This window comes from Lagenorhynchus albirostris, chromosome 6 (assembly GCF_949774975.1).
Source record: "Lagenorhynchus albirostris chromosome 6, mLagAlb1.1, whole genome shotgun sequence".
Taxonomy (NCBI): domain Eukaryota; kingdom Metazoa; phylum Chordata; class Mammalia; order Artiodactyla; family Delphinidae; genus Lagenorhynchus; species Lagenorhynchus albirostris.
Window position 1 is genome coordinate 108,887,166 of NC_083100.1, and position 144,179 is coordinate 109,031,344.

General features: G+C 39.6%; 2 protein-coding genes across 9 annotated transcripts; one reads left to right on the top strand and one right to left on the bottom strand.

Annotated features, from left to right (window-relative positions):
* Positions 1–4,565: 4,565 nt before the first annotated feature.
* C6H2orf76 (chromosome 6 C2orf76 homolog) lies at positions 4,566–98,875 on the bottom strand. 8 transcript variants are annotated; one of them, XM_060153021.1, is made up of 7 exons: positions 90,570–90,624; positions 88,254–88,295; positions 60,158–60,226; positions 31,462–31,512; positions 19,287–19,324; positions 12,237–12,318; positions 4,566–4,741 (listed from the first exon to the last, which is right to left on the bottom strand). In XM_060153021.1, exons 1-7 carry the CDS (start codon positions 90,607–90,609, stop codon positions 4,665–4,667), a joined length of 399 nt encoding a protein of 132 aa, XP_060009004.1. In that variant the 5' UTR covers positions 90,610–90,624; the 3' UTR covers positions 4,566–4,664. The 8 variants fall into 8 exon arrangements, with proteins under 8 accessions (XP_060009004.1, XP_060009009.1, XP_060009008.1 ...); XM_060153026.1 differs by lacking the exon at positions 88,254–88,295 and adding an exon at positions 57,126–57,270 and having other exon boundaries at positions 90,570–90,608; XM_060153025.1 differs by lacking the exon at positions 88,254–88,295 and adding an exon at positions 57,126–57,270 and having other exon boundaries at positions 90,518–90,586.
* DBI (diazepam binding inhibitor, acyl-CoA binding protein) lies at positions 90,695–95,741 on the top strand. Its single transcript, XM_060153030.1, has 4 exons — positions 90,695–90,843; positions 91,872–91,989; positions 94,058–94,120; positions 95,452–95,741. Exons 1-4 carry the CDS (start codon positions 90,835–90,837, stop codon positions 95,523–95,525), a joined length of 264 nt encoding a protein of 87 aa, XP_060009013.1. The 5' UTR covers positions 90,695–90,834; the 3' UTR covers positions 95,526–95,741.
* Positions 98,876–144,179: the final 45,304 nt, after the last annotated feature.

A 144,179-nucleotide genomic window follows, 5' to 3' on the forward strand; every position in this document is an offset into this window, starting at 1 on the left:
CCTCTCCCGCTGTGGAGCACAGGCTCCGGACGCGCAGGCCCAGCGGCCATGGCTCACGGGCCCAGCCGCTCCGTGGCATGCGGGATCCTCCCGGACCGGGGCACGAACCCGTGTCCCCTGCATCGGCAGGTAGACTCTCAACCACTGCGCCACCAGGGAAGCCCCATGCCTGATTGGTTTTTTTCCTTTTTCTTTTAATTTCTACACATGCATTAGTTTTTACTAATTCTTAACACAAATACATTCTCCTTAAATATACAGATACAGGCTGTTACCACCTTCACCTCCCAATTCTAGGCCCCTCCCCAGAGGTAATCGATGTTATCAATTTGGTGTATATTCTTTTGTGTATATGTATATATGTGTATACAATGTGTATATTCATACACACACACGTATTATATATACACATTACATATATATTATCATTTTGTGCCTCTTTTTAAACAAACGACATCAGTTTATGAGTCTCTCTGCAATTTTATCCATCAAGATGTCTCAAAGATTGTCCCATGTCAGTAAGTAATATGAATGTCCCCCATTGTTTTAGATTAAGTAGTAACCCAGAGTATAGATATACCAAACGTCATTTAGATACTTACAGCATTTAGGTTGTTTACAGTGTTTTTCTACTATAAATAACACTGCAGTGAATTCCCTTATAAATACCTCCTCCTGCAGGCATGAGAGGGTTTCTTTGGAACAAATTTTAAGAAGCGGAACTGCGGGGTCAATAGAAGATGTACATTTGTTATTTCAATAGATAGCACATCAAATTGCTTGACCAAGTGACTGCACATGACTTTATACTCCCACTGGCAGCGTAGGCACACATCACTGCCAATACTTGTTATCAAACCCTTTACTTTTTGCCATCTTGATGAATGGAAATGATAGTCTGTTGTTGTTTTAATTTCCTTGAATAACAGGATGTGCATCTTTTCACATTTTTATAGGCCATATATGTTGTTTCCTTTTTTTTTTTTTTTTTACAAATGTCTTCTTTACAAAATGTGTCCATTTTTCTGTTGCAGGTTCGTCCTTTTCTCATTGACTTGTAAGAGTTCTTCATATATTCTGGAAACTAATCCTCTGTCTACCTTGTAAGTGCAAGTAGTTTTTCCCAGTCTTTGCTGGCCTTTCAACCCGTTTATAATTTTTCTGGGGGGAGGGGGAATCTAGTTTCTCATATAGATACATCAAACTCAGAAAATTACGGCACTTGCACATTTTGTGTTTTAAGAAGGCCATCTCTACCCCCAAGGTCATAAAAATAATCCATTTTTTTTTCTAATAAATTCATCATCTTGTTTTTCATGCTTATTTAATCCATCTGAAATTTTAGTGAATGGTAGGAGGTAGGGTCCTTAATCAATTTTTTAATGCCTAGGCAAGGGATAAATATCCACCTTTCTTTACTGATTACAAATACTACCTTTATTATATACTAAGTTTCCATATACAGCAGTCAGTTTCTATTCATTGATTTTTTGGTCTACTTCTGTATCACAACCAAGATGTTTTAATTACTACAGCTTTAAAATATATTTTGACATTTGCTGGCAATCCCCCCTCCTTTTTGTTTTTCCAAATTGATCTTGGCTATTCTTATACATTTGCTTTTCCAAATGAACCTTAAAATCAGTTTGTCAAATCCCAATATAAATCCTGGGATTTTGATTGAGGTTGCACTGAAGTACAGATTAGGTATAAATCAACATCTTTACTACATCAAAGCTTCCATCTATAAACATGTTATAGATGGAATATATACTCTAGTTAACATTTTTATGTTTTATATACTCTAGTTTTATATACTCTATATATTCTAGTTAACATTTTATAGCTTTTATGTACAATTTAAGTTCATTATCAGGCACTCATAAAGTCTCTTATTAGTTCTTATAACTTGTCAATTGATTCTCTTGCAATCACATTGTCTGCAAATGAATGTGTAGTCTCCTTTCCAATGTCTGTGGGTCTCACTACTTTTCTTTTCTTATTGCACTGGCTACAATAAAAGGCAGAACAATTATGAATAGTACTGGTAATAGTGTCCTCCCTGTCCTATTCATCTAATAGGTTCGCTTAAGCACTTCACCATTAGTAGGTTTTCTGTGGGTAACCTTCATCAGGTTAAGGGGATTCTGTTCTATTCTATTTCTATTCACGCATGGGGTTGCCCATCATCAGATGCTTTTTGGGGGCAACACTGAGATAGCACAATTTCTTTCTTCTTTATATATATATATATATATATATATTTTTTTTTTTTTTTTTTTGCGGTACGCAGGCCTCTCACTGTTGTGGCCTCTCCTGTTGTGGAGCACAGACTCCGGACACGCAGGCTCAGTGGTCATGGCTCACGGGCCCAGCTGCTCCATGGCATGTGGGATCTTCCCGGACCGGGGCACAAACCCGTGTCCCCTGCATCGGCAGGCGGACTCTCAACCACTGCGCCACCAGGGAAGCCCTGCTTTATATATTTTGAGAATTATGTACATTGATAAGTTTTCTATGTTTTGAACCAATCTTTCACTCTTGGTTAAAAGCCCTTTTTAGTCATAATGTATTTTAGTTTCTGATTTTTACATCTGTGTTTACAAGTGAAAAAAGCCTATATGTAACTTTCTAATAAGGAAAATAAATACATGCCAAAACAAAGGATTAGACATATGTACATATTTTTGCATTATTTGTTAAAAAGAAAACATACAGGTAAAGGTATGCTTAATTTTTCTTAAAAAAGAAACAGGGCTTCCCTGGTGGCTCAGTGGTTGGGAGTCTGCCTGCCGATGCAGGGGATGCGGGTTCATGCCCCGGTCTGGGAAGATCCCACATGCCGCAGAGCTGCTGGTCCTGTGCTCCACAGTGGGAGAGACCACAGCAGTGAAAGGCCCACATACTGCAAAAAAAAAAAAAAAAGAAACAAAGTGTGTGTAAATTGACTGTTTGCAAAATAATCAAATGGAGTATGCTTTAACCTGTTCTTCTACTTACTAAATTCCCCATTTGGGTTGATGGTGTCACCATCAATCCAGTCACTCGCTCCAGGAAGAATCATTGAAGTCTCCACTCCTCCTCCTACACCTTCCACACCAGCCATTCACCTAGTCCCAAAGATCCTACCTCATACCTCTCCTGGGAGGCCACAGGATGAAATGGGCAAGGTCGGGAATTTAAGAAAGACCTCGATCCACTCCCAGTGCAAATTACTGCATTGCCTTGGGTAAGTTACCATACCTCTCTGGGCCCCAATTTCCTCAGCCATAGATAGATAAGATACTATCAAGACTAGAGAGTTGTGGTAAAAATTAAATAACACATGTATGTACCTAACACAATGCCTGCCATCTAATGCATGACCAAATGTTAGCACTATGTCAACAAGGTCTCCTCTTCTACATTCCCCCCTTCTGTCAAGTCCTAGGAGAGTCCTTCCAATCTTCCTCTGGTCTACGACAACTGTCCTCTAGTCTTTCTGCCATCTGGACATTGCTGCCAAAGCTTACGTTCTAAAATACAAATCTAATCATGTAATTTATCTGTTTAAATCTTTTCACTGGCTCCCAACTACCTACTAGATAAAATTTCCAACTCCTCAGCATAGCTTATAAGGCCTAGCTCAACAGACCTTCTGCCCTTATCTTCCTCTACTCCAAGTGCTTTGTCTTTAAACAAAGCAACGCATCTTCTGGTTATGTTAACCAGACTTTCAAGTTTGATTTTTTAAGCAGAATAGGTTTTCTTAAATTAGCCTATACCACAATGAAACCAATTTGCCCTTCTAGCAGTTTTAAGCTTCATGGAATAATTCTAGAGCCAACTAACCTCTCTCAGAGTTCCGATTAGATGCATGCTGGCTGAAAGGCCCCCTTGAATTCACTACTCTTCAGGTGCTGGTAGTCCGTCATTAAAGTATTATGTTATTTTGAAAGAATGTATCATCCATGACTTAGACTTGTTCTCAATGAACAATTTTCTTCCAGAAGTGCAATCATCCTGCTATCTTCTCTCTCCAAATAAATGAGTTTGATTCTATTATAGTTTGCTCCTGAAGTCAGGAAACACAGCTCAGAAAAAAACATTTCAGCAATGTTATTTGTGTGGGCTTAATACAAAAAGAAAGAAAAGCCCTCTAACATCAGAAAACCTCCCTAAAATATACCCAATTCAATTTCATGTGTGGTGGTGTGTAACATGGTAAGTGAAAAGATGGCATTCATGGTCATAAGAGACTCTTACAATCCCTGCTAGCCAAAGATAGTAACAGGGGTCTAATTAGAAACTATGGAGAAAACACAAAATAAACAGAATGACCTTTAAGTCTTATACTCTTTTTAAAGAATCCAACATGCAAGTCACCAAAATGACCTCTAATTTCAGAAAAACAAATTATAACTAAAGAACCAACACTCCATGGTGATTTTTGAATCACTACTTCTTTCACTTAAAAAAAATCATGTTTTCCCCATAAATAAATATATTATTTTACAACAAGAAAGAAAAAAATGAGACCTGCAGAAGAGAGAACACACAGCAGATTTTACCTCAAATGGCAGAGCTTGGGATTCATTTTTTTAAGTTTATTTGTCAATTTAAAAAACTCACTAGTGGAATAAAGAGCTTAATACAAGTATGCAAAAGGAAGTCCTGTGAAGTTTTCACCAGGATGAAAGGGGATTAGCTTTGTAGTTCTTATAGTCGTCTTCACAGAAGAATGCAATTTCAGTTTCATTGGCTGAAAAAAAAGAAAAATAGAAAATGGAAAAAAAATTGAATGTAAAACTAGATTTTAAACAAGTATGGAAATCCATTTCTTTGATTCAGTGCTTTAGTTGCCTAAAGTTAGAAAGATGAGTTACTTGTTTGATTTCACATTTCACAAAATCAACAAGAAGTATAAGTTGTAGCTATAAGGCTCTAGAATTCAACTGATTAAAAAGAAAAATAACCAAAAACATTAAAAACAAGAATTAACACATGAATCTGGTTTTCAGGAAATCATAAAATTGCTCATTTATAGTCCTCTTAACAGTCCGAGAAATAATAAGCCTTTATTTTTTCTTACTGAAGAAGGAGGAAAACACTTTTTTTTTCCCCTCTCTGAAATTGGCCTGTAGGTATAATAATTTAATACTTAGAGGATCAGTAGAATATTTTACAGATCACTTTACATTCTCCCTCATGACCCATCAAAATATGTGTCTGACGAAGTTAATTTTTTGCCTGCTTATGACTAATTCATGAGGCTTCAACAATATGCAAAGTGAAAGACACAAATTGGCTTCTACCGCAATACCTTCAAATACCTCTAATTATTCACAGGGGATATAGCACAGCTAAAGGACCCACAAAGGTTCAGAGCAGTCACAATTCTTTCAACTTAACAGGTCAAGGACTCTGTCTTCTGAAACAATAAGTCAGCAACATTATTAATTCAGAATGGAGACAAACCTGATGGAAAGCCTTCCAATTATTAAACATGCGATTCTTTAAGGCGTCACGCCAACAAGTTCCACATTTGTTTTTTAAATTAAACCAGAAGTTAATACAGTCTGCTTAGCTTTTACAGAAAGAGCAAAAGGGCCTTCAGAATCTTGACAAGAAAACAGACAAGATTATTTGTAAGGAATACTGATCACACAATTAACATATCCTCCTAAAACTGACAAGTGAAACTCTTCAAGCCAAATAAATAGGATAATAAGGAAGGATGCCAAGGATTACCACTGGTCTCCTAGTTTACAGCTCTCATCTCATTAGAATTTATCACAGAAGAACGAAATTAAAGAACTTAGCATGACATTTCTTTAAAAATGCTTTTTGCTGCTTTTAAGAATACCAAATTTAATGTTTCTCAAAACTAAATTACCGTGCTCTTTACAGAAAATATAGAAATACTGAAAGAGGAAAATAAAATCACCCATAGTCTCAGATCCTCATTCCAGTCCTACCGTATCTTCAAGATTAGATGAAGATTAATCTTGATAAAAATCAGATTACAAGCTCTTGTCACAATAAGCCTGGATGTGCGTGGAGGGTGTAGGGGATGGGGAGACACAGAAGAAAGAAGCTGGGAATCAATGAGAGGGGCTGTAAACAAATGCACCCTGGGCAAACAGTAAGTTAAGGTACAGTGAAATTTTACAAGAAAATAGCATTTAAAAGAACGGCTAAGAGCTCTACACTTGGAATCAAGGGGCTTCAAAAAATTCAACATTCAAAGAGAAGATATTTTGAGATCTATCCTTCATATAAAAAGCTCCTGGGGTTTCCTTTTTTGAAGAGAAGCAAGCCCAAAGGTACACTACATAATTTGCAAGTGATTCTAATATCCTCCTCCTAATGGAGAATGAGCAAAAGCCCCCTGTTCTTAATAATCACAATGCAAGGTTTCATCCATGAAGTGCTATTTACATACAGAACTTTACATCGTGCTTTGCCCACACAGCACTTTGCTCAATACACACTAACTGTAATTACAATTTTACTTACTGCAGTTGACATTTATCTCTGTACCCCTTCTGAGAAACTAATATATCGTATGGCTCTTCAGGACACCAATAACAGGTTTAGAATTAAGCGGATAAAAAGAAAGAACTGACAAAGCATTTTTGTTTTGACACATAGGTTCTCTTCGTTCTAATTAACTTACAGATCAATCCATTATCTACATAATACATAAAATACAGACTCAAAATGAGATCATCTAGGTAAAGATTTTATTTTCAGATGAATGAATTTTTTTCAGGAAAACTAGATTGACAAATGGGTTAAAAACTCAAATGGTCCAGGCTGATGAAAATTTTTCACCCTTAAATTGGAGAATAACACACAAATTAAGAGATAGTTGCTCTGAACATTCAAAAGAAAGACATAAAATGGATTTTAAACTTTAGTAATGTGGTCCTCAAACAGAAATAGAATATAATGTTTTTTTTAAATCTATAGAACTCTGTTGAAAATGTTTGAATGATTTCACGTATTTAGACTGCAAACTGACTTGCCAATTAAAATGAAAACAAATAACGAACGATTTTCAAGACCTCTACATACCACCCTTTCCACCATTATCCCTTAAATTCCTGCTTCCCAAATTCTATTTAAAATGGCTCCAGAAGAACCCTCGGGAAGTCTACCACATGCCAGTCCCCTAGGGCACCTGATTTTAAATTAAATGTGCTGCAGGCGGCAGTGCACTCAGGTGCACAGTGCTTTGGCATGTGAATCTGAAATGAATGTGCATTCTCAAATCCAATAAATACACTCCAGCTCATCCCTTTGTCTTACTATCAAATGAAATCAAGTAAGAACTCTCCAAATACATTTGTGGTTCATTTTAATACTGACTTTCAAGTTTAATAAAATGAATGCAAGCTAGGACATCACATGTTGGATATGAAATTAAGAATTTTATAAAGTTTCCATTATAAAATACACATATATACACCTTGAACAGTAAAATAATGACTTCAATTTTTTTAAATATAAGAAAAACAATTTTAAATGTAAAATCTCAAGAAAAATTAAGTGCAATGTACTTAAACTCCTCAACTAACTTATTTCAATAAACTCGCCTACCAACAAGGATTTAGTATATAGTTTCTAAATCCCTAGGCTTGTACTAGTCAGTACCAAAGCTGTGCGCAGCACAGCAACTGTCATCTGAGGAAAGAGACTGAGACGTGCATCCTGACTGCAGTACAGATAATTAATGATCGGGGCAGACTATCATCGGGTGGGCTGTAATGTGAAAATAACTGCAGATTATTGGCAAAAACAAAACCAGAAACAAAAAAACCACGAAGGGCCAGGTGTGATTTCTGCAGCAATTTGAGACCAAAAGGACAAAGTTTCACCCTCTCCCCTGGTCCAGGACTATACCCCGTCCTTGTAAGTTTCACAAAATCCTAATCTACAAATCATTCAAAACCATGCTCTCTGCTGAGTTATATTTTTAGCTTTTCACCAAAGGAGGTCAACAATCCAACAGATAGTTCCAAACTACTGTGTCTTTTATTTCATAGCTGCTTGAGCATCTGTTTTCAAGCTGGCAGAGAAGATTTCAAACTAGTTTGAAGAAAACAAATAGTAAAATGAATCTGACCTTTGATAGACTGGACACTGTGATTTCCACAACAACGAGGGGAGGGCAAAAAGGGAAGAAACATGTCTGGGAGGTTCCTTCTGACCCTCTTGCTCTGGGATCTCAAATTCCCTGGTCCCACCACCTACTTAATCGAGTACAAGACCACCACTGTTATGACGTTAACGTGAACAGCCAGTTTAACGTGCTGTCAAAGGAGAAAAGCACGTATGCCCCAAGATATTACTACCGAAAAGAGAATGGGAAAGGGACCCAAACCTTCAGGAAACACAAATCAAATATGATCCTGATAAAGAAGTGGGAGCCAAGGAATCCTATAATATGAGCTGCTTATCCAAGATCACCCAGAGGTGCTAGGCACAAAGACTGGGTTCTGGTTGTGGGCAGACAACAGGAGTGACACATAAGATAAAAACAAACCACAAGGGAGTTTGGGAATTATTACAAGATCTGGCTTGATGCGAACTCTTCCCACAGATGAGCACTTATGGTTTGGCCGCCTGTATCTTGTTTTAAAATATTTCCAATGAAACATAACTGACTTTAGAAGAGTTACCCTACCCAAGTTTCTTTCCTAAACCAGAGAAGATTCAAAAGATAGCAGCAGTAGAATGTAGCGAAATGAAAGAGATAAAATATAACCCCAAAAATATTTAACACGCAAATTTATTACTTAGGGGAATTAGTCCATAAAACCACAATTGTTAATAACAAGATGAAAATCTTTAAATTATAAATAACAATTCTAGGTAAGGCCTTCTTCTTCCTTCCACAAAGCAAATCTTTTTATTTATGCATTTTAGAACTAAATCCACAAGCAAAAACCTCCCCTGACGTCAAGCGTAGGCAGAATATACAATTGGGATCTGCAATGTAGATAAAAGGCCAGAGAATTTCTCGGTGAGAAAAGAAATCTTCAAACCAGTTTGTTCCCCTAATTTCCCCCCTCACAGTCTTTCTTTTCCTTTCATGGTTTTTACAGAAAAGTCCTAATGATACATTTGTTACATTGGCATTATTCCCATGACAATTGGCTATGATAGCAGAGTGACAGCTCTACAGAAAGATCAAGTGGTAAAAAGGGAGAGAGTGATGACTTAGAATTTTTCTCTTAAACCCCTAACCAGGCATGGCACCGGGGGAGGGAAAATTCCCTAGAAAAATCACACACTTCAAGTCTCACTTTTACCATCTACTTGCACTTAGAATTTTTTGCACTGCTCTAGGCAACAAAGGGGAACATGCAGGAGAGGGGATCACTCCCCACAGGGACCAAAGTCACCCTCAGGCAGGGCTGCAGGCTTGCCATGGCAGGAGAGCAGTTTGAAGTACCACCCTGAAACCAGTGGAGAACCCACAGAAAGGATCTGATGCTGATCTAAGATCTATGGCCTTAAAACAAGAATGACAAAAAGAGGGATTTGATTTACACCGTTATAGGTGGTTCATTACTTAAGTCTGAAATTAGTAACAATTAAACCAACAACTTGATGTTTTAACAAATTCAAAACATTTGCCGATTGCTTTCTCCAAGATGGCTTCCAAATAAACTAAGTATTTTTGAGGGCCTTTACATGCATTGCTCTAGATGCTTTCATATACATTCTTTTACTCAACCCATGAAAACCCTCGGAAATAGGTTTAATTATTTCCGTTTTGTTTTACAGAAATCGAAGTAGAAGTTCAGAGAGGCTAAATGGCTTCCAGGTCACAAAGCAAGCAAAATGTGGAGCCTTCATTCAAACCAATTTTCTCCAAATTTAGGAGTTTATTCCTTAAAATTGGGTCCTCACTTTACAAGTAATACATGTAAATAGTAGAAAAAAGTTTAAATTATCAATGCAAGAACAATTAAATAATGTGGAGAATAAAGGGAAAAAGATTAATTACTGGCAATGCCACCACCCAGAGAAACCATTTCTATAATTTTAGCATATGATCTTTTCTCCATATACAGACATGTAAACACATACATTTTAAAATAATAATGGTATCACACAATATAGTATATTTCCATTCAATAAACAAAGCTCTACATCAATGAATCCCAAACAGAGAAGGTGAGAGATAACACCTCAGAAGGCACATCACAACCTGGGGGGAGTCACAGAGTTGAAGAAGCACTTCTGTTGGCTTGGTAATAGATATGACAGAAAATTAAGTTTGAGAAAGTCTTATTCGTCAAACTGACCTACAGAAAGTTAGAGGTAATACAGCTTCCGAACAATAGTACGAGAGAACATTCATTTCCTAACACTCCCTCAGATACTACCACTGTTCTTCATGTCTGCTAGTCTTATAATCACTGCTTGTTGAAGGTCACCCAGACATTAAGTGGCAGAGTCAAGCTGTGAACCCAAGCACTCTGACTCCAGCCTCTAATTCTTAACCACTAGAATAGAAAATTACAAAAATAGTATCTATTTTCATGTGCATTTCTCTCATTTCTAATAAGGCTGTACTATTTTTTATGTTAGCTATTTCTTCTATCAGTAGAATTTATTTCTCCTTTTTATATTAATTATAAGACCTCTTTATAAAGTCAGGCTAATAACTTTTTCTTTGTCATATATGCTGCAAATATTTTTTCACAGTTTATTGCTTCTCGTTTAACTCTATGTGGTCAAATCTATCATTTCTCCCGGCTTTATGGCTTCTGGCTTCAAAGCCATGCCCTTTCTAAGGGCATGCCCTTCTCCCCAAGATTATGAAACTACTGACTTACATTTAAGAAAATTTTTTTACATTATCACATTTAACTTATAGAGAATTTATTTTGGAATGAAGACTAAGAATTTAAATTTGATTTTCCCAAATGTTTTGGCAATGGGCCCAACGTTTTCTGGCTAATTCATTCTTTCCCCCACTTATCTGAGATGTCAAAATTTTGTTATACTGTGAAATTTCTTTTAGTTGGTTTTTGGATTTTCCAGTCTTTTCCATGGAGTTATCTGTCAATTCCTATATCAATACCAGTCTATTATACTAATTATAGTTTTATGCTTAACAACAAGCAGTTGTTAAGTGCCACCTGCTATAATAATATAATAGCAATTGAAGAAATAAATGCCAAATTGAAAATTGTTTTTCCAAATAACAGCAATCAATCTCATGTATTCACAATAAGGAAAGACACTGAATCTAGCCAATAGTGTAGACTTAAACACAGTAAACAAGTCTGACGTTATACAACATGGTATTTAAAATCATATTTAAATTGGAAGATATGTCAGGAACCCACTTTAGCCACATGTGTCATTTAAAAATGAATTCCTGACAGATGTGACTAAAATAACTCAATAAAACACCTGTCAAAAAAATGTAAGGCTTCCTAACATGGACTTCATGAACTTTAGAGTGCTCCTTAACCCGTGCATATAAAAAAATTAGAAAGTAAGTATGATTTGTGCTGTTTCATTAGAGTCACTGACCACAAAGGCATGTCAGAGGCATAATGCCTTCAACTGCTCACATCTCTCTCACAAACTTCATCCAACTGCCACATCATTTGTAAGTGTACACATAAGTAGAATTATAGTGACATCTAATGGTCATAAAACATGTCACACAGCACTTCTTTAAAACTACATGCATATTCCAAGTTGAAAGGCTAAATCAGGCAATTTTTCAACTGTACACACTAGGCTCCTATTTGAAATTCCATGACTTGGTCGGCCCAGAGTGATCCGGATGACTAACAGAAACTACGCTGCATGTTACACAAACAACATCTCACTTCATTATTCCACATGAGTTCTACCAGGCCCTATTCTCTTAAACTATCTGCTCAAATGATGCTGATATGAGTAAGTAGGTTATTAAGTGAGTAATAACCTGTCAATCACTTAAAATAACCCTCCGCAGAATTCTGAGCATACCTTCTGGAAAGAACTATTTGCATTCTGAATGTTTGGAGAGCAGATATCTACTTCCCTGGGTCAAAGGATCTGAATCTACATCATTCTTGTCCTTTTCCTCTGAATAATTACACGGTAGTGTAAAGAGCACCAAGGGTACCATTTACATTGCATTAAGTTATCCAAATATAATCAGCCAGGTATCACCATACAGGCCAGGAAAGCCAGGGCCCCCTCCAACTCTACATGGCACGCACACTCCTTCTCACCGATTCCAGCTGCTTTCAGGGTACTGTCTTCTTTTAACAGGAGTCTGTCGTCATCTTCCAAACTCAACACAAGTTCATTTGTCTAGAAAGAAAGAAAATCTGCATTTTACCAGTACTTATATGTGTTTCATACTTGGTAAGATTCCTCAAAGACAACTGAATTGGTACTTTGGGTCACAGCAATAATTTACATTCTGCTCCCATCATTGTAGGGAGAGAAGTGAACAGATACACAGCGAGTACCTGCTAAATGCACACACTCCATAAAACACTGGGGAGACAGTGCTAGAACACAGAGCTTTGGAGCTGGAGATGGGTTAAAACTCAGGTTCCACCAATATCCAGCTGCGTGGTCTCAACAACCACCTCTTAGAGGTCTCAACAAACAAACCTCTCTTAGAGGTGCTCTTATTGTGCTCATCTGTTAAAAAACAAAAAAAGTAGGGGGAGGGATGCATCTTCTTACTACCCTGTGGAGAGGATGAAAAGAGATGAAGCATATAAAACCCTCAGGACAGTGTCAGCCACACAGGGAGTACTGTTAGCTGTCACTGTTTTGTTATCATCATCATCATCACATCCCCACAATAATCCAGGAGGAATCAGAGAGGTTAAGATATAGGCCCAGAGTATATGGCTAGTCAGCCAGGGGGCTGAGGTTCCAGCTTTGGCCAGTCTTTTTTTTGTTTGTTTTTGAATTTTATTTAGTTTTTTATACAGCAGGCTCTTATTAGTCATCCATTTTATACACATCAGTATATACATGTCAATCCCAATTCATCACACCACCACCGTCCCCCATGGCTTTCCCCGCTTGGTGTCCATACGTTTGTTCTCTACATCTGTGCCTCAACTTCTGCCCTGCAAACTGGTTCATCTGTACCATTTTTCTAGGTTCCACATGTGTGCATTAATACGCGATATTTGTTTTTCTCTTTCTGACTTATTTCACTCTGTATGACAGTCTCTAGATTCATCCACGTCTCTACAAATGACTCAATTTCATTCCTTTTTATGGCTGAGTAATATTCCATTGTATATATGTACCACAACTTCTTTATCCATTCGTCTGTTGATGGGCATTTAGGTTGTTTCCATGACCTGGCTATTGTAAATAGTGCTGCAATGAATATTGGGGTGCATGTGTCTTTTTGAACTATGATTTTCTCGGGGTATATGTCCAGTAGTGGGATTGCTGGGTCATATGGTAATTCTATTTTTCGTTTTTTAAGGAACGTCCATACTGTTCTCCATAGTGGCTGTATCAATTTACATTCCTACCAACAGTGCAAAAGGGTTCCCTTTTCTCCACACCCTCTCCAGCATTTGTTGTTTGTAGATTTTTTGATGATGGCCATTCTGACTGGTGTGAGGTGATACCTCATTGTAGTTTTGACTTGCATTTCTCTAATAATTAGTGATGCTGAGCAGCTTTTCATATGCCTCTTGCCCATCTGTATGTCTTCTTCAGAGAAATGTGTACTTAGGTCTTCTGCTCATTATTTGATTGGGTTGTTTGTTTTGTTAATATTGAGCTGCATGAGCTGTTTATATATTTTGGAGATTAATCCTTTGTCTGTTGATTCGTTTGCAAATATTTTCTCCCATTCTGAGGGTTGTCTTTTCATCTTGTTTATGGTTTCCTTTGCTGTGCAAAAGCTCTGAAGTTTCATTTGGTCCCATTTGTTTATTTTTGTTTTTATTTCCATTACTCTAGGAGGTGGATGAAAAAAGATCTTGCTGTGATTTCTGTCAAAGAGTGTTCTTCCCATCTTTTCCTCTAAGAGTTTTATAGTGTCCAGTCTTACATTTAGGTCTCGAATCCATTTTGAGTTTATTTTTGTGTATGGTGTTGGGGAGTGTTCTAATTTCATTCTTTTACATGTAATTGTCCAGTTTCCCCAGCACCACTTATTGAAGAGGCGGCTGTCTTTTCTCCATTGTATATCCTTGCCTCCTTTGTCATAGATTAGTTGACCACAGGTGCGTGGATTTATCTCTGGGCTTTCTATCCTGTTCCATTGATCTATATTTCTGTTTTTGCAAAAACAAAAACAGTCTGCCTTCTGAGAGAAGCAAATTTGCCTCTGCTGAAAGTCCACATATCTAAACACCTTGCTGACAAACACTTGGTCCCACGTCATGTTAACTAACACTTCTCGTGTGATTTGGGGTGGGGGTAGATGAGATTGCTCTCCGATGCTATTCACAAATTCAGTTAAACATCATAAATACAGGAGGATTGCTATCTGCCCGTAAACAGCACCTAGTAGTGAGCACTAGTTGGGCACACAGTACCACCTGTCAACCAGAACGCAGCTGTTTAGTGACGGATTCTCTTTCTAGAATGTGGCTGAGAGGGAGGCTCAACAATAAGCCCTCTCAGCAGCCAAAAGAGCTGACCCAGAAGCCATGCTCCAAAGCTTCACTCACCAGAGAGCACAGGGGCTTCAACTCCAAAACACACAGATTCAAAGGGGGGAAAAGAACTTCACTAAAGACATCATTAATTAATTGACTTAATATTTATTTATTAAATAAATAAATATTTATTTAATAAATATTTATTTATTAAATGAATAAATAAATAATATTTATTTAATAAATATGCACCAGGTCTTAGTTGCAGCACACAGGACGCTCCATGCTGCACGCGGGATCTTCGTTGCAGGCTGCGGGGTCTTTAGTTTTGCAGCATGTGGGATCTAGTTCCCTGACCAGGGATTGAACCCAGGCCTCCTGCATTGGGAGCGTGGAGTCTAAAAAAATCATTTTAGAATAGGTAATACGTACTCACAATACAAAATTCTCCAAGTACATAGGGACAGAGTGAGAAGTAGTCTCCTCCCAACCCCATCCAACTAGTTCTTCTCCAGAGAATTTGTACTAATTCTTATGTATCCTTCCAGAGACTGTCCCTGTATGTGTACATGCAGGTGGAGGTGGAGATGTGCATGTAAACTTTTTCACACAAATAATGGCATATTATATGCTGTGTTCTAACACCTTACTTTTTTCTCTTAAAATATCTTAAAGTCATTCAAAATCAGTGTAAGAGCTGCCTCATAACTTATCAAGGTTGCAGCATATTCCAATGAAAGTATTAACTCTCCCTCTCTGTCCCTATTGATGGACATTCAGGTTGTTTCCTATGTCTTCCTACCATACACAATCCTGCAACAAATATCCTTGCACATATATTATTTTGCATAAGTTTTATCTGTGAGATAAATTCCTAGAAGTAGAACTGTTGAGTCAGAGAGTAAGGGCAATTTTTATTCTGACAGATACCGCCAAATTACTCTCCAAAGCAGCAGTACCCATTTATACCAATGCTACCCATCACTGAGAGTCCCTGTTTCCCACAGCCTCACCAACACAGTGTATTATCAAAATCTTTTGATCTCTGCCAATCCAGCAGCTATAAATTAAGTATAGTCTTAATTTGTATTTATTTTAAGTAAAGATTTGAATATTTTCTATTTTTTAAGAAACTTGTAGGATAATTTTTTAAATGGAATTGTAAAATTAGGCCTTTTCTGTAATATAAGTTAGAAAATTTTCTCTTAGTTTTTCAGTTGTTCCTTCATTTTTCTTATAGTGTCTTTTTTTTAAAAAGAAGGTGCTGAATGTCTGTTGAATAAATTAATGAATAAAGTAAAATGTATCAATCTTTTATTTTCCTATCATATTTGGACCTTCAGTCTAAGATTACTTTTAAAATTCCATGTTTACTTCAAATATTTTAATTAATTTCATCTTTTAAACTTTTAATCATAGAGAATTTCAAACATACAATGTATACAGAATAGTACAATTAACCCTCCTGTACCCATCACGTGGCCTGAACAAATTATTCACTCATGTTAATCTATTTCATTTCTACCCTCACCTGTGGGTTTCATCTTTGATTTATGTCATTAACCCAATGAGTACTTATTTTGGCATAAAGAAAAGGATATGGATTCAATTGAACTGTTTTCTAGATGTCTACCTAGTTCTTCCAATAACATTTACTGAATCCTCCATATTTTCTCCATAAATTTGAAATGCAATATTTAATATATATTAAATTCCTATATATAATAAGGTCATTTTGGGGCTTCTAATTCTGTGCTATTGAACTAACAGTTCATGTGACAGTACCACACCGTTTTAACTAGTATAGTTTTATAAAATGTCTTAATATGTGCCAGGGTTAGTCACTTTCATTTCTCTTTTTTCTGACTATTCTTCATTATTTATTTTTTGCATGTTAGTTTTATAATCAGTTTCTTTAGCTCATATATATACACACACACACACATCCACACACACACATATATATATATACAAATACATATATACACACAACTGTAGAATTTTATTTTGATGGCATTAAGTTTGTAAATTAACTATGAGAGAACTGACATCTTCTTGCTGTTGCATCTTCCCATCCAAATATCCTAATATTTCCACTTAAGTCTCATCTTGTACCCCTCTTTACATGCTTTACTTTTTTGTTAAATTGAGGTAGAATTTCAGATAAAGAAAATGCATATATCTTAAGAGAAGTTCAGCTCAATGAGTCTGGACAACTGAATACCCTCACTGGCATTTTAAAGTCTTCTTCTTAAAGATCTTGCATATTTCTTACTGAGTTTATTCCAGAGTGTGACTTCTTCCTTTCATATACTTTTAACAAGGATAGCTATCTGGTTTCCAAACTCACAAAATATAAGATAGAAATTATGGTTTTTCTTTCAAATCTTTTTGATAGGAATTATGACTTTACAAGTAGCCTACTGATTATAATCAAAATACAGACACACAAATACATTTTCTTGATAAAAAATAAATCATATTATGGTAATTATTTGTAACTATTGATTCATTCAATAAACACTGAGCTCATCATCCAAACAGGAGGCTCTGGTGGGAAGGTATCCAGTCACCTTTTTATTGTGATGGCAAGAAATTTCTGTGTATACCTGGTAATTGTAATTAAGAAAGTCTTTGGACCTAGAAAATTTGGGAAATGGGGAAAATGCCTTTCGTGAACAAGTTCATTAAGATACAGGAGTTATTTGGAAGTCTCTCCCTTTGGCTAAGGAAGGAGATTAAAATTACAGGTGGGCTGGAAAACTGACAGTCTGAGCCAGTGATGCTTATAGGCCCTGCAAATGAGGAGTAGCATGCACATGGAAAAATGAGAAAAATGTCTGGTAGTTGGAAAAGGCACAAATGAGGACGTGTGGGTAAAATTTTTAAGTCTTAAAACCATATCTGTGAAAATATATTGACTTCTTCCTTACCAAAGTTAAAGTGGAAATTTGAAGAACCATCTCTGGGGTATATAGTCTGTACTTAACTAGAATGATTATGGTTTAGATGAAAGTTTATAAAGCCAGATTCCAGAAACATTCTAAGTGACTTAATTTGTTCTAGGACTCTTTCTTTAAGTAAATACATTGTTCAACTAAAAAATAGGCCCGAATTTTTCAACTCTAACATGCCAAGATGGAACATATGTTTTAAATATAAGAAACAATTCTAAGATATTTCCAACTATAGCAGGAAAATTTCCTGATTTTTTTAAAATGTAATAATACTGATTATTTGAATATTATGAACTAGGTCTTCATTAAGGATAAAGGAATAATTTACTTATTATTCCTTTTAGGATACATGAGCTCCATGATGTAAAAATGCAACACTAAATGGAGAATGACAACCTTTTCAAAGAGCATACTGTTTCATTTTGACTTCATTTTATATATTTCCCTTCTACAATCAGACCAAGCTTCCTACTCTCCACGTTTTAGGGACAAGGTTGTAAAGGGTCCTGGCTTGGAGAAGAGAAAGTGGATGGAGTCTGTGGACAGATACAATTCTAGCATCGATACAAAGTACAGATCCCACACCACAGTCCCAGACACACACAAGCACTAAATTTTAAATAGTTTGACAATGGATACTGTCAAATTTGTATATATAATCCTCGGTATAAAAAAATAAAGTGACTGGAAAGACCCAGCTTGATTTTAGCCCAGGGAAACTGATTTCAGATTTCTGACCTCCAGAACTATAAGAGAATAAATGTGTGTTGTTTTAAGCCATCAGAAAAAAAAATGTTTTTGAGTTACTAATTCATAGTCAACAGACAAACCCTCAGGCCAACTTCTTTATGATCTTTTGTTGTATGTTTATTTCAAAGCTGATTGAGTTTATGGAGGGCATCTATGACTAGAGAAGAGAATGAAATTAAATGAATTCATAAAATACTTCCTTCAAAAATTGTTATGGAAACACTCCTACGAATGAGGCATTGTGCTAGGTATTGGAGATATGAAGAATAAGATACAGTCCCTTGTCCTTGAGTAGTCTGTATAATAGAGAAGGTTATTACTTTACTGAGAAGTCTACACAAGGTCACTGAGATTCAAGAAAAAAGATCACTCTGGTCTATCTGTATGAGAAGCAAACATAAAAACATCGCTCTAAAAAGGTAAGAAAACAGAAACGGAAATATACGATAAACACATAACTAATCAGTCCTCTTTTGGGGAAGGCCATGTCCTCTGTGGAACTAATAGGTCTGTTCCCAAGAGCCACAGTCCGGGGCCTTCTCTCATACACCGGAAGAGTCAAATCAGAAAAAAACACGTTATTTTCATCTGCATTTGGCTCTCTTCTTCTGGTACAGAATTAAGAAAATCAAAGAAATTGGACTGACAGATAATACCTGACTTCCTTTATATGTAACCTGAATTAATTTTACCACGTTTTATGCTTATTTTATATTACACATTTGCTTGATATATAACGTTGCTTTTTTTTTAAATTAACACTTTCTTTTAAAGGATCTACTAACAGGAATATGACTTAGAGGTCTTTTTTTTTTTCCTTTAATGGAAAAGTAAGGCTATAGAAAGGGTAGCTACAAAATTAAAAATGCTATTATAATGGAAAATATTTTAGAAGTACATGTGTTCATTCATTGATTCACTAAGTCAACCAAAATTGATTACTTGCTATGTGTGTGCCAGATACTGTACATACAAAACATACCTTTGATTTATGTGGTTGATGCACAATCTTTAGTTTATCTGAAAGAAAAAAAAAAAACAAGTTGTCTTTTTACTAAAACTATTCTAAAACTTCATTTCAAACTATTAAAGTGAGATGGGGGCAAGGTGGCAGCTATGAAATTGAGAAATCTGAGTCTTTGCCTTATGATCAGGTTCACTTAAACCTCTCGTACACAGTAAAGTAAAAATTACATTTGCATATCGTTAAAATTAAAGATCACTGTATAAAGATATTTTAAAGCACTGGCCTTTGACACACACAACTGTGTTTGTACCATAACCTGAAGTCAACTCAGCACAGTTTCCCTTAGAAGACAGGTGAATGACATTATTCTACCCTGTTTGTTAGAGTCGCTAAATGCTAAGATTAGCAAATAAGGTTTAAAAAAAACAGTCTGTCTTAAATTAAGACAGACTTTGTTAATGTCTAGTACTACTACTATTACTAATCTATTAATCTCTCAGAATAGATTCAGTGACAGGAGGTCAAATCATACCAACAAGTTGTCACCACTCTCAGAATTCAAACACCATCAAGGATCACTGGTAATCTGAGCAAGGCTGCTAATACCCAAAGACTACTACTGTTTCCTGGTTTGGAAATACTACACAGGCTCACACCATCTAATCTGCTTTACTCAATTCAGAAAGTATCCAATTCTCCACTCAGTTTTATCTAATCATTTAATTAATGTATTATGATTACATGTGTTAAAATGTCTGAATAAACTCTTAACCTTAAACTAAAATTCATTTCTATCAATCACGCTGTTTGATTCAACAAGGAATTCACTGAAATGAAATGAAACAAGATTAAAAAGGAACAAGATAAAACCCCAGAAAAGGGAGGAACCAAGATGGCAACCTAGAAGGACGTGCTCTCACTCCCTCTTGCGAGAACACCAGAATCACAACTAGCTGCTAGACAATCATCAACAGAAAGACACTGGAACTCACCAAAAGAGATACCCCACATCCAAAGACAAAGGAGAAGCCACAATGAGACGGTAGGAGGGGCGCAATCACAGTAAAGTCAAATCCCATAACTGGTGGGTGGGTGACTCACAGACTGGAGAAAAATTATAACACAGAAGTACACCCACTGGAGTGAAGGTTCTGAGCCCAACGTCAGGCTTCCCAACCTGGGGGTCTGGCAACAGGAGGAGGAATTCCTAGAGAATCAGACTTTGAAGCCTAGTGGGAATTGATTGCAGGACTTCAACAGGACTGGAGGAAACAGAGACTCCACTCTTGGAGGGCACGCACAAAGTAGTGTGTGCATCGGGACCCAGGAGAAAGAGCAGTGACCCCATAGGAGACTGAACTAGACCTACCTGCTAGTGTTGGAGGGTCCCCTGCAGAGGCGGAAGGGGGTGGGGGGGCTCTGCTCACTGTGGGGACAAGGACACAGACAGCAGAAGTTCTGGGAAGTACTCCTTGGCATGAGCCCTCCCAGAGTCTGTCATTAGCCCCACCAAAGAGCCCAGGTAGGCTCCAGTGTTGGCTTGCCTCGGGCCAAACAACGAACAGGGAGGGAACCCAGCCCCACCCATCAGCAGACAAGTGGATTACAGTTTTACTGAGCTCTGCCCACCAGAGCAACAGCCAGCTCTACCCACCGGCAGTCCATCCCATCAGGAGACATGCAAAAGCCTCTTAGATAGCCTCATCCACCAGAGGGCAGACAGCAGAAAGAAGAACTACAATCCTGCAGCCTGTGGAACAAAAACCACATTCACAGAAAGATAGACAAGATGAAAAGGCAGACGGCTATGTACCAGATGAAGGATCAAGATAAAACCCCAGAAAAACAACTAAATGAAGTGTATATAGGCATCCTTCCAGAAAAAGAATTCAGAATAATGATAGTGAAGATGATCCAGGACCTTGGAAAAAGAATGGAGGCAAAGATTGAGAAGATGCAAGAAATGTTTAACAAACATCTACAAGAATTAAAGAACAAACAAACAGAGATGAACAAGACAATAACTGAAATGAAAACTACACTAGAAGGAATCAATCGCAGAATAACTGAGGCAGAAGAATGGATAAGTGACCTGGAAGACAGAATGGTGGAATTCACTGCTGTGGAACAGAGTAAAGAAAAATGAAAGAAAAGAAATGAAGACAGCCTAAGAGACCTCAGGGACAACATTAAACGCAACAACATTCGCATTATAGGGGTCCCAGAAGGAGAAGAGAGACACAAAGGACAAGAGAAAATATTTCAAGAGATTATAGTCAAAAACTTCCCTAACATGGGAAAGGAAATAGCTACCCAAGTCCAGGAAGCACAGAGAGTCCCATACAGGATAAACCCAAGGAGAAACACACCGAGACACATAGTAATCAAACTGGCAAAAATTAAAGACAAAGAAAAATTATTGAAAGCAGCAAGGGAAAAACGACAAATAACATACAAGGGAACTCCCATAAGGTTAATAGCACACTTCTCAGCAGAAACTCTACAAGCCAGAAGGGACTGGCATGATATACTTAAAGTGATGAAAGGGAAGAACTTAAACCAACATTGCTCTACCCGGCAAGGATCTCATTCAGATTTGATGGAGAAATCAAAAGCTTTACAGACAAGCAAAAGCTAAGAGAATTCAGCATCACCAAACCAGCTCTACAACAAATGCTAAAGGAACTTCTCTAAGTGGGAAACACAAGGGAAGAAAAGGACCTACAAAAACAAACCCAAAACAATTAAGAAAATGGTCATAGGAACATACCTATCGATAATTACCTTAAATGTGAATGGATTAAATGCTCCAACCAACAGACACAGGCTTGCTGAATGGATACAAAAACAAGACCCATATATATGCGGTCTACAAGAGACCCACTTCAGACCTATGGACACATATAGACTGAAAGTGAGGGGATGGAAAATGATATTCCATGCAAATGGAAATCAAAAGAAAGCTGGAGTAGCAATACTCATATCAGATAAAATAGACTTTAAAACAAAGAATGTTACAAGAGACAACGAAGGACACTACATAATGATCAATGGATCAATCCAAGAAGAAGATATAACAATTATAAATATATATGCACCCAACATAGGAGCACCTCAATACATAAGGCAACTGCTAACAGCTATAAAAGAGAAAATCGACAGTAACACAATAATAGTGGGTGACTTTAACATCTCACTTACACCAATGGACAGATCATCCAAAATGAAAATAAATAAGGAAACAGAATCTTTAAATGACACAACAGACCAGATAGATTTAATTGATATTTATAGGACATTCCATCCAAAAACAGCAGATGACACCTTCTTCTCAAGTGCACACAAAACATGCTCCAGGATAGATCCCATCTTGGGTCACAAATCAAGCCTCAGTAAAGTTAAGAAAACTGAAATCATATCAAGCATCTTTTCTGACCACAATGCTATGACATTAGAAATCAATTACACGGGAAAAAAACGTAAAAAACACAAACACATGGAGGCTAAACAATCCGTTACTAAATAACCAAGGGATCACTGAAGAATTCAAAGAGGAAATCGAAAAACAGCTAGAGACAAATGACAATGAAAACACGACGATCCAAAACCTATGGGATGCAGCAAAAGCAGTCTTAAGAGGGAAGTTTATAGCTATACAAGCCTACCTCAAGAAACAAGAAAAATCTCAAATAAAAAATCTAACCTTACACCTAAAGGAACTAGAGAGAGAAGAAAAAACAAAACCCAAAGTTAGCAGAAGGAAAGAAATCATAAAGATCAGAGCAGAAATAGATGCAATAGAAACAAAGAAAACGATAGCAAAGATCAATAAAACTGAAGGCTGGTTCTTTGAGAAGATAAACAAAATTAACAAACCATTAGCCAGACTCATGAAGAAAAAGAGAGGCCTCAAATCAATAAAATTAGAAATGAAAATGGAGAAGTTACAACAGACACCACAGAAATACAAAGCATCCTAAGAGACTACTACAAGCAACTCTATGCCAATAAAATGGACAACCTGGAAGAAATGCACAAATTCTTAGAAAGGTATAACCTTCCAAGACTGAACCACGACGAAACAGAAAATATGAACAGACCAATCACAAGTAATGAAATTAAAACTGTGATTAAAAATCTTTCAACAAACAAAAGTCCAGGACCAGATGGCTTCACAGGTGAATTCTATCAAACATTTAGAGAAGAGCTAACACCCATCCTTCTCAAACTCTTCCAAAAAATTGCAGAGGAAGGAACACTCCCAAACTCATTCTATGAGGCCACCATCACCCTGATACCAAAACCAGACAAAGACACTACAAAAAAAGAAAATTACAGACAAATATCACTGATGAATATAGATGCAAAAATCCTCAACAAAATACGAGCAAACAATCCAACAGCACATTAAAAGGATCATACACCATGATCAAGTGGGATTTATCCCAGGGATGCAAGGATTCTTCAGTATACGCAAATCAATCAATGTGATACACCATATTAACAAATTGAGGAAAGAAAAACCATATGATCATCTCAATAGATGCAGAAAAAGCTTTTGACAAAATTCAACACCCATTTATGATAAAAACTCTCCAGAAAGTGGGCATAGAGGGAACCTACCTCAACATAATAAAGGCCATATATGACAAACCTACAGCAAACATCATTCTCAATGGTGAAAAACTGAAAGCATTTCCTCTAAGATTGGGAACGAGACAAGGATGTCCATTCTCACAACTATTATTCAACATAGTTTTGGAAGTCCTAGCCACGGCAATCAGAGAAGAAAAAGAAATAAAAGGAATACAAATTGGAAAAGAAGAAGTAAAACTGTCACTGTTTGCAGGTGACATGATACTATACACATAGAATCGTAAAGATGCCACCAGAAAACTACTAGAGCTAATCAATGAATTTGGTAAAGTTGCAGGATACAAAATAAATGCACAGAAATCTCTTCCATTCCTATACACTAATGATGAAAAATCTGAAAGAGAAATTAAGGAAACACTCCCATTGACCACTGCTACAAAAAGAATAAAATACCTAGGAATAAACCTACCTAGGGAGACAAAAGAACTGTATACAGAAAACTATAAGACACTGATGAAAGAAATTAAAGATGATACCAAGAGATGGAGATATATACCATGTTCTTGGATTGGAAGAATCAATATTGTGAAAATGACTATACTACCCAAAGCAATTTACAGATTCAATGCAATCCCTATCAAATTACCAATGGCATTTTTTACAGAACTAGAACAAAATATCTTAAAATTTCTATGGAGACACCAAAGACCCCGAATAGCCAAAGCAGTCTTGAGGGGAAAAAACGGAGCGGGAGGAATCAGACTCCCTGACTTCAGACTATACTACAAAGCTACAGTAATCAAGACAATATGGTACTGGCACAAAAACAGAAACATAGTTCAATGGAACAAGATAGAAAGCCCAGAGATAAACCCACGCACCTATAGTCAAGTAATCTATGACAAAGGAGGCAAGGATATACAATGGAGAAAAGACAGTCTCTTCAATAAGTGATGCTGGGATAACTGGACAGCTACAGGTAAAAGAATGAAATTAGAACACTCCATAACACCATACACAAAAATATACTCAAAATGGATTTGAGACCTACATGTTAGACCAGACTCTATAAAACTCTTAGAGGAAAACATAGGAAGAACACTCTTTGACAGAAATCACAGCAAGATCTTTTTTCATCCACCTCCTAGAGTAATGGAAATAAAGACAAAAATAAACAAATGGCACCATATGAAACTTCAAAGCTTTTGCACAGCAAAGGAAAACATAAATAAGACGAAAAAACAACCCTCAGAAAGGGACAAAATATTTGTAAATGATTCAACAGACAAAGGATTAATTTCCAAAATACATAAACAGCTCATGCAGCTCAATATTAAAGAAACAAACAACCCAATCTGAAAATGGGCAGAAGACCTAAGTAGACATTTCTCCAAAGAAGACAGACAGATGGCCAAGAAGCACATGAAAAGCTGCTCAACATCACTAATTATTAGAGAAATGAAAATCAAAACTACAATGAGGTATCACCTCACACCAGTCAGAATGGCCATCATCAGAAAATCTACAAACAACAAATGCTGAAGAGGGTGTGGAGAAAAGGGAAACTTCTTGCACTGTTGGTGGGAATGTAAATTGATACAGCTGCTATGGAGAACAGTATGGAGGTTCCTTCAAAACTAAAAATAGAATTACCGTATGATCCAGCAATCCCACTACTGGGCATATACCCACAGAAAACCATAATTCAAAAAGATGCATGCACCCCAATATTCATTGCAGCACTATTTACAATAGCCAGGTCATGGAAGCAATCTAAATGCCCATCGACAGATGAATGGATACAGAAGTTGTGGTACATATATACAATGGAATATTACTCAGCCATAAAAAGGAATGAAATTGGGTCATTTGTTGAGACATGGATGGACCTAGAGACTGTCATACAGAGTGAAGTAAGTCAGAAAGAGTAAAACAAATATCATATATTAACGCATGTATGTGGAACCTAGAAAACCGGTACAGATGAACCGGTTTGCAGGGTAGAAGTTGAGATACAGATGTAGAGAACAAACGTATGGACACCAAGGGGGGAAAGCAGCAGCGGGGGTGGGGATGGTGGTATGCTGAATTGGGCGATTGTGATTGACATGTATACACTGATGTGTATAAAGCTGATGACTAATAAGAACCTGCTGTATACAAATAAAATAAAATTCAAAAATTAACAAAAAGCAATTAATACTAAACTTTCTTTGGGTTATTTGTATGGAAATATGTTAATATAAATGTTTCAGACATTACATGAAATTCCTAAAAATCTTATATGTTCTTGTATAATGTTATAAGTCATAATTCTAGTTATTATTTTAAAATGTATATCTCAGAAATAACTAAATTTCTTTGTCAAATCCATTATTATGAACTTTCATCAAATCTTTAACCGTGGTCATTTTTAAGTCTTTTGTCATTTACAGACAGTTCTGGGTGTACTCTGATGCTTTTGCAAAAATGTTCCTATAAAAGGGTTTCATCTTCAAGGAATTCATGGAAAAGACTCTGACAAGCACAGGTTTCTGGTAACTGACTATACTGCTGAACTGAATGAATAAGCATTTTCAGAACTCTAATGGAAAACTGATGAATTCATAAAAGTGCTAACAAAAGATCAAGATGAAAAAAAATTAATTACATGGGACTGAGTGAACTGATGAGGATGATTATAATTTTTGTGACTTTCTGTTTGAATAAAAAATATATATCTGTTTAAAAACAACAAACCTTGATTTAACTATGTTCTAATAATACAGAAGAACAGGGCACCTATTCAGTTAAGAACGAGCACCCTGAATTACCCATTATTTTAAATAGTCAACTTTCAATTACCTATTGCAATTTTTAATATAAGGTCAACCTAATCCCTGGACTATATGTATTATTAAGAAATAAAAATAAATCTAACCTAAGTGAAATACACACACTTAGGATGTAAATATGCCACAACTGCTAAAAATAAGCTTACAATGTACACAAGAAAATAAACAAATGTGACTTGTGAATTATCTATTATACTGAGTTACCTATTACACTCTTTTTCTCACTGCAAATATATATCAGTTTGTTACTGGAGACTAAAGAAGCCAACAGTAGTTTTTTTTTTTAAACAAAAGGACCTTGCAATCAACTTGCAAAACTGTAGTTTGACTTTGCCAAATGTTAATCATGTTCTATATATTTTGTTAACAAGTCTTTAAATTAGAAATATCTTTGTTCTGATAGGTTCTAGAACCCCACAAGAAGGAGGCCACATTTTTAAGAAATGTGGTGAAGAAAATTTAAGAAATTTTCACCGGATTTTTCTCTCCAACAGAAATTGGTAAGACTTGGGAAGAAGGTAAGAAAGGAGAAATGACAAGCTAGCAAAAGATGTATTAATGTCTCTTTCTTTGTTAAATCATCTCTTTCACTTGTTTTTCCCTCTTAAAAAAATAATCTTCATTATTAACAGAAACAACTTCTGTGGATATTGTTTCCTTAATGCAAATTCCTTGAGGAAAGCAACCTCATAAAAATAAAAACAAGATCTTATGTTTGTGGAGTATGTAATGTGTTCACACGTGCATTGTTTAATCTAATCTCGCACAGCCTTAGAAACAAACAGGATTAGCAGTCCCACACTGCACAACAATCAACATTTACTGCACACATGCACCATGCCTAAACGATAAGGATTTAGAAATAAAACAACATCCCCTGTGCTTTATGAACACACTGTCTCGCCAGGGTAAATCAGTAATAGATGTAGATGCCAATTAAATGGGAGGAAGGGCTCTGAGAAATCTCAGACTCTTGGTGGCCTGGCAGAGAGAACTGGACCTTTGTCCAAGGGCACAGAAATGGCAACTAACAAAAATGAAATCTGAGTCTGTGCCCTTTCCACTCCCCAACACCCAGTGTGTTCAATCCCATAGAGTGTAGCAATACTGCAGGACAAGGACAGGTGAGAAAGTAACACTTCAGCCTTTCTTGTCAAACACAAAGTGGCAGATTGTTAAAGAGCCAAATAAAGACAGTCAGTTGAAATCTATCAAAGCCATGGCGGTTCTCTAATTTCTTCACAGATAAATGTATCATTTTTCCTGTCAATTCATCTGAGTAGTATAGAAATAACAGGACAAGAGAATGTTAATAAGGTAGAATAATATGAGAGGTACATTATCCACTACCATGGAAAAACAAAAAGAAAAAGGAACAAGGAAGAAAAACAAAATCAACTGGAAAACAATGTTTAAAATGGCAATAAATACCCATCTATCGATAATTACCTTAAATGTCAATGGACTAAATGCTCCAATCAAACGACATAGAGTGAAAGGCTGGATAATAAAACAAGAGCCTACAGTATGCTGCCTACAAGGGACCCACTTTAGGGTGAAGGACACACATAGATTGAAAGTGAGGGGATGGAAAAAGATATTTCATGCATGGAACCATAAAAGACCCAGAACTGCCAAAGCAATCCTGAGGAAAAGGAACAAAGCAGGAGGCATAACCCTTCTAGACTTCAGACAATACTACAAAGCTACAGTAATCAAAACGGTGTGATACTGGTACAAAAACAGACATATGGATCAACGGAACAAAATAGAGAGCCAAGAAATAAACCCACACACCTACAGTCAATTAATCATTGACAAAGTAGGCAAGAATACAAAATGGGAAAAAGTCTCTTCAGCAAGTGGCGCTGGGAAAGTTGGATAGCTGCATGTAAATCAATGAAGTTAGAACACACCCTCACGCCATGTACAAAAATAAACTCAAAATGGGTTAAAGACTTAAACATAAGACAATACACCATAAAACTCCTAAAAGAAAACATTCTCTGACATAAATCATACCAATGTTTTCTTAGGTCAGTCTCCCAAGGCAATAGGCAATAGAAAAATAAACAAATGGGACCTAATCAAACTTACAAGCTTTTGCACAGCAATGGAAACCAGAAACAAAATGAAAAGACAATCTACAGAATGGGAGAAAATATTTGCAAATGATGCAACCAACAAGGGCTTAATTTCCAAAATATACAAACAGCTCATACAACTCATCAATAAAAAACCAAACAACCCAATCAAAAAATGGGCAGAAGACCTAAATAGACATTTCTCCAAAGAAGACATACAGATGGCCAATAGGCACATGAAAAGATGCTCAACATCACTAATTATTAGAGAAATGTAAATCAAAACTACAACTAGTACCACCTCACACCGGTCAGAGTGGTCATCATTAAAGTCTATAAATAACAAATGCTGGAGAGGGTGTGAAGAAAGGGGAACCCTCCTACACTGTTGGTGGGAATGTAAGTTGGTGCAGCCACTATGGAAAACAGTATGGAGGTTCCTCAAAAAACTAAAAAATAGAACTACCGTATGATCCAACAATCCCACTCCTGGGCATATATCCGGACAAAACTATAATTCAAAAAGATACATTCACCCCTATGTTCATAGCAGCACTATTCACAATAGCCAAGACATGGAAACAACCTAAATGTCTACTGACAGAGGAATGGATAAAGAAGACATGGTACATGTATACAATGGGATACTACTCAGCCATAAAAAAGAACGAAACAATGCCATTTGCAGCAACATGGATGCAACTAGAGATTATCACACTAAGTCATCAGAAAGAGAAAGACAAATACCATATGATATCACTTATATGTGGAATCTAAAATATGACCCAAATGAACCCTATCTACAAAGCAGAAATAGACTCACAGACATAGAGAACAGACTTGTGGTTGCCAAGGGGGAGCAGTGTGGGGGAGGGATGGACTGAGAGTTTTGGAGTTAGTAGATGCAAACTATTACGTATAGAATGGATGGGCAACAAGGTCCTACTATATAACACAGGGAACTATATTCAATGTACTGGGATAAACCATAATAGAAAAGAATATAAAAAAGAATGTATATATATATGTATAACTGAGTCACTCTGCTGCACAGCAGAAATTAACATAACATTGTCAATCAACTATACTTCAATTAAAAAATAAACAAATAAAACAAAACCAAAAATTTTTTAAAGCTACTTCAGGCAAATGAAAAGGACAAGAAAGCAGAGGTGGAAATACTTATATCAGACAAAATAGACTTTATAACAAAGGCCATAAAGAAAGAAAGGACACTATATAATGATAAAAGGCTCAATACAAGAAGAGGATTACACTCACTAACATATATGCACCCGGGACTTCCCTGGTGGTCCACTGGTTAAGAATCCGCCTTCCAATGCAAGGGACGTGTGTTCGATCCCTGGTCAGGGAACTAAGATACCACATACTGCGGGTCAACTAAGCCCATGTGCTCTACAGCCTGCGCCCCACCTACTGAGCCCGCACGCCACGAGAGAGAAGCCCGTGCACTGCAACAAAGAGCCGATGCAGCCAAATTAATTAATTAATTAATTAATTTTAAAAAACATATAGCACACAATATAGGATCACATAAAAACACAAAACAAATACTAACATACATAAAGGGAAGAAATTGACAGGAATATATTATTTACCACCGTGATGATTAACAGTCAGATATTTTGATGATTTCATGATCTAAAACTGATCTTTTAAAATAACTTACATGGAACACAAGTTTGAATACACACCCACACCACGCAAAAAGGGAAACTATATGTAGCTATGCTAACTTTAAGTGGTATCTGCAGGCTGATTCAAGTTTAAGGTTATATTTCAAGGCATGATACTTTGAAAGCCATGAAAGACGAAAGTGGAGAAGTTTCATATTTAATTAATCATGCTTTTTATTCCTCTCTCTTATTCAATATTTAGTATGTAAATTCTTTAAGTCCAATAAATCAAAGTACTTTCCACTCAGTGTCTTTAACTTCTGCTTGACTACCCCTTGTGACCTCACAATTAGTCTCTGGATATTAAAATGCATACACACGGTGAAGATTGTGATTTCAAAGTATTTTAGGTCAGAAGTTGCTCTACCAAATGGCAGCAGAATTAAAAACCACTCCAAAAATGATCTAGGGTAATAAAAAATTTATGCTTTAAAAATGTCTGCACCAATTAACAGAAATATTTATTAGGTGTATTGTAATTCTCAAGTGAAGTCTCAAATGCAAAGTTTGGTGAGTGGCACTATGCTGAAGGTTAATAACTGTACCATCTTTATAATAAATAATGAAACCTAGCTTCTCGCCTTATTACTACATTTTAAAATCAATAATTGCAACATATAAAATTACTATGTAACATGCTCAAGTTACTGGCATCTAAAATGTTAAACCTCTTCTTATAATTCCTAGTCTTTAATCATTTCTTCTTTTCTGATTACCTGACAAAGAAATTCATCTTAAACAGTTTGCCAAACATGCTATTCCTCACAAATAGGAGGAATATACAATTCATACACTTCCCTACACAATTACAATTTAATGATATCCTAGAATTCCTATATTTCTAAATAACTTCCATAGTGGTTTTTATATACACAGAGTAAATTCATTTTTGAAAACCAAATTTAAAATTCACATCAATATAAAACTAATGTGAAATTATACTAATATATATCTTAAAAGACTAAGAAAAATTGGTTACCATATTTATAGTTTCTGAATGGTGGTGGCAGGCTGGTCCTCAAAGGGATATCTGTAAGAGAAAGATTATTTTTATTATAAAATATTCAAATAGACATAGTATTAAATGAATTAGCATTTTATTATACAATAGCGTCTTATACATTTGAAATATACAGTATGTATGTGGGAGACATTATTATATAGTTGATGTTCATTTAGCACATGAATCTGAGAACCCCTTGGGGGGGTTAAGTTAGTAGTGGAAACCAATGATCTAGAACGATCTTAATACTCTTACCAAATTTCAGACAACCTACCATGTAACAACTCTAACTCAGCAAAGAAAACAGAACAAAAACAAAGTAAAAAAAATTTTTAAACAGTGTCCCAAATAGTAGAATTAGTTTTAAATAATAATTAAACCACAACCCCTACAGAGGGCAATTAAGTAACATATATCAAAATTACATATGCATATACCTTTTGACCTAGCAATTCCACCTGGAGAATTTACCATAGAGGTATATACTTTGCACACTCTTGTGCATGTGTGTATGAAACGACCATACATACAAAGGTACTAACCGTAGCACTGTTCGCAATGCCTGGAAAAATCCAAATATCCTTCAATGGGGGTACTTGCTAAATAAACTATAATATGCCCAAACAATTAAACATATTTTTCAACTGTAAAAAACAAAAAAGGATAAGGAAGAAGCTCTATACTAATATGATAAGATCTTCAAGATATGTCAAGAGTAAAGGAGGCATAAGGCAGAGCCTTATTTTTAGTAAGCCACCTTTTAAGTAAAAGGGGGTAAAAATAAGAATATATGTTTGCATTTGCTTATATTTTCATGGGAGGGAGCAAGATGCACTGGTCAGATAGAGAGCAGAAGTGGCAAGGACAGGGGTCTCCCTGGTGGCGCAGTGGTTGAGAATCTGCCTGCCAATGCAGGGGACACGGGTTTGAGCCCTGATCTGGGAAGATCCCACATGCCGCGGAGCAACTAGGCCCGTAAGCCACAATCACTGAGCCTGCGCGTCTGGAGCCTGTGCTCCGCAACAAGAGAAGCAGCGACAGTGAAAGGCCCACGCACCACGATGAAGAGTGGCTCCCGCTTGCCGCAACTAGAGAAAGCCCTCGCACAGAAACGAACACTCAACACAGCCATAAATAAATAAATAAATAAATAAAAGAAAAAGGAAGATTAAAAAAAAAATAATAAAATAAGTGGCAAGGAGACTTCTCACTCTATTCCTTTTTACATTTTGATCTTAAAACCACAGGAGTGTGTTATCAAAGAAAACTCTAAAAAATCCCACACATCTGAACTAGGAAAACTGTTTAAGTACATTTACCTTTTAAAGGTCAAATACATACCAATATTAAAATATAATTTATTCATTTATGTTATATGCATTTAAACTACCTACTACCAAATATTCCAGATACAGGGTAAATAAGAAGTTACCAAGACAAGTCACCACTCTTGAGAGCACATGCTCCCTGTGACTCCTGTAAAAAGCTACTGAGTTGGCCAAAAGGTTCTTTTGGTTTTTTCTGTAAGATGGCTCTAGTAGCACTTAGTTGTCTTTAACTTCATTCAAAACAATTTTGTTAGATTGTATTGTGACAGCTGTCATATCAGAGTGCATTTTTTAAAAAACTTATCAAAATTGGTGAATTTTTGTGTAACCATTTTAATACTGAAGATGGAAGAAAAATGCAACATTTTCAGCATATTATGCTTTACTATTTCAAGAAAGATAAAAATGCAACTGAAACGCAAAAAAAAAAATGACTTGTACGGTGTATGAAGAAGGTGCTGTGACTGATCGAACTTGTCAGAAGTGGTTTGTGGAGTTTCGTGCTGGAGATGTCTCGCTGGATGATGCTCCATGGTCGGGTAAACGAGCTGAGGTTGACAGCGATCAAATCGAGACATGAACTGAGAACAATCAACGTTATACCACACAGGAGATAGACGACATACTCAAAATATCCAAATCAAGCGCTGAAAATCATTTGCACCAGCTTGGTTTTGTTCATTGCTTTGATGTTTGGGTTCCACATAAGTTAAGCGTAAAAAACCTTCTTGACCGTATTTCCACATGTGATTCTCTACTTAAACGTAATGAAAATGTTCCGTTTTTAAAACAAATTGTGACGGGCGATGAAAAGTGGATACTGTACAATAATGTGGAATGGAAGAGATCTTGGCACAAGCGAGATGAACCACCACCAACCACACCAGAGGCTGGTCTTCATCCAAAGAAGGTGATGTTGCGTATATGGTAAGATTAGAAGGGAGTCCTCTATTATGAGCTTCTTCCAGGAAACCAAACGATTAATTCCAACTAGACCAACTGAAAGCAGCACTTGACGAAAAGCATCCAGAACTAGTCAACAGAAAATGCATAATCTTCCATCAGGATAATGCAAGACTACAAGTTTCTTTGATGACCAGGCAAAAACTGTTATAGCTTGGCTGGGAAGTTCTGATTCATCCGCCGTACTCACCCAGACACTGCACCTTCGGATTTCCATTTATTTCAGTCTTTACAAAATTCACTTAATGGAAAAAATGTCAATTCCCTGGAAGACTGTAAAAGGCACCAGGAACAGTTCTTTGCTCAAAAAGATAAAAAATTTTGGGAAGATGGAATCATGAAGTTGCCTGAAAAATGGCAGAAGGTAGTGGAACAAAATGGTGAATACGTTGTTCAATAAAGTTCTTGGTGTAACTGAAAAATGTGTCTTTTATTTTTACTTAAAAACCAAAGGCACTCTTTGGCCAACCCAGCATGTTCACAGCCAGGGCTATGGTCTCACCAGCCGACATTAGAATCACCCAGCCCGCTGCACCAGTAGATCAGACTCACAGCAGGCCAGTCCCAGGCATGTTTAAACACAAGACAAAAACCTGTTGAGATGATTCTTTGACAAACAAAATCACAGGAGGCCAACCAGATGACAGGAGTAAATGAGGCTGGGCAAACAGGAGGGGACTGTGAGGTACGAGCAAGCATCCCGTTAAAGGGGGCTGCAGCCCATACATTCTAATCTGTTGCGCTAAAGTCTGGGGGATCAGGTGAACTTTTCTGACTTGAAAATACTGTAGGCCAAAGGAAACCTGTCTGAAGTCCAAATTTGCCTGCCTGACCCCCATCTGAAACGTCTGCCTTAGGCTTAGCAGAGCACAGACCCTCATTTTATCTTTTGTTTCTCACTTACTTATGAATTCTGGGCCAAAGAAGTATTGACTAAACATCGGAAAGGAGAATTAAATTTAATTTATTGCCATTTATATCCCCTGAACTAGGCAGCGAAAACCCCTGAAGAAAGGGCTGAGGTACAGAACGGATAGCTCAACGAAACTGTTTTCACTTAGAGATGTCTACAGTCAAGACACCAAATCACTGCCTTACGTTTGGTCTAGATTTCTGAGAGGAGAGACAAGGACAAAGGCGAACAGGAGCCCCTTTTCTCTTTCTCTCTTTAGATCTCAGCTCAACTGTCACCTCCACAAAGAGGCCTCCCCTGACAGCCCTACTAAAACAGGGGTCTTCTCTCACATTCTTCCCTTCATAACATTTTTTACAATTATAGTTTTGTCTGTTTACTTAGTTTGGTCTCTCTTTCCTATTAATTCATAAATTCCTGGAGATTAAGACACAGTGGCCTGTCTTCCCAAAACCTACGACAGTGCCTGGCACATTACAGGTTAATGAATACTGGTTCCAGTGAGAGCAAGTACTACAGCCTATTTTCTTCATCATGTTGCCAGTACCTAAAAGAGTGCCTGGCACATGGCAGGTGCTCAAAAATATACATGAGTGAATATGTATCGTTTAATCCCTTTAATCGGCAGGTAAGAACCCTGAGGTCTCAGGAAGGCAGGTGGTCAGCACAAAGCATCAAGAACCAGGACTAGAATCCAGCCCTCCCAACTCCCATCTGCTGCACTAAGAAGGGTAGGATAAAGCTGGTATCTTCCGTGGTGGCAAAAGAAAAGATTAGACGTTAAACACATTATGGTGAGAAAAAGGCTTTACATATAAAAATGCTCGAAGAGGAGGAGAAAAAGAACAAACACTTCCTTATGAAAAAGGGTGTTTCCCATTTTGTACCACTACGAATAAGGCTATGAGTATTCATACGTGGACAGACATTTTCATTTCACCTACAAGTGGAATTGGCTGGATTGTAGGGTAGGTGCATGTTTAACTTGTTAAGAATTTGCCAAATCATCTTCCAAAGTGGTACCTTTTTAACATTCCCACTAGCAACATATAAGGAGTTCCAGTTCTTCCACATCCTAGCTGAAAACTAGTTTTTAATTTCTAAAATTTTTTCATTTTAGTCATGTTAGTGGGTGTGTTATGCTCTCACTATGGTTTTAATTTGCATTTCACTAAAGACCAGTGATGATGAGTATCACTGAATATGCTTATTTGTCATCCATACATTTTCTTTGATGAAGTGCGTGTTCAAATATTTTGCCCATTTTTAATTAGGTTGTATGTCTTATTACTGAGTGGTAACAGCTTGGTTTCTTTTCTAGTTATTATTATTCTAGACACAAATCGCTTGTTTATATGTTTTACAAAGTCTTTCCAAGTCTATGGTTTGCCTCTTCATTTTCTTAAGTATATTTTAAAAAGCAAAACTTTTTAATTTTGATGAAGCCTAAGTTTTTTTCTTTTTTGTTTATTGTGCTGTATTAAGAAATTTTACCAAAATCAGTCCCTAAGATCTTCTCTTATGTTTTCTTTCAGAAGTTTTATGGTTTCAGCTTTCAAATTCAGGTCTTGAACAAAAATTGTTTTTGTGTATCGTAGGAGGTAAGAGTTGAGTTCATTTCTTTGCATATGGATATCCAGTTGTTCCAACACCTTTTTAGAAAGAGGACCTCTTCCCCCTAAAATGCCTTGCTCAAAAACCAATTAAACATATACGTGTAGGACTATTTCTGGACTATTTTTCATTGATATATATGCCATCTATATATCAATACCACACGCACTATCTTGCCTGATATAGCATTATAGTAATAAGTCATGAAACCAGATAGTGTTAAGTCTTCCAACTTTTTGTGACTTATTTATATATTTATATATTATAGGTCTTTTTTATTTTCCTTATAATTTCTGAACAAGTTAGAATAACTTGTTTATAAACTTTAGGATAAGTTTGACATTACCTGAAGGAAAAAAGAAAGTCTGTTGAGATTTTCATTGGCATTGGAATCCACACATTATTTTGAGGAGTCATGGTGTCTTAACCATATCGAGTTTTCTGATCTATGAACACAGTCTATCTCTCCATTTACTTAGGTCTTTTAAAATTTCTCTCAGTGATGTTTTGGAGTTTTCAGTGTAAAGTTCTTACAGCTCTATCGAATATACACTAAGTATTTCATATTTTTTGATGCTATTACTCTTTTTCAGTTTCCAACTATATATTGCTAGTAATACAATTAATTTTTGTATATTGATTTATATCCTTCAACCTTGCTAAGCTCAACTTACTAGTTCCAGTACTGTTTTTATAGACTCCATAGGATTTTCTACATAGATAATCATGTCACCAGTGAATAATGACATTTTCTTTCTTTCTAATTTGGATGCCATTTATTTCTCTTTCTTGTCTTACTGAACTGGCTAGAACCTCCAATGCAGTGTTGAATAGAAGTGATTTCTAAAAAACACCATGCCTGCTTCCTTATAATAGGAGAAAAGCCCTCAGTTTTTCACCATTAAGTATGATGTAGGGTATCAGTTTCTCATAAATATCCTTAATCAGGTAGAGAAAGTTCCCTTCTATTCCTACTTTACTGAACGTTTCTAACAGAAGTGGATGCAGCATTCTGTCTTCATCTATTGAAATAAATACATGGTTTTCCTTTCTTAATCTATAATATGATGAATTACACTGAATGATTTTTGAATGGTAAACCATCCTTGCATTCCTAAGATAAACCCCACATGGGCATAATGTATTATTCCTTTTTAAATACTGTTGGACTTGACTTGCTAAAATTTTATTAAGAATTTTTACATCTTTATGCATAAAAGTTATTGGTTGTCTGCTTCTTTTTTTTTTCTTTCCTAATTGCTTTCTCTGATTTTGATATCAGGATAAGGATGACCTCAGAGAATGAGATAATAATAATAATTCCTTTTCTTTTATTTTCTGGAAGAGTTTCTGTAGAATTGAGATTATTTCTTCCTTAAATGTACAGTAGAATTTACCAGTGAAGCCATCTGGGACTGGAGTTTGCTTTGTGAAAATGTATTTTAGTTACGGTTCATTTTAAAAAACAGAATTATTCAGGTTGTTTGTTCCTGTTTAGTGAGATTTGGTAGTTTGGGTTGAGTCTTTCAAGGAATTTTTCCATGTACCTAGGATAACATATTTATGGCACAAAGTTGTTAAAAATGTTCCTGTATTATTCTTTCAAACTCTGTAGAGAATTGTAGTGATATAACAACTCTCACTCCTAATACTGATAACCTGTGTCTTCTCTCTCTCTTATTTTTTTCCTGATTAGGCTGGCTAGCACTTTATCAATTTTATTAACCTCAAAGATCAGCTTTGGCTGTTATTGATTTTCCCTATAGTTTTTCTATTTTCTGCTATGATCTTTTTTATTTCTTTTATTCTGCTTACTTTGGGTTTAATTTGCTTTTATTTTTCTAGTTTCTTAACATAAGGGCTGAAATCACTGATTTGAGACCTCTTCTCTTTTTTACATTAGGCATTTTTAGTACCATAAATTTTCCCCAGTACTGTTTCACCAGATTCCCACAAATTTTGAAAAATTGTGTATACATTTTTATTCAGTCCAAAATAGTTTCCCTTTTCTCTGCTTTTATCCATAGGTTATTTAGAACTGTGTTATTCAGTTTCCAAGTACCTGGGGATTTTACAGAGATATATCTGTTACTGATTTCTAACCTAATTCCACTGTGGTCAGAAAACAACAGTACAGAGGAAGACACTGGAACTCACCAAAAAAGATACCCCACCTCCAAAGACAAAGGAGAAGCCACAGTGAGACAGTAGGGGCGCAATCACAATAAAATCAAATCCCATAACTGCTGGGTGGGTGACTCACAAACAGGAGAACACTTATACCACAGAAGTCCACCCACTGGAGTGAAGGTTCTGAGCCCCACGTCAGGCTTCCCAACCTGGGGGTCTGGCAACAGGAGGAGGAATTCCTAGAGAATCAGACTTTGAAGCCTAGTGGGAATTGATTGCAGGACTTCAACAGGACTGGGGGAAACAGAGACTCCACTCTTGGAGGGCACACACAAAGTAGTGTGTGCATCGGGACCCAGGGGAAAGAGCAGTGACCCCATAGGAGACTGAACCAGACCTACCTGCTAGTGTTGGACGGTCCCCTGCAGAGGCAGAGGGTGGCTTTGCCACACTGTGAGGAAAAGGACAGTGGCAGCAGAAGTTATGGGAAGTACTCCTTGGTGTGAGCCCTAGCAGAGTCTGCCATTAGCCCCACAAAAGAGCCGGAGTAGGCTCCAGTGTTGAGTCGCCTCAGGCCAAACAACCAACAGGGAGGGGACCCAGCCCCACCCATCAGCAGACAAGCGGATTAAAGTTTTACTGAGCTCTGCCCACCAGAGCAACAGCCAGCTCTACCCACCACCAGTCACTCCCATCAGGAAACTTGCACAACCCTCCTAGATAGCCCCATCCACCAGAGGGCAGACAGCAGAAGCAAGAAGAACTACAATCCTGCAGCCTGTGGAACAAAAATCACATTCACAGAAAGAGAGACAAGATGAAAAGGCAGGGTGCTATGTACCAGATGAAGGAACAAGATAAAACCCCAGAAAAACAACTAAATGAAGTGTATATAGGCATCATTCCAGAAAAAGAATTCAGAATAATGATAGTGAAGATGATCCAGGACCTTGGAAAAAGAATGGAGACAAAGATCGAGAAGATGCAGGAAATGTTTAACAAACATTTACAAGAATTAAAGAACAAACGGATGAACAATACAATAACTGAAATGAAAAATACACTAGAAGGAATCAATAGCAGAATAACTGAGGCACACAAGAATGGATAAGTAACCTGGAAGACAGAATGGTGGAACTCACGGCTGTGGAACAGAATAAAGAAAGAAGAATGAAAAGAAATGAAGACGGCCTAAGAGACCTCAGGGACAACATTAAGGGAAACAACATTCGCATTATAGGGGTCCCGGAAGGAAAAGAGAGAGAGAAAGGACCAGAGAAAATATTTCAAGAGATTAAAGTCGAAAACTTCCCTAACATGGGAAAGGAAATAGCTACCCAAGTCCAGGAAGCGCAGAGAGTCCCATACAGGATAAACCCAAGGAGAAACACACCGAGACACGTAGTAATCAGACTGGCAAAAATTAAAGACAAAGAAAAGTTATTGAAAGCAGCAAGGGAAAAACGACAAATAACATACAAGGGAACTCCCATAAGGTTAACAGCTGATTTCTCAGCAGAAACTCTACAAGCCAGAAGGGAGTGGCATGATATACTTAAAGTGATGAAAGGGAAGAACCTACAACCAACATTACTCTACCTGGCAAGGATCTCATTCAGATTTGATGGAGAAATCAAAAGCTTTACAAACAAGCAAAAGCTAAGAGAATTCAGCAACACCAAACCAGCTCTACGCAAATGCTAAAGGAACTTCTCTACGTGGGAAACACAACAGAAGAAAAAGACCTACAAAAACAACCCAAAACAATTAAGAAAATGGTCATAGGAACATACATATCGATAATTACCTTAAATGTGAATGGATTAAATGCTCCAACCAACAGACACAGGCTTGCTGAATGGATACAAAAACAAGACCCATATATATGCTGTCTACAAGAGACCCACTTCAGACCTACGGACACATACGGACTGAATGTGAGGGGATGGAAAGAGATATTCCATGCAAATGGAAATCAAAAGAAAGCTGGAGTAGCAATACTCATATCAGATAAAATAGACTTTAAAATAAAGAAAGTTAAAAGAGACAAGGAAGGACACTACATAATGATCAAGGAATCAATCCAAGAAGAAGATATAACTATTATAAATAAATATGCACCCAACATAGGAGCACCTCAATACATAACGCAACTGCTAAGAGCTATAAAAGAGGAAATCGACAGTAACACAATAATAGTGGGTGACTTTTACACCTCACTTACACCAATGGACAGATCATCCAAAATGAAAATAAATAAGGAAACACAACCATTAAATGACACAACAGACCAGATAGATTTAATTGATATTTATAGGACATTCCATCCAAAAACAGCAGATTACACTTTTTTCTCAAGTGCACACAAACATGCTCCAGGATAGATCCCATCTTGGGTCACAAATCAAGCCTCAGTAAATTTAAGAAAACTGAAATCATATCAAGCATCTTTTCTGACCACAATGCTATGAGATTAGAAATCAATTACAGGGGGAAAAAAACCCGTAAAAAACACAAACACATGGAGGCTAAACAATATGTTACTAAATAACCAAGGGATCACTGAAGAATTCAAAGAGGAAATCAAAAAACAGCTAGAGACAAATGACAATGAAAACACAACGATCCAAAACCTATGGGATGCAGCAAAAGCAGTCTTAAGAGGGAAGTTTATAGCTATACAAGCCTACCTCAAGAAACAAGAAAAATCTCAAATAAAAAATCTAACCTTACACCTAAAGGAACTAGAGAAAGAAGAAGAAACAAAACCCAAAGTTAGCAGATGGAAAGAAATCATAAAGATCAGAGCAGAAATAGATGCAATAGAAACAAAGAAAACAACAGCAAAGATCAATAAAACTAAACGCTGGTTCTTTGAGAAGATAAACAAAATTAACAAACCATTAGCCAGACTCATGAAGAAAAAGAGAGGACTCAAATCAATAAAATTAGAAATGAAAATGGAGAAGTTACAACAGACACCACAGAAATACAAAGCATCCTAAGAGACTACTACAAGCAACTCTATGCCAATAAAATGGACAACCTGGAAGAAATGCACAAATTCTTAGAAAGGTATAACCTTCCAAGACTGAACCAGGACAAAACAGAAAATATGAACAGACCAATCACAAGTAATGAAATTAAAACTGTGATTAAAAATCTTCCAACAAACAAAAGTCCAGGACCAGATGGCTTCACAGGTGAATTCTATCAAACATTTAGAGAAGAGCTAACACCCATCCTTCTCAAACTCTTCCAAAAAATTGCAGAGGAAGGAACACTCCCAAACTCATTCTATGAGGCCACCATCACCCTGATACCAAAACCAGACAAAGATACTACAAATAAGAAAATTACAGACAAATATCACTGATGAATATAGATGTGAAAATCCTCAACAAAATACGAGCAAACAGAATCCAACAGCACATTAAAAGGATCATACACCATGATCAAGTGGGATTTATCCCAGGGATGCAAGGATTCTTCAGTATACGCAAATCAATCAATGTGATACACCATATTAACAAATTGAGGAAAGAAAAACCATATGATCATCTCAATAGATGCAGAAAAAGCTTTTGACAAAATTCAACACCCATTTATGACAAAAACTTTCCAGAAAGTGGGCATAAAGGGAACCTACCTCAACATAATAAAGGCCATATATGACAAACCTACAGGAAACATCATTCTCAATGGTGAAAAACTGAAAGCATTTCCTCTAAGATCAGGAACAAGACAAGGATGTCCACTCTCACAACTATTATTCAACATAGTTTTGGAAGTCCTAGCCACGGCAATCAGAGAAGAAAAAGAAATAAAAGGAATACAAATTGGAAAAGAAGAAGTAAAACTGTCACTGTTTGCAGGTGACATGATACTATACACATAGAATCGTAAAGATGCCACCAGAAAACTACTAGAGCTAATCAATGAATTTGGTAAAGTTGCAGGATACAAAATAAATGCACAGAAATCTCTTCCATTCCTATACACTAATGATGAAAAATCTGAAAGAGAAATTAAGGAAACACTCCCATTGACCACTGCCACAAAAAGAATAAAATACCTAGGAATAAACCTACCTAGGGAGACAAAAGACCTGTACACAGAAAACTATAAGACACTGATGAAAGAAATTAAAGATGATATCAACAGATGGAGAGATATACCATGTTCTTGGATTGGAAGAATCAATATTGTGAAAATGACTATACTACCCAAAGCAATCTACAGGTTCAATGTAATCCCTATCAAATTACCAATGGCATTTTTTTACAGAACTAGAACAAAAAAATCTTAAAATTTGTATGGAGACACAAAAGGCCTCGAATAGCCAAAGTTATCTTGAGAAAAAAAAATGGAGCTGGAGGAATCAGGCTCCCTGACTTCAGGGTATACTACAAAGCTACAGTAATCAAGACAGTATGGTACTGGCACAAAAACAGAAACATAGATCAATGGAACAGGATAGAGAGCCCAGAGATTAGCCCACGCACCTATGGTCAATTAATCTATGACAAAGGAGGCAAGCATATACAATGGAGAAAAGATAGTCTCTTCAATATGTGGTGCTGGGAAAACTGGACAGCTACATGTAAAGGAATGAAATTAGAACACTCCCTAACACCATATACAAAAATAAACTCAAAATGCATTAGAGACCTACATGTAAGACTGGACACTATAAAACTCTTAAAGGAAGAACACTCTTGACATAACGCACAGCAAGACCTTTTTCAATCCACCTCCTAGAGTAATGGAAATAAAAATAAACAAATGGGACCTAATGAAATTTCAAAGCTTTTGCACAGCAAAGGAAACCATAAACAAGGCGAAAAGGCAACCCTCAGAATGGGAGAAAATATTTGCAAACGAATCAACGGACAAAGGATTAATCTCCAAGACATATAAACAGCTCATGCAGCTCAATATTAAAAAAACCAAACACCCCAATCCAAAAATGGGCAGAAGGCCTAAACAGACATTTCTCCAAAGAAGACATACATATGGCCAAGAAGCATGTGAAAAGCTGCTCAACATCACTAATTATTAGAGAAATGAAAATCAAAACTACAATGAGGTATCACCTCACACCAGTTAGAATGGGCATCATCAGAAAATCTACAAACAACAAATGCTGGAGAGGGTGTGGAGAAAAGGGAACCCTCTTGCACTGTTGGTGGGAATGTAAATTGATACAGCCACTATGGAGAACAGTATGGAGGTTCCTTCAAAACTAAAAATAGAATTACCATATGATCCAGCAATCCCACTACTGGGCATATACCCATTGAAAACCATAACTCAAAAAGACGCATGCACCCCAATGTTCATTGCAGCACTATTTAAAATAGCCAGGTCACGGAAGCAACCTAAATGCCCATCAACAGACAAATGGATAAAGAAGATGTGGCACATATATACAATGGAATATTACTCAGCCATAAAAAGGAACAAAATTGAGTCATTTGTTGAGATGTGGATGGATCTAGAGACTGTCATACAGAGTGAAGTAAGTCAGAAAGAGTAAAACAAATATCATATCTTAACGCATATATGTGGAACCTAGTAAATGGTACAGATGAACCGGTTAGCAGGGCAGAAATTGAGACAGATATGTAAGAGAACAAACATATGGACACCAAGGGGGGAATGTGGAGGGATGGGGTGGTAAAAAAAAAAAAAAAAAAAGAATTCTTTTTTTACACTTCAAAAAGTTAAACATAGTCCAGAATAGGAAAATCTACAGAGACAGAGAGTAAATTAGTGGTTGCCAGAGGCTAGGGGAAGGGGAGAATGGGGAATGACTGCTAGTGGGTACAGGGTTTCTTTTTGGCACAATGAAAATGTTCTGGAATTAGACAGTGGTAATGATCGCACAACTTTGTGAATGTACTATAAACCCCTAAATTGTATACTTTAAACATGTGAATTTTATCATATGTGAATTACATCTCAATAAACCCATTATTTAAAAAAAAGTTACATCAGAAGCATGCATATTAAAACATAAACCCAGAAAAAAGAAAACATTGCATGACTCAAATCCTTTCAAATTTATCAAGATTTGTTTTTATGGGTCAGAATATGATCTCTTGGTAAATGCTCTCTGAGCACTTGAAAGGAATGTATATTCTGCTATTGTTGGATAGAATGTTTTTAAAATATCAATTTAGGTTGATAGTATTCAAGTTTTCTATATCCTTACTAATTTTCTACTTGTTCCATCAATTACTGAGAGAGGGGTGCTGAAATCTCTCACAATAATTGCAGCTTCACCTAATTTTCCTTGTAGTTCTACTAGTTTTGACTTCATGTATTTTGAGGCTCTGTTGTTAGGTGCATAAACATTTAGGATCATTATGTTCTCTTGACTAATTAATGCCTTATAATAAATTGAGAGCCTTTATCCCTGTAATATTCTTTATTCTGAAATTAACAGTCACTCCAGCTTTCTTTAGTATTAGCATAGTATAACTTTACCTTTAACTGATCTTTATCTTTATATACAAGAAAATACATTTTTTGCAAGCAACTTGTAATTGAGACTTCCTGTTATATGTCTGCATTTTAGTTGGGGTGTTTAAACCACTTACAATTAATGTGATTATTGATATAGCTGGGTTTAAACCTACCATTTTGCTATTTGTTTTTTATTTGTCCATCTATTCTTTAATTCCTCTTCCACTTTCCTTTATTTTTTCAATATAAAGCATTTTAAGGTATTTGACTATAGACACATAAAACTATTTAAATGATGAGAAATTTAACCACATAAACAGTGTTCAAAACTTCTGCACCTTCTGAAAGACAAGGCATCCATGGTCTCTTGGGTAGGGGTAAGCAGGAGGACCACACACCAGATCTTAGATGCTCTGTCCTAGAACTGACATCTATTACTTTCTCCTCCAGCATATTGGTCAGGAGTTCTATCTAAATGAGCACATGGACAGCTGGTGAGCAATCATTACAAAATGTGATGTTGTAGGTACCAAGTAGAAACACAAAAGAAGCTGTTAGTTTAGCAGGCGAAACTGAGTCTGGAGCACAGGAGAGAGACCAAGGAGAAATCAGTTAGGAGGGGAGAGAAAGACAGTGTGACTGGGAGAGGAAGAGAATGTCCTTTGCCTAGTGACTGGGAGAGGAAGAGAATGTCCTTTGCCTAAGTCCAAAACCCAACTACCTCCCGAAATTTCATTTGGGAGACATGGCTTAACAGTAGCAATCAGGATAAAAAAACAAAACCTAAGGATTTAAGAGATCATAGACACAATATGAAGCAACCAAGAATAATTTTAAATTAAGATGCATGAACTGAATTACCTTTTTAAGAAAAGGCAGATGATAGGCACTTGGGTTGTGCTTCCATGTCTAGGCTTTTGTAAACAATGCTGCAATGAGCACTGAGGTGCACGTATCTTTCTGAATTAGCGTTTTCATCTACTTTGGATACATGCTCAGGAGTGGAACTGCTGGATCATATGGTTGTTCTAGTTTTAGTTTTTTGAGGAATCTCCAAACTGTTTCCATGACAGGTTAGAAAAGAACAGAACTATCATCTCCCTTTCCTTTTTTCTTTCTTTTTTTTTTTTTTTGAAGTATAGTTGATTTGCAATATTAGTTTCAGGTGTACAACATAGTGATTCAATATTTTTACAGATTATACTCCATTTAAAGTTATTATAAAATAATGCCTATATTTCTCTGTGCTGTACAATATATGCTTGTTGCTTCTTTTACCTTCTTTTAAATTGACTATTTGACAGTTTTTTATGATTCTACTCTATCCCCCTTTTGTTGGCTTATTAGCTGTAATTCTTTAATTCGTGTGTGTGTGTGTGTGTGTGTGTATTTGCTTTAAGGTTTTTAGTAAATATCTTTAACTTATCAGTCTACCTCCAAGAGATACTGTAACACTTCATATATAGTAAAAGAATCTTATATCCGCATGTTTCCATTTCTCCCTTGTTGGCCTTTGTGCTATTGCTGCCATATATTTTCCATAAACCCCACAGCAGATTATTGTTTTTCTTTAAATAGTCAAATATCTTTTTAAAAATATTTTTAAAATAAGGAAAAAAAGCATTTTCTGTTTACCTTCATTTACGAATTTTTAGTAATACTTCTTTGTGTGCATCCAGATTTCCATCTGGTATTATTTTCCTTCAGTTGGAAGAAGATCCTTTAGCATTTCTTATAGTTCTATCTCCTGGTGCTAGACTCTTTCTGCTTTTGTATGTCTGACAAGCCTTCATTTCTGAAAAACGGGAACAGAATCCTAGGTTGACTTTTTTTCCTTCAATACTTTAAAGATGATGCTCCACTGTCTCCTGGCATGCATTGATTCTGATGAGAAGGCTGTTGTTGTTTTCATCTTTATTCCTTTTATGTAATGTGTCCTTTTTACTCTGGCTGTTTTTAATGTTTTACCTTTATTACCAGATGTAAGCAATTTGATTATGCTATGCCATGGTATAGCTTTCTTCATGTTTCTTTTCCTTGGGATCTGTTGAACTACTTGGATATGTAGGCTTATAGCTTTCACCACACTTATAAAATTTCAATCATTATTTCTTCAAATAGGTCTTCCCTCCCCTGTCCCAGCTCCTCTCCTCATGGCCTCCAATTACATGTATATTTGGCTACTGGAAGTTACCCCATACCCCCCTACTGCTCTATTTATTTTTCTCTCAGTCTTTTACCTCTTTGTGCTTTATTTTAGATAGTTTTTGTTGCTATGTTTTCAAGTTTCCTTATCTTTTCTTCTGCCCATCTGATCTACATGTTAACCCTAATCAGTGCATATACATCTCAGACATGGTATTTTTCATCTGCAGTTCAATCTGGACAATCTGGGCCTTTTCTTCTTCTTCTTTTTTTTTTTTTTTCATATCTTCCATCTGTCACATGCGCAATCTTTCCTCTACTTTCTTGAACATTTGCAATATAGTCATAATAACTGTTTTAATTGTCATTGTCTGCTAATTCTACCATCCACAGCATTTCTGGTTTGGTTTCAAATGATTGATTTCTCTCCTAATTATGATTTATATTTTCTTGTTTCTTTGCATGATTGGTAAGTTCTGATTTGATGCAGGACATTGTGGGTTTTATCTTGTTGAATACTGGATATATTTGTATTCCTATAAACATACTGAGCTTTGTTCTGGAACACAGTGAAATTACTTGGAAACATCCTTTTGAGTCTTACTTTTGAGCTTTGTTAGGTAAGAGAAGATCAGAATTTAGCCAAGGGTTAATTTTGCCCTACTACTGCAGCAATACCTTTCTAGATACTCCACCCAATACCCTATTAATTACAAGGTTTTCCATCCTGACTGGTGTAACTACAAACTGTTCCCAGCCCTGCAAGAGCTCTGAGTATTTTGCCTTCTGCTACCGTCAGGCGGTTCTCTACCTGGCTTCCTTACACACACATGCTGATCGTATTCAACTGAAGATTCAGGCTCTGCAAATCTTTAGAGCTCTCACTTTGTACAAGTCGTTCCATTCCAGTACTCTGCCCTGTGAACTCTGTCCAGACTCCACTCCAGGATGCCAGCTGTGACTCATAAACTCATAGAATTCTCCAGCCTCTGCCTGGATTCCCTCACCCTGCTCTGTGGCCTACATGCTCTCTCCCGCAGTAAGATGGCACAATCATAGGGGCCACCTTGTTTGTTTCTGCTATCCCATCTTGTGCTATATGATGTCCAATATCTGAACATCACTGTTTGATGTATTTTGCACAGTTTTTCAGTTGTTTCAATTCAAAGAAAAAGTTCAGTCCCTGTTACTCCACCTTGGCTGAAAGCAAAAGGCTGTAACATATCTATTATATTCTGAAAATGATTTCCTACTTTGTACTAAGTTTTTCTTTCACTTTATGTTTTCCCACCTTTGAACTTATTAACTTTGGAATCTAATGAACTTTTACAGAAGAGTTCAGGATTGCGAAATTCTGCAAAAACCCACTTATTATTTCATTACTGGAAAGTTCAGTAGAAGGCAACCAGTAATTTTACTCATTCATTCAGGTCCCCATAAAAGGCATCCACAGAAAAATTAATTATGAGAAAAATAAGGCAACATAATAAATATACTGCTGGCAATTAGGATGCCACAAAGGAGTCTGAGATGTTAAAACACATGTTTCAATATAGAAATCAACAAAGTCTGGAAAATTATTAAAGTACCAATGGACAACAAAATAATTCTTTACCTCATAGTAAAGGCTCTAAAAATAGAAGTGGTATAATTTGTAATTTTTTATTAGATGCTGGATCTACATTTAAAGATTTTTAGGAAAGCACAAACACCTAAGGGAAAAAAAGAAACTGACTAATTCAATGACTAATCTGTACAGGCAAGAATACCAAAGACCTAACATTAATCAGAACACTGTGCCAACATTCTACCCTGATGAAGGGTTCTATCAGGTATTAGAGTAAGACTTCAAAGTTAAGCTATATCAAGATGCTTTTTACTTTAATCATGAAATAATCTAAACATTAAAAAGTATGGAGAATAGAACAAAAGTTCATTTAACCCATCAACCAAATTTAACAAATGTTAACATATTGTCATAACTACTTCAGATCTTTACTATTTTTTTGTTAAATAAAACATTATGGATACAGTTGAAACCTTTTCTATGTCCTTCTGTAGTCCCATTAACCTCCCTTCCCAGAGGTAAGCACTAACTATCCTTAAGTTAGCATACCTTCTTCGTCATTATATTTTCATTCTGTTGTCATAGCCACAAAAGATAGAGTATTATTTTGTGTTTCAAATTTATAGAGTTAAGTATTTAAACTAAAGAATCTACAGTACATTTTCTACTACAAACAAGAGACCATCACCTCAACACTGTATTGAAGGAATGGCCCCCTTGTGATAAGGTGATAATGTGCTACGAATTTGCTACTACAAAATTATCCTGTTCCTTTCTAAATAGGAGGGGCACCAAGGGAGTGCTTCTTTACAGAAGAATGCCAGATAATAAATGCAGAAGTAGTCACAGAGTTAGAAAAAAATCCCAGTTTCTGCAACCACCAGTGATTCAGGTAAGGATCATCAATAGACACTAAAACTATTGGAAACAACACACGCATATCGTCTCAATGTTTATCGCTCCACACACTACTTATTAGTTAGAAAGATACCTTTACAACAGAGAAATCTGGTAGGCAGCACCTTAACCAAATGACCTAAATACGTATCACCAGAACTTCCAGGTCGGTGAACACACGGAGATACCAGGGAGAATGGCGCACTCCGAGAGGGCATGGAAGCTCTGCACCCTTTCTCCATGCTTTGTCCTATGCATATTTTCTACCTGGCCGTTCCTGAGTTTTATCCTTTTGTAATAAACTGGTGATCCAGTTTGTTAAATAAATAAATACCGCCAATAGTGGGGCAAAGTAATATCAAGTGCTTCCTGATGAGATGCAACTAGGAGGAATCACCAACATCAGGGATCAGCAAACTATTTCTGTAAAGACCAGTAATAAATATTTTAGTTTTTTGTGAGCCATACAGTCTGTCACAACTGTGTAAGTGCCACTGAAACACAAAAGCAGTACATATAATATGTAGACAAATGGGTGTGGCTGTGTTTCAATAAACTTTGTTTATAAAAACAGGTGGCAGGTCAGATTGACCCCACAGGCTCTGGTTTGTAGATCTGCAAGCTACATGGTAATCCTGCCGAAAATGTTTAACCTGAATCTAATCATAAGAAAACAATCAGAAAAATCCATGTTGTGGGGCATTCTATAAAACACAGACCTGGATTTTCCTTTAAAAAAAATCAATGCAATGACAGATAAATGAAGGTGGGGGCTGCTCCAGATGAAGGGGATTAAGAAGATGTGACTCGCCATGAAAAGACTCCGAAGAGCCTTAAATGCATGTTCCTAAGGGAAAGAAGCCAGTCTGAAAAGGCTACATACTGTATGATTCCAAGTACATGATATCCTGGAAAAAGCGAAACTAGAGACAGTAAAAAGATCAGTGGATGCCAGGGGCTTGAAGAGAGGATGAATGGGTGAAGCCTGGAGGATTTTTAGGGCACTTAAACTATTCTGTATGATAATTCATTTGTCAAAACCCATAGAACTTAACAGCACAAAGAGTGAACCTTAATGTATGCAAAGCAAAAAACAAAAACACATTTAGGAGGACAGGGGATCCCAGGAAAGAATGCAGAGGGTGACAAGAGAATACAGCTGTACTGCAAATGGATGAAATAATCTTACTGAAGAGGGTGAAAAAATGGCGCTGACCTAAATAACTTTGTCAATGAATAGACTTTTGTAAGATTAAGGCAAAAGGAACTGCACAAAAGCACTGTACTCTAGTTAATATCACGTTGTTTCCCACAGAGTACCAATTAACCACTCTGATACAGCTATACCTGTATACTGGAATTAAACAAGTAAGTAAAGGAATGGCAGATGTTAGGAGTCAGGTTCCTCACTGTTGGATTGGGGATGTACAGATAAGCAAGGGGAGAAGGCCAGAATGATCCACGTGATAATGGATTAGAGTTGGAAACATCAGTAAGAATTCATGTTTAACATACAGATTCAGATGGTAAACATGAAAATATTTACACCTATGCATAAGTATACAGGTTCATATATTTCTTTGCTCTGTCAGTTAAGAGAGCCTAGAAGAAATGAAACCCCAGTAATAAAGAGTATACCTAGCACTCAGATCTTGGCTTCTAATACCATTCTCCAATAAAACAACCAGGGCTCCTAGAGAAATGGCTGATTCTAGGACTGGCTCAGGATATACAAAATTAGCCTGGAACATCTTAAAGTACCAGAACTACACACAGATGGCATATGTCAAAGGGGCAAAGAAGCCAACTGAAAGAGTTTCCAATGACCAAATCTAGAATAATTTGAGTAACAAAATAAATAAAATCTCCCATGCAAAAGAATTCCAAGTAAATTAACTCCCCACTCCTCAACTGTGTACTGTGCATAGTGACTTCCTTCCAAAGGGTACATTATGAGCAGGGAGACAACAGAGCAACCTTACAGTGGGGAAACCTACATTACTTCAGCCAAGCGATCAAGGTCAACATCAACAGTCATAAATCATGTAGAAAGTAGGTGCCCTGGATATGATGTGATAAAAGTGACACTTTATCTTTGTGATTTTCCTCTCAAAAACCCATAACCCCAGTCTAATCATGAGAAAAGCATCAGGAACATTCCAACAGAGAGGCATGTTATGATAGGCCTGACCAGTACTCCCCAAAACTGTCAAAGTCATCAAACTGGGAAAATCTGAGAAATTGTCACAGTTCACAGAGCCTAGGGAGACATGACAACTAAATGTAATGTGGTATCCTGGATGGGATCCTGGAGCAGAAAATGGACCTCAGTAAAAACTAAGGAAACCTGAATAAACTATGGACTGTAATTAATAATGCATCAATATTGGTTCATTAATTGCAACAAATGCAGCATATTAATGTAAGATGTTAATAATAGGGGAAACTGTGGAGGGGAGAATTAGATATAAACAAATATATAAAAATTAAAAAGATAAAGAAAATCTTTCTAACTATTCTAGTAGTCACCCAATAGAATAGACTGCTCTACAAAGTAACACATCACCAGGAGTAACAGGGTACGAAGAATGAGTTCTGAATTGGAAGGCTGGATAAAATCTCCACAGCTTTCCTCTGTTTAACAGACGAAATAATTTTACATTCAGAATCAAGATCTAAAGTATTACAAAGTATTGAAATGCTTCCAAATCAATGAATAATTAAAATGTCAAATTATCTAGATAATTGGTTCGTTTATTTATTCTGAATCTAGAAAATTTGTCATCTATATAAGGTAATATATGGTACCTCTGTGTTCAGAATATCTGATTAACATCAGATATGTTAATAATAGATTTATTTGTTTTGTTATATTTATATGCTTACATATAAATATAATCTTAAGTATTTATTATTGATATATTTATACTTATTTGTAAGTGTTAGTTTATATTTACTATACTTATGTACTATATTTATACAGCTTTAGATTTTAATGGCATGGTGTAGTGGTACCATGATTCTCAACGCAGAATGGATCAAATTTAACCAAAGTTTCTTGGATAAGGGAGAAATACAGACAATTATGGGAAGAGACAAGGTTAAGCTATGGATGGCAAAAAGTGACTATGATAAGAAAAAAACAGCTAGAAAGGCAAGAAGGCATCTAAAATAACCCCAAAAGGTCATTCAACACAATAAACATTTCTGTCTGTGTACAAGATTTGCTATGCCACAATGTCAAACATCCAGCGTTAAGTGTTCAAAACATTACAGCAAGGCCAACAGGCACATGAAAAGATGCTCAACATCACTAATTATTAGAGAAATGCAAATCAAAACTATAATGAGGTCAGACCAGTCAGACCAGACCTCAGACCAGTCAGAATGGTCATTATCAAAAAGTCTACAAATAATAAATGCTGGAGAGGGTGTAGAGAAAAGGGAACCCTCCTACACTGTTGGTAGGAATGAAAATTGGTGCAGCCACTATGGAGAACAGTATGGAAGTACCTTAAAGAACTAAAACTAGGGCTTCCCTGGCGGCGCAGTGGTTGAGAGTCCGCCTGCCGATGCAGGGGACATGGGTTCGTGCCCTGGTCTGGGAAGATCCCACATGCCGCGGAGCAGCTGGGCCCATGAGCCGTGGCCGCTGAGCCTGCGCGTCCGGAGCCTGTGCTCTGCAATGGGAGAGGTCACAACAGTGAGAGGCCTGCGTACCGCAAAAAAAGAAAAAAAAAAAAGAACTAAAACTAGAGTTACCCTATGATCCAGCATTCCCACTCTGGGGCACATATCTGAAAAAGATGAAAACTCTTAATTTGAAAAGATACATGCATCCCAATGTTCACAGCAGCACTATTTACAATAGCGAAGACATGGAAGCAACCTAAATGTCCATCGACAGATGAATGGATAAAGAAGATGTGGTACATATATAATGGAAGACATATACATATATATACTCAGCCATAAAAAAGAGTGAAATAATGCCATTTGCAGCAACATGGATGGACCTAGAGATTATCATACTGAGTGAAGTAAGTCAGATAAAGACAAATATCATATGATATCACTTATTTGTGGAATCTAAAGTAATGATACAAATGAACTTATTTACAAAACAGAAAAAGACTCACAGACATAGAAAACAAACTTACGGTTACCAAAGGGTAAGGGGTGGGAAGGATAAATTGGTAATTTGGGATTAACAGATACACACTACTATATATAAAATATGTAAACAAGGACCTACTGTATAGCACAGGGAACTATATTTAATATCTTGTAATAACTTATAATGGAAAAGAACCTGAAAAAGAACATGTATATATATATAACTGAATCACTTTGCTGTACACCTGAAACACTGTAAATCAACTATATTTCAATTTAAAAAAACACTAGAGCAAGATGAACTAAATTCAAAGACTCTTTTGACACTAAGTGAATCCATTTACTTCAGGGATCCTCTTAAGCCAGCAAGGCAGTAGACAAAAATAAAGAGGCAACTTAGTGTCGTGTTTAGGAGTGCATGATGTACAGCTGAACAGCCTGGGTTGGGCTGTAGCTTTGCCTTGTATTAGCCATGTAATCTCAGGCAAGTTTCTTCACTTCTCTCCCTGTTCCTTAGTTTCTTCATCTGTAAAATGGAGATAATAACAGTTCCTAATTTAGAAGGATGCTGTGAGGATGAAATGAGATAACCTACTTAGAGTTCTTAGCACAGTATCTGATACATAGTAATGCTTGCTATTATTATTATTAGTTCAAAAATTTCTCAGTAATAAGCTATTTGGTCTTTGTTATGTACACAGTTCATAAAGGGTAAATTCACCAGCTTTGCAGAGTCCCACAGTACCTCAAATCAGATGACAAAGACAGGCAGAGAGCACGCAAGCCAAAACGGTCTGAACCCCAAAGTTTACCTTTTAATCAGTGGAACACATTTCCCACATGCACAATAGAAACAAGTAGTGGATATACTATTAGTAGCACAGGTGAAAGATGTGAGTAGGCTGGGCTGAGCATCTAGCTGTGATCCACACCACTGCTCTCATGGGGAGCATTCTATGGTACTTGGGAAGGAAAGAACACAGTGACCCCCGGGGAGAATACATCTGCCCCTGGCGGCACTGGAGCAGCTTGAAGATTACATCTTATTCTCAAGGACTTCAGAGAACCTATTCTGCACAGTACCAAGAACACCACAGCACTCACTGTAGTAACAGTAAGAAACACTGTAACCCATAACACACACAAAGATTTTAAAATAAAAAATGTAGGGATTTGTTTTTATTTCAAAACCTGAATATGCTTTTGGCGATATCTTTTCAAAAGCAGGACCCTCTTTAATTGGCAGTATCTCAGTACCAGCTCTCAATCTCTCCATAACAAGTCGACTGACTAGTTCGTTTTCCCTATGGGTTTATATACCTCACTTTCTTCTTAAGCAAGTAATACTGAGCAGTGAAACCACTCAAAATTAGACCAAAAAAAAAAAGTAAGGGAGAAGAGTTTAGAAATTTTACAAAGTCAATCAGGAAATAAAATGTCAAGAATTAACTACATTTCTTAAAGTCAGCTATACACACTTACATTCCACACACATAAAACAAGATGTTGGTCTCCCAATAACATTCTCCAGTAATAGAATCAGAGCTCCTCTGAGAAATGGTTGATCCCAGGGCTGGGGCAGAGAAAGAACAGGACATGTCTGGAACATCTTAGACCAAAAAGTAAGGAAGTGCTCAAAGAAGGATTGGGGACATGTTAAAAGGACATGGACCCAGACTGAAGGGGCTACCGCCAGCCAAAATGGGGATGATTAGAGCATCAAAATAAAATAATCATAGTAAAGAATTATAATCCTTTGAATAAAGTAAGAATCCTTGAGTCCACAGTGATATAAACAAAAGATCAAATAAATGGGGCGGGGGGTGAGAATGGGCGGATAGGGTAAAAAGCTCTTCCTTACTGTAGAAAAACAACTAATGTATCTAAAAGGAATGATGGAATAAGAAAAATCACCATTTGCCAATCATCATCATAATAACTGATTCAGGCAAGAATCATCAAAGGATGCTGAACTAGTGGATGAAAGTTTGAGAAGCAACAGGACATTCACATAGTCTCAGAATATACCCCTACAAGTTAATTTTCAATTACAATAAAAATGTACAGTGGAGAAACCTGGCAGATATCACCTTAACCAACTGATTAAAGTCACCATTGCCACTAATGGGGGCAGTCGACAGCATGTGCATCCTGGTGTAAATGCACTGAGAAGTCAGCATTGTTTCAATGATTTGAAATTGAAAACTAAGGAAACCTGAATAAACTATGGACTGTAATTAATAATGCATCAATATTGTTTCATTAATTGCAACAAATGCAGCATACTAATGTAAGATGTTAATAATAGGGGAAACTGTGGAGGGGAGAAAAAGCATAACCTAAATCTAATAATGAGAAAACACCGGAAAAACCCACCTGCATTCTACAAAATAACTGGACTGTACTATTCAAAATTGCCAATGTGATGAAATACAATAAAAGACTCCAGGATAAAGAAATTAACTGAGATTAAAGGAATTAATTAATCTCAATAAGGTCTGTAAAGTAGATAATAGCATTGTTTCAACGTTAAGTTCCTGATTTTCATCACTGTACTATGTTTATGTAAGTGAATTCCTTGTTTTTAGAAAATACACACTGAAATATTTAGAGGTAAAAGGGAATCATGTCTGCAACATACTTCTAAAAGGTTCAGAGAAAAGAATGAAGTGGGAGAGTAAGAGAGGAAGGGGGAAGGTGGAGGCGAGAGAAAAACAAATGTTAACAAAATGTTGACATTTGGGGAATCTGTGAAGAGCATCCAGGAGTTTCTGCAACTTTTCTGTGTCTGAAATTATGTCAGTTTTTAAAAATTAAGTTGGATATAAAGTACTACATCTGTCAAAACTCATAGAACAGTACACAAAGATCTGTACATTATATCATAAGATAATAATAAAAGATTATTCTAGATGTTTCATCAAATGTTGATGATTGGAACACTTCAGTAATTGAAAACAGAGGTTAGAAACCCACAAAGGACCAATCAAAATGAAGACTAAATTCAAGCCTGCTGTATGTTAAGCTTGAAATGATACGGTAGCACCAGTGAGGCTGCCTGTCACTTCTGTGCCCACAATGACCAGCAGCTCTCATGATTTCCTGGCTGTACAGAGGCCTGCCACCTTCCTGTCACACTCCCCAGAAGGCCCTCTTGTGCTCAGCCGGGTAACACTACATTCTCTTACTAATCAGTCTCCAAATACATAAACCCGTTTGTTACAAGCAAACACAGACCTTAATTTTTTTTTTAATTAAAAAAGGGAGAAGCCAAACATGATAGTGACAATCTCTGATGAGGGCAAACATGTTGCTAAATAAGCCTCAGGGAAACACTGCCGCTGATGCCAAGGCCCAGAGCAGAAGCCAGCCTCACACCTGGCTTAGAACACAGGTTAATATCTTTCCAAGTGTTTTTTAAAGATTACTATCATTCTAATAGTCAACAATATTTTTCAAAACACTAATAAAACAAAGTGGCTGAGATGTCTCATACCTTGCTTTAGAAATACTATAAATTCCTTTACAGTTTGGTCCAAATGAACTCCATAATATACTACAGGTCTGAAATTGCGATGCTCAAATGAACGAATGAGGCGAACCGTAATGGTCACATCTTCGGAAGCCATGTGAAGAAATTCCTGTGGCAAGGGGACAATGACATCAACTCATAATTATCTACAAGCCTGTACTTGCTCCATCAGCTCTTGGGCACCCAGCCCATCTCTCCCACACTGCACAGTTAGCAACACAGTCCCCACACCCACGCCAGATTCCGGGACAACCAAAGGGTCCCAAGGTCACTCCCACCTACCCACTGCGATCCTGGACAGCTTCATCACAGTCACTGATGTTCTGACTGGTCAAAAACTGACAGGGCACAGAAGATGAACACAGTTGACTCAAGGGTGTGGGTGTGCATGTATGGGGAGAAGTGGGTTGCACTAAACATGTGACCACTCTGGTTTGGTACACCAGCGATCTCCTCATTTGGCCCTGAGATGAAGTACACTTATATTAGCATCAACTATCAGGCTACATTTTGTTTTGTTTTGTTCTTTTTGTTTTGGCTGCGTTGAGTCTTCGTTGCTGCGCGCCGGCTTTCTCTAGTTGCAGGGAGCAGGGGTTACTCTTCGTTGCGGTGCGCAGGCTTCTCATTGCAGTGGCTTCTCTTGTTGTGGAGCACGGGCTCTAGGCACACGGGCTTCAGTAGTTGTGGCATGTGGGCTCAGTAGTTGTGGCTCACAGGCTCTAGAGCACAGGCTCAGTAGTTGTGGCATGCGGGCTCAGTAGTTGTGGCTCACGGGCTCTAGAGCAAAGGCTCGGTAGTGGCGCATGGGCTTAGTTGCTCTGCGGCATGTGGGATCTTCCTAGACTGGGGCTCGAATCCGTGTCTCCTGAATTGACAGGTGGATTCTTAACCACTGTGCCACCACGGAAGCCCCAGGCTGCATTTTAATTTCACAAATGTTGCCAGATTTCAGGAAGGATTTAATCATGTGCCACGGTATCATCCACCTTCCACACTATTATTTGAATATGTTTATTTCATCCTAAAACTATGTATTGGGTTGGCCAAAAGGTTCTTTCGGTTTTTTCTGTAAGATGGCTCTAGTAGCACTTGGTTGTCTTTAACTACATTCAAAACAATTATGTTAGATTGTATTGTGACAGCTGTCATATCAGAGTGCATTTAAGAAACAGAATTATCGGGGCTTCCCTGGTGACGCAGTGGTTGGGAATCTGCCTGCCAATGCAGGGGACACGGGTTCGAGCCCTGGTCTGGGAAGATCCCACATGCCGCAGAGCAACTAGGCCCGTGAGCCACAACTACTGAGCCTGCGCGTCTGGAGCTGTGCTCCGCAACAAGAGAGGCCGCGATAGTGAGAGGCCCGCGCACCGCGATGAAGAGTGGCCCCCACTTGACACAACTAGAGAAAGCCCTCGCACAGAAACGAAGACCCAACACAGCAAAAATAAATAAATTGATTAAAAAAAAAATTGGTGAATTTTTGTGTAGCCATTTTAATATTGAAGATGGAAGAAAGAAAGCAACATTTTCGGCATATTATGCTTTATTATTTCAAGAAAGGTAAAAACGAAACCAAAATGCAAAAAACTAGATTTGTGCAGTGTATGGAGAAGGTGCTGTGACTGACTGAACGTGTCAAAAGTGGTTTGCAAAGTTTTGTGCTGGAGATTTCTCGCTGGATGATGCTCCATGGTCGGGGAGACTAGCTGAAGTTGGTAGCGATCAAATCGAGACATTAATTGAGAAGAATCAACATTATACCATGCAGGAGATAGCCAACATACTCAAAGTATCCAAATCAAGCACTGAAAATCATTTGCACCAGCTTGGTTATGTTCATTGCTTTGATGTTTGGGTTCCACATAAGTTAAGTAAAAAAAACCTTCTTGACCATAGTCCCGCATGCGATTCTCTACTTAAACATAATGAAAACGTTCCATTTTTAAAACAAATTGTGACAGGTGATGAAAAAATGGATACTGTACAATAATGTGGAACGGAAGAGATCGTGAGGCAGGCAAAATGAACCACCACTGACCACACCAAAGGCAGGTCTTCATCCAAAAAAGGTGATGTTGTGTATATGGTGGGATTGGAAGGGAGTCCTCTATTATGAGCTCCTTCTGGAAAACCAAACGCTTAATTCCAACAAGTACTGCTCCCAATTAGACCAACTGAAAGCAGCACTCGACGAAAAGCGTCCAGAATTAGTCAACAGAAAACACATAATCTGCCATCAGGGTAACACAAGACCATGTGTTTCTTTGATGACCAGGCAAAAACTGTTACAGATTTAATTCTATCATCAAACCAGGAGGTATTATACTCATTTAAGGATGAGGAAAGACTCAAGAGAGATTGTGCTAATTGCCCAAGGTCATATAGCTGATAAAAAATGAAGCCAGGATTCAAGCACCAATTTAATTCCAAATCCCATGCACTCTCTAATGCACTGTTTGAAAAATCATCCCAAACTATTTCCTCCAAAAAATCTGCAAAGTTGCCAATGTTTTAAAAATAAAATTATGGTATATTTCTAATTAGTAGCAACTACTTCACGCTTTCAACTTTGCATACAACTTACAGCCATAATATGCAAGTACTAAAAAAAATACCTGTAATGAGGGGAAAGCAGGGAGCAGGGGGTGGGGGAGGGGTTGGTGGTGGTGGTGGGATGAACTGGGAGATTGGGATTGACATATATACACTAATATGTATAAAATAGACAACTAATAAGAACCTGCTATATTAAAAATAAAATTCCAAAAGAAAAAACCCTGTAATACTAATAACATAAGAAAAGATGTCCAACCTCACCAGTAATCAGTGAAATTCAAAATAACAATGAGATATATTACTCATCAAACTGACAAAGGAAAAAGTCTGACAATACCTAGCGTTGGCAAGGGTGCAGAACCAGTTAAGGCTGGCATCCAAACAGGTTCTACTTTTGGAGACAATCTGGCAATATTTAGTAAAGCTGAAGATTCACATACCTTTCAATCCAGCAATTTCATTCATAGGTAGGTGTCCTGGGGACTCTCTCACACACGGCACAAGGAGAACTGTAAAAGAACATTAATAGTAACATCATTTGTTAATCGCAAAAACTGGAAACGGCTAAATGTTCATCAGCAGGAGGATAGATAATTATGACATTTTCATACAATGAAATTAGTTCAAGCAGTGAAAATGAATGAACCTGAACTATGCACATCAACACAGATGAAATCTCAGAAAGAGTAAGGTGAATGGAAAAAAATCAAACCGCAAAAACATCAGAATACACTACCATTTACATAAAGTTCAAAAGCATAGCTTTTATTATGTTTAAAAGGAGATGATTAATTGTTCTTTCTGAGGCAGAGAAAGGATTATGCAATTAGGGAGAAGTAAAACCGGTGTTTCAATTATACTGGTTGCATTTTATATCTTAAGTAGGATGTTAGGTATAGGGAGAGTATAAATTACTATTCTTTAAGCCTTTCAGTGTGTCCAAAATACTTCATAAAATACACAAATAAGCCACACTAATTTGGCCTAGAAAGTCTCTCTGAATCATAGAATGCTTACACAAATAATATACAGCATATTATGCATGAAAAGCAAAGGTTCAGCTGTTTTAATGCATAAAATAGTTTGCAATTATAATTAGTATACTGTTTATAATTCAACAAGTGGTTTTTAAGGAACTAAAAATAATATTTTCCCTCTAAATTAAATCTTTTGATAATTCCATTATTAAATTAAATCTTTTGATAATTCCATTATTAGCTACTACACTATTTGTTACTTTTTGTTGTTGTTTTATCTAATTCCTTTATTTTTGAGTATTGTGCAGCAAATTCCAGATTTCATATAATTTCACCCTATAACACTTCAGTATGTGTCTCTAACACTGAACACTTAAAAAAACTAAAATGTCATTATCATACCTAACAAAACTAATAGCAAATACTCAGTTTCATCTAATACTTAGTCCATGTTTTGATTTTCTCTGTCCCCAAAATGTCTTTTTACAGTTAGCTTGTTTGATTTAGAATCCAAAGTCTACATACTTTATTTCACTTATATATACAAAATTTTTTAAATTAGGAACATACAGTACAAGCTCTTTATAACCTGCCTTTTAACTTAACTTCTTATGCACATTTGCCCATGTATTAAATATTTTTCTTCAATGATTTTAAGGTCTGTACAACATTCCATACTTCTTACCTCCAACATCTTATTATTGGACATTTAGCTTATTTTCAAATATACACACATGAGAAATGACTCATGAGAAGTAGAAAACCTGGGCTCAAGATGAATAAGCATATTTGTTAGATTTTTTGATACTGCCAAATTGCTCTGCAGTGGGGCACATCAGTTTTCCCATGAACAGTGTATTCCTTGCAAAACACTAGGTATTATAATAGAAAAATTATTATTACTTTTATCCACATCAATAGGTACAATAATATCTTTTTTATTTATTTGCATTCTTTAGTGTGGTTAAACATGACCGAAAAACAAACAAAACAAACAAAACAAAAATCCCTTACAAACCAACAATGAAAATGTAAAACATGTCAGAAAAGTGGACAAAGATATGAACATAAAAATTTCCCAAAAAATATATTATTTTTTATGAAATTTGGTTTTACAGTGCTTCCCAAAAATTCTGACCCTAGAATCTACCAAATAATGGCAGTTCAGCAAGACGTTTACAATTTAAAATATACTGAGGTACTTAATAAAGAATCTCTCTCAAGAAAGGGATATTATCAAAGATTCCATATTTTAGAAGCAGTGTTAACAGGGTTTGTGAAAATTATGACCAACTTCTTCCTCCTCTCACCAAGTCCCCAGAACAACAAAGAAGTCCTCCAAAGCACACCACACACATACACCCAAACATGCTGGGAAGCCTATAATGCAGTCCAAGTTCCCAAAGAGTTTAGAGCTGGACGGATCTAACTTAATTATTGACTCTACCTCTTAGCCCCAACACATAGTTGGATCTCACACAGCTGGATCTCAATAAATAGTAGCTGCTTTTATCAACAGTCTACTTGGGATTAAATAGGTTTGGGCATAAAGACAGCTCATGTAGGCAGCAGATAAAGATACAAGATTCCCAGGTACAATGAAATAAATGATACAAACGGTCTAACCAAGGAGGCTGGGCAAGCTAGCACATGCATGCCTTACGAAACTTTTCTAATTGTAGGTTTGTTTTTTTCACTTAATAAAAAGTTGCCCATATATTGTACTTAAATAGCTGAAGTTTTCAATTTAAAACTCCAAATTTGCATTAATATCTAATTTTGGTCAACAACATATGGTCATCTTCATCAGAAATTTGTTGTAATTTATACTCAGTAACTAAACCATATTAGCTACTATCAGCATGAAGCCATTATTTAATTTGCCTCAAGGACTGTTGGAAATACAGCTTGTTAGTTTAGGGAGCCAGACATACTGTAGAGACAGCTTGGAAAGCCAGTATTACAAACTATAAATGTGACATTTTCCCAGAAGGCTTGACCTACTTTAAAAAAATAGAGTCTATCACACAGAGTGAAGTAAGTCAGAAAGAGAAAGACAAATACCGTATGCTAACACATATGTATGGAATTTAAGAAAAAAAAATGTCATGAAGAACCTAGGGGTAAGACAGGAATAAAGACGCAGACCTACTGGAGAACGGACTTGAGGATATGGGGAGGGGGAAGGGTGAGCTGTGACAGGGCAAGAGAGAGTCATGGACATATACACACCAACAAACGTAGTAAGGTAGATAGCTAGTGGCAAGCAGCCACATAGCACAGGGAGATCAGCTCGGTGCTTTGTGACCAACTGGAGGGGTGGGATAGGGAGGGTGGGAGGGAGGGAGACGCAAGGGGGAAGAGTTGTGGGAACATATGTATATGTATAACTGATTCACTTTGTTATAAAGCAGAAACTAACACACCATTGTAAAGCAATTACACCCCAATAAAGATGTTAAAAAAATAAAATAAAATAAAATAAAATAAAATAAAATGAATCTGATCAAGTTTAAAACGCATTCCTCAAATGAAGGGACAGAGAAACCAAAAGCAATAATTTAGGGGTAAATTAACAAAAAATATTCAAGGACATGAAAAAAAGATCTGAATAAATGAAATGATAGACCATGTTCTTAACGATGAAAGCGCAAAGTGGTAAAGAAATCAATTCTCCCTAAATTAAAATATAAATTAAATAAAATCTCAATCAAAATATAAAATGGTGGTCTGGATTTATCACAAATACTTCTAATCTGGATGAAAATGCTTGTGAACTTAGCAAAGTCATAAAAGAAAAAAAGAGATCAGCAGCACCAATTATTAAAACACACTACAGAGTAACAACAGTCAGATATATAATAGTAATACATGAACAAGCTAGTATGATGTTCATATATTTACAAAATGCAATAACAGAAATGTTAAAGGACAATCAATCTAAGGTAATTTAAGCTGTGACACTGAAGACTGACAAATCAATAGAACACAATAGAAAACTCAGAAATAGACTCAAGATTTGAGAATTTAGCATAAAAATGGCATTTCAGGGCTTCCCTGGTGGTGCAGTGGTTGAGAGTCCGCCTGCCGATGCAGGGGACACGGGTTCGTGCCCCGGTCCGGGAAGGTGCCGCGGAGCGGCTGGGCCCGTGAGCCACGGCCGCTGAGCCTGCGCGTCCAGAGCCTGTGCTCCGCATCGGGAGAGGCCACAACAGTGAGAGGCCCGCGTACCGCAAAAAAAAAAAAAAAAAAAGGCATTTCACATTTGTGGGGAAAAGATAGTTTATTTAATCAATGGCATTGGGAAAACTGGTCAGACATTTTTAATTTTTTTTAATACATCTTTACTGGAGTATAATTGCTTTACTGGAGTATAAGTGCTAGTTTCTGTTGTACAACAAAGTGAATCAGCCATATGCATACATATATCCCCACATCCCCTCCCTCTTGAGCCTCCCTCCCAGCCTCCCTATCCCACCCCTCTAGGTCGTCGCAAAGCATCAAGCTGATCTCCCTGTGCTATGCGGCTGCTTCCCACTAGCTATCTTACATTTGGTAGTGTATATATGTCATTGCTACTCTCACTTCACCCCAGCTTTCCTCCCCACCGCTGTGTCCTCAAGTTCATGTCCTCTATGTCTGCGTCTTTATTCCTGCCCTGCCCCTAGGTTCACCAGTACCTTTTTTTTTTTAGATTCCATATATGTGTGTTAGCATACGGTGTTTTTCTCTTTCTGACTTACTTCACTCTACATGACAGACTCTAGGTCCATCCACCTCACTACAAATAACTCAATTTCGTTTCTTTTTATGGCTGAGTAATATTCCATTCTACATATGTGTCACATCTCTATCCATTCACCTGTCAATGGACACTTAGGTTGCTTCCATGGGTACTGTAAATAGTGCTGCAATGAACATTGTGGTACATGTCTCTTTCTGAATTATGGTTTTCTCAGAGGATATGCCCAGTAGTAGGATTGCTGGGTCATATAGTAGTTTTATTTTTAGTTTTTTAAGGACCCTCCATACTGTTCTCCATAGCGGCTGTTATCAATTTACATTCCCATCAACAGTGGAGGAGGGTTCCCTTTTCACCACACCCTCTCCAGCATTTATTGTTTCTAGATCTTTTGATAATGGCCACTCTGACCGGTGTGAGGTGATACCTCATTGTATTTTTGATTTGCATTTCTCTAATAATTAGTGATGTTCAGCATCTTTTCATGTGCCTCTTGACCATCTGTATGTCTTCTTTGGTGAAATGTCTGTTTAGATCTTCTGCCCATTTTTCAACTGGGTTGTTTGTTTTTTGGATAATGAGCTCCATTAGTTGTTTGTATATTTTGGAGATTAATCCTTTTGTCCGTTGTTTCATTTGCAAATATTTTCTCCCATTCTGAGGGTTGTCTTTTCATCTTGTTTATGGTTTCCTTTGCTGAGCAAAAGCTTTTAAGTTTTATTAGGTCCCATTTGTTTATTTTTGTTTTTATTTTCATTACTCCAGGAGGTGAGTCAAAAAAGATCTCGCTCTGGTTTATGTCTAAGCATGATTTTCCTACGTTTTCCTCTAAGAGTTTTATAGTGTCTGGTCTTACAGTTAGGTCTTTAATCTATTTGGAGTTTATTTTCGTATACAGTTTAGGTAGTGTTCTAATTTCATTCTTTTACATGCAGCTGTCCAGTTTTCCCAGCACCACTTATTGCAGAGGCTGTCTTTTCTCCATTGTATGTTCTTGCCTCCTTTGTTGTAAATTAGGTGACTACATGTGCACGGGTTTATCTCTGGGCTTTCTATCCTGTACCACTGACCTATATTTCTGTTTCTGCACCAGTACCATACTGTCTTGACTACTGTAGTTTGTAGTATAGTTTGAAGTTGGGAAGCCTGATTCCTCCAGCTCCATTTTTCTTTCTCAAGATTGCTTTGGCTATTTGGGGTCTTTTCTGTTTCCATACGAATTGTTAAATGTTTTGTTCTAATTCTGTGAAGAATGTCATTGGTAGTTTGATAGGGATTGCACTGAATCTGTAGATTGCGTTGGGTAGTATAGTCATTTTCACAATATTGATTCTTCCAATCCAAGAACATGGTATATTTGTCCATCTGTTTATGTCTTCTTTGATTTCTTTCATCAGTGTTTTATAGTTTTCTGAGTACAAGTCTTTCACCTCCTTAGGTAGGTTTATTCCTAGGTGTTTTATTCTTTTTGTTGCATTGGTAAATGGGATTATTTCCTTAATTTCTCTGATTTTTCATTGTTAGTGTATAGGAATGCCAGAGATTTCTGTGCATTAATTTTGTACCCTGCAACATTACCAAATTCATTGATTAGTTCTAGTAGTTTTCTGGTGGCATCTTTAGGATTTTCTATGTATAGTATCATGTCATCCGCAAACAGTGACAGTTTTACTTTTTCTTTTCCAATCTGTATTAAACTGGTCAGACATCTGGAAACAGGTAATGCTGGATTCTTACTTCATACCTTATACAAAATAAACCATATGTGGAACAAATATTTAAACTAAACTGTAAAATCACAGGAAGGCATCAAAAAATGGGTATAAAATTTTACAATCTTAAAGAAAGATCTTTCTAAACAAATAAAAATCAGCAACCATCAAGGAAAAGGATGACAGATAAAACAACAAAAAAAGTTAAAAAATCAGTATCTTAATAGAAACATGGGTAAAGGTAATTAATAGGCAATTGGCTGAATTGTTAAGTAGGCAATAACATGAAAAGATGATCAACTTTTCTAGTAACTAAAGAACTGAAAATAGAAATACTAAGATATCAAGTTGCCATCAGATTGGTAAAATATTTTTAAATTAAAAACTGGCCACACCGGTGTTGGCTAGAGTATAGAAAAATAAATATTTTATATACTCTTGCTAAGAACATAAAATGATACAGCCTTTCTGGAGAAGAGTGGGGTAATCTATATCAAAATCTTAAATTTGCCTACCCTTTGACATGGCGATTTCTCTTCTACTAATTTACCTGGAAGATAATCACATCAAATATTTTAAAGATCCATGTGTTTATAATGATATGGTTTAAAAAGCCAATTAGTCACTCTGGAAGCTAAAAGGGCATTTATTTGTTTTTCTGGAAACTGGCTTACCAAGGTGGGGAGGTAGGCATTGAAAATAAGAAAAATAATCAAATTCTTATACAGACTGTATTTCAAGGTTACCAAATGGCTGATGAAAAAGTTCTTCTTTATAGAAGAATTACAGCTAAAAAGCACTGAAGGAATGATAGAATTTAAAAATCATGATTTCCAAATTTATCAAAATGGCTAAAATAAAACAGTGATAACATCAAATGTTGGTGAGGATGCAGAGAAACTAGATCTTTCATTCATTGTTGATGGGAATGCAAAACCGTATAGCCACTCTGGAAAAGAATGGCTGTTTCTTACACAACTAAACATGTCCTTATCATAGACCTAGCAAATACACTCTTGAGTATTTATGCCAGAGAAATGAAAGCTTATGTTCACACAAAAACCTATACACGAACGCTCATAGCATAGTCACGTGTAATACCCCAAAACTGGAAACCCAAATGTCCTTCAACATGTGAATGGTTAAACCAACTGTGGTATATTCATATCATGAAACACTGAGTAATAAAAAGGAATAAACTGTTATACACTTAACAGTTTTGATGGATCTTAAGGGAATTTAAACTGAAAAAAAACACCAATCTCAGAACATTACATACTGCATAGTTCCATTTATATGTCACTCTTGTAATGACAAAATTATAGAAATGGAGAACAGTGCTCCGGAGGTCAGCGGGGAGGGAAGGAGGTGGCTGTGGCTATAAAAGGGTAACATGAGAGATCCTTGTGATGGAACGGATTCTTAACCATGGTGTTATCCACATTTATCTACATATGTGATAAAACTGCATTAAACTAAATGCACATGCACATGCATACATAAGAAGATGTAAAACCAGTGAAATCTAAATCTGGTCCATGGATTGTATCAACATCAATTCCCTGGGTGTGATACCAGACTACACTGAAGCAGGATGTTACCCTTGGGGAAAACTGGATGAAGGGCATACAGGATCACTCTGTATTATTTCTTACAACTGCATGTGAATCTACAATTACCTCAAAAGTTGCTAAAAGCCATCATTTTGAAAACCCTAATGATATAATGAATGTAGGCAATGATCATAAAAGGGTGTCAAAACCATTAGGTAAAAGATGGATGGGAAACTTTAGAATGAATACTGCAGGGGCTGACAACACTTGAACTTAGTAATCAAACTTAACAAATGAATCAAGCCTCTGGATCTAACTCCTGGTTTATGGGCTATGATGGTGTCTGGAAGAACAAGTTAAATAATACCATAAGGAGGTCATCAGCCAAGTTCAGACTGTGGAAAATTCTACTGAATAAATGACTTGTTTTCTTCAACAAATAATTAGCATGAGAGATATAGAAGGAGAGGAAGGTTATAAACCAAGAGACTTAAAAGAGCTGTATCAACCAATGTTTAGACCTTGCACGGATCCTTATTTGCATAATATTAGATGATATTAGGAATTAATATCAACTCTGTTTATTTAATATTATTATGCTTCTGAGTCTTTAACTTAAAAAGACTGAGGTATATAGGTTAAACGGTATTATGACTGGTACTTGCTTTCAAATACTCTGACAGAGGAAAAACAATTATGGATGTGTAGATTATTTTAAAAATTGTAGAACATTGGTAACTGCTGAAGCTGGGTATATGTGGGACCTTATCATACTACTCAATTTTTATATGTTTAAAATTTTTCATAGTAAAATCATTTTAAGAGAAGATAAGTGCACAAAGATGTACATTCAAGGAAGATTTTTTCATTGACGTGTTTCTAATAGTTTACAAAAATAAGAATCCATCTAAATGTTCATCAGTGAAGACCTAGTTAAGTAAATACATCACACCATAAAATAAAATCCGCTTGCAGACATTAAAGGGTGAAATGGATCCAGGGATACTAACTTTAAAAGATGGCTATGACATATTAGTGAATATTAGCTCTTGCCTGTTACTTGTTTTATATATCTTTAATATTGCTTGATGTTTTCATAATGATTATGTGTTTTGAAATTAGGCTAATTTCCCTGTATACTTACATTTGCACTTTCCTGATGTATGTGGTATACAGCAAAAAAAAGTTACTTTTAAAGCTAAAGTATTTCTACTTCCTTTAAGAAAAAAGAGCTAACTGAACAAAGCAAACAAAAGAGAACTTATCAAACACTATACAGAACAGAGAGGGTCAGAAACTTAGTTACACTACTGATACGTATTGAGGGACGTCAACTAAACCCGAAAAGTATTCAGCAGTGAGGGGCACGGGGAGCAGGTCACGTGCCCAGGATGAGTCTACACCTGTCCAAGGTGCACGAAAGGCCTTCCATACTCAGCCCCTCCCCACCCCTGTGATGGTATTCGTCACCATCACAACCCACTTTGCGCATGTCACCCCAGCAGCAACAACTGCCCATGATTTCCCCACGTACCAGGCTGTTCCAAGCCTCTTCTACACCTTTCCACCGCGAGCTTTTCCCCAAACTCCCTGTGCCCCTCACCTCTTCACCTTACCACACAGGCAGCCCCCAAAACCCGGCCTGGGACCACCTGCTCCAGGACAGCATCACAGTCAGCTCCTCCTCTGCCCCAGCTCAGCTAAAGACCCCTTGGTCTTCCCACAGCACCTGACCATGTCATACTGCAGTCATCTGTTCATGGTTTATTTTTGTAAACCAGCAACGTGTGTTTCATGAGGCACATCAGAGCCCCCATCAATGTCTGGATAACTGCAGGGCTGAGGAACACTGGAATTCCTCCTGACACATCAGTCCTGCACTACAGACATACTACCCAGCGTCTATGAGCTTTTCCAGGGTCATGAAAATGTTTGAGACCTGAAGAAAAACCTTATTGCTCCAGAATATGAAAACCTTTAAAAATCAAAATTAACATTTAAGTAACTACCTACAACACATAACATTTCAAAAGCAACTCAACCCTACTTATAATTATATGTTAGATTTAATACAGGATATAGGTCCATTTTTTACGATGTAGGGTGGGGATCTTAAAAGTAACAGTGCCTAGGGCTTAGGAAGGTCATTAAACTTCCCTGCCTAAAAAAACCTGTTCTGGCTGGTACTTTACCCAGCTGGTTTGAGATAATGAAGAAAAACCCATAACCAAAGCAAAGCAAAACTCTTAAAAACAAGCAAAGCAAACACAAAATCCATGCAGGAATGACCTCACACGGAGCCCCCAGGTCCCTGACAGGTAACCGCTGCATCATCAGAGCCAAGAATAGATGTAGTCCAGCACCCTCCCCTCCTGGACCAGCCTTACAGGTCAGGTTGAAGCTGCTTTTTACAGCCCAGGATCCAGCAGCGTGAGCAGGGAAGGTGGAAATTCAGCATGGAATGGTCAGGGAAAGTCCAGACAAGCTGCAAGCCAGGTTCCCTAACAGCCTAACACCTCTCAGCTCTCAGCTGGCTCCTCTCCCCCAGGCAAAGTTCTGAGCTAAAGAGCTGTAAACCACCTTGGTGGGGGGTGGCTCCTGAGCTGAACAAAAAGCTCAGAGCCCAGCATTATGATAAGCACAAAACATGCAAATGCATAAAATACTCCATTGATGACCTCTCTCAGCTAAAAACAACAAAAAAAGTAACTACAGCCAATTCTGGTTACTCGCAGTGGATAAAAAGTAACTACAGCCAATTCTGGTTACTCACAGTGGATAAAAAGTAACTACAGCCAATTCTGGTTACTCACAGTGGATAAAAAGTAACTACAGCCAATTCTGGTTACTCACAGTGGATAAAAAGTAACTACAGCCAATTCTGGTTACTCGCAGTGGATAATGTCTGTAAAGTGTTCATGAACACTGAATTCGTGAATACCGAACCACTGCTCCTAGGGAAATACAGGGCCAGGTTCTGGGGAGCCTCTGGTTCCTCTAGCCACAACATTTTCATCAGCCAATAAATACATAACCTTGTTTTATGTGCATTTCTGTTTAAAGACACCTTATTTGACATATATTGTTGATTCATAAACGCTGAACTCACAGCCAACAGTATTACAAGTCATGCCTGAACAAAGCTTACCTGATGCACAGATTTTCTCTGTAAGGCACACGCAGCCCTCTTGCACTTAGGAACAGTAGATGGCACTACGTTTGGGGGTCATTTTAAACAGTGACATCACCAACAACAAGCATAAAAATGTGAAAAGCATGGCACTAAATAAAGCACAATGCAGACAACTGTTTACAATATGAGCTGAAACAAGATGGCAGCAAGTTGCCTGGTTTGACCTCAGCTGGTAACATGAATTTTGTTGACTCAAGTGTGTCATTGGGGAATGCGCATCGGGGAACGACCAAGAAAGTGCCTGAGTATTGCTTTCACTCACAAGTAAATTTTAGTGAGTAGGCGAATTCACAAATACACAGTCTGTGAATAATGAGGACTGACTGTATTACCAAAAAGAAAAAAAGTGCTTTCCAGTATTTGAAGAAAGCATGCTCTTGACCTTTTTGTCCGAGAATGGAAGACAATCCAAAATGTCCTTAAGAGTTAGAAGCTTTAAGTGTAGAAAAGCACTCAGCACTCGGGCAGTTAGCATCGAGACGATTTTACAACCACCAGGCAAAAGAGTGCACTGGCTGGCTTTCCTTTCCACAACAGGCAGGAGAAGGGCGTACGCGACTTGAAAATTAACAGACTCCTAAGGTGAAACCTTTTGAAAAACTACAATATTTTGTAAAGTTATATCTACTCCCTAAATTTAAGTACTGTAAAATCAAAATTGTCATATGTGAAGTTTGCTTTAAACCTTGTCTTACCCATATGGAAAAGGTACAACTTTCAAAAAACTAACGTTCTAACCACATACAAAAATATACATGTGTATTACTCACACTAAATGCTTAATTTTCCTCTAGATTTAGGAACTAATATTACAGGGCAAAGAGTCTATTTGCCTTCCTTTTGAAACAAATCAATAAAAAGAAGAAATACAGTTTATTGTTCTTTTACATGAGGAAACTAAACTGGCATAGATGATCAGGTATAAAAGTAGGAAAAAGAAGAGTTCTGCTAAGATTCATCATTACTCAATATGTAAATGATTCTGACAATGATGGTGGAGTAAATAAACATATGTACTACTAAATATCATCCAAATATGTCATTTTACCCCTTAAAAAGTTGTTTAAGGGAGAGGGAAAAAACCTCCAGAGAGGGAGAGGAAAAAACCCTACATTCTCCTTATTACTCTTCTTAAAAATACTGACCACCTAGCACACTGCTAAGTAGGTGAATGAGAAATGTTCACCTTTTAAAGAGAATACAACCTTGGCAAATTAGTAACTAAAGTTCATAAGAATGACAAATTATAATCAAGTCACATTTAAGACTATGCCTAAAATGTTAATTCCATTTATCTATTCTGGCCTACTTCAAAAGCATAATTTTTTTTAAACTTTTAAATGGAAAACAAAATTTTATTCTAAAAATAGATCTTGGTAACAATGAAATACCAAAAGCTTGTCATTATAATAAAAAGAAAAAAGTTAACAGAAATTTGCTTTAAAAATTTTCAAAAGCATAATTTTTAAGAAATGAAACTACACATTTATAGAGTAGGACCACGTGAGGATCAAATAAACATTTGAAAACCTCTTGGTCTTTTTCTTCCAAATGTTTAGTTGTATAATTCATATCAAAACCCTACTATGGAGACTTCCCTCATGATGCAGTGGTTAAGAATCTGCCTGCCAATGCAGGGGACATGGGTTCAAGCCCTGGTCCAGGAGGATCCCACATGCCGCGGAGCAACAAAGCCTGTGCACCCCAACTACTGAGCCCGCGCTCTAGAGCCCGCGAACCACAACTACTGAGCCCACACGCCACAACTACAGAAGCCCGCGTGCCTAGAGCCCATGCTCTGTAATGAAAGAAGCCACCACAATGAGAAGCTCGTGCACTGCAACAAAGAGTAGCCCCTGCTCGCCGCAACTAGAGAAAGCCTGTGTGCAGCAACGAAGACCCAACACAGCCAAATAAATATTTTTTTTAATTATTAAAAAACCCTATCATATTAGAAAACTCAATTTATTCATCTTTCACTGACGTGAAACTTTTGAGAAAGAGATTTTCAATGTACTAACTTATGAAAGATGTAAAGTCTTTGACCTCAGCCATTTTTAAGATAGTTTAAAAAAATAAAGTCTCACACCTTAGGTGCTTAAGATAACATAGGAGGTGCAAAACAAATATTAGTTAAATCAGACGACCACACAAATACTTCTCCATGCTATAACTGCTTTACTGCAAGATGACATTAGCAGCTGGCCTTTCCTGAGGAAGAGTCAGTCAATCAATTCTAGTAAATAAACCCTTGCTGTTCACCCTGAATACACCACCCACTGACAAATCAACACCTACAATTCCACAGACCTGCCTCTGTGACCTTCAATTTGGGGAGAATACACAAAATCATAATCTGTTTTCTCTGCTCACAGCAGGTAAGACTCTCAGAGAACTAACTATTCTGGGCAGTTGAGATTTCCAAAGGGTTTGAGACTTAACCATTTGGAAAGAATATTTCACGCACTTTCCTTCTTGTTTTAAACAAGGTACACTGAACGTAAATTCGATTTTTCTTGATACACAATCATCAGTGAGAATGTTAATCCTTGTACAGTGTGTGCGGGAGATGATTCTCCATGGCGCTCTCACGCTTCTGCACGTCTTGCGAGCAGAGGCGCTGGCTGCTCTAGCTCTCAGATATCTTTTCAAGGATGTGTGTATAGCAAACAACCCAGGAAGACAGAGATATTCTCTCCCTCCAGAATAGAGGGCAGGCTGGTTTGTTGTCCACTATAATAAAAATAACATCTCTCTCTGGGCTAAGTTTGGGCAGGTTCGCTTGCAGTTCTTTTTTTTTTTTTTTTTTTTTAAGTGTTGCTACGTTATCTTTTCAACAGTACATTTATTTATTTATTTATTTCCTGACTGCACCATGTGGCATGCGGGATCTTAGTTCCCCGAGCAGGGATCGAACCCGTGCCCCCTGCAATGGAAGCACGGAGTCTTAACCACTGGGCCACCAGGGGAGTCCCTGCTTGCAGTTCTTTATAAAATATTTGGATTAGCTAAACTCAGGGTTCTACAGCTGTGGACTCATGGGACAAGAGGAAATGACACAAACAGGGAGCTCATGCTATTGGCTGTGCTGTAATGCAGTCCCTTGTCTCAGACCCAGGAGTTCCATGTAAACTGTGACAGGCTGATCTGTCAGCTTCTGAGTAGGATAAAATCCCAAGACTCTTCACAGTTCTTGACAGTGTGTGACAAGGATGGGATGCTGGCAGAAACATGGCTTTCTGGAACAGAAAAGACAAAGGTCCCACGGGTTTAGGGCGAATAAGAAGATTCCCTGGGATCCAGAAGCAAATGTTCTTGTCCAAGTGGTGGGTGTGGGGTTGTAAGGGTTAATTAACCTTTAGAGGATGAGCAGCAAAAGTGAGGATTGAAACAAACTGCCCTACGGCCCTTTGGTTGTTGATCAGTCTCCTTGGGGCGGGAGGGGAAGGGATGCAACCATGGCAATGAGGCGCAAGCCCTGTGGCCCCAGATGAGAGGCAATGAGGCTGTAGCTGTTAAGTAGAGTCCCCAGAGCTGAAACAAATTATGTCATCAATGGGGATCTAGAGCTTTTGGGTAACTGAAAAATTCATTAAGTTGAGCCATGAATAGCCACCGGGTCATATGAAACTAAACATATGTGTGCCTTGCTAACTGGCACAGAGCTCCTCTCCCCCTCTGTAACCCTGATCCCTCCTCTCGCCCCCTACCCTGACATCTGCTTTAAGGAGGAGCATTAGGGGTAGCCTGAGGTCTCTCTGTCCCCAAGAGAGACTGAAGGCCTTATGCACCCAAGCATACTGAGGAACTTCAGGGAAAGGAGGGACTCAAATGTTTATGGCTCTGTGGATACAGGCCCCCACGTCTGTCCTACCTAGCCCTGTGCAGGAGGAGGTACTCAGATTCAGCTAGTGGGATATGGACACGATTCACAGCAGGGAAAGGAAACTAACATGAGGGAGTAGATGGGATGCTTCAGGCCAATTCAAAGTACTGTTGTTGTTTCTACATCTGATTGTACAAATGATGCATATATATATATATATATATATATATATATATATCCTTATACTTCCCTGTCTACAGTGCCAAAGGAGATTCTCCCCCATCAGGAAGAGCTATAGGTAGAGAAATGCTAGTGGGAGAAGCTCCCCTGCCGTTTGTCATCAGTGCGTGGGTTGGGACGTCATACAATTGCCCTATCCACTGATGTTCAAGGTTTTCAACATATAAAAAATGTCCTGTTGGTTGGCAAGTCAGAGACCTCAGTCTCAATGGTCCTGTGCTGTTATCACACCTCCACCAGCTAAATCCAGGGCTCTACTCAACAAGTAAAGTTTCTTGGGATTATGTGGGTGGATTCATAATGCCCAATCCCTTTGGCCATCAAGGAACAACAGCTGTCTCCTCAGCCTCCTAGCACCTCGTTGGTCTCTTTGGGTACTGGAGACCGTGTGTGCCTGGGATGGCTCTGTGATGTGTCAGTGTGGCCAGGCGGAGCTACAGTCCCCAGAATGCCCTTTCTGGTATGCTTCTGGTTACTCTGAGCCACAAGGGATATTTTCTCCTGAATGTTAGAGGAAGAAGCATATTTTGTATGTACTTTGTAGCATACACATTTTTGTAGATGTAATTAAAGTCCATAATCAGCTTACCTTAAATTAATCAAAAGGGAGATTCTCCTGGGCGGGCCTGACTTAATCTGTTAGAAGCCCTTTAGGAGGACTTAGGCATCCCTGAGCTCAGAGACTCTAAATCACAGTGGGGTCTGCACTTGCTCTCCCTTCCCCGGGGCCCTCCCTCCTGAGCGCTGCTTGAGACCATGAGCCTCAGCTGGTGTTTGTAGGGTCCGGTCTGCTCCTCATGGGCCCTTCCTGACTACCGGCCTCTGAACGTCTAACCTACTTAGCCAGTCCCCACCATGGAGTAAGCCAGTTCCTCGTGTGATATGTGTGTGGTATGCGTGTGTGTGTTCTGTATTTTGTCTTCTACTGGTTCTGCTGCTTCTCCAGTTGAACCCTGATTGATAAAGTCCTCACTTGGACACTCTACTTGGTCTTTTAACCTACAAGGCAGTATCCTGAGTGGAGCCCAAACCAATCAGCTGCATTGAAAGTGGTCTAGCAAGCTGCGGTACATCTCTACCTTTGGGCCCTACAACCCGACAACCCCTTTGAGGTACCAGTCACTGTGGCTGATGATTTTGCGAACTGGAGCCTCTAGCAAAGGGAAGTCAGCCTCCACCCAGAGGCCCCTTTTGGTCTTGGGCTCCTCACCCTCCTGACACAGCTTGTGATTCTTCAGCCTAATATTCCCATTCGGGAGTGAGTCACCTCCAGCTCAATGACTAATAAGATGGGAAGAACCAAACAGGTTCCCTTATCAGATGGAAATGATATGTTTAACAACTTAGCAAGTTGAGCCCTATGTGCATATCAGTCTGATTTGGAAAAGTGGCAGCTTTCCCTTTGGGGAAAACTTTCTTCTTCACTCCACCACTTGAAGCAAAGTTACTGACTCAACAGGACCCTCTGTTCACAGCAAGGTTCCTAAATGCCTGGGCCTAGTTCACAGATGGTTTGGCTAAGCTGAAACCCAGCAGCGTCCACTGGCCTACTGTGAACGTTCAGCCGAGCTCCAGCTGTGAAAAACCAAAACCAGACATGTTCACTCTGCTCAGTGGCAGAACTGAAGGCTGTTCCCATAGCTCTGGCTAATATTCCCATAGGTGAATCTTAGGTTTTACTTACTCTTGAGCTGTTGCGAAAGGCCCAGCTATTTGATCTACCTCTTAGAAAACCACAGAGTGGCAGATCAAAGACATTTCTCTAAAGGGCTGTGGATCGTGGAAACAATCCTCAGAAGAGTAGAAGAAAATTTCTTTCTTCCCAACACAGTAGACCTCCCAAACCTCCCTAACACCCACAGCTATTTGGGACTGTTAAGCACTGAAACCGCCGCCTAAGAAATCAACTAAAAAAGAATTCTCACTCTACCTCCCTCATCTCCTCCTGGAACACACCCTAGAATGGCAGTTGGTTCACTGAACACAGCTATCCCCAGAAAGGGATCATCCTCCCTCTGCTGTTTCCTGGGAAATGATCAGGACAAAGAGGAAGAGAGCAGAGGGACAGTTATAGAGACCAGTGTGAAATCCTGGGATTCCACCCAGACCGTTCCTGTGCATAATGCTTCTTTCTTTCCCCTTCAGGTACCCCCAGCCAGCCTGACTGGTACATCTTCCATGTGGCAAGGTGGCCAAAAGGGGGCTTAGGGGATTTGAACATAACTCTGGTTCAGCTTCCTGGATTCTCTTGTTGGACTAACGATGACGTAGATCACATCGGTGGAGTACGCTTCAGGCCAGAGTGGGGGACCTAATGGGTCTCCGTAAGTTTTATAAAAACTCCCTTCAGGGAATAGGAGTTGATTAGAAAAAAGGTGAAGTTATAGCTTCTAGAATGGGACACACACATTTCTGTGGAGGTGGAGGGAGGGAAGTAACCTCACCACCTGGGGAGAGAACAACTTGTGCCCCAGGAGATAGGGGTGGGAAGGATCATTCGTTAACTATCTTTTATCTTTCAGAATTGCCCCAGAGCAGTTCTCATGAAGCAGAATACCCTGACAAGGTTCCCCCAAACTGGTATAAGCACCTTAAATTTAACTGACTCCTGAATTTGCCACCCCTGACAGATGGCTCTGACCACAACGATAACCATCACCAACAAGTGTATCAGAACATCTGTCCCAGCTCCTGTACCTCTCCTACAAAACACCTATCAAGGGCTTCCCTGGTGGCGCAGTGGTTGAGGGTCCGCCTGCCGATGCAGGGGACGCAGGTTCGTGCCCCGGTCCAGGAAGATCCCACATGCCGCGGAGCGGCTGGGCCCGTGAGCCATGGCCGCTGAGCCTGCGCGTCCGGAGCCTGTGCTCCGCAACGGGAGAGGCCACAACAGTGAGAGGCCCGCGTAACATCCCTCAGTTAAAATGGCACAAGGTCAGATCCACTGAACTAGTCTCTGTCCTTATCTTCATATCACTTTGACGTCAGTGAAGGAAGATCACACTCAACTTCTCAGAAGCACTCAACACGGCTGAAGAACGTGCTCATCCTTCTCTGCCTCTGTGACACCACTTTCTCCAGCTGTCTCTTACTGCACTCCTCCTTTTCTATATCTCTTCCAGGCTCCTCTCCTCTTTAAGAACTTGAAATGTTAGTGCTCCTCTGACAACTCTCTCAAACACATTTCCAGCCCTGAGGTCGAAACTGGGTTGGCTACTTAACTTCTCTACTTAGATATCACCAGGCATTTCACATTTAACATACCCCAAGCTGAACTTGGCAGTTTAAATCTCACACCTACCCCCAACCCTGATTTCCCCATCTCAGTCGATTATACAATCATTCACTGAGTTACTCAAGCCATCAGCAAAGGATTCCTCCTTTCCCAACTCTCTAGCTAACCCATCAGCAAACCTTCTCAGCTCTTTCCCCAAAACATACCTTGAATTTCCCCATTTCTCTCCATCTCCCTTACTGCTACACTAGTCCAAGCCTCCACTGTCTTTGTCTCTATTGGAAAAACAGAAAAGCTTCCCAATTGGTCTTTCCACCACCAGTGTGGTCCCCTCAATCCATGTGGCATATAGCAGCAGGAGTGATCTTCTAAATATGTAAATCTGAGTATGTCTCCCCTGCTTAAAATTCTTCAAAAGCTCCCCAGAACCCCTAAAGTAAAGAAGTGAACTCATCATCATGGCCAGCAAGTCCCTGCATGATTTGGCCCCAGACCCCATCTCCCCCGGGCCACCACACAACAGTGACACGGGCCCCTCTTTCAACACATCTTTCAACACATCGAGCTATTTCTGGTCTTTACACAGGTTGTTCCCTAGCTTGAAACATGCTTGCTTTACTGGATCTTCCCTGCCCTTCTGTTCTCAATGTAAATGTCACCTCATCAGAAGGACCTTTCCTGACTGACTCAACCCCACTTAGTCCTCCTTTGCTCTCAGTTTTCCCCCCACTGTGACAGAATAATGCATGAGGCAAAAAGAGCTGTGTTTTTAGTACCAATTTGCTTATTTCTGATTTTTAGATGAATGCTGTTGCAGGTTGTACTGTGCCCCCCCTAAAAAAACATGTTGAAGTCCTAACTCCCACCCAGGACCTCAGAATGTGACCTTATTTGTAAATACAGTTGTTGAAGACGTAACTCATTAAGGTGAGATCATACTGGAGTAGGCTGGGCCTCATATCCAATATGACCAGTGTCCTTATAAAAGAAGAGGGCCTTGTGAAGACAGAAACACAGGAAAACACCATGCGAAGATGGTGGACTGAAGTGATGCACCTACAAGCCAAGGAATGCCTGGGGCTACCAGAAGCTAAGAGAGAGGCATGGAACAGATTCCCCCTCACAGCCCTCAGAAGGAATCAACCCTGCTCACTGATTTTGGACTTCTAGCCTCTAGAACTGTGGGACAATAAATACCTGTTGTTTTAAGCCACGCACTTTGTGATACTTTGTTATAGCAACCCCAAGAGACTAATACAAATGCCCAATTGCAAAGACATATATAGAAGGGAAAGGTATTCTTACAGAGGGAGGTGGTGGGTAAAGGGGCAAAAGTGACTGTTTTAACATTATGTTTGCTTAAACTAAAACTTTCATTTTCAAAAGTAACCTAATTATTAAAACATGAACTAGAGTTACAGTGAAGCCTCACTACCACTGCATTATTGTGATTTGTAGGAAAAATATATATTTGGTCTTCATTCACAGTTCCTGGCTCACAGCTCCCAAAACTCTTGGAATTTCCTGAATGATGGGATGATATTTGGTCTCTTGTCCTCAGTTCCTGAAAACACTTCAGGGAAGGTGACTTTCGGGATCCCACCCAAAGGTGGGGGCTGGTTGTCAGGAGAACCAACTTTCAGTCCCACTCTCTGCTGGAAGTTGAGTCAATCACCACTGGCCAGTGATTTAGTCAATCATGACTACGTAACAAAGCCTCCATAAAAAACCCAAAAGGACAGCTTTTTGGACCTTTTCAGAGAGCTTCCACATTGGGAAACCAGAACACTTCCACATGCCCCCATGCTTGGCCCCATCCACCATGAGGACAGAAGCCCCTTTGTTCAGGACCTTGACCTTCGTATCTCATCTGGCTGTTGATTTATATCCTTTTATAATAAATCAGTAATCTAGTGAGTAAACAGGTTTCCCTGAGTTCTGGGAGCCCTTCTAACAAACTAAGTGAACCCCAAGAGGGAGTCGTGGGAACCTCTGATTTACGGCCAGTTAATCAGAAGTATAGGTTACAACCTGGACTTGCAATTGGCATCCTGAATTGGAGGAATCATCAGAACCTCCAATCTGTAGCTGGTCAAAAGCACAGGTAACAACTTGTGACTGGTCTCTGAAGTGGAGGGAGGTCTTGTGGGACTGAGCCCTTTGTCTATGGAATCCGATTCTATCTCTGGGCAGACAGTGTCAGAAATGAGTTGAACTTTTGTATACCTGCTAGCATCCAAGAATTGATTGTCGATGTGGGGAAGTCTCCACACACACACATTGGAACTGGGTCCAGGAACCCAACTCAAACAGGCCAAAAAAAAAAAAAAAAAACTGTCTGTTATTACACCAATCCATATTAAAAGGTACTGCAAACAGTTCCTGAAAAATTATAATGGAGTCAATGAAGAAAAGCCACAGACTCCTCAGTCTCAACTCTACGACCTTATAATGAGGATAGGAGCAAGTTCTTTAACCTCTAATTTTGTTATGAATTTGCTTCAAGGTTTCTGCTTTAATAAACAGCATTAATGATGATAATAATAGCTACTCAGCATGTGTCAAACATTGTGTTAAATGCTTTAGAAACATCATTAATAATCCTCAATTACCTATCAGCAAAGCAGGTCCAAGTGTCCCCATTTTACAGATGAGGAAACAAAGGATGTGTGAGTCAAGAACAATGATGCTAATTCAGTAGCAGAGCCAAGACCAGAACATAACGTCTTGTGACTTCCATCAAGAGCTACCTATTATATCACACAAATAATGTATTTGGCAGACTCTAATACAGAACAACCAGTTTCACTGGAGCAACGTTCCCATTACTTTCACACTTAATCAGAAAGTACTGTTAAGATAAATTCAAAACTTACTTTTTGTATCACTCATCCCAGGAAGGATGCTTTTTAAAATAAACTGTTTCTAAGGTAACATTTTAAAATGTACATTATACAAGCACTAGCTAAAGTTGAATTTGGCCTTACTGAAACTCACTTTTAATGGCAAACCAATAAGTATCTGACCAGTTGGCTTTGTTTTTTTTTTCATTTAAGTATAGTTGCTATACAATATTATATAAGTTACCACTGTGCATTTTTTAAAGGTTCTACTCCATTTATAGTTATTATAAAATATTGGCTATATTCCCCTACCACTTGGCTTCCTCAGAAGAAAAATATCTTGCTATTGAATTTGGTAAGTTTCAAGCTTAACCACATGTAACAGCTTTCACATAGCCAAAACAGAACTAATGCTCTCCTGAAAAGAATGGAGAACAATGAGTCTGTATTCAACTTTAATAGCCAGAACTTAAGTTACAAATTCAGAATCTAGTGTAATTCACAGAGAAAATAATACTAATGATTTTTAAGCGGTACTGTTCTCTGCTTCTGGGAAGATGGAGTAGATGTACTTTTCCCTATGCTTCCTGCTAAAGTACAACTAAAAATCCTGGACATTATCTATAAAACAAACATAAGAGGATCAAAAAAGTGGAGGGAGGGTGGCAGACTGGCCAGGGACCTGTAGAGCTGAGGAACAGCATGGTGGAGTGGTCCCTGGGTTTTCATATGTCTCAGACACAGAGCTGAAGAAGTCAGCAACCCAGAAACACGAACAGGTGCAGGGAAAAAAAAAAAAAAAAGCTTGAACAAAGCCTGCTCTGTCTAGCCAAAGGACCAGGAAAGGGACAGCCTAGCCAAGACAGAAAACTTTTAGACAAATGAGCCCTTGAATCCAGCCAGAAATCACATAAAAAACTGCAGCCCCACTGCCATGAGCAAAGGCAGAGCTAGAGCCTAGACGTCTACCCTTCCCAGGCTTTAATGAGGAGCCCCAGCCCCTGCCAGGGTCACAACAGAGAAGGCTGAGTAGGGAGCTGGACAATAATGAGCTTGACTCCCTGCATCTCAGAGTCAGTGGAGACCACCTACAGAGCTCAGACTTCCACCTCCACAGTAATAAAAGGCCTTCCCCTTCCACACTGGGGCGCTGTGGAGAGTTTAGCTAAGCTACTCCACAGTATTGCTACCTCAGCATCCATTTTGCTGGCTGTGTGGCCCGTAGGGACCTTAAACTGAAACTTGCCCCCTCATGCAAGCATGTGCCCTAGATAGCAGCCCTCAGAGTCACAAGCAAATACAAGCTCCTCATATGACTTCTCCAACAGCCCCTGTGATCACCAGTTTCCCCTGCCTCCCAGGGCCTGCCCCTTACACACCCCTTAGATAAAACCCCCATGGAGCTTACTAGAACCCTGTACTTCCCATCTGAATTGACCAATCTGGCCTTAGCCTGGGAACCCCAAAGCATTCCACCCATAGACCCTAATAAAGCCATGTGCTCCAGGCCCTGTTGCTCTCTCTCTCTCTCTGCACCCAGTCTTGACCTCGCCATCTGGCCCCTCGAGGAGTGCCATGTACTCCCTCCAGGACCTGTGAGTAATAAACTTCTCTATTTCAATTTCTCTATGGTCCTCTGCTGGCCACAGCTCACCATCCAGCAATCTGTGCTCCACTTAACAAATGTTAATTTAACAAAGCAGGTAGTGTCAGAGGGGGCCCGGTGGAGAGTCAGGAAGCTCTCACCTCAAGAACCTAGAAAAAGCAAAGCAAAACAACCCAAAGTAGGCAGAAGGAAAGAAATAATAAAGAACAGAAATCAATAAAGTTGAAAATAGAAAAATGGTAAAGAGAAAGTCAATGAAAAAAGAGCTAGTTCTTTAGAAAGATCAAAAAAATTGACAAATCCTGTGCAAGACTGGCAAAAAAAGAGAGAAGATGTAAATGACCAATATCAGAAACAAAACAGAGAATATCATCAAAGAGTCTGCATACACCATGAGGGTAATAAGGGAATACTATGAACAAATCTACATATGCGCATTTCACAACTTAGATAAAATGGGTCAATTCCCTGAAAAACACAAACTACTACTGCTAATCCAATATGAAATAGATAATCTGAATGGGAACTATTAAGGAAACTGCATTCATAATTTTGAAACTCCCACAAGAAAAATCACCAGGCCTAGTAGGTTTCACTGGAGACTTCTACAAAACACTTAAAGAATTAACATCAATTCTACACAATCACTTCTAGAAAACAGAAGAGGAGGGAACATTTCCTAATTCATTTTATGAAGCTAATAGTTACAGGATAACACACCAGACAAAGACATTATAAAAAAGAAAACCACAGACCAATATCCCTTATGAATACAGACATAAACATCCTTAAAATATTAGCAAATAGAATTCAACAATATACACAAAGAATTATACACCACGACCAAGTGGGGTTTCTTCCAGGGAAGCAAGTCTAGTTCATTATTCAAAAAGCAAGCAATGTAATCTACCACATTAACAAACTAAAGAAAACAAAAATCACAAAATCATACCAATTGATGCAGAAAAAGTATCTGACAAATTTCAACATTCATTCATAATGAGAATTCTCAGAAAGAGAGGGGAACTTCCTCAACTTGATAAAGGGCACCTACAAAATAACCTACAGCTAACATTACACTTAATGGTAAAAGACTGAATGCCCTCCCCCGAAGATCAGGAACAAGGCAAGGATATCCACTCTCATCACTCTTATTCAACATAGGGCTGGAAGTTCTAGTCAGTGCAATAAGGCAAGAAAAGGAAATAAAAGGCACATACGTCAGAAATTAAACTGTCCCTATCTGCATATGAATCTACATAGAAAATGCCAAGGAACAGGAATCTAACAAACACAAAACAAAACAAAAAAAAAACACTTCTAGAATAAGTGAATTCAGCAAAGTCACAGGATACAAGATAAACAACTGTACAAATACAAAAAAAAATCATATTTCTATATACTAGTAATGAACACATGGACACAATTAAAAGTATAATACCATTTGCAATCACTCAAAAACAATTAAATGTTCAGGTATAAATCTACCAAAACATGTACAGGACTTACACTGAAAACTACAAACTGCTGATGAAAGAAACAAAGATCAAAATAAATGGAGAAACATGCTGTGTTCATAGACATGGTAAAAATATCAATTCTCTCCAAATTGATATGCAAGTTTAACACAATTTCTGTTCAAAATCACAGCAAGATTTTTTCTTTTGTAGACACGGACAAGATTATTCTAAAATTCATATGGATTGGGAAAATAACTAGAATAGCTAAAACAATTTTGAAAAAGAATAAAGTAGGAAGAATTGCTTTACCCAATTTCAAGACTTATTATATAGCTACAATAATCAGGACTGTGTGGTACTGGTGGAGGAATAGATACATAGATCAACAGAAGACAGAACCCAGAAAAGACCACATAAATATGCCCAATAGATTACTGACAAATGTGCAAAATCAGTTCAATAGAGGAAAGATATCTTTTCAACAAATGGTGCTGCAGCAATTAGACATCCAAGGGGGCAGTGGAGGAGGGGGGGAGAACCTCAACCTAAATCTTACACCTTATACAAAAATTAACTCAAACCTCATTATGTTAATTTTAAAATGCAAAACTATAAAACTTTTACAAAAAATAGGAGAAAATCTTCAGGATCTAGGGCTAGGCAAAGATTTATTAGACTTGACACCAAAAGTGTAATCCACAAAAGAAAATATTGGAAGAACTGGATTTCAACTTATGCTCTGTGACTGTTAAGAGGATGAAAAGACAAAATAAAAACTGTAAGAAAACATTTGCAAACCACATATCCAACAAAGGAACAGTATCTGGACTATATTAAGAACTCCCAAAATTCAACATTAAAAAAAATCCAATTTAAACACGTGCAAAAGACACAGAGAAATTTCACAGAAGAGATATACAGATTGCACAAATAAACACATGAAAATATGTTCAACATCATTAGTCATTAGGGAATGCAAATCTAAACCATAATGAGATACCACTACACACCTATCAGAATGCCTAAAATAAAAAAGTGATAACACCAAATGCTGGCAAAGATATGGAGAAACTGGATCTCTCATTCACTGCTGGTAGGAATGTATAAGGTAGGAATGTATAAGGGTGTAGCCACAATGGCAGTTTCTTACAAAACCAAACATGGAATGACCATATGGCCCAGATTTGCACTCCTGGGCATTTATCCCAGAAAAATGAAAACATGTTCACAGAAAACCCTGTACATGAGTACAGATTCTGTACTAGCAGCAGCTTTGTCCTTCAACAGGTGAATGGTTAAACAAACTGGTTCATCCATATGATGGAATACACTCAGCAATAAGAAAGAACTACTGGTACACACAACAATCTGGATGAACCACCGGAGAGTTGTGCTGAGTAAAAAAGCCAATCCCAAAAGATTACAAACTACATGATTTCACTTATAGAGCATTCTTGAAATGACAAATTATAGCAATAGAGAGAACACATTCCTGGCTGCCAGGAGCAGGGGAGAGGGAGGGGCAGGAGGGAAGCAGCTGTGGCTATCACAGGGCAACATAAGGATGATGATGGAAATGTTCTGTATCCTCAACATATCAATGTCAATGTACTGTTTGTGGCATGTACTATAGTTGTACAAGCCATTACCACTGGGATAAATGGGTAAAGCGTACAAAGGATCTCTGTGTTATTTAACAATAAGAGCACATAGGGACTTCTCTGGCGGTCCAGTGCTTCCACTGAAGAGGGCACAGGTTCAATCCCTGGTCAGGGAACTAAGATCCCTCATGCTGGGGGAGCTGGGGAGCACATAAATCTACAATTATCTCAAAATAAAAATAAGTTTTTTTTTAATGGCATTATCTCAAAACAAAGTTTTTTAAAATGGCATTATCTCCAAAAGAATTATCAGCCAAATCATTTGTCATCAGATTTTAATACTTCTAATTTTTTTTTGTTGATGGGCAATAAAAGAGCTCACTAGAAAAATCATCTCTAACAACCTAGTTCCAAAGCATTTACCAAGTGCTTGTCATGTACAACTAGGAGCTAGGTTAATAGGCAAAGATGAGGAAGACAATGTAGATTTAGAAGAGAGTTTATACTTTTAATGAAGCTGAACAAGAACTACAGTACTGAGCGCAAGATAACTTCATAAAACACTTCATTATTCCTGCCCATAGTCATAAGTATTTCTAAACAGAATACTTGACCACTGCACGACCAACTTACATATAAGTAACTCTAAAGTCTTCCCTTCCTTCCTTCCTTACTCCCAGCCAGTGTAGGACACTTTCCGCCAGGAACCCTGACCCCCATCCAAGCCCTGGTCTCCATGTCTCAACTAAGCCCAAACCAACCCCGACCCCGAGCCATGCTGGCTGGGCAAAATCAGGAGAGGGGAAAGGTGAGAACCACACACACACCCATTCTCCTCTCACCCAACTTGCTGCAACTTCTCTGAATACGAACACCCAAAGGAAGAAAAGAATGGCAAAGGGGAAGGGCTGGTTGAGACCTCCAGCTGCCAGGCCTCCCCTCACCAGTTACATCATCAGAAAAGGAAAAGACACATAAGAGGGGAAAAGGAATAAAAAAAAAAAAAGAAGAAAGAAAGGAAAAAAAGCTATGGTACGTTTTTACACCATCCCCTCAGCTGTCACCTCCCCACCCTTCACAAAACAAAGGCGCCCAACTCTGCCCAGCTCTCTCCACTCCTGTCCCAGAAGCATTTCGCAAGTGCCTCTGAACCCAAGTACCCCTAAAACCGAGTTCCCTTACCAAGTTTATGATTAATATCTTTACCCAAAATTTTATTCCCTTTCTTGTCCCCTCAGACCCCAAACCTGTGCTAACTGAGCACTAATCAACCAGAGTCAGATGACTACAATTGCTGTTGTCGACAACATCTTTAGCGTACTAAAATTGCTATTATAGACATCATCATTAACGTACAAACTCAGGTTGGTTCTCCAGGGCAAGATGAGCTGACAGATCCCCAAGCCATGGACCACCTGGCCAGAGAATGGTAAACCAGAGACATCTTGACTCCCAAAACTAGAAACTACAATTAAGAAATGTCACAAAACAATGATTAATCCCAGCCTCTTTGTTCTTCCCCTTTTAAAAACCCCCCTAACTCAAAGATCAAGTTGGAGTGGCTAGGAGGCTTCTCCCACTCCCTTGCTTGGTGCCCTGCTGTACAGTAAACGCTGTGCATTCCTTCACCACAAGCCCATGTTAGTAGACTGGCTTTGCCGCCCATCGGGCGAGCAGACCCCAGTTGGGTTCAATAACACCTCCTTCCCTTTAAAACACACTGTTCTCCTCCCAGCTTTGGTGGAGCCATGCCTCAGGAGTCACATTCCAAGAAACTGGAAAACAAATACTAAATGAATATAATCCATCATTTGTGAATACTCTAAACCTTGCCTTCTACTGAAGCTTTACTGTAAAGCTTTTTATTGATTTTCACATTTTAATGGTTAGGTTACTCTTAGAAATTAGAGGTTTAGTTTATACCAAGAAATATTAAACTATTATCCACACCTACCGGGCAAGAACTGCTTTCACCTGTTAATATAACTTGCCCGTCTGGCTTTCCACTGAGACCCAGCAAGTGAAGCCTGTGAGTAGTCAAAACTGGCAACCCAAGGATGTGAGGGCAAGCTTCAATAATGATAATGGCCTCTCCACTAACTAGGACGGTCGATCAGGCTAACGAGCTGGCTCATCAGGTTCCCATCTTCCCTTAACATATCAGGTGTTCTGTTTCCAAGGCCGGGGGTGTAACAAAGAGACTACACGGCCCTTGCACAAGAGTTCATCTACTTTAACCCACAGTTTCACATTCAGTTCTAATAAACTTAGTTTCTAAGTTCATGGCTAATCAGAAGGAATATGTTTCACAGAGAAAAAAGCACTCTGTTCATTCACCCAAAATTTAAGTGCCTAACAAGTGCCAGGCACTTGGAGACGGAGCGTTGATTTATACACAGTGATCCCTGTCTTCCCTGGCTTACGTAGGCAAGGGGGCTCAGACAGTAGAAGAGTAAACTAAAATAAATATAAATGTAAAGAAAATAATTACAAAAAATAATTACAAACTGTGATTGTTGCTAAAAGGATATAAACAGAGCCAACGAACTTGTCTTTTCACGGGATATGAAGAGCAATTTCCTTTCCAGTACTGTCAAAACATAGAATTAAAAAATTCATACAATTTATTAACCCCAAATACACTCTAAAATTTACTTTTAAAAATTAAATCCCAGCTGCTGACTTGTTAACCTCTATGCTAAAAGCTGAATGGCATTTCAAATCCCTAGACTAGAGATGGTAATGCAGGGCATAAGGCAGTATTTCCACAGATGGAGGTTACAAAAAATAGGTCACTGAGAAGTGAGGGAAGGAAGCAGTAAGACAAAAAGCATGCCTTCAGCTATTTCAAAACTTGGCCTAGGCTGGGCCCTCTAACAAGGAAAAACACTCTTCTCCTCCTTGTCAAGATCACATAGCACCCTGCTCCCTGGGATCCACAGTCCCTACTAGTTCCATACTTTAGTTGCTTTAAGCAACTTTTGTAGACTAACCTGGGCACAAAACCACCATGTGCAAGGTTGGTTTTTAAGGAAAGTGGAGTATCTTCCAAAAAAAGGAACCAACAAATCAACCCCACTTAAACTGGAGACTGCCAAGTTAATTTAAAACACTAGCCGTGCTCTCTGCAATGTTTAGCTCCATTCAGAACTCAATCACACCAGCCAACCTTGGAGGAATATAAACAAAATTACATTATCAGAGGTACCTAACCTTTTCAGATGTGCCAAACACAATAACCTCGTGTTAAAACCTACTGACTGGAAGATATACTTGACTGCAAATCTGACCCACACAGGGAATAATCTGAATTTCCATCAAGAAGGCTGTAAGCACCAGATGACGGAGCAAAAGTGAATCCAAGCTCCATCTGAGCCTAGGAGTGAAGACAGTTCTGAACTGTCATTTTGGAAGACACTCACATCTCTTACAATTCAAATGTAATTTCCCCAAAGTTAATTCCAAAATTTTTGTTAGTTTGGCTTTGCTTTCTCAAAAAGATTATTCATAGACTTGAAGACTAGATGTGTTCCCTGCTATTGCATCTCCACTTCTTCCCTTTTCACAAAGCCTGACCTCTATTAAGTTAGGAACTTATATCTGAAAGCTTCTACCTAGACTTTCTTTAGTCTAAACACCTCAGCTATAAATTAATGGCACAGGGGAGAGGGGGGCTGGGGGCGTGGATCTGTACTCCACTCATCTCGTTACAAATTAGGAATTGGAGAGGAATGGTCTCTCTTTTTTGAAAGATCTCCAGAGAATTATTTTCCATCAATTCCCTCCTTTCACCCAGCTCCTTTGTAACCACTGCCACAAAATTCCCCCTTTGGGTCTCTTAGGCATCACCCTCAAACTCTCCCATCCACCTGTGCTGTTCCGTTCTCCCATGGATAACATCGGCCTCTGTAACAACCTTGCAAAGCTGCCCCCCTCAGTCTCCTCACTCTCTGCTCAGAAGCCTCTAACTTCCCATTTCACTCAGAATAAAAGTCAAAGTTCTGCATCATGTAGCCAGCCTGCCACCTCCTTAACTCTCCAGCCTCATCTCCTATCTTTCCCTCACTCCCTGCTCACACATTTACACTAACTTTCTGCCTGGAATGCTCTCTCCTCTCCCTGAGGGGCTCTCTCAAATGTTACCTTCCCTTAACCCTCCACCCGCCCCCGCCATGTAAAACTGCAAACTTCCAACTCCCTATCCCCCTAGCAAACTATTTAACTGATGTTATTCACTACTATCCCCAGTGTAAGTTCCAGGAATGCAGGGATTTATCTGTTTTATTCACTGCTGTATTCCCAAGGTCTAGAACTGCGCAAGATACCCGACCATTCAGTACGCATTCATGAATGAAGGAGTCATTTACTTAACAGATATCTGCTGAGCGCCTAGTCCGGGCCAAGTTTGTTAAGTCCAGACAAATAAAACACTGTCCCTGACTTTGACGCACCAGATGGATTACTGCACACAAACAAAACAGGACTGCAAACTACGGCCACCAGCAAGCCACAGAACGTGCCAAAAATTCAAAGGAAGAGGTCTCGGTTTTGCCCTTCGGGAACACAGTCCAGCTTCCCACCCTCGCGAGATTCTCCAGGGACCATCCCCAGAGGGCCTCTTCTGGTCCCCTGAGAGGGGTGGGGACCCTCGCCCTTCCCAAGCCCGAGAGGTTACTTGTCCAACGGTGCAACTTCCGGCCGGACACAAGATTTAATAAAACAAATTTTAAAACCTCCGCCCTTCAGCTTCCACCCCCCCCTTCCTCTGCCTCGCAGGTCACCCCCTTCAGTGGCCCGCAACCGAATCCTCAGCCCGGCCTGACCGCCCTCACAATGGAAAGCGCCCTACTTCCGCAGTCCCCACCTGCTCCCGGCGTCCCCTGCGGCTCCTCCCTGGTGCGCATGCGCGAGCAAACCCTCCTGCGCTGCGGAGAGGCAGGCCGTGAGCGAGGCTGGGCACGCCCCCAGCGTACAGCTGGCTCCTGATTGGCTGCCTCTTGCTCTCCTGAGCGCTGTTGGGGAGGCCTGCGGCTGCGCCTCTGAAGGCGCTGGCAGTTGACTCTTGTGCGACTGCTTACTGCTCCTCGCCGTCTTCGCGGGCTTCCTGGAATCGTTGCAACGCCGCCGGCATGTCTCAGGTATAACGTGTGCCCAGCCTAGCTGCGAAGGTGCCACGGGGCGGGAGGCTGGCGCGGGGATCATCCCGCAGACACAACCCTGCAAGGTCTTTAACTTCCGGCTCTGCTGTTCTTCTGGACCCATGCCCAGCGCACTCTTTGGACGGAGAGCCCTGTAAGCGGAACTTTCCGTGTTTGGACTCACAACGCCGCTACTTAGCCCGCAACTGCTGGCAAGCTGCCCATGGGGAGGACTTCGCAGTGAAGCAGGAATTGGGGTTGGAGGCGAGGGTCCTAGGAAGACAGATAGGATGTAGTGGGTTACATGGATCGAAAGAGTAAGGGGACCGTGTGCCCCATTCGGAAGGACACGGCAGGAGTAGGGGCGCCATACAGAGTGGAGAAGCAAGGAGGCTGTGGTTGAGAGCTTGGAGGTCAGGGAAAGTAGGGGCTGAGTGTCCGGCGTGAGGAGGGGTGACCTAGAGGTCTTTCCCTCCTTCGACTGTAGACGCTTTTCTGGGACCTAGCAGTGTGGGGCGACCTTTGGCTCCTCTACCCTCCCTCCAGTCAGGCACTGGGTCAGAGGTCGGCGCTGGATGCCCTCTCTCAGGGGGAGGGGGCCAGCGGGCTCTGGCCGCTGACACCGCTGCGATCATGCCCTGTTCCTTTCTCAACTATTTCAGTCACGCAGTGCCAGCCCTATCCGCAAGTCAGGGCTGTCCTGGGACCCTGTTCTGGCCAGGGAGTTGGCCACGCTGCCTTTTCTGTGACGTGTATGCCCACTGCAGGCAGTCGTAGGCTGTCTCCTTCACCTCCGTTTCCAGTACCTGATACCTAGTATAGTGAGAGAGCCCAACGCATAGTTGTTCATCAAATGAGTGAACCGATGTGCTTCCCCTCCTGGTTTTGCTGAATCTTTCTAGCCGTGCTGTTGAGTTGAGGAAAGACTGCTTTTCCTCACCTGCACTGCAAGAGCGAGTGCTGCCTTTCCAGCCCCCCCATCCCCACTACTGTGCTCTATTCAGGCCTCTTCTCTCCCTCGACTTTAGGCTGAGTTTGAGAAAGCTGCTGAGGAAGTTAAGCACCTCAAGACCAAGCCAGCAGACGATGAGATGCTGTTCATCTACAGCCACTACAAACAAGCAACTATGGGTGACATAAATATAGGTATGCTGAGGTTCATCAAATGAGTGAGGGTCGAGACTCATCAAAGCAGGCTCAGCAGCCTTGGTTGGTGCTGGAACTCTTAATCCCTGGGTGGGAACCTCACTCTCAAAACCACCCACAGCCCTACTGCCCTACTCTTAAGGCAGTTCATGGGATTCCTGAGGTTTAAGCTGGGAGAGGTTCCCCAGAGATCATGTTCCTGGATGGGGTTCACAGACCCTGTACTGTTCTTGGTTTCTTCGTGGCTCATATAGCAGTATTCAAATCCTAGTTTGGGAAGAACTTTATTCATTCCAGCATTTTCCATCTATTTGGGAGGAAGCAAAGATCGCAGCTTGGGAGAAATTTGCCCCAAGCTCTCAGATCAGTAGTAGTTCTGTTGAACCATACTGCTTCCACCCCAGATGGGCAGGATCAAAGTCAGAGCACTCGGCAGCTAGGCCAAGCCTGATGGCAGGAGCAGAGAAGCAGCTGGCTTCCTGCGGCAGGTCGGAAGCGTTTTTGCTGATAGCAGTTCCAGATGACCATTTGGCCCCTGTCAAAAAATCTTGGTATGGATTTTGAGGCCTTGGTTTGGACAACCATATTCTGTAATCCTGTCTTTTCTGCCTTGGACAGTTTTCATTCTGCCCATAGGTTCCTGAAACTCAGGAGTATATGGCAACAGCACGATGCAGTCTATGAAAGGATTCAGAGGTGGTGGCCATAGTAGCGTAGAAGGAGGTCACCCCGCCCCTGTTCAGGAGGGCAAGTGTAGCCCCCAGTTCCACTGCAGTTGGGGTAGAAGGTGGAGCTGGTGGGCTGGCTGCTAAGGATCCTGGGCAGTGCCAGATCAAAGATTACAGGGCGGGCTTAGTTCAGAAAGGTCTTGTGGTGAAGGTGAGTTTTACCCTGGGTTTATAAACTCTGCATCTTCCTAGGGAGGCAGGAGAGATGAAATGGGGGTCACCAGAATGGCTGAGAAGCTTTTCTGACAAACACAATTTTCACAGAGACTGGCCTCTGCCCTGCTTTCACATAAGTATAGGTAGACTGGCTTGGGAATCTTATCACTTCCTGATTAGCTCCCTCTAGGGCTGCACTGTCCAATACAGTAGCCAGTAGCCACATGCAGCTATCTAAATTTAAATGGCAAATACTTAAATAAAATCAACAGTCCAGTCCCCAGTCACACAAGCCACATTCCAGGTGCTCAGCTGCCATAAGTGGCAGGTGGCCCCTGAGTTGGACAGTGCAAATGTACAACCTTTCCATCATCGCGAAAGGGCTGTTAGGATGTGCAGTTCTAGGATTCTGTTGATGATCCTGCAGGCTCAGTCTCGCTCAGGTATCCCTGGGAATGCTTCCTGGCAAGCACTTGGGGGGAGACTTGATGTTTCTCAGACACAGTGGTCCAGGCTATGGGCACTGCGATCGTTCCCCTTGGCTTTCTTCTCAGTGTGGCAGTGAACGAGGTCAGCAGGGAAGTAGTAAGTGTGTTTTCCAAGTGCAACTGATAACAGGTCTATATGTGTAAACCCATGGTATAACTTAAAGGAATCTTGCCCTCACGAACAGAATTCCCACAAAACAACAAGAAATAGACTAACAATTTGGTAGCAGAATGGGGCAAGGATATGAACAGACAGTTCACAGAAAAGGACACCCAGAAAACTGATAATAATGTGGGAGAGAAATTGGGTGGGAAACGTGGGAGGAAACTTTATAGTATTCCCCTTGTGGTGTTTGAATTTTAAACCAGATGAATGGATTGTAGTACTTGTTTTAAAAAAAAAAGAAAAAAATTAAAGTACGGTTTTTAAAAGAAATTTTGGAGTTATTTAACTTATAAGACAAGGACTCTCTAGTAATGAGAACAGTTTTCCTCCTACTTTCTCTAGATTTTAAATTTGGATTTCTGTACATGTGGGTTTCTGAAGGCAGAACCCACCGTACTAGACCCATTTAACTCCATAGCAGAGCCTAGAAGGAATAGTGTAATAAAATATAGCTTTCATGGCAAGAAGATTGATAAAGTTCCTTATTAGAACTTGCAGCAGGTCTCATGTCTTTCCTTCTCTTGTTTAAGAACGGCCTGGAATGTTGGACCTCAAAGGCAAGGCCAAGTGGGATGCGTGGAATGAGCTGAAAGGTAATTGTTCTAATATGTTTCCCTCATTTGGGAAGCCCAGTAATGAAATACTCTTCATTAAGGAGTATAAGGGGTGAGGAGAGAGAACACAGTGGATGAGGCACATGCTGGGGAACCAGTTTGACCGGGGCCAGGATGGAAAAAAAACTGGGCCGCCTACTTATTCTTCTAATACCACTTATGCCTTTTCCAAAAACACCATCTCTGAGTCATGGTATCATCTGGAGAGAGGAGGGGCTGGGGACCAGGCCACTAACAGACTGGGAGGTGATAAGAGTTGGCTTGGCCTTTATAGGTATTTAGAATAAGGGGTGGTTTCCTGTCCAAACCGCCCTCTCCCCCACAAGGCCAGGCAGTGACCCTCTAGCCCAAGCAGCCCTCGCCGGCTCCCTTCCAGCCAGAAAGGCACCTAAAAAAAAGGAATGAACTAATGCGCGGCAAGCTGCTGGCACATCGTAGCCTTGGTGAATGGGGCTATCATGCGCTAAGCAACAGCAGGCAAGAAGTATCCCAGCGCTGACTTAATCACGTGCCGCCTGCAGCCGTAAGACCCAAAAGTTGGCACTAAAGTGCCTGCCAGCTTTTGTGCCCTAGCTAGCTTGTTTCTGAATAAGCCCTCTGTCTTCCTGCAAATGAGAAACACTTGAATTCAAAAGGGGCCAGAATACAAAAAATACACTCCTAGGATTTGCAAGTAACTGGAAGAGGAATGCCCGTCTGACTGTCCGTTCTCATTGGGCATTTCCATACCATTCCCAGGCCCCATGTACTTGCCCTTGCTCCAGAACACACTCTGATCCTCAGTGAGTATCTCTCCTTCCCCGTAGAATCCAGGACTCTGGCATCACCGTCTCTGAGGGGTATCGCCAGTGTCCCCTATATTCCTCTCCGAGAGCCAGCTGCTGTGCTCAGAGTCCTCAGAACTTTTCTCATAGCTTCTCTCTGGGGAGTAGAGGGTGCCTGGCTTTGTTTTTTCCCTGACAGCTTAACAGCTCTGGGAGATAAGAGCCCGATAGAGAAATAGGTGATAGGTCAAAGCCAACTGTGAAAGTCAGCAGGACCAATAGTCCCTGCAGCTCCCCATGTTAGGCTTGACATGACAGTAGGGGGACTCACGTGGGCTCAGTGCTTTATGGAGCATTGCCTGTGGATCAGGCTCCTCGAGGACTTGAAGTCAAATCCTGGCCAGGTCTGTGAGGTGTAGGTAGGAGAACCACCACCCCCTTCACAGGTGAGAAACTGAGCCTCAGAACGTTAAACCAGGGCTCTAAAGTCTGCTACCTTTCTACCATGCTGCCTCTGTGACAAATAATCTTGTTGATGCCTTACAGGGACTTCCAGGGAAGATGCCATGAAAGCTTATGTCGACAAAGTAGAAGAACTAAAGAAAAAATATGGAATATAAGGGACTGGGTTTGGCTGCCAGCCACACATTTCACCTAAACTGATCTAATACCTTGTTTTTCTAATACTGTGGATGAAGTTAGTAAATAACTAGTTAACCCAGTTGCTCAAAATAGCCCAGGATATGACACTAACAGAGTAGGGGCTGAAATGGTTACTGATCCTTGCTGAGTTGTTTTTATCAATAGATCAATTAAAAGTATGTTTGTTACTTTAAGTCTTTGATAACCTGGGTTCTTGAAATAATGTACTCTGTTGCGATCTCTCTTCCTCACTTTTTCTAACAGTTTCATCTGGAAGTGTTTGAGCTTACCCTTCTCACCCTCCTCTGTGCTCTGCTGGAAGGTGGGCAGGCACTCCCACCTGTTGAGACCTGGCATGTGCTCACCTCTCGTGTGGAGGAAAAGGATTATAGAAGTGGCCTTTCCCACCTCCTTCCCTCAACTCCAGCCACACTGGTCAGGCAGGCTGAGATGTCAGTTTGCAGCTACTGCCAACCCTCTGTCAGGAACATTGCTGGCCGCAAGCTCTGAGGAAGGCAGGGTTGATGAGTGTCTGAGGTCTGTCTGAGGTCCAACCAGTCCATGGTTGCAGAGCAAACAAGCAAGGGTGGAAGCCCCAGGCAGGGTGAAATGTGCATCTGCAGGGAGCATTCCCAGAGTCCGTGTGGAAGCTTGGCCACAGGCAGCTGGGCAGGCAAAAAACAAGTGGGGAAAGCGAGGGCTTAGCAGGGAGGAGGGCAGTCAGGACCTAGGAAGGGCAAGGGGTTAAGGTTGCAGAGAAGAAAGGCTGGAGCTTGACTTTGGAAGATGCAGCCGGTTGCATAGTAAAAAGGAAGAAAAGGAGACAGCTGTCAGACCCTCCCTGCCCCATGTTCCCTGTCAGTCACTTCCACAGTCCTACAGGGGAAGCACTCCTATTTCCATTTTGCGGGTAAGGATGCTAAGGCCAAAAAGAAATCAGGAGAGGCTCACTGAGGCCAGGAAGCGTAGTTCTCCCCTCCCGAGCCTGTACCCTGGTTTTAGACATAGTTCAGCCTTGCTCGACAGTGAGACCTGAGCATTACAGTGACTTGGCCAGGGTCACTCAGCTGGTAAAGAAACTCAGAACCAGCGTTCAGGTGCAGATCTCCCTGGTCCAGATACCTGTACCATCCAAGGTGGCCTCACAGACATGAGCAGCATTGTGATGGGAGACACAGGAGCAGCAGGGAGGACAGGCGTCTGGTGGGGCTGGCGGACGGCAGGCCTTCAACGCCGAATGGGACTAGGTAGTGGAAAGTTGGTAACCAAGTTAAAAAGTACAGATTTTTTTTTTTTTTTTTTTTTTTTTTTGCGGTACGCGGGCCTCTCACTGCTGTGGCCTCTCCCGTTGCGGAGCACAGGCTCCGGACGCTCAGGCTCAGCGGCCGTGGCTCACGGGCCCAGCCGCTCCGCGGCATGTGGGATCTTCCCGGACCGGGGCACGAACCCGTGTCCCCTGCATCGGCAGGCGGACTCTCAACCACTGCGCCACCAGGGAAACCCCAAAAGTACAGAATTTGACCGTAGGTGATGGGGAGCTGCTGGGGAGTCGACATGGTCAAAGGCATTCAGACGGTCAGTCTGACTGTATCAGTAATTATTGAAAGTAGCTAATCGTCCTTTTCCAGCCCAGGCTGCCCAAGGAAAGCTAAGCCCCACAGCTCAGATGTAGACGGTAAGGTCACCCCAACAAAGCAGTAAGGTCAAGGTCCAAAACGCAGACACGCGGCCCAGGGGAGGTGAAATCCTGAATAGCAGTGTCACTTGTGCAGCGCCAGTTCCTGGGCACGGATGTGACTGAGGGTATATGAGGCAGGGAGCCCACAGTCCTCTCCCACCTTGCTTCACCCAGGCTGCCAAGACCACCCAACTCATGGGCATCTGTGAGCCCCAAGGGAGGCAGTAAGGAGTCATAGCCACTCGCCTGTACCCATTTTTGGATCATCTTTGCTCGGTTATTGGCTGTTTCAGGAGTAAACCAGAGGACAAACAGTCTTACATAGAGGCAAGGTATGGCGCTTGTCCACACAGACCTGGTCCAGGGTCGGGCCTAGCGCACCCACCCCGGGGTTGTGAGAAGCTCCTGGCATACAGTAGGTGCCCCGGTGTGTAGCACTTTATCAGGAATTTCTCTCTCACCCTCCTTCAAACCAATTTTTGTCTCTGGCAACATCCCTGGCAATATCTATCAGAGTCAGGGACCTAGCGCAAGAGCAAATTATCACTCCTTTGGTAATACTGGAGAGGGTGTGGATAAGAAAAGCACCTGCCTAGTATCCTGCCCTATTTCTAGCTTGTGAAAGGCAGCCAGGGGCTGTGCTCAGGCTCCATGTCACTGCCTTGCTGCCAGCCAGGATCCCAGAAGAGTGGGCCTGAGCTTAAGGAAGCCCTGATAAAGATAGCGCAGTCTGGCCCCCTGCAGTTAGTTACACTCCGCTAAGACTGTACGGTGATGACTCGTATCTCTTCTCCAGCGGATGCCGATTGCAGAGAAACACTGGAGTGAAAAGGCGGACCCAAGGGCCCTCTGCCCACCACTGGCTTGGCCTCTGATGGGTGGCCGTCCTTTGCGGAGGACCTGCAGAGCCAGGCTCCCTCTCAGTCTCTTTGCTTCAGTTCTGAATGTTATCCATGGTGCCTTGAGGTGGGGACTACACCTCCTAGCTGTGTAATGGGGGTTACTGTGTCCATTACTCAAATGAGGAAATGAAGACTCAGGTGATGAGTAGATCCAAACCCAGGGCCCTCTGGCTGGGGAAGGCCTTTCATCCCCTTCCGTCGCGTCGCCTCTCGTTACTGCTGGCTACCCCTCCCTTTGCACCTCCTTCGTCTGTCCAATGACCGTGGTGACCCCTATCTCGCTGGGCCAGCGTAAGACGCTGCGGAATCCCACACCGGCTGGCAGCTCCTTCCTGAAGAGTGGCTTCGAAAAGCAGGTCACCTCTCCAAGACTGGAGTGGGGTCCAGGCGAGCTGTACATTTTAGGCACCTCAGGTGATTCCGAGGCTCTGCCAGGTTTAGGAGAGGCCCTCCCCACTCACTATAAAGTAGTGGTACCGGTTTCTCCGAAAGCAACGTTGGTCTGGCATTCTGAGAACATGTCACCAGTAGCCTTGGGGGCTGTGCCTGCTCTCGTAGCCTCTGCAGGAGTCTACGTACAGCCCAGGGAGGGCTCACAGGTCTGGGGAGAAAATGCGATAGGCAGTGGGGAGCAGGCAGGACACCAGTCTTCACCCCCTCCTCAGGTACACCCCGCACTTGGGTGGGACTTCTTACCTCCAGTCAGACTTTGGTGACAGACGTACATGTGAATCCCACTTCGGGCTCTCAGGTGCTGAATCACCTATCTTCTTAGAGCCACACTTCCTTCATCTGGAAAATGAGCCGATAAGATGGGTAAAGTGCTTAGCGTGATGCCCAGCAAACAGCAACTTGCTAGCAGCCTGGAGGGCTTCCCTGGCCTGGAGGACTTCCCTTATCCTCACCCTTAGTACTTCCCTCCCCAACTGTGTGGACAAGCCTTGGCCTTGAGGACACAAACTGCTGCTCCCCTCTTAGCAGCGCTTCAATAATTGGGGGTCAGCCATGGCCTAGGATGTTCTCCCTATTCCAAAGTAGTTCCGAGATCCAAAAGCCTGGGAACTGCTGCTGTAGATCAGGGACCGGGCATCTTGGGGGACATGGAAAGGCCACTGGAGTGCAATCTGGGGACTTTGGCTCAGCCATTGCCCTAGTTACATGGACATAGGGCAAGTTATGTCACCTCTGTAAGCCTCAGTTTCTTCAATAAAATGGGGCTGAGCAGAAGGTCATGTGTCCAGCGTAGAAAGGAAGGAGAGCCAGAGGTGGGGAACAAGAAGGCCCCAGGGATGGCCGGCTTGACAGGAATCGGGCTGGGAAGTTGTGAGGGGGCGGTTTAAACAGCCAGATGAATAAAGGTGTGTAAAATTAAATTACAGGTATTGGACATGAAAGGATGCTCCGCATCACTAATCATTAGAGAAATGCAAATCAAAACTACAATGAGGTGTCACCTCACACGGGTCAGAATGGCCATCATCAAAAAATCTACAAACCATAAATGCTGGAGAGGGCGTGGAGAAAAGGGAACCCTCTTGCACCGTTGGTGGGAATGTAAATTGATACAACCACTATGGAGAACAGTATGGACGTCCCTTCAAAAACTAAAAATAGAGCTACCATATGACCCAGCAATCCCACTACTGGGCATATACCCTGAGAAAACCATAATTCAAAAAGAGTCATGTACCACAGTGTTCATTGCAGCTCTATTTACAATAGCCCGGACATGGAAGCAACCTAAGTGTCCATCGACAGATGAATGGATAAAGAAGATGTGGCACATATATACAATAGAATATTACTCAGCCATAAAAAGAAACGGAATTGAGTCGTTTGTAGTGAGGTGGATAGACCTAGAGTCTGTCATACAGAGTGAAGTAAGTCAGAAAGAGAAAAACAAATACCGTATGCTAACACATATATATGGAATCTAAAAAAAGGAAAAAGGGTGGTTCTGAAGAACCTAGGGGCAAGACGGGAATAAAGACGCAGATGTGGAGAATGGACTTGAGGACACGGGGAGGGAGAAGGGTAAGCTGGGACAAAGTGAGAGAGTGGCATGGACGTATATACACTACTAAGTGTGTGAAGTGGATAGCTGGTGGGAAGCAGCCACATAGCACAGGGAGATCAGCTCGGTGCTTTGTGACCACCTAGAGGGGTGGGATAGGGAGGGTGGGAGGGAGATGCAAGAGGGAGGAGATATGAGGATATACGTATATGTATAGCTGATTCACTTTGTTATAAAGCAGAAACTAACACACCAACGTAAAGCAATTATACTCCAATAAAGATGTTAAATTAAATTAAATAAATAAAGAAGTAAATTACAGGTATTCGGAGTTGAGGATGAGCCCAGAGAAATAACCAGCGGAGGCAGGCTTTAAGGGGCTGTGGCTTTGCGCTGGCTCAGGGCAGGACAGCACCTCTGACCTCAGCAGCTCCCAGGGAAGAGACGGTCAAAATGTTTCTTCCCTTATTCATTTATTTGTTTGTTTGTGTGATTGCACACAACCTCTCTTTTGAAAGGGCTTGAGGTAGCTAAGGACAGACCCCCCAAAATGAGCAAAGCCCCATCAGGATCCTAGGTCTAAGGATAACTCAGAGCCCTCCTTGTTCTGAAAGAGCTGTAAACCAGATACTGCAACAGAGGTGCTCTTGGATGCCCTCTCTGTACACCTCCAAACAGAGAATCCCCCTTGCTTCGCAACAGCCGCCTGCCTTGAATACAACTCAACCCTTGGAGGACCAGGAATTAGTCGACCTACGACTTTTTTCTTATTTTGTGATTTTTTAAAAATTTATTTATTTTATTTATTTATTTTTGGCTGCGCTGGGTCTTCGTTGCTGCACACGGGCTTTCTCTAGTTGCGTCGAGCAGGGTCTACTCTTCGTTGCAGTGTGCGGGCTTCTCATTGCGGCGGCTTCTCTTGTTGCAGAGCACGGGCTCTAGGCGCGCGGGCTTCAGTAGTTGTAACACGTGGGCTCAGTAGTTGTGGCTCACGAGCTCTAGAGCGCAGGCCCAGTAGTTGTGGCGCACGGGCTTAGTTGCTCTGCGGCATGTGGGATCTTCCCGGACCAGGGCTCTAACCCGTGTCCCCTGCATTGGCAGGCGGATTCTTAACCACTGCGCCACTAGGGAAGTCCCATTTTGTGATTTTTTGATAAGTATTCTTGCTAAGTAATCAATGAACTAGTGTAAGTCTAGACTGAAAATATTTTCCTTTTTATGTAGCTGTAAAGATAGCCCCACACGGGCTTCCCTGGTGGCGCAGTGGTTGAGAGTCCGCCTGCCGATGCAGGGGACACGGGTTCGTGCCCCGGTCCGGGAAGATCCCACATGCCGCGGAGCGGCTGGGCCCGTGAGCCGTGGCCGCTGAGCCTGCGCGTCCAGAGCCTGTGCTCCGCAGCGGGAGAGGCCACAACAGTGAGAGGCCCGCGTACCGCAAAAAAAAAATAAATAAATAAATAAAAAAGATAGCCCCACAAAGGCTTTCCAGAGAAATCAGCGAGATATCAAAAACAGCACAGAACTCTGCACTTGGTGCAGGGTAGCCCAAGTATGTGACTTGTAGGGCCCCAAAATGCCCTGTTAGAGTGGGTTAGATTGTGTTCCCCCAGGAGATACATCCAAGTCCTAACCACACACACACACACACACACACACACACACACACACACACGCACACACTCACACACCCCAATACCTGTGGATGTGACCTTATTTGGAAAGAGGGTCTTTGCAATTGTAATTGAAACAAGGATCTCAAGACAAGATCATCCTGGATTAAGGCTGGGTCCTAGTGCAATGACTGTTGTTCTTATAAGAGGAAGGAAAGGGAAATTTGAGACCAAGACATGCACAAAGAGGAGGACAACGTGAATACGGGGACACAGGTTGGAGTTACCTATCTAGGAGCCAAGGAGGAATGCCAAGGGCTGCCAGCAACACCAGGAGACAAGAGAGAAGCGTGGAATGGGTTTTCTCTGACTCCCCAGAAGGAACCAACCCTGCCCGTACCTTGCATCTGGACTTCTGGCATCCAGAATTGTGGGAGAATAAATTTCTGGTCTTTTTTAGTTACCCAGTTTATGTGATTTGTCACAGGAGCCCTAGGAAAGTGATATGCCCACTGATCCCCGTGTGGCCGCTCATGGGCTGGTCTCTTACACCAGTAGCCCTTGAAGACCCTGAATGTCTTGGTCAAGTACAAATGAGACACCATTATGTGGAGGGCTCTCTTGTGAATACTTGATCGGGCTCACCTCTGTTAGAAATCAGGGGCCTTAAAGGCATGGGAGTGAGCACAGTTCTGGTGGAAATCATGAAAAAGCTAGGGCTCAGGCTGCTGCCAAGGTGACCATACCTAGAAATCACCCACCGGCACCAGGGCATGAGCATCTGGTAGGAGATTTGCCAAAAGAAAGGGGAGACTGCAAAGCGGGAGGGGTTTGGAGGGACTCATTATCTCAGCCCTTCGCACAGTTTTGCCTAAGTGTGGCCCTGAGGAACGTTGCCAGTTCACCAGGCCATATAATTTGAATCACAAAGTGGCCACTCTTATTCTTTCTGACCTTGAGTAAGTTTCTTATTTTCTCTGAGCCTCAGATTTTTTTTTTTTTGGTCTATAAAATAGGGATAATCTATATGGTGCAGAATTGACTGAGATTTAATAAATGCCTAATACACAAAAGAAAAATGAATACATAATAGCTATGATTAACCAACAAAAGCGTTTGGGTTTTTTTGGTTTGTTTTTTTTTGCGGTACGCGGGCCTCTCACTGTTGTGGCCTCTCCCGTTGCCAAGCACAGGCTCCGGACGCGCAGGCTCATCGGCCATGGCTCACGGGCCCAGCCACTCCGCGGCATGTGAATCTTCCCGGACCGGGGCACGAACCCGTGTCCCCTGCATCGGCAGGTGGACTCTCAACCACTCGCCACCAGGGAAGCCCATGGATTAATCTTTTTATGGTTTTAAGATCTGAGAGGTTCTGGTTGAGGTAGCCAAGACCCTTCCCCAATATTAAACTGTATATCCTTTGTGCTCATGTGTGCTTGGACCAGCACCCCTGCTTTTGAGTTATAATTCCCCCTCCCCTATTCCTGGGGAATTAGCCCATCAAGGTCCTAGAGTATAGGAGGGATCATTTTTCCTGAAGGTCCCAGCATGAAAATCCTAGGGAAGAATGATTGCCTGGGTCTTTTGACCCTCTTTGAATGATCTCATGGCCAGCGGCATAGAACACCTTAAGTGGCCAGGCCTCAGTGGAAAGTTCGCCCATCCTCCAAAATCTCTAATTGTAGGGACATGACAAGCGGGAACTGCTTGCTGACATCTTTCCCAGAAGCGTGGAAGAAGCTGTTTGCCACAGCAAAGAATGATGTCAATAAAACCTCTTACCTGAGATTTTATTTGGACGCTTTATCTGTTGCTGTGTAACAAGCCACCCCCCAAATTAGTGGCTTAAAATAACAACTATAATTTCATCATCATTTTCATAGTTCTGGGCTTGACTAGGCTCAGTTGAGTGGCTCTTGTTCAGGATGGCTCATGTGGTTGCAGCTAGATGGTGGTGGGGATGAGGTCACCTCAGAGCTTCCTCACTCACATGTCTAGCGGTTAATGCTGGCTGTCAGCCAGAGCACCTACACACAGTTCTCCGTAGGGCTTGGGCTTCCTCACAGCATGGTGGCTGAGCTCCCAGAGTGAGTGGGACCCAGGTAGAATCTGTACTGCCTTTTATAACCTAGCCTCAAAAGTCACATGGTATCTCCTCTGCCATAGTCGTAGCCCACCCAAATTCAAGGAGGAAGAACACGGACCCCATTCTTGATGTGAAGAGTATCATAATCACAATGTAGGAAAGGCCTGTGGGATGGGAGACACTGTGGCAGCTATTTTGGGTTATACATAACCTGCCAGAGATTTATGGGCATATTGCATGTGGCCTCCATCAAACGGTCCTTTCCAGATAACCGAACCACTACATCCTCTTTTTGCTTAAGCTAGTTTGACATGGGCTTCTGTCATTTCCTGGCTACAATATAACGCACATCTCACAGGGCTACTCTAAGGATTAGATGATTGATAATGCTTGCAAAACTCATAGCACAATGCAAACTATAGGAGCTCCGTAAGTGGAAGTTCCCTTCCCCCCTGATCCTTGCCTTCCAGTGACTCCTCATTTCCCCTGTGGCTAGTGAGAATTTGCAACTAATGCCATCTATGTTGCAAGACAGCAGTAGCAGTAATCTTTACCACCATGAACAGTTCATATCACGTGCTTACAGTTACAGTCAGGAATTTTGTAGTACATTTGCTCCAGCCCAATACAGACGGAACTCTGCTCTTAAGCTGTGATCTTTGTTCCTTCTACCCACCAATTTAACATTTCCATCAATATGATCCCAAGCTGGAACCTTCACTGACTTCATATTATAAGCAAAAGATTTTGCAAATTGATTTTTAAAGAGTTTTTAAACAAGGCTTTTAAGATACAGTTTCTTTACATTATATCCCAAATCTCTAGACAGACATCACTTTCATACCCCAGTCCCAGACTATGCTGCTTTTAAAAAAAAATTTTCTCTGATTTGGAAAACAATGTGCATGCATGGCAGAAAACTTGGGAAATACCGGAAATATGAAAAAGAGAACAAGTTACTTCTCATAATCGTATAGCATATAATGGGAATCACATTGTATATAAAATTCTGTAACCTGATTTTTCTCCTCTAAAAGCATATCATGAAAAATGTCTGCATAATATTTGCATTACATTGTTGGGCTGTCATTTAATTAGTACCCTGATGGACAATATCCAATTTTGCTATTATTATAATATTTTGTTAAACAATTTTATATACAGGTCTTTGAAAACATGTTGATTCTTCACCCCTAGAATGTAATTTATTGATTCAAAATGTATGATCTTTTATACATATTTTTAAGTTATTTCCATAAAAAGTTCTTACTGGTAATGTACAAAAGTTCTCTTTCACTATCACATCCTTGCCAGCCCTGAGTATTATCACTTAAAAATTATTTTGTTTTTACAATTTGGCAGGTAAAAAATGGTGTTATGCAGTTTGAGACTCCCTTGAAAGTGAGAGGGTTTGATGTCTTCTCCAGGTTCCTACCTCTAGTGGCCTCTGCTCCTCCAGACTCTCCCTCCCTCTGCCTCAATCTCTCTGCCATCTTTTGCACAGTTTCAGCTCGTTTGTTTGGAGCAGACGTTTCTTTCTCAGTTCCAGCTCTTCTCTCCAAAGTCTCAATCTGCCTGGGAGCATAAGGCCAGATGTTTTCCATTAACCAAGGTCACGTGTGTTAAATGGTTAACCAGGAAGGCCCTGGAGGCGGCAGGAGTTCCCAGTTGGACTGCACCCAGGAAAGCCGCGTGGGGCAGAGGCGCATCCCCTAGGCTGGGCTGGCCGGATGCCACAGGCAGGGGGACATCAAACGCCTAGCCTTTCCTGGAGTCTCTGCGGGCTGAATGTGAGGATGCAATCCTCCTGCACCACGCAGTCAAGACGCACATGCTTGCACAGGATCCTGAGCTCTTGGATGGGCGGAAGGAATGGTGTTCCTGGCTGGGAGGGAGGAAGCCGCTTTCCTGCAGGGGTGGCCCCAGGCCAGAACAGAGGGACACACAGATTGAGGGAGGGTCTGCAGAAGCAGGTGATGCAGAGCAGGAAAAACTGGCCTTCTTTTAGCCACACCGAACTTTGAAGGACTTTCAACTTATTTCTGTCCATTTAGTTATGAAACGTTACAAACCTACAGAAAAGTGAAGACTCTTTTTTTTTTTTACAGTGATCACCCGAGTATCCCCTAACTCGATTTTTACCACAGCATTTTACTCTAGTTGTTTTATCAGATAGCAATCCATCCACTACTGTATCCAGCGACCTGAATGATTTATTGGATGCAGTTCAAAGTAAGTTGCAGACATTAGTATGCTTCTCCCTGAATACTTAAGCATATATATTATTAAGTAGAGTTCAACATTTGCTTACAGTTTTATTATTTCTTTGGGGTAAAATTTATTTACAAAAAATGCAAAAATCTTAAATGTACCAACTTATAAGTTTTAACAAGTGCATGTACCTGTACAACCCAGATCCCTATCAAAATATAGAACACAACCGTCGATCCAGGAAGTTCCTTCATGTCCCTTCCCAGCCACTATCTGTCACCATGCTCTCAGAGGCAAACATTGCTCTCATTTTTTTCTACCATAAATTAGTTTTGCCTGTTCTGCAACTTCATATGGGTGAAATCATACATTTGTATCCTTTGTGGGAGGCTTCTTCCACTCCATCTAAGGACACTTTATTATGTACGAGAAAACTATCAAACTATAGGGCCAGCCAGAAACCCAGTTTTTATTTGAGACGAGGGAAAAACTTTTTGTTAAATAGAATTTCATTTAAAACCACAGTGGGAAACACCATTAAGAGAGTATGAAGACAAGCCACAGGGTGGGAAAATATGTTTGCTATATGTCTATCTTACAAAATACCAGTATATATAAAGAATTCCTACAGATCAATAACAAAAAGACAGATAACCCAATGGAAAAATGAATAAAAGACTTGAACTTCTCAAGGAGGCTATCCAAGTAGCCAATAAGCACATGAAAAGTTGCTCAACCTCACTAGTCATCAGGGAAATGTAAAACCATGATGTGAGACAAGGACACAGCCATCAGAATGGCAAAAATGAGAAAGAAAAAAAAAAATGTCAAGAGTTGGCAAGGATGGAGAGCAACCAGAACTCTCCTACACTGCTGATGTCTCATCAGCACCCATATTTCAGCTCAAATATTTTTTTTTACAACTGTGTGGCAATACCTACTAAAGCTAAACATGCATATACCCTATGGCCCAGTAATTCAATTCCTGGGTATACACACAAGTGAAATGCATACACATGTTCACAAAAAGACTTGTACAAAAATGTTCATAACAACACTATTCACAATAGCCAAAACCTGGAAACAACCCAAATGCCCATCAACAAGAGAATAGATAAATAATGTTCACACAGTGGCATAATAAATGGACAAACTACAGCCTCATGCAACAATATGGACAAATCTCATAATATTACAGGGAGTGAAAAAAAGACAAAAGATAGCATAGATATCAAACTGCTTAACAAAATATTAGCAAATCAAATCCAGTGATACATAAAAAGGATAAAGTGAGATTTATTTCAGCAATACAAGTTTGGCCTAACATTGCTTTAATTCATACCAAAAGACTAAAGAAACAAAATATGATTACTTCAAAAGATGGAGGAAAAGCACTTGACAAACGTCATCTCCCCATTCATGACAGAAACAGAAACTCTCAACAAACTAAGATCACAAGGAACCTTTTTCAACTTGATGAAGCGTATAAACAATACAACTACAGCTAACATCCTACCTAATGGTGAAAGACTGAATGCTTTCCTTCTAAGATTAGGGACAAGGTACAAATGACCACTCTCACTTCTATTCAACTGTGTACAGGAGGGTCTAACAAGGCACTGTGGTAAGAAAAAGAACTATCTAGGTTGGAAAGAAAGAAGTAAACCTATCTTTATTCAGAGATAATAAGATTACATCGAAAGAAAAACTCAAGGAATCTACAAAAAAGCTGCAACTAATAACAGAGTTTAGCAATATCACAGGATGCAAGAGCTACTCTTCTACTAACTTTCAATTTATCAGATATGTGTTTTGAAAATATTTTCCGCCAGTTTGTGGCTTCTCTTTTCATTCTCTTCACAGTGTCTCTCAAAAAGCAGAAGTTTTAAATTTTCTTTTGTGGATCCTGCTTTTGGTATTTTATCTAAAAAGTCATCACCAAATCTAAGATCTCCTAGATTTTGTCTTATGTTATCATCTAGGAGTTTTATAATTTTGTATTTTACATTTAAGTCTATGACCCATTTTGAGTTAATTTTTGTGAAACATGTAAGGTTAATGTCTAGAATAATTTTTTATTACAAGTGGATATGCAGTCATTCCAACACCATTTGTTGAAAAGGCTACCCTTTGCTCCCTTGTCAAAGATCAATTGACTGTTTTCTGTTCCATTATTCTCCTTGTCTATTCTAGTACCTAATACCACACTGTCTTGATGACTGTAGCTTTATTAGTCAACTGATTTTTGACAATGGTTCCAAAATGATTCAGTGGGGAACGGGATAGACTTTTTGACAGATGGAGCTAAAACAACTGTAATCCATACGGAAAAAAAATTAAAGCTGTCCCTTTTTTCATACCATATATAAAAAATTAACTCAAAATGGATCATAGACCTAAATATAAAAGGTAAAACTATAAAACTACTAGAGGAAAACATAAGAAAATATTTGAAACCTTGGGGTAAGCAAAGATTTCTTAGATAGGACACAGAAAACACAAAGCACAAACCATAAAGATAAAAATTGATAAATTGCATTTCATCATAATTAAAACCTTTACTCTTCAAAGATGTAATTAAGAAAATGAAAATGAAAGGGCAAGGCTAAACTGGGGGAAAGATATTAGCAATACATTCACCTGACAAAGAAATTATATCTAGAATATATAAAGAGTTCTTACAACTCAATAATAAAAAGAAGATAAAGAATCCAATTTCTAAAAATTGGTAAGAGATTCTAAGTCACTTCACAAAAGAAGATATACAAAGGGTAATAAGCCCAAGGGAAGATACTCAGCATCATTAGTCATCAGGGAGATGCAAGTTAAAACCACAGTGAGATACCATTACATATACACTAAAATGTCTCAGATTAAAAAGACTGACACTACTAAGTGTTGAAGAAGATGTGCAGCAACTATATATTGCTAATGGGAATGTAAAATGGTGTGACCACTTCCCAGTTTGGTAGTTCCTTATAAAGTTAAACAGACTTTTACCCTATGACCGAGCAATTCCTCTCTTTAGTGTTGACGAAAGACAAATGAAAACACATGTCCACTCAAAACCTAATACCCAAATGTTCATAGCAACTTTATCCTCAATGGCCAAGAAACAATTCCAATATCCATACAGGAGAATGGAAAAGAAAATTGTTGTGTACTCATACAACGGAATTACTACTCAGCAGTAACATGGAACTACTGAGACACGAATGGATATCCAAAACATTAGCCTGAGTGAAAGAAGTCAGACACAAGAGTACCTATTTTATATTTCACTTACATGAAACTCTAGAAAAGACAAATCTGATCTACAGTGTCAAAAACGAGATCAGTGATTGCCTGGGGCCAGAATGGAAGTGCAGAATTGTTTGAGAAGGAATACAAGGGAATTCTTTTGAGTGATATAAATGTCTTCTATCTTGATTGTGGCGGTCTACATGAATATATAAATTTATCAAAACTCATCAAAATGTATATTTAAAATGAGTGCCTTTTATTGTATTCAATTATACCTCAATAAAATTTATGGTTTTTAAAGTAACAAAAACAAAAAAAGCACCGTTAGAGACACAAATTAAGTTGTATTTTAATTACACCTTACATTTTAAGTCTAATAAAATTTGGATACACTTCCAGTCTTGCCAAAGAAAGGAAGGCTGTCACATATGTGAAAACTATACTAGAAAAAAGTACTATAGAAGAGAGATGTCTCGGGAAAACAATGATAATTAAGTTCGTGTTCTAGCAATGAAAATAATAGGTAATTCAAAGGCAGAGGTCCTGGCGTGCCAGGAAGTTATCCTGGAGAAGGCAGAATTTGAGGCAGACATCACAGGCAGTAGAATTTGTGTGAGAGGCAGAAGGCATTGCAGGTGGAGAAACCCCAAGTCTAAAGCTGTGCAGGTGACAGTGGCCATGAAATATCTGTGTAGGAGAAGACTGGGCTGTCACATGTAGGCCTGACAGCCCAGGGCCCTGGAAGGAGGATGGGGACCTACCCACAATTGCGTAGGAAGACAGAACAGGGCTGGAGACAGTCCAGAGAGAGCCAGCTATGGTTCTCAGAGGGATATGCAGAGATGGCATAATTGCTCCCTGGATGGAGTGGGTCCAGGTCTGGAAGAAGGAAGGCCTGAGGGCCTGATGAGCAGAGTGTGAAGCCCCCAGGGAGTCAGCCCTAGGACAGAGTGCTTAAAGTATGGGACTCGCTTCAGTGGCAGCAGGCCTGGATTCAAATCCTGGCTCTGCCACTTATTACTAACCTCTCTGAGACGCCATTTACTCATCTGGAAGGGGGGTTGTTATGAGGATTGAATGAAATCAAATGTATTCAGATGCATAAAGCGCCTGGCACCCAGCATCTACTCAGTAAGTACAGCAGTTTTTATTGTGAGGAGGGAACGAAGACTTAGTGTACAAATTCCAGAAGATGAGGTCAAGCAGTTCCTACATATTACATACGTATAGCCAAACCCCTTCACTGAGTTCCTATGATATCCTGCAAGTGTGTCTCTTGGCAGACTGATCACACGCACGGAATTTAAATGATCTGCTTATGGGTCTGTGGTCCCCACCGCCTACCAGACAATGGAATTGGAGCTGTACTGGATACACGGTAGACAGTCAGGGCCTACTGAGAGACTGAACCTTTGTAGGAAGCACAGACCTTTGTAGGAAGCCAAGGGAAGAACTCTGACGGTGCCAGCCATCACTGTAGGGGTCCCAGCAAGCTTACACAGGTCCTGTTGCCTGGCTCACTGTACAGTCTCTTCTTGTGGTGGCTGGAAAGAGCACTGTGAGAGCAGACTTCTGCTGAATCCTGAGCTTTTTATGCAGAGCTCAATCCTAGACCCCGCTGCCTGCCTCTTGCCACCTGCCTGGTGGGACCTGAGGGGTGTCTGCTTCTCTGGCTTACCTCCTGGTACTTCTCCCCTCCCCCAACAACTACAGATCCAGTTGACCTCAGGCTGTGGCACCGTTGTGCGTTCTTGAAAGAAGCTGGTCCCTCCTTTCCCCCAACTGGTAACTCCTTCCTCTATCCCACCCACGCCCATGGATACAATTCTATCCTGGGACTCTGGGTGCTGTATTACAATTATTTGTTAACACAACTACCTGCTCCCTGCTGGTGAGGTCCTTGAAGACAAGGAATGTGTCTTCTCCATCTCTGTATCCTCAGAGCTTAGCCACATAAATGCTCAATAAATATTTGTTAAATGGTTGGATGGCTGGATGTCAAAATTCCATCTACTTCTTGCCGTACTCCACCTTACCCCCTTCAAAGATATTTCACAATAAATTATATTAATAAATCTTCATTGCAATCCACGATTACCATAATTACAATAATGTTTTTTGCTATAACAGCTACGCCAAAAATCTCAGAGACTCTTACAATAGAATTTAATTGTTCACTCATGGGAAGCCCAAAACCGATTTCCCACTCAGTGGATGGCTCTTTCCAGGACCTTGACTCTGCCTTCCCCTACAGCCTTGGAGTTCTCTGTATTCAGCCTGCAGACTGGGAAAGAAAGTGGAGGTTTTTACGGGCCAGGTCTGGAACTGACATGTATCGCTTGTGCTGATAGCACACTGGCTAGGATTCAGTCATACGGCACCCAGACTGTAAGGGAACCAGGAAATGTGGTCTGGCTGTGTGTGCCCGAGAGAAGAGGAAATGGATTTGCTTGGTAGCCCGCCCTGCCCTTTACGTGGGTAGACTATTTTAATATCAGAAGGGCTTTTATGATTAGAGAGGAATAATTCCTACCACTTGTATGGAAATGAATGCAGCCTTTATTAAACACAACACAATTTTAATAAACCACATTTAGAGAACAGTTTTTCATAAATATTTGAACACTGATTACAGACTTAATTCAATAAATTTCCTCAACAAGTTAAACTAAATTAGAGTCTTATCACGACTGATTATTTGAAGCTTCACATACTCTCGTTCAAGAGTCAGCAAATTGTGGTTCACCGTCTGCTTTTGTAAATAAAGTTTTATCAGCCCCCAGCCGTGCCCTTCATTCAGAGGTTGTCTATGGCTGCTTTTGCACTACAACAGCAGAGCTGAGTAGCTGCAGAAGAGTCCACATGGCCTGCAAAGCCTAAAATATTAAGTATCTGGCCCTTTAAGAAAAAGATGTAGACTGAAAGAAAATATCCACAAATACACCATGGGATACATCTTATAATCATCACCCTTTTAGCTGTTTTTTACCTTTGTGGGATTATGGTGGGGTTTATTCTGATAACTTCTAGGAATACAGTAAAAAGACCTGAAAAGGAATGAGAAGGGAAGGAAGGGGAGAAGGAAGGGGAGGGAGAGGAGGAAGCATATGCTTGCTTTATGGGGACTCTTTTTTTTTTTTTTTTTTTTTTGTGGTACGCGGGCCTCTCACTGTTGTGGCCCCTCCCGCTGCGGAGCACAGGCTCCGGACGCGCAGTCTCAGTGGCCATGGCTTACGGGCCCAGCCGCTCTGCGGCATGTGGGATCCTCCCGGACCGGGGCACGACGAACCAGCGTCCCCTGCATCGGCAGGCGGACTCTCAACCACTGCGCCACCAGGGAAGCCCTGGGGACTCATTTTTAATTAACTAGGACAACTAGAGGTTTTATCTCCCAGAACTCAGGAAATGCAGTCTAGGCAGTTCTCTTCTTTCAGAGTCTTGCCTAATCCATCATCTTGCAGCACACTCTCGGGCTCTTTCTACTTTGTGACTTTGTGTGGCCATCAGTGCTGCTAGGTCCTTGCTACTCTCCCTGCTCATCTCTCCCTTGCTCACATTGCCTGTGCTCACTTGTTTCCACTTGCAAACACAGAGAATATGTTGGACGGATGCAGTTTTATAAACAGAGCCTCAAGACATAAGAGATCCATACATTATCAACACCGTCCGTATTATTGAAGTTTATTTAAAATACTATCTTTTTGTACACATTACATAAAGTTTTCCCTTTCTAGGTAGCATTATAGTCTCATGTCTTTTTACACTAAAATTGCTCTTAACAACTACAACTATCCTGCTGTTTGAGGCCAACAGCAAGATACTCCAGGCCCCTCCTCACCTTTCACTACTCCCTGGACATGGAATCAGTTACCTTCTAGTGGAGTCCTGACTCCCTTTAATGTAGAATTATATTAGAATACAAAACCTGGGTACTTAGAATTAGGCAAAATAATAGTAATCTTCTGCTGTCATTTTTGAAGTTATAGACCCGGAGAAGAAATGTCTTTTGAACGTGTCATTGCTCACCTTTCAAAATGATTCTTTTTTTAATGCTAGGAAGACAGCAACCTTGAAAACTTGACTTCACAGAGACAGAAAAGTTTTTCTGCTTTCCAAAAGCTTCCCACTACTTATCAAAAGCAAAGCTTGGGGGGCTGAGAACAGACTGTTGGTTAACTACAATATAAAGATGGATGCAGAATTTGACCTAAGGGGTGTTTTCACTCCAGGAGAGGGAGAGAAGGACAGGAAGTGATCCTGGAGGGTCTTCTCTTACCCCTCCCTCCTCTAGCTGAATATGGAGGGAGGGGACCAAGTCCCATAAGAGTAAACTACCCCAGGGCTTCCCTGGAGGCGCAGTGGTTGGGAGTCCGCCTGCCGATGCAGGGAAGGCGGGTTCATGCCCCGGTCCGGGAGGATCCCACATCCTGCGGAGCGGCTGGGCCCGTGAGCCTTGGCCGCTGAGCCTGCGCGTCCGGAGCCTGCGCTCCGCGGCGGGAGAGGCCGCAACGGTGAGAGGTCCGCGTACCGCAAAAAAAAAAAAAAAAAGAGTCCCCATAAAGCAAGCATATGCTTCCTCCTCTCCCACCCCTTCCTTCTCCCCTTCCCCTATTACTCAGTTCCTACCCTCAGCGGACCGGAGGCAGAACAAGAAGAGGCACACGCACATATGGAGGGACCCCTGCCTCGCCCACCCAGTGCTTTTTCTTGTAGCCTCCCTGCTGAACTGGCCCGTAGCGAGGCTGGCGGCTCCGCTAGGGGCGGGCCAGGGGGAGGGGCGGGGCGAGCTCGCGCTGTACTTTGGATCCTTGGCCTCTAGAGGGCGCGCTGAAGCCTCGACTCGCCAGCCTCATTGAAACCCGTGAACCACGTCCCCGCCTCGGAAGCATATTCCTTCTCCTTGGAAGCTCATGTCAGTTTCACTAAAGCTTTGTGTCAGGCCTTACTTTTGTAGGCTGTGTTGCAATGAGGTAGGGTTTTTTTCCCTCTTCTAAAAGTGAGTTATTATAATTTGAATGTGGTTTCTAAATATGTGCCATTCCACCCTGGAGATTTTCATATCCCTACACACAAAGACGTGTGAGCACCCCGCCTTTGAAAGTGACTCTGGAAGGTCTGTCCCCCCACGTGGCCGTACTTTGGGACATCCTGGAACAGCACCATTCATTTCAAAAGCCAAATCTGCTCAGAGCCTCTCACCGGTGAGCTTCTCCCCCAGGATGGGAGCAGAACCCGCCTTTGCAGACACTCCCTCCTTGTCTCTATTTTCTGGATTTCCCCGCTTCCTTTCAGCTCCTCTCCAGAAATACGTAGGTTTAATGTTGTCTAGGAATATTTGCCTTTCGAAAAAGAACAGAATGTTCTGGCCTATTTCAAAATTGGTACTCCACCCCTACCACCCGGCTCCTGCTGAAAGTGGAGCACATTTTCTCTAATTTTCTGTGTGAAAACCTGGTAGGGATGAATTCTGTAGGTTAGACGCACAAAAGTGGGGCACTCCTCCTATGAGTGAGTACTCAATCCAAGTTTTTAACTCTCAGACTTGCCCACAATGAACCTCTAGCAACTTGCAGATTGCAGTTTAAATTTTCCTACCCTGGTTCCTGTGGAGGTTTCTCCTTGTGAGTTTCTGCTCTGTAAATGAGATTCTTTGTATCCACCTGTCTGTCTCTCCCATTTTGAAGGCAGCAGTTTGCCCTGTGACCTCACTTCTCTTATGGATCTAAGAAGAGTTATTTTCAGTTTGCTCAGTTTTTTACTTGTTATATGGAGTGACAGCTTCTATACTTTTCACATGCTGAACCAGAAATCAAAAGTCTGCATGTGTTCTTTTTTATTTCTTTATTTCCCTGTAAAATTTTGCTTTTTTCGATTAATAGTGATACAATAATCTTTCTTCATTTTGTTAATTCCTCATTATTTCTTTAAACTTTTATTAATATCTACTTTATTTGAAGTGATTTGAACCTTCTAATTCACTTTGGTTTATGTTTCACTCCTTTTAGCTTAGAAAGTTGAACATTTAATTCATTTATTTTTACACAATTTTGTTTTCTACTAATTTTTTAAAACCTACTACTTTGGTCTCATATAATTTTATCACTTACATTTTTCTTGATGATAGCGACAATAATGAATGCCATTTTGTTTTCAGTTTACCCTAGTTGTTACATATTTATATATAGCTTTTGCTTTAATCCCATTCTAAGTGATTAAACTCTTTTTTATAATTTAGTATTATTTTTACTATCTGACTACTTTTATTTTGATTCTATTGTGATAGGAAACTGTGGTCTCTTCAATAAATAAATTTTACAACTACCTGAGATTTTTCCATGGCCAACTACAGATTTTTGAAAGATGTTTCATAGGTTTGTTGAAGTGGAATAATAAGTCTTTGCTTTAAGAAGTTTCCATGACAGATGTAATGAAGTTCCACACGTGTTACGGTGTCTGAGACCAAAAAACAAAAATTCAGGAGGCTTAATAAATAAGTCTTATTATTATCTCTCAGTTGCTCTGGGTGGTTGACCCTCTAGGTGTGTTGACTACCACGGGTTACTCAGGAATGCAGTTACTCCCATCCCACAACTGGGACTCTCTGATCATGGTTGCAAAGGAAGAGAGAGAAAGCAGGTCACACATTGGCTCTCACATGATTGGCCCAGAAGTGAGGCATCAATTCTACTCTTACCCTATTAGGCAGAATTTGTCATATGGACTTGCCTTGATGAAAGGGGCCTGGGAGATGAGGGAAGAACACATGATTATATAAGGTACAGCTAAAAAACATCAGAGAAAGACTGTTATTCTAATATGGAGTGATCTCCACTGTATGTGGAAAATATGATATAGCCTGCTTTTTGGTGTAAAAATGGGAAATAAAATCAAAAAGAATACAAGGGCTTCCCTGGTGGCGCAGTGGTTGAGAGTCTGCCTGCTAATGCAGGGGACACGGGTTCGAGCCCTGGTCTGGGTGAATCCCACATGCCGCAGAGCAACGAGGCCCGTGAGACACAGCTACTGAGCCTGCGCGTCTGGAGCCTGTGCTCCGCAACAAGAGAGGCTGCGATAGTGAGAGGCCCGTGCACCGCGATGAAGAGTGGCCCCCGCTTGCCACAACTAGAGAAAGCCCTCGTACAGAAACGAAGACCCAACACAGCCAAAATAAATTAATTAATTAATAAACTCCTACCCCCAACATCTAAAAAAAAAAAAGAATACAAGTGTCTACTTATCGGCTCCAGGGAAGAGATAAGGCAGAATTGTAGAAACTCTCTGAGTGTATATTTTAATATAATTTTGACTGCTGAGATTCACAAATATTTTATATGTGCGTAATTAAATAAAATGAGAACACTGAAAAACTGAACCAATCACCTTATTTGTTGAATATATAATATGAAATAAAGATAGAATTATTTCAAGTGGTTTACAGCAAAACATGACATTAGATATAATAATTTTAAACATATATAATCAGTTCAACATATCTAGTATCAATATAGAGAAGCTTTTGAAGTCCATTTGCTTTTTTGGAAAAGTTTAATTGAGGTGTCTTATGTTCTAAAGTCATTGAGTCATTATAGTGATAGTTACATTATAATCTGTTATTAAAATACCATTGGATATTTCACAACTACAATCCTTTTCATAGAACTGCCTCTTAACAGTAGGATGGTGTTGGCTGAAGAATGCCTCAATAGTGATTTCCTCTTTTTCCTTACTTGGAATAGAATCTGAATAGTATCTATAGTAAAGCTTTGAAAATGTTTTAGTTTGTGTAATTTGGTTAGAGTTCTAAAGTAATACATATGTAAATTAGGAAACATTAAAATTGTGTAAATGGTCATTTTATTTCTTTACGTGGGGTGCCCAGTAGACTGGACGTGGGATGCTTGGAATATTAGATACTCAGGATAAAGAACAAAGTCTTTATAAAATCCTTGATATAATCTGTCTCTTCCCATAAATATCCTGGATTACCAAGCATAAAAGCAACTGAGTTTCTCTATTGCCATCCTAATCTTGAGTCATTCCTGTGTTTATTAAATACAACTTTTCATGAGTTAGTTTCCCGTAGCGTCATACTGCGATCTATGCCTCTACATTTTATTAGGACCTCTAAAGCGTTACTCATAATGATTATTGGCCTACAAAATAACTCTTTACACGTAAAAGGAGAATTGCCACAACTCAAAACTTATAATACCTCGATATAAAATAAAATGACTAGGTATAAAAATAAATCTAATTATAGATGTGGATTATTTGAAGCACACAGGTAACTAGATGTGTTAGTATAGCATAGTAGTTAACTGCACTGCCTTTATTACCAGCCGAGCCCACCAGAACAGTTGGGTTTAAGTCCCCACGGTTCTCCTAACCAGAGAGTGAAATTTAGACAAGCCTAAATTTTCTTTGTGTTTACTATACAATAAATAGCAGTGCCTGAGTCACAGATTTGTGAAGGACAAGGAAATTAACACATGTGATTGCCTTCATAGCACTGATTTATACACTGTAATTGCTCTTTACAGATTATGCACTCAAATTGAGACAGGCCTGGGACCTGGGACCCTTTGCCACCCTGCTGCAAAGCTTGCACCTGGACACACCTCTCCTGGAGCTACAAAATACAAAGAAACTACATGGGACTAAAAATAACTGTGTTCATGCCCAGTGGGGGCAAATTCTGGACCCAAAAGATACAAAAGGCAAAAAAAAAAAAAAAACCCAACTGCCATTTCTGCAGAGCCTGGAGCAAAAACTTGGTGTTGGGAGCAATAGCCCCATACTGCGCATGCCCCCCAGCATCCTCACTCAACACCACAAAGGGGTGGGCAAACCACGTAAGCCACCTCCTGCCCAACCCCTGACACGCCCCTACCCTCACCCCCTATAAGGAACCAGCTCGTGCGACCCCCCCCCACCCATAGTGAGTGAACAAGGGAACCTGTCACTTGTTCTCGCTCCCTCCTGCAGCCACTTCAGGGGCCCCAGTGAAGCCTTGCCTGAATTTCTTGTCTGGCCTCTAGTCAGTTTCTATTGACTGGGGAAAGCCAAGACCCCTGGTCGGTATCAAAACTCTTCAAAGATTCTTAGAAAACAACTTTAAATATCTCCACATGTCACACAAAGGTAATTGGAGAATTTTCTATCGGTTCACATGATAAATGTAGCTCAAGCATGTCTCCAGGAAGGATCATCTGCCTCGGAACTTGAATCCCAATCTCTGGGAATGACAAAATGCCCTTCAGAAACTTAAAACAGGAGTGTCTTATCCCAGACCACGGTGGAACCCTGGAGAATCTCACTGTTCTTTACTGTTGTATATTCTTTTATTATACTGGATGTACACTAGGGCCCACAGATTTGATTCTCAGGCATCTGACTTTAGACAACTCCTTGTTCCTCCTCCCTAAAGGAATCCTCTGGTAAAGCACAAGTGTGGGGTTAAAACGTTTTTTCACTGATTTCTGGATGCAAACTTGATTTCTGTGACCACAGAGTAGGCAGAGGTTGTATCTATTTGCACCTCCTGCCTCTTAAGTCTTTCCAGGCTCTCTCAATCAGCTCCAGGATCTCCAAGGGGACAGAGCTTAAGGCAAAAGGTTTCTTAACATTATTTTCCTATGTATGTGACTGGAAAATGAAGCAACAAAAACATCAGAAAGAAAAAGGATTTGGGGTCTCACAGAGAGGTTTGTAAGGCTAGCTGGATCTCTTGTAAAAACCCATGTCAGTGTCATCCTCTGACAGAGTCCAAACCCACCTAAAATGGAACTACCTTCACCCACAGTAGAGACCGGGGAACTTTGGAGAGCCTGACAGCCCTTGGCCTAATCTTAGAGAAGAAATGGCCTGAGGCATGGACTGTACACTTGGGAGGGGAGTCACATCAACGAGGAGCTCCAGACCCAGAGAGCCCAGAGGTGAGCATTTCTGGGACTACAGGACTCCTTGCTACTGGAGCAAAGGCAGTGATGAGTGTCCCAGCCTGAAGCCAACAACCTACCTCTGAGGAACAGAAATGTCTGATCATAGACAAGAGGGTCACAGAAAGATACAGACACCCCAAGAAAAGTGTGAAATTCAAGGATCCTCATGTGTAGCAAGCACCCGCTTCCATCCCCTGCAGAACTTCTGTCAGCCCAGCCATATCCTGGTGCCAAGGACCCTGGTGCTCTGTCCTTCTTCAGCCCTGTTCTGGTTTTGTCTTTGGGTGTGTGCCTCTTGACATTAGCCAGAAAGGTTTTCTACTTTTTCTCGGAGAAAAATTTCTCACAAAGAAAAGTTTCTGTGTAGGCAGTAATAAAAGAATTTTTTTCATATTAAGATATAGGGAAGTTGGGCTTCCCTGATGGCGCAGTAGTTGAGAGTCCGCCTGACGATGCAGGGGACACGGGTTCGTGCCCCGGTCCGGGAAGATCGTACATGCCGCGGAGCGGCTGGGCCCGTGAGCCATGGCCGCTGAGCCTGCGCGTCCGGAGCCTGTGCTCCGCAGCGGGAGAGGCCACAACAGTGAGAGGCCCGCATACCGCAAAAAAAAAAAAAAAAAAGAGAGAGAGAAAGATATAGGGAAGTCATTCTAGCTTATACATGAGTTCACTTGAATTTTATGCTAACTAAAATAGCCTCTTTGTGGCCTATCAAACATACATTGTAAATACGCTTTAATTATCAAAGAAAAGGGCACATTGACCAGAAATAAAGAATGTCCGTGTTAAAAATAAAGATTAAATGCCTCTCTTTCTGGGAAGCCAATGCTGGTACTTCTTTAATGATAAGACTCCCTTCCCAGGTGCCAAGGCCATATTGATTCACTGTGTACATGCTGGTCTGTTTTTTTACTTTGAAGAAATGTATCCCTGACTTGTTAATGTTCTTTGTTCTGACAAGATATAAAACTGTGCTGGAAACCATGCTTCTCTGGAGCAACTTCTCAGAGCAATCTGGAAGCTGGCTTCTGGGCTAGTCCTCAGTTTAGCTCAAATAAAACTCTTTTCTATTCTTATTATTGATTGTCTATTGATTATTTTCCTCAACAGCAGTTTTTATGCTAGCAAATGCTCTGAAGAAGGTGGTCTGTTTCTCATAATCAAGGATGCTTCTTATTTCTACATGTTTTTTTTTTCTTTTAAAGAGTTGTGTCTTCTGCTTGTGCTGTTTTGTGTGTGCCTCCTGACATTATCCATAAAGTTATGTATTTTAATTTATATTAAATTTCCTTATACATTTACTTTTCTTTTGAATTTTGTATTCCATTAATCTCTCACTCTATCCATGAATCAACACAAAACTATTTTAATTTCCAGTTCTTTCTTTTTAAATAAATTTATCTATCTATTTATTTTTGTCTGCATTGGGCATGCGGGCTTTCTTTTAGTTGCAGCGAGTGGGGGCTACTCTTCGTTGCGGTGCACGGGCTTCTCGTTGCAGTAGCTTCTCTTATTGTGGAGCACGGGCTCTAGGTGCGTGGGCTTCAAGAGTTGTGGCATACAGGCTCAGTAGTTGTGGCGCACGGGCTTAGTTGCTCCGCGGCATGTGGGATCCTCCCGGACCAGGGCTCAAAACCGTGTCCCCTGCATTGGCAGGCGGATTCTTAACCACTGCGCCACCAGGGAAGCCCCATCCAGTTCTTTATAATACATGTTAGGGTACATCACTCTCTTTTTTCAGATTCTTCACAAATATTATTTGTTTATTCTTCTTGTCAATAAAATTTCTACCTGCACGACACAATCAAATGGTATCAATATAGAAGTCAAACTCAATTTATAAATTGATTAAAGGCTTGTTGGTTTCTTGATGTTGTTAAATCTTCCTACCTAAACTAGCAATGTTATTTTTGATTTGTACAGATCTTTTTTGATAGTTTTCAGAAATATCTCACCCCAACTCCATTTGATTGGATTTTTAAAGTATAATTTTCTCTAGAATTCTGTCAATCTCTTTTTTACATCTCTGAACATAATCACATGGCATTTTCATTATTTCTATTAATGTGATTAATTGTATTAATGGATCTCTCCTGTTAGTTAATACCCATGTAATTAATTTTATTGATACTGAAACACACTTTCCCACTCACTGCATAAGGTGCTTGATCACGATATAATGTTTTAACGTATTGATGTAATTATTTCTAATATTTAATATTTTTACTTTCATATTCACATATCTTATTTGTCTGCAGTATTTTCTATGACTCAATCTAGGCAAAATTCTGGTATCACACATATTTACCATCCTAAAAATTATTCAGAAGATTGACTACTTTATAACTCTTGAATAGTTTAGGTAACATTGGTTTATCAATTAGCTCTTCACTGGTAGAATTTCTCTCGACTATAAAAAATTGGTGCCTTTATGTGTGTGAGGGAACTCTTCACAAATGTCTGTTTCTTTTGTAGATATTGTTTAGAATCCCTATCTTCATGAGGATAAATAATGATAAAATATACATTCCTAGGATATATATCATGTGCATTTGTACATTAATTTGCATTGAGTTGTATACATTTCTCTCTATATTCTAATATCAACATTTGACTTCCAGTTCTTCCTGTGCTCTAACCAAGTTTTTTGTGTGTTTCCATTTCTCTATTCATAATTAAATGATAGCTCAGTTCAGGAATCTGTCGATTAACAGGAAATTAGATTTCAGCAGAACATCATGTCAGGGAAGCACGGACTCCAGTAAGGCGCCCGTGCTTTGTTGTCATTCCTCATGTCTTAGACCTCAGCATTCTCTGCTGTGTCCCTTTGAGCCCTTTTTTGCTTCCAGGGACCATGGAAAAGAAAAGGCTTTTCCAAATACTCTAATCAGTGTCTCTGGAGATGCTCACTAGAAAATTGTGGTTGTTTGTGCTAACTGGTAGCTGAGACAAAAATTTTGAAAGATGTTCTCAACTTCCCAAATCTCTACTGTCATTGACACTACAGGGGAACAGATAATAGCAGTTTTGTGGGGACATGAGGACCCTCATGGGCTGTCCTAACCATCACATTGAGCCCAGTGCCATGCCAGAAGGAAGATATTTGGTCTTATGTCCATTTTGGTTAAGATGAAAAGAGTCTCCTCTTTTATTCCAGCTTGGAAACACTTGTGAATTCAATAAATTTCATTTAGTTTTTTATGGTTATTCTTTTAGGATTGTACTAATATCAGGGTATCCATATTCTACCTGGATCTCTGAATAATTATAGGTGATATTTGCCTGTAGAATAAATAATTAGATCTAAATTAAAAATTCCTATAATCACAATTTTTCAAAAATGTACAATCATCTGTAAAAAAATGACAAGATACACATAAATCCTAGGAATATATGCAGTTTATTAGACAAACATAACTGTGCCCAAAATTGAGAAGGCATAGTGGTGAATTAAGCACATTGTCAACTCCTGACTCTGCCCCTTACCAAGAGATGTCATTTAGGCTTCCTGGGCCTCAGATCTCCTCACCTCTAAAGTGGGAATAATAAAATGCTTCACAGAATTCTAAAAGTTATATGTAAAAAACTAATAATAAAAACTCTCGGGCTTCCCTGGTGGCGCAGTGGTTGAGAGTCCGCCTGCCGATGCAGGGGACACGGGTTCGTGCCCCGGTCCGGGAAGATCCCACATGCCGCAGAGCGGCTGCGCCCGTGAGCCATGGCCGCTGAGTCTGCGCTCCGCGACGGGAGGGGACACAGCAGTGAGAGGCCCGCGCACCGCAAAAAAAAAAAAAAAAAACTCTCACACTAGGGATATACAGGTTCTTTCTTTTCATAGCAAAAAATCTAGAGAATAAAAAATGAGTTTTAAAAGGAATGTGTGTGTGTCAGAAACAATGGTAAGTAGACACTAGTGGATTTCAGTTACCACAATAAAACAGGCCTTATGTTTCCTCCAGAATCTTCTAACTATGAATGGGAATATCAGTCAGTGGTAAAAGATACAGGGCCTCCACAAATTTGGTGATAGGAATAATCTTCGTTTCTCAGGCCATAGTTGCATTTCGGGTGAATTTCTTTCTTCTTTATCATTATAGCTTCCTTTATTTTGCCGGACGCACATCAAGGTCAGATTAGATACTCCAGTATCTGACTGTAGCCAACTCCTTGGTCATCCTCTCTAAAGGGATCCCACAGACAACGGCCACTTTGGGATGGAGACATTTCCTCAGTGATGCTGGATGCAGCTTGTTTTTGACTTTCACAGAGTGGGCAGAGTGGGTGTATTCGTACCATCTGCCTGGTCAGTATCTTCCAGGCATAATGATCAGCCCCAGGAGCTCCAGGTGGTCAGAGCTGAACCTCTAAGCTCCCAGATACCCCAGGCTTTCCACCGTTCTGTGCTGGATCCTGAACAGCCTGGTAACTGCTATTTTTCTTTGTATGTGACAGGCATGTGGAACAGCAAAAGCATCACAAAGGTAAAGGACTTGGGATATGGTTCTGGGGTAGTTACTACCGTAATCATGTCATCATTCTATGTCATTGTTGCCACCCTATGATGTTGTGTGTTTGAGACTCATGATCCAGGCCAGTGGCTCCATGGTTTTCATCCTGTGGAGGCACAAGCAGTCGGTCCAGGATATGCATAAACAATCACCTCTCTCCCAGATCTTCCCCTGAGCCTATCGTCACCCAAAGCATCCTTGTCTTAGTGAGCAGCTTTGCCTCCTTTTACACCCTCTTCTCCATATTTCCATTGTATTTGACTGTTTTTCATAATCTCAGTTAGTGGCTGGTGAACAGCTCTGCACCAATCACTGCTTGTTTTCCCACAGTCAGCCCCTTTGTTCTCATGAGTCGTGACCCCGGGATATCCAGGCTCAGCCCTGCCTGCTGTGGAAAAAACACACGGTTCCCTAAGGTGGTCAGAGGGCTCTACATTTTATGTTTATTGTCTTATTGTTTACAATGTGCAGTCAGTTATTCTTTCCTCTCAGAGGTTTTCTTTTGCGTGTGTGTTTGTGTAATATTTATTCACATAATTTTGCTTAATACATTTCTTTCCACACAAAACTAAATTTAAAATTCTCTATACATTTTCAATTACAATAATAATGCAGTAATAAATTACAAATGAACAAATCTTCATATTTTATTTAAAAATCATTTATTGAATGCTAATCTCCAGATTATCTGGAAAAATAAAGATGTAAATTGCTATGAACCTGGCATTCCAATTAAAGTCCGATTTTTAAAAGTATATAGATGTTTCCTCAAATTATCCTAGTTTCACTAAAGAAAATTTTATTTTACCCTTTTCATAAGTTTTCTCCTGTTGCGGAGCACAGGCTCCGGACGCGCAGGCTCAGCGGCCATGGCTCACAGGCCCAGCCACTCCGCGGCATGTGGGATCCTCGTGGACCGGGACACGAACACACGTTCCCTGCATCGGCAGACGGACTCTCAACCACAGCGCCACCAGGGAAGCCCCCTTTTCATAAGTTTTTAAGTTTGCAACCTGCTTATCATTTTACCCAAGTGTGGGGAAACTGCCTGGAGATGCAAAGCACAGTAAAATAATTACATGAAAAGAACAAAAAGAAAGTAACTATTAAATAAAAGGTATTGTAGCTGACAGCATTAAAATTGTTGTGGTTTTTTTTTAAGTTACATAGCTGCAAGATGATTCACGGCTGATTAACTGTTGAGCAGTTTTATTTATGAGGAAACAGTATATTGGATAAATTACAATTCACTAGACAATCCTAGATTTAATCGATTAAAATGTATTGTGTATCTTGATTTACTTTTTGGATTGCATTCGGATACTGTTAGGCCTTTAATTTAAAAACATGCACATATTATAGTTTACCTATGTAGAACTTTATTTTCCACTCTTGGGGGGAAAAGCAGAAGAATCCGAGATCATGTTCTACATTCCGAGGGTGTTTTACTGCTTAATCATGTTTCTTTGTTTCACATTTTAGACTTTTTTATTTATAAGAAGTAACTTATGTGGTCTTTGATTAAAAACTAGATAAAGGCAGAAACATCAAGTTGGGGGTAATAAAGAGACTCCAAACTGAAAACCAAAACAGTCAAAACACAACTAGTGGTGCAGCTCTAGAGAATTTTATTTTTAATTTTTATTGGAGTACAGATGATTTACAGTGTTGTGTTACTTTCTGCTGTACAGCAAAGTGAGTCAGGTATACATATACATATATCCACTCTTTTTTAGAATCTTGTCCCATATAGGTCATTACAGAGTAATGAATAGAGTTCCCCGTGCTATACAGTAGGTCCTTATTAGTTACCTATTTTATATATTGTAGTGTGTATATGTCAATCCCAATCTCCCATTTATCCCTCTCCCCTTTCCCCCCCAGTAACCATAAGATTGTTTTCTACACCTGTAACTCTATTTATGTTTTGTAAATGTTCATTTGTACCATTTTGTTAGATTCTACAAATAAGCAATATCATACAATCTTTGTCTTTCTCTTTCTGACTTACATCACTCAGTATGATAATCTCTAGGTCCATCCATGTTGCTGCGAATGGCATTATTTCAATCTTTTTTATGGCTGAGTAATATTCCATTGTATATATGCACCACATCTTCATCATCAATTCCTCTGTCAATGGACATTTGTTTCCATGTCCTGGCTATTGTAAATAGTGCTTCAGTGAACACTGGGGTGCATGTATCTTTTCAAATTATGGTTTACTCCGGGTATCTGCCCAGGAGTGGGATTGCTGGGTCGTATGGTAGCTCTATTTTTAGTTTTTTAAGGAACCTCCATACTGTTCTCCATAGTGACTGTATCAATTTACATTCCCACCAACAGTGCAAGGGGGTTCCCTTTTCTCCACACCCTCTCCCGCATTTATTGTTTGTAGATTTTTTGGTGATGGCCATTGTGACCTGTGTGAGGTGATACCTCATTGTAGTTTTGATTTGCATTTCTCTAGTAATTAGTGATGTTGAGCTTATAAAAAGTAAATGAACTTTTAAATCAGTTAATTTTGGCATCTGAATACAAACTGTTTGTTAGTATTACCTATGTACAATAGATAACAGTTAAGAGATGAATAGCATTTTCAAACACCTGTGTGTCCTTTATATGCACGCTCAGCACACTGAATTCTGTGTTAATGGTCCTCTCTTCAGCAGGATATTTTTTCTTCTCTGATTGTGCATCTCTGCATTACCAAGTCTCACAGAACTCAAACTTCTGGCTGAGAATACCTTCGTTTTTGTTTTTGTTTTTCCAGAGACAAATCCTCATATCCTCTTGGTTTTTCAAGCATCTTGAAAAGACAAGAAAAACTGTAAAACAGGAAACTGATGGTTTTCTGTTGGATGTTCAGAGCAAGATCTGTTTACTTCAAACCATTCACCTCTGCAGTCTTTATGATATATGCATAGACAGTCAAGGCATATTGCATGTTCCTCTGCATCTTTACTTACTACATCCTCGTGATAGGTTGTCCTTGATTTTCTTAAACACATCACAAGAGGCAAATCCATTTTATCTGAGGGTGCAAACTTTGAGCATACAGGGCATTTAAATCCTCCAAACATTTGAGCCAAAAGGTGAGCTAGTGGGCTTTCCTGGTGGCGCAGTGGTTGAGAGTCCGCCTGCCCATGCAGGGGACGCGGGTTTGTGCCCCGGTCCGGGAAGATCCCACGTGCCGCGGAGCGGCTGGGCCCGTGAGCCATGGCCGCTGAGTCTGCGCGTCCAGAGCCTGTGCTCTGCAACGGGAGGGGCCACAACAGTGAGAGGCCCGCGTACCACAAAAAAAAAAAAAAAAAAGGTGAGCTAGTAAGAATCCAATCACAAGGCTTGGCCCACCAGTGCTTCTTGCTGGTTGGTCCTGCAGCTGCCCTGACCTTGGAGCTGCTGTGGACTGAGTCCTGGAAGCCACAGAGGCCACTGCTGCTGTTGGGGATGCAGAAGGGAAATTGCACAGTGTGGGCTTTCCATGTCACTGTCTCCACAGCCCAGTGAAGGAGTGGCTTCCCTGGGCTGCTGAAGTTACTGCAGCCCTGCCCAAGGCACTGGGCTGGAGCATGCCAGGCCCCTGAGCCTGAAATGTCCCTGCAGTCCTGCCCACATTCCCACTGGCCCCTCTGCTTCTGCTGGAAAGTAAGTCTTGGCCTGAGTTCACAAGGGTGCAGCCATTCACAGAGGTCAGGCCGTTCTGCTTGGTACATTTCCCTGCCCAGAGCCAGGTTCGTGCACCCTGTCTCAGAGTCTTAAGCAGCACAGTGAGCAGTCACATAATGGAATATGAAAGATACATCCAGTCTCTGATGTCTACCTTATGTGGTAGGAATAGCAGGTACAGACAAAATGTTCTGCAAAGTACTTTTTACTTTACATTTTATTAAATGTTGCAATGGAGAATTTAGAAGAATTCATTTTAAGAATAAGGCCTCTAATAATTTGAACACTATAGAAAGCTTATACAGGTATGTAACTTTAAGTCAATTAATTAAAATTGACCTAGAATTGAACTTCTGGGCACAGAAGTGTAAGAAGAGTTTAATGAAATGGAAACCCTTGCGTGATGATCAAGAAAAGTGAGAAGGAAAAACAGTGACTCCCAGCAAGTGGCCTGGGATGGAGCTGGAGGGAAAAAAGGTCATCAGACACTGCAGGATGTCTAGGAGCAGGTTTTGTCATGTTGCCTTAAATCCTAAGAAGAAAGTTAGCCACTGAAATATGTGATTTTGGTGAGTAGGCGAGTGGCACATTTCAAATATTTTCAGGTTAAAATAGAATGACCTTTGTGAGGCAAGGTGAGCACAAGAAGTATATTAAGAGGTTTTAATAAGAATTAAATTTGCAGCTAATAAACATGAGAGTCTTAAAGGAAACCAACTGGGTTGGAAACTCTTCAAAAGTAAAATATTCAGTATTAAGCAATGATCCCAACTGGTCTGTTGAGGAGAAAGAGGCATAACGATGCACCACATATACCTTTGGGAAATGATTCTCTGGTGAAATTGTTCACTGTCCACGAAGGACCTGAGGAAAAGGCATCGAGGGGCGAAGGTTAAGGTTCATTTTTTTTAAGAGGGAGGAGTTACTGCTCTTTGAAATATCCAAGGGAGCAAATCTGACCAAATTTTGAAATCAACTAAGAAATTCTTTGAAAATAGTGGCAAATGTCAACAGATCTTTTGTGATTATTGTTACTAAAGCAGATAAAATTTATTAAGGATGCAAAAATTTTCATAATACAATGAACAAGCTTGACCGAATGGACATATGTTGAACCTGGACTTATGTCACATTTTTCAGCACGTATGGAAGAATTGAAATAAGTTGATTTTAAAGAAAGTTTTAACAAATATGAACTATTTTAATCAGTGATTAAATTGGCTACTCATTAAGTAATAAAAAACAGTACATTAAGGAACTTTAAAATATTAAATACTTTAAAAACTGAGCAGTGTTTTTAATGAATAAACAGAATTTTGTTAGACTGAATGACAATGGGAAATGTTCCGTATCAAAGTGTGCACAGTATTTGATTCAAGAGTAGTTAGGGGGAAGAGATTGTTACAAATCTTATACCAGAAGAGAAGCGTCTGACAATATGTGTGCTAGACGTCAAACTCTGTAATTTATAAAAAATAAGCATGAAATCAATACAACTACTGTGTAATGATAAAGTATAATATAATATTAGTAATAGGCACTACATGTAATGTAATAAAAATAAAATCAGTATTAAAATGGGGTTAGTGCAATGTTGAGGAAAATGTGAAAAGATAATCTTAAACAATATTAAGAATAAACAGAAAAAAAAAGAATAAACAGTAAGTAAAACTATTGATAGAGATTTTTTTTAATCTATAGAGACTAATACAAACAACCTTATACTAATAAACTGGTAACTGAGAGGAAAACGTTATTTCTACTAAATATAGCATACCAAAATTTAATTAAGAAGAGTGGGAAATTGGAAAAACATAAATTCTAGTATTTGGAAGTATTGAACAAAATTTCTAATTGTGTTAAAGAAACCTTTACCCATATTTTTAAGATGTAAGGATTCTTCCTTCAAATATATTGTATAAAGCAGGGAGGGAAAACCCATGGAAAGCTTTTGTGTGGCTATTACATACATTATAATAAAACTTTAAAACCAAGTCAATGTAAGTTATGAATTGGGCATATACAAAGTGAGAGAGAAGGGTTGATTTCAAAAATAGAGGACATACCAATAAGAAACAAATCATATGAACCAACATAATGAAAATTAAATTAGACGATCATACTCATTGAGTAAATCATTTTATACCTTTGAAAAACTGTTATCAGTAGAGTACTTTAGAAAAATTACTCTATCAGAGAACATTTCAGTTATTAGTGATGATAACACATCGGGATATAGGAATAAATAATTCAAATAGCCAATGAGTATATCAACAGATGTCCAACAACTTTATCCATTAGGGAAATGCAAATCAAAACTGAAAAGAGATAGCACTTCACTCCCACTAGGTTGTCTACATTGAAGAAGGAGATAATGAGTATGAGTGAGAATGGAAAAATTGCAACCCTCCCCTCCAGTCCAGGTGGATTATAAAATGATGCAGTCACTTTGGAGAACATTTTATCAGTTCCAGAAAAAGTTAGTTAATTTTTGGCCTAACAGTTCCACCCCTATGTATATACCCAACATAAATGAAAAATACAACTATATATGTGCTGCATGGGTATGCATGTTTATCGAAGCACTACTCATAATAGCCAAAAAAGTGGAAACAATTTAAATGTTCATCAGTGGATGAATAGATCAACAAAATGTGGCATATACACACAATGGAATAATACCCTACCATTAAAAAGGAATGAAGTACTGATATATGCTACAACATGGGTGAACACTGAAAACATTGCTCAATGAAAAAAGCCAAATGGAAAGGTCACATAATGTTTGATTTTATGTGTGTGAAATATACAGAATAGGCAAGTTCATAGAGACAGAAAGTGGATTCGTGACTGCTAGGGGCTGGAAGCTGGGACAATGGGAAATGACTGCTTAATGGATTTTGGGTTACTTTTTGGGGTGCTGAAATTGTTCTGAAATTTGACAGTGGTGATGGTGGCACAAGACAGTGAGTACACCAAAAAGCACTAAATTGTATATTTATTTTTTTATATAATTGTATATATTTAAGGTGTACAACATGATATTTTGATACACATGCACAGCTAAATGATTACTATGGCCAAACTAATTACCATATCCATCTCTTCACGTAGTTATCTTTCTTGGGGGTGGGGATGAGAACAGCTGAAATCTATTCATTTAGCAAGTTTCACTATATGATATAGTATTATTAACTATAGCCATTATGCTGTACATTAGATTTCTTGAAATTGTGCATCCTATATAGTTACAACTTTACACCCTTTGACTAACATCTCCCCATTTCCCCCACCTCCTTGCACCTGGTAACCACCATTCTATTCTCTGCTTCTACAAATTCAACTTTGTTAGATTCCACTTATAAGTGAGAAAATGCAGTATTTCTCTTTCTGTTTCTGGCTTATTTCACTTAGCATAATGTCCTCCAGGTTCATCCCTGTTGTCACAAAAGGTAGGATTCCCTTACCTCCTTCTTTTTTAAGGGTGATTAATATTCCTTAATATATTATATAAATGTGGATATAGATATACAGATATAAATTTCTTATCCATTCATCCATTGACAGGCACTTAGGTTATTTTCATATCTTGGCCACTGTGAATACTGCTGCAGTGAGTATGGGAGGGAAGATATCTCTTCCAGTACTGATTTCCTTCCCTTTGGATTTATATCCAGAAGAATTGTTGGATCATACAATAGTTCAATTTCTAATTTTTGAGAAAACACCACTGTTTTCGATATAGTTGCACCCAATTACATTCCCAACTGTGTACTAGAGTTTCAATTTTTTCCACATTTGCTATCTGTTATCTTTTTGTAATAGCCATTTAAACAGCATTGATTTGCATTTCCCTGATGATGATGTTGGGCCCCTTTTCATATACTTGTTGGCCATTTGTATGTGTTTTGGGGGAAAATGTCTGTTCAGGTTTTTTGCCTGAAGTGATTATTGGTTTTATTACTATTGAGTTCCATGGTATTCTTTATATATTTTGGATAATAACACCTTATCAGGTATAGGATTTTCAAGTATTTTCTCATAATCAATAGGTTGCCTTTTTATTTTGTTTTTCTTTTTGCTGTGAAGAAGATTTTTCATTTGATGTAGTCCCACTTGTTTCTCTTTGCTTCTATTGCCAGAGATTTTTGTGTCACTTTCAAAAAATAGTTGCTATGTCCAAGGTCAAGGTGCTTTTTTCATGTTTCCTTCTAGAGGATTCATAGTTTCAGTTCTTATGTTTAAGTCTTTAATCCATTTGGGGTTGATTTTTGTGTGTGGTATAAATAAGGGTCCAAATTTCTCCTCTTGCATGTGTATATCCACTTTATCCAACATAATGTATTGAAGAGTCTATTCTTTTCCCATTATGTATTCTTGATGCCCTTGTCAAAAATTAGTTGTCTGTATATTCTTGGATATATATCTGAGCTTTCTACTCTATTCCATTGGTCCACTTCTCTGTCTTTTCGCCAGTAACATGGTGTTTTGATGATGATAGCTATTATAATTTGAAGTCAGAAGATGTGATCCCTCCTGCTTTGTTCTTTTTTCTCAGAATTGCTTTAATGATTTGAGGTCTTTTGTGGTTCCATAAAAATGTTATATATTTTTTTTATGTTTCTTTGAATAATGTCATTGGAATTTTGACAGGGAGTGCATTGACTCTGCATATCACTTTGAGTAGTGTAGACATTAACAATATGAATTCTTCCAAACCATGAACAACTAATATCTTTACGTTTATTTGTATCTTCTTCAATTTATTTTATCAATGTTGTATAGATTTCAGTGTACAGAACTTTCACTGTCTCGGGTAAATATACTGCTAGGTATGTTATTGTTTTTATTTTTTATTTTATTTTTATTTTTTTAATGTTTTTATTGGAGTATAATTGCTTTACAATGGTGTGTTAGTTTCTGCTTTATAACAAAGTGAATCAGTTATACATATACGTATGTTCCCATATCTCTTCCCTCTTGCGTCTCCCTCCCTCCCACCCTCCCTATCCCACCCTTCTAGCTGGTCACAAAGCACGGAGCTGATCTCCCTGTGCTATGCGACTGCTTCCCACTAGCTATCTATTTTACATTTGGTAGTGTATATAAGTCCATGCCACTCTCTCACTTTGTCCCAGCTTACCCTTCCCCCTCCCCATGTCCTCAAGTCCATTCTGTAGTAGGTCTGTTATTGTTTTTAATGCTACTGTTAAAGGGATTATTTTCTTGATTTACTTTTGGGATAGAGCTTTTTTGTTGTAAGAAAACAACTGATTTTTATGTGTTAATTATGTATTCTGAAACTTTATTGTATTTGTTTATTAGTAGTAACAGTTTTTTTTTTAATGGATGGAGTTTTTAGGGTTTCCTACAATATAGGATCATTTCATTTACAAACAGAGACAATTTCATTTCTTCCTTTATGATTTGGTTGCATTTTATTATTTTTTTCTTGCTTAATTTGCTTTGACTTTGACTTCCTATTTTGAATAGGAGTGGTGAAGAGTGGACATCCTTACCTTCTACTAGAACTTAGAGGGAAAGCGTCCGGTTTTCTCTCCATGTTGAAAATGTGACCTCGGGATTTCATAAAGAGCCTTTAATGTGTTCAGGTAGTTCTCCTATACCTATTTTGTTCATTCATTCATTTTGATCATGAATTGATGTTGAACTTTGTGAAATGAATTGCTTGCATCTATTGAGATAGCCATGTGGTTTTTATCTTTCATTCTGTTAATGTGGTTTATCACACTGACTGATTTGCCTATGTTCAACAAATCTTGTGTCCCAGGTAAAAAATATCACTTGATCATGGTATATAATCTTTTTGATATATTGTTACATTTGCTTTGCTCATTTTTTTTTTTTTTTTTTTTTTTTTTTTGCGGTACACGGGCCTCTCACTGCTGTGGCCTCTCCCGTTGCGGAGCACAGGCTCGGGACGCGCAGGCTCAGCGGCCATGGCTCACGGGCCCAGCCGCTCCGCGGCATGTGGGATCTTCCCGGACCCGGGCACGAACCCGTGTCCCCTGCATCGGCAGGCGGACTCTCAACCACTGTGCCACCAGGGAAGCCCATGCTTTGTTAATATTTTACTGAGGACTTTTGATGTATGTTTCTCAGAGATACAGGCCTGTACTTCCCTTTTCTTGTAGTGTCCTGTCTGGCTTTGGTATCAGGGTGATTCTAAGTTTGTACAACCTGTTTGGTGGTTTTCTGTCTACTTTTGACTTTTGGAAAATTTTAAAAGGATTAGTAGTAATTCTTTTTTGAATGATTTGTAGAATTCATCCATAAACATTCTGGACCTGCTTTTTGTTTTTTGGTTTTTTTGTTTGTTTGTTTTTTGGTTTTTTTTTTTTTACCTCTCCCTGATTATTGAAGGCCAGTTTTGCAGTTATAGTTTGTTTTCTATGTCTATGAGTCTATTTCTGTTTTGTGAATAAATTCATTTGTATCTTTTCTTTAGAGTCCACAAATAAGTGATATCATATGATATTTGTCTTTCTCTGTCTGACTTACTTCACTTAATATGGTAATCTCTAGCTCCATCCATGCTGCAAATGGCATCATTTCATTTATTTTTATGGCTAATATTCCATTGTATATATGTACCACTTCTTTATCCATTCATCTGTTTATGGGACTTACGTTGCTTTTATGTCTTGGTTATTCTAAATAGTGCTGCAATGAACATTGGGGTGCATGTATCTTTTCTAGTTAGAGTTTTCTCCAGATATATTCCCAGGAGTAGGATTGCTGGGTCATATGGCAACTCTATTTTTGATTTTTTAAGGAACCTCCATACTGTTCTCCATAGTGGCTGCACCAATTTACGTTTCCACTAACAGTGTAAGAGGGTTCCCTTTTCTCCTCACCCTCGCCAGCATTTCTTATTTGTAAACTTTTTGATGTCTTCTGCCCATTTTTTAATTAGATTGTTGTTGTTGTTGTTATGATTATATTGCATAAGTTCTTGATATATTTTGGATATTACCCCTTTATTAAATATATGGTTTGCAAGAATTTTCTCCAACGTTGTAGGTTGCCATTTTGTTTTGTTCATTGTTCATTTGCTGTGCAGAAACTTTTGAATTTGATGTGGTCCCATTTGTAGATTTTTGCTTTTGTCGTTTGTGTTATTTGCTTTTGTCAAAAAGTCATTGCTAAGACAATATAAATGAGCTTCTTTAGCATGTGTTCTTCCAGAAGTTGTATGATATCGGTTCTTAACTTTAAGCCTTTGATCCATTTTGAGTTCATTTTTGTGAATGATGTGAGACAGGGGTTCACTTTTATTTTTCTGTGTGTATTCCTCTAGTTTTTCCCAACACCTTTCAAGACACTGCCTTTCCCCATTGGGTATTTTTGGCTTTCTTGTCTAATATTAGTTGACCATGTATACCTGGATTTAATTCTGGGCTCTCTCTTCTATTCTATTGGTCTATGTGTCTGTTTTTGTTCCAGTACCTTTATGTTTTTATTACTGTGGCTTTATAGTATAGTTTGAAATCAGAAAGCATGCTACCTCCATGCTTCCTTTTTTTCTCAGGATTGCTGTGTTTATTCAGGGTCTTTTGTAGTTCCACACAATTTTTTAAAAATATTTTTAAAAATATTTTAAAATATTAAAAAAAAGTTTTTAATATTTCTTTTATTTCTGTGAAGAATGCCTTTTGTATTTTGATTGGGATTGCATTGAATCTGTAGATTGCCATGGATATTATGCCCATTTGAATATTAATTCTCTCAATCCATAAACATAAAATATCTTTCTATGTGTATCTCTCAGCAAGGCTGTAGTTTTTATTGTACAAATCTTTCACTTCCTTGGTTAAATTTATTCCTAAGTATTTGATGTTTTGTTTTGCTTTGTTTTGTTGCTCTTGTGAATGACAATGTTTTCTTTATTTCTTTTTCAGCTGCTTTATCATTGGTGTAAAAGAATACATCTGATTTCTGTATGTTAATTTTTGTATCCTGTCACTTTACTGAAATCATTGATTAATTCCAACAGTGTTTTGATCAACTCACTGGGATTTTCTATATATAAAATCATACCATCAGCAAACAGGGACAATTTTATTTCTTTCTTTCTGATTTGGATACCTTTTATTTCTTTGTCTTGCCTAATTGCTCTAGCTAGGTCTTCCAGTACTATATCAAATAGAAGTGATGAGAGGAGGCATATTTGTTTTGTTCCTAATCTTAGAGGAATCATTTTCAATTCTTCTGCATGAGTATAATGTTAGCTGTGGGTTGGCTGTATGTTGCCTTTATTAAGCTGAGGTATGTTCCTTAATCTGTTAAGAGATTTTATTGTGAAAGGGTGTTGTGCTTTGTCAAATGCTTTTTCTTCACCTATTGAGATGATTATGTGATTTTTATCCTTCCATTATTGATAAGATGTATTACATGTATTGATTTGAATATGTTGAACCATTCTTGTATCCCAGGGATAAATCCCACTTTGTCAATGTGTACAATCCTTTTAAGGTGTACTTGAATTCAGTGTGTTAATATTTTGTTGAGAATTTTTGAGTCTATATTTATCAGTGATATTGGTCTATAGTTTTCGTTTCTTGTGGTAGCCTTATCTGGTTTTGGTATCCAGGTAATTCTGGTTTTATAGAACTAGTTTGGAAATATTCCTTCCCCCTCAATATTTTGGAAGAGTTTGAGAAGGATCCTTGTTAATTCTTCTTTGTAGAATTCTCCAGTGAAGTCATCTGGTGCTGGAGTTTTCTGTGTTAGGAGTTTTTTGAATACTGATTCATTCTTTTTACTCATTACTGGTGTGCCCAGGTTTTCTCTTTCTTCCTGATTCAGTGTTGGTAGGGTGTGTATTTCTAGAAATGTATCCATTTCTTCTAGGTTATATAATTTGTTGGTATAAAATTGTTCATAGCAATGTCTTATGATCCTATATATTTCTGTAGTATCAGTTGTAATATCTCCTCTTTCATTTTTAATTTGAGTCTTCTCTCTTTTTTTTTAGTCTAGCTGAAGAACTGTTAATTTTGTTTATCTTTTTGAGGAAACAGATATTAGTTCTATTGATCCTTTCTCTTGTTTTTCTTGTCTCTATCTCCTTCTGCTCTGATCTTTATTATTTCCTTCCTCCTGCTAAACTTGTGCTTAATTTTCATGTCCTTGAGAAGTAAATTTGAGCTGCTTAATTGAGATCTTTATAATTTCTTAATATATTCAATTATTGCTATAAGCATTCCTCTCAGAACTGCATTTGTTCCATCCCACAAGATTTGAAATGTTGTGTTTCCATTTTCATTTGTTTTGAGATATTCCATTTCCCTTTTGATTTCTTCTTGGAGCCATTGTTTGTTTAGAAGTGTTTTGTTTAATTTGCACATATTTGTTCATCATCTCACTTCTCTTTTGCTGATTTCTAGTTTCATACAATTGTGATCAGAAAAGATATTTGGTATGCTTTCAATCTTCTTAAATTTGCTAAGATTTGTTTTGTGGCCTATAACATGATCTATCTTGTATAGATAAGATAATCTTGTATAATATTCCTTGTGCACTTGAGAAGAATGTGTATTCTGCTGCTTTGGGATAGAATGTTATGTAAATATATCTGTTAAGTTCATTTATTCTAAAGTGTGGTTCAATTCCAAAGTATCCCTGCTGGTTTCCTGTCTGGATGGTCTACTTCTTGCTGATAGTAAGTTACTGAAATCTCCTACTATTATTGTATCATTATTTATTTCTCCCTTAAGTTCTATTAGTATTTACTTAATATATTTTGGTGCTCAGACATTGAGAGCTTATATATTTAAGACTGTTATATCTTCTTGATGTTTTGACCTCTTTGTAATTATACAGTCACCTTCTTTGTCTCATGTTATCCTTTTTGGCTTGATGTTTATTTTGTCTGATGTGAGTATGGGTATACTTGACTTATCTGGTTTCTGTATGCTTGGAATATCATTTTCCATCAATTTACTTGTAACCTATGTGTATGTTTCAGGCAGAAATAAGTCTCAGATAGGCAGCATATAGTTGGGTCTTTTTTTTTTTAATCTATCAAACCATGCTGTGCATTCTAATTAGTGAATTCAATCCATTTACATTTAGGAAAATTATTGTTATGTGAGGATTTACTACTGCCATTTTATCTTTTGCCTTATGGTTATTTTGTCTCTCCTTTTTTTTTCTTTTGTCTGTCTTTGTAAGTTTTCCATGGTGATCTGCCCTGTCTCCCCTTGTTTAGGTTTGGCGTCTATGCTCTAAGTTTTTGCTTTGTGTTTACTATGAGGTTTACAAAAAACATCTCATGGAAAAAAATAGTCCTTTCCCTACTGGTAGTAGTTCATCTTCATTTACCTACAAAGTTTCCATCCTTTACTCTTTTCCTTTTATATTTTTGATGTCACAAGTTATCTCTTTTTATGCTGTGATTTTGTTACCAAGTTATAGTAACTACAGTTATTATTCATATTCTTTTTCTTTAATATTTATGCTATCATTGTTTACCATACTCCTCTAAAAAAGAGTTAAAGGTTTCTAACTTCTATGTATTTATTACTTTAATCAGAATTTTGTATACTTTTGCCTCATTTTTTTCAGCTTAAAGAGCTCCTTTCAACACTTCTTATAAAGCAGGTCTAGTGGTTATTAACTCCCTCAACTTTTGTTTCTTCAGAAAATTCTTTATATCTCCTTCATACCTGAAGGATAACTTTACCAGATAGAGTTTTCATGGGCAGCAATTTTTATCTTTCAGTAATTTGAATATTCCTTCCTGGCCTGTAGATTTTCTGTTGAGAAATCTGCTGATAACATAAGGGGTAGGTTACCCTCTTTGGTAGGTTACCGTCTTTCTTTCTCTCACTGCCTTTAAAATTCTTTCAAACTGGCTTTTGACAGTTTGAATATAACGTGGCTTTTTGGAGAAAGTGTTTTTGCATCGAAATAATAAGGTGTTCTATTGAGTTCATGGACTTACATATCCAGTTCTTTTCCCAGGTTTGCGATGTTCTCAGCTATTATTTCTTTGAATAAGCTCTTGCTTCCTTCTCCCTCTCTTCTCTTTCTGGTATGCCCATTAATCTTATCCTGGCTCTTCTGATGGAATCTGAGAGTTCTTGTAGGGCTTTGTCACTTTTTTGAAACCTTCGTTCTTTCTTCTCTTCCATCTGAATCATTTCTAAATCCTTATCCTTGAGCTCACATAGTCTCTCTTCCATATGATCTGCTCTATTTGCAATGCTTTCTAATGCATTCTTTATCTCATTCATTGAGTTCTTCAACTCCAGAATTTCTGGTTCTTTTCTAGAATTTCAATGTCTTTGGCAATGTCTTTGGCAGTAATTTTATTCCTGAGATCATTGCATTGCCTTTCTGAGTTTTTAGGTAGCTCATCGAATTACTTCCTAGCAGCTGTTTTGAATTCTTTATCAGATCACAGTTTCCCCTGTCTTTGGGTATGGTTGCTGGGAAATTGTCTTTTGTGTGTGTGTGTGTTTGAAGAAAAGTGCTTCCTCCACCACACTGGAAGTAGAGAACACCTTATTTATTTGGGTAATACTTTGCTTACTTTGATTTTAACTGTCTAACAGGTTGGTAATAAGGAGTTTTCCTTTTCTTTTACCGAAGTGGCACTATAGCACAAGTGTTTGACTTCTCTTATAAGAACTGACTAGCTGCTAAGGTTGGGAGCATGCAAAAAAAATCTGGTGGAGAAACAAAACAAAAAAAGCTGTACTACAGCACGGAGGGAAGTGTGTCTTTAATACTTGGTTCTTTGTGTGTGCCCTCGGGAGAATCCTACAGGGTGGGGTTCCAGAGTTTTGTGGGCAGATCTTTGCCAGATTCCAGGGGCAGACAGCAGGAAATGCATTCCTTCAGCTTCCTTCATCTGCCATCTGCCCTCTCCTTTCTCTCTCACTGTCACTGCAATCTCTCCTTAGAAACAGATCCCTCTAGCTGCAGCAGGCACAGCCTGGCCTCCCACTCACCACCTTCACTCTCCACTTCCTTTACCAGAAAGGCTGCCCTGGCCCAGTGCCACCCTGCTGCTGCCAGTTCTGCTGCTGCCAGCGTCACAGCCACTCCCCTGGATCTCCAGCTCCTTCTGAGATCTACAGATGGATGGGTCTCTCAGGTGTTTTGTGCAGAGACACTCTTGTTTGGTTACAGATGTTCAAGTAGCTGTAAATTGAAGGAGAAAGAAAAAAATGAACAAACCACACTGCCATACTGCTTATATAACTTTCCTGTGTGGTCCTTTTAAAATATCTTCTATCTGTAGTTGAAATTCTCACTTGCTTATGCATGGTTCTGATGACTCTGGCGAGCATCTTTATAATCGGTATGTTGAATTCTCTGCTGGCTAAATCACTTATCTACATTTTCGTAGAGTTGGTTTGTGAAGATTTATCTCATGCTTTTCTCTGGGGTACAGTTGTTTGTTTCTTCATTTTCCTTGAATCTCTGTTTCGGTTTCTGTACATTTGATTTTTAAAAAATACCTAGGAGATGGACTTCCCTGGTGGTCCGGTGGCTAAGACTCCACACTCCCTGTGCAGGGGGCCTGGGTTTGATCCCTAGTCAGGGAACTAGATCCCACATGTCACAACTAAGGGTTCGCATGCTGCAACTAAAGGTCCTGCATGCGGCAACGAAGATCCCGTGTGCCGCAACTAAGACTGGCAGGGCCAAATAAATAAATAATTTTAAAAATATATAGAAATAAAAAAAACACCTAGGAGGAAAACGTCACCAGTCAGCTAGTCCATAAATTTTGGTTCTTCTCAAATCTGTGCTTCTCCAAACTGCCATCGTTGTTTATAGTGGCCCGCAGGGGATTAAGATATGTCAAGTGCCGTCAGCGCCCTAAGACAGATGAGCTAGAAATCACTCTATTAAGTATCAGCCAGAAAAGTTGATGTTCTATGTGAGCTCCGTTTTTTCTTCTCCTCAGGTGCAGGCTGGTACCTGGAATTTTTCTCCCACTCACTCTGCACTAACTTGGGAACAGGATCTGGGAAAAATGCCTGAGCTCTTGTTCAGGCTGCACACTCTTTCATAACATGGTTTTGCACCTTGTCACTGCTAAAAGTCTAGTCATCGTTGGGTTCTGGAGTCTGTCTCTGGAGCTAGCTGGGGAAAGGAGCTGCATTAAGTACCCACTTGCCCATTCAAACTCCCAGAGGCTAGTAATGATCTGTCTCATCACTTCTCAAAGATAGGCAAATTAGAAGACATATCCTTGGGCAGCAGCTGGAAAAGTTAGGACAGTAGATGTGAATTGAACCATCCTCCAGGAAAAATCTGTGAGCTTTGGTTCACTTCTGGGATGAGATAGGGAGAGGAGTCCCAAGTGAGTGCAAGGATGGATATAAACAATTGATTTGTCCTCTGTAGATATCAAGGGACTAGTGAACGCTGAACTTCATAATCACCCAAGAAACAGGCAGCAGTCAGAAAAGTACTAGATATGTAGTCCAGCTCCTTCCACGGAAAAGCTGGAGGCCTGTTCTCCACCCCCCACTGGAGGAAGGAGCAACAGGAAGTGCTTACATGCCCATTCAAAGTCCCAGAGGACCCTGACAGCCCTAAGATACAAGCTAATTTGAAGCCTGACTTTCAGGGAGCCGTTGGGAAAGTTGGAACATTAGATGTGCAGTCTACACCCTGCCAGGGAGAAACTGGGAGCTGGGTGTTTTTGTCTGCTCGCTCTGTGCTGAGCTAGGAGAAATAGCCCATAGAAGTGCTTGCACACCCATTTAAAATCACCGTTTGATTATCTGTGGTCCCTGAGGACTCCTGAATTGAGCACCCTGAGCTTCCAGAGATAGGTGATTTAGGAACCCGTCCCTCAGAAGGCAACTATACATGTTGGTACCCTAGGTGTTTTGTCCCAACCCTGTGCTCCTTTAGGGAGAAGATGAAGAGTTGAGGGTTCCCTCCTGATGGCAAGGCTCAGCGCTGTATATTCGGTTTATGGCACAGATGTATCTCAGCTTTTCCCAACGTTTGGGTATCTTCCCAGTCATCCTTGTATGTAGGCGAATCAACTAGTCTTTACATGTCTCTCACAAGAAATCGATTCTTGTGTAGCTATTTATTTGGTGCATCCGTGGGAGGAGGGGGAGTCTGGAGCCTCCAATCCTGCCATTGTGATGATGTCCCAACTGTACACTTTAAAATGGTTAATATGTTGAATTTTATGTTATGTGAATCTTATCTAAATAAAAGTCATTTCAAAAATCATCTTCAAACCATTGTTGCCAATAATGGGCACAAGCTTATCAGCTGTAAATGTAGGAAAAACACAGAAACAGTAAATTAGCAGAAAAAAGATAATTAAGAAGACAGAGTCAACCGATTTTTATTGATGCTTTGGGCTCACCTAGTAGAGCCATGAAATAACTAATAGGGGCTTCAACCGTGCATGTGGTACCCATATCTGTCATGGAGATTTACCTGGCCCTGGTAGGTGAATCAATGGGCAACATCTTCCTTTAGAAAATACAAGTAAACCCCCCCAACACATATTGACTTTTATGCTAAATAACCTTAACAACAAGATCCATTGTAACAGCTAAGAAAAAAATACTGGGAATGTTATGGAACAACTTGAGCTCTTACACTGATGATAAGATGGCATCATGGTACAAATGTGTTGGAAAAAAATTTATTTAAACACACAACTTCTGCATGAACCAGCCATTCTGCCACCAGGTTTTTACCCCAAAGAAAAATAGGTCCACAAAATTGTGTAACTAAATGTTTATAGTAGCTTTTTTTATTCCCTCCAAAACTGGAGACATATTACGTATCCTGCAATAGGAAAATGTCTAAACACAGTATAGCTATATAAAGGTTTAAGTTAGGACATTCAGGATTAAATTGGGTCACAGTTTTATAAATACAACAATTGGTTAAATCTCATAAAAATCATGCTAACACGTGCCTCCCTGGTGGCGCAGTGGTTGAGAGTCCACCTGCAGGGGACATGGGTTCATGCCCCGGTCCGGGAAGATCCCACATGCCGTGGAGCGGCTGGGCCCGTGAGCCATGGCCGCTGAGCCTGCGTGTCCGGAGCCTGTGCTCCGCAACGGGAGAGGCCACAAGAGTGAGAGGCCCGTGTACTGAAAAAAAAAAAAAAATCATGCTCACAGCAAAGGTGAGGTAGGGCGATAAGCTGTCCAGCTGAAAACAAGAGCCTTAATCTCATATTGTAAACAGAACCCCCATCTCTTCTTTCCCTGATCAGCTTCCAGAATCCTGGCAGCCATGCTCAATCCTGCCAGGCGGGAGACTAAAGAACACTTCTGCAGACATCAGGAGACATCCAGGTCAAGACTTCCAGATCCATATGCTTCCTTGTTACCCTTATTTGCAGCTCTCCATACCTGCACGGAACAGAAAGCTCCTGACTCACCTTGAAGAATTTGAACAGAAGCACTTGGATTTATGGTGGGTAGAAAGGGCCCCCAAAATGCACTCTCAATACATATTTCATCTTCAGGAACCCTCATCACACCTCACCACAAATGGTTTTATTGTCAACTTTACATTCAGGGCAGTTTAAAAAATCTTCTGCTCCCTGGTCCATTGGCTCCCATGGGACCCAGGCGATTCACATTCACGTGCGGTGTCTTCATAGTAGAGTCCTGTGAATACTGGCCTTTACTTGCAAGAGTGGTCAACCAGGAGTGAGTGACTGAACTTTCCTGCATCTCAGTTTACACCTCTATAATATGGAGTCATAGCAGACACTACCTTATTTTGTCCTCATGAGGATTGACCGAGATAATCCCAATAATGTATATGTTTTTCATCTCTTTTCTCATCTGGGTTAGACAGTTTCTGGCTAATTGCTAGGGCAGTTTGGAGGGCTCATGTGGCTTGCATGGGCCCTGACTTCCTGGCTAAAGAATGCTGAACCCCAGCCTTGGGAAGCCGGAGGTAACGGAGTCAATGGTTCATAGGATGTTACTGCTGACAATTGCCCTCAGAAGTGTAAGGAAAGGTGGGATCTCTTACCATCCCAAGGTCACCTGATAGTGAGGGGAGTCAAGACCCATGGAGTCAGATCCCAGAGTTCAAAACCCAATTGCAGGCTGAGTCTCCAGGTCAAAGGTGGGTTGGCATTATTTTACAAGGGCAGCACTTCCTGTGCCGTGACTCTGTGTGATGGTTCAGACCACATTCCTCATTTCTCTCAGGGCTCTGTGACTACCTGATGCGCCCCTTCCCATGCTGTGAAAGAGGACTATAGGACGGGGATTCTGCACAACTCACGCCCCAACATGTGGAGACAGAGTCAAGGAGACCGCCATTGTGGCCATTTGTTTTATGGTTGATTTGGGCGCATGTGCTAGGAATTCCAATACATTTTACATGAAAGAAGTTGACCATGAAGGAATTCACTGCTGTGCTCAGCATGTAAAGTTGGAGGAACTGCAGTCCAAGGAGGAGGCTCCCCTGCATCCACTGGCCTCCGTGTAGCTCAGGTGGAGGTGGGTGAATGCAGCCTGGCAGCTTGGGAGGCCCAAGTGGAGGGCAGGGAACAGCCCGGGTAATACCCAGGCCCACTCCTGGGGAAGAGGCCATCAGGGCTTGGTGTTTGGCCTCCTGGCTGGTTTGGAAAAGCCCCTTGTGATGTGGTGATCCTCAGACCGCTTCCAGGGACTTGAGCGCTTTTAGCATCTCCTCCATCTCTTCTTGTTTAGATTGCACGAATCTCTCTTTTATCAGTTCTTGAACCAGAGACTTGAGTTCCTCCCTCAAAATCAG

Bases quoted from the DNA above. Each gene is read 5' to 3' on its own strand.
- C6H2orf76 (XM_060153021.1), bottom strand. From the start codon at position 90,609: ATGCGCACCAGGGAGGAGCCGCAGGGGACGCCGGGAGCAG. The intron at 88,296-90,569 runs GTGGGGACTGCG...ATGTTTTGACAG, and splicing joins GCAGGGGACGCCGGGAGCAG to TACTGGAAAGGAAATTGCTC. The intron at 31,513-60,157 runs GTATGTGAATCT...TTTCTCTTACAG, and splicing joins TGAAATTGCTGGATTGAAAG to ATATCCCTTTGAGGACCAGC.
- DBI (XM_060153030.1), top strand. The intron at 91,990-94,057 runs GTATGCTGAGGT...CTCTTGTTTAAG, and splicing joins TATGGGTGACATAAATATAG to AACGGCCTGGAATGTTGGAC. The intron at 94,121-95,451 runs GTAATTGTTCTA...GATGCCTTACAG, and splicing joins TGCGTGGAATGAGCTGAAAG to GGACTTCCAGGGAAGATGCC.